General features: G+C 39.4%; 1 protein-coding gene and 1 non-coding gene across 6 annotated transcripts; one reads left to right on the top strand and one right to left on the bottom strand.

Annotated features, from left to right (window-relative positions):
- The first annotated feature begins 23,075 nt into the window (after positions 1-23,075).
- Lrrc8d (leucine rich repeat containing 8 VRAC subunit D) lies at positions 23,076-143,713 on the top strand. Of its 5 annotated transcripts, none has more exons than XM_047519494.1 (4): positions 23,133-23,571; positions 45,901-46,046; positions 117,508-117,636; positions 140,757-143,713. In XM_047519494.1, exon 4 carries the CDS (start codon positions 140,759-140,761, stop codon positions 143,333-143,335), a length of 2,577 nt encoding a protein of 858 aa, XP_047375450.1. In that variant the 5' UTR covers positions 23,133-23,571; positions 45,901-46,046; positions 117,508-117,636; positions 140,757-140,758; the 3' UTR covers positions 143,336-143,713. The 5 variants fall into 5 exon arrangements, 4 of the variants coding, with proteins under 4 accessions (XP_047375450.1, XP_047375441.1, XP_047375426.1 ...); XM_047519485.1 differs by lacking the exon at positions 117,508-117,636 and adding an exon at positions 35,860-35,986 and having other exon boundaries at positions 23,134-23,571; XR_007104105.1 differs by lacking the exons at positions 117,508-117,636; positions 140,757-143,713 and adding an exon at positions 49,820-50,029 and having other exon boundaries at positions 23,076-23,571.
- Positions 98,502-98,573, bottom strand: Trnaa-agc (transfer RNA alanine (anticodon AGC)). The gene has a single exon. It is a non-coding gene; the product is annotated as a tRNA-Ala (tRNA).
- Positions 143,714-144,179: the final 466 nt, after the last annotated feature.

Raw genomic sequence — 144,179 nt, 5'->3', positions numbered from 1 at the left:
GGAGACCCTCTGGAGCAACTGAAACATGTCCCTGGAGGTAGGGCTTGACCTGCTATCTGCTTCATGCCTGAGAAGTACTACAGGCATCTGCATGAAACTATCTTTAGTGAGCACACAGAGGCTTCAGTTTGAAGTGTATGTTTATTCCACTGACAACAGGTTAGAGGTGCATACGTACATGACACAGAGGGCAGACATTGGGAGAGTGTGCTATGAACTGACCTGGAGCCTCCTTAAAGACACTTTGCCCCGAAGGGCCATTCTTAAAGTTATCCCAACAGAGAGCACTCAACCCAAAAGAATAAGGCCACAGGAGAGATTCAAGTGGCCAGTTGGTGAGAGGATTGCCCATGTCATGGAGGCAGGTGAAAGGTCCCCAGGATTCTTCAGGTCTCTGAAGAATCGCAGAGGAGTGCAGAAAAAAAGCCCACTTTGAATGCTTGCCCAGCCAAAGAGCACCAACCACTGGCTCTCAACAAAATATTCTCGACCTTTTTATCAGCTTTAATACAGTAGAAGTCAGAAGCTACACCCAGTAGTAGAAGAGGGAAGTAAATGGCATTCCTGTTGTAGCCTTCCTTCACACAATGGGCCAAGTTCGAATGATTCACAACTTTTATTATTCCTCTTATCTGGGCACAATTGATTACTGCTATAATTTGAGTCTTAAATGTCCCCCAAAAGCCCATGTATTAAAGGCTTTGTCCCCAGGGTGATCCTTGAAGAGGAGAGGCCTGATGAGAGAGGTTCTTAGGTTAGCAGAGGTATATCCTTTCAAGGACAGTAAGACCCAGGCCCCTTTCTCTCACTATCTTTTGCTCCCTGGCCTAAAGCCAGAGGTTTTACTCCATAGCAGACTGTCTCACCACATGTCTAAAAACAATGGAGTTAATTGGTCATGAACTGGAACCTTCCAACCTCTGAGCCAAAACAAACATTTTTTCCTTATGAATTGATTATCTCAGGTATTTGTTACAGTAAGGGAAAGCTGACTAAAGTAATTACCAAACAGACAATGTCCTGAGATCTAAAGTGACCAGAGCAGTTTCTATGATCCATGACTGAGCAAATGAGCCAAAGGGCTGGCTGAGGCCTCATCCAGGGAAAACTGTACCATTTATGGGGAAATGGAGGGGGGGGGGGATAAGTCTTCTATATGACTGTGCTCTCAAAATCCTGCACTTTCAAATGCACCATGAAAGAGAAGTTCTAGATGCCATAAATGAACATGACAGGGCACTTGACCTAAGTAGGAAAGAGCTGAGGGGAGCACAGAGAGCAAGGGCCTCAGGGAATCTCTAAAGTTCACAACATCAGTGTGAAGATCAAATAAGGAGGGGGAGTGGGAACTGAGGTCATAGGGTGCTGCAAAAGACTCTCATGAGTGATGGAATAGTTGAGAGTGACTTTTAGGTGGAGAGCATGCTCACAGTGAAACTGGAGTTTTGAGATGAAACTTGATTCCCTGCTTCTGCTGGCAAGTGAGACTAGAGTTTCTTCTCTTCTGCTGGCAGGGGAGTCTGCATAAGGTTGCAGGCCTCTGCTGTGGAGAAGTGTTATAGCTCTTAATGGTGGACTGTGGGGCTGGGGAGATAGCTCAGTCGGTAGAGTGCTTGCCTTGCAAGCACAAGGCCCTTGGTTCGATTCCCCAGCACTGCAAAAAAAAAAAAAAATGGTGGACTGTGCCCTCCAGTATTGCAGTAGACCCCAGCAAATTGCCAAGAATTTCTTCTTCTTTCTGGGTTCTTCTCTTGGGAATTTGAAGAATGAGATCACAGGATGAGTGAATAAGGGTAGGATTTACTGAGGAATAGGAACAGGAACAGAACTCCATGGTCGCAGATGGTAAGTGACTGGACAAGGCATTTGTAGGGCAGGGATCATAATAAAACAGTAAACAAGACAGCAAAATAATGTTTATTTTCTGTAAACAATTAGCACAAAAGTAATCAGTATTATTAGCTACTCTCTGACAACTATGAAGACGGTGACTCATTAAATCTTAGGGTGTGGTCTAATATGCCATTGATTTGTAAGTGAAGGTCATTTAAGACTTAGAAACATTAGCAGAGTTGTTAGAAATATATGCATGATATTTAGATTCTATAATATCTTAGGTATCCTCTTGAGTTAAAGTAAAGATATTTAATGCCATCTTTTTTGGGGGGGGCTGCGTGGCTGGGAGGGTGCTGGGGATTGAACCCAGGGTCTTGTGCATGCAAGGCAAGGCTATGAACTGAGCTATATCCCCAGCCCCCATCTTGTTTTGTTGTTGTTGTTGTTGTTAGAGTTATGTCTGTTTTGCAGAGAGATTTCCTTTAGCTGTGTAACCTCCCAGTTTTATTTGAGATAACTGACATAAGTGTACATCTCAAGTTGTACTAAAAAGTCAATGTCTCTCCTTCTAAACGTCCAGGTATGACTGTGCTTTGGTTATGCTCTCCTGCCAGGTGTTTAAGACCAAGTTAATTAAAATTGATCTTATTCCTATCTACTACCAAGAGTCAGCTGAGATTCATCAGGGTCACTTTTGGGAACTTGTGAGAAGCCTCTTGACTCCTTTAGTTTTCCTCTACCAGTTGCGCCATCTTCCAGGATGGGTCAGGGTCTTGCTGACCATATGTGCCTTCCTTCTAAAGCAATAGGAAGTGGTGACTGGGATGAAGTGGAAAAGACAGTCAACTAAAAGCTGTGGTCCAGGGCCACCCATGAGGAGGAACACAAATCAAGATGACAGCAGGGCTGGAGACAGGGAGGAGGGCTACAACCACACTCCCAGTGAGTGTGAGGAGCAGCTCAGGAAGTCTGTATGGATCACAGAGAGACATGGTTCACAGATATGAGCAGGAATTGGGAACATAGGGGATCTAGATGGCTCAATAGGAAGGTTTGAGGAAGAGGGCACAAGTGGGAAACTGGGTAGGGGAGAAGGAGCACCATGTTTGGTTGGGATGAGATCATGAGATAAGGTTCAAATCTGTAGTCGACCAATGAACATAGCAGTGTGAGGAAGATGATTCTGTGCCTGATTGTCTTCTAAAGCCCGGCTACTTAATGTGTGCTCTGGGGAACAGCAGCATCAGTATCACCTGGGAACTCAATGTCAGGCCCCACTCCAGGCCTACTGGATCAGATTCTACATATTACAAGTCATCTAGGTGCTTCTATGCACATTAAAGTTTGAGCAACTCTGTTCTACAGTATGAAAAACTTAATCCAGCTGAACTCAGCAGAGCAATGTGAGGTCACCAGAGGTACATGGATATTCCTTTTCTCTTGAGTCCATAGGGGCTATTGCATTGAGCTCCTGGTACAAAAAAGTAGATGTTAGGAGGGGTTACAGGTCACCATTGGGTACATAGTCAGTCACACATAGATGGGCTCAGGCTGCCGTGACAGTATTAGAGAATCTAGTCTAGTGCTCCCTGTATGGGTAGCTTTCATGGAGATAGTATGGTTGAAGGAAATTGAAAGTAATTTCATGTCTGGATAAATTATTGGAGAATGTAAGCAAAGACAAAATCCCAACTATCTATCTCCCCATTAGCTTTGCTTGCTTCATGCCTGATACCCCACCGATCTCACTCCAATAGTCAATTCCAGTTATTTATTGGGCTTGACCCAGGGCAGGCATTCTTAAATAACCTTTCGGTTTCCAGAGCCATTGCATAAACTAAATCACATTTTAATTTTTTTTTCTCATAACTACCCTTTGAGTTCATGAGGAAAACTAGGATATACTTTCTCTATTTACAGCCCCTGAGGACTGACCCTATATCACAGGAATTTGAACCTAAATTTTCATAGAACACTAACACAAAGTGAGAAACACCACAGAAAGCAGAGAGGCCCACTTTGTCAGACTTTTTTGGACAATGTTTGAAGTAACCCTGATAAGCTTTGTGGAGGAGGAGCTCTCAGATAAAACTTTGGCCTTTGTTTTTTTTTTGGTTTTGTTTTGTTTTGTTTTCTCTCATTCCCTGGGGTGTCAACTTTACAGCCACCAGAACATAAAACGCCACTGTCTTATCATGCTGATTCTACATGAACGTATATCATGCTAAATATATTGCTGGTACAGGAGTCTTCATTTTTAAAACAAGGGAAATGTGGGAGGAATGAGCCAGGCTGGCCCATCACTTCAGACTCTGCACCTGTTTCTCCACATGATCCTCACCGTCCTCCACCCTGCCAGGGACTCCTCCGCAGTCAGGGAGACTGGTCTGGGAAAGAAGTGGAGGGAGGCTCAGAGACTCCTTCAGTACTGAGCTTTCTCTTTCAGTTACACAGCTTGAAGACAGGAGTGGTTTTTCAAAATCTAGGGGAAAGTGCATTAACCTGAGCTTCCTCCTAGTGTGAAAGGTGCTTCTCCCATCTCCCCTTTGGACAAAAAGGGCCAGCTAGCTCACCTGGGGCATTTTCCTCTGTTGCTTATGTAAATCTTTACCAGAGTTGGAAACTGACTGGGAAATCAAAGCAAAGAAGCCTATTAAAATAGTCATTTCTTGGCCCAAAAGTACTTACCAGATTCCACAGGTTTTTGCTCTGATGATGGTTTAGAATGATTCATTGGGCTTCCAATTATACTTTGCTTTTATTTTTTAAAGGATACAATATAGTTACCAGAGTCAAGGACCCAGTAATAAGGAGTGTCTGTTCTACGATTAGTTGTAACATTTTGTCTTTAACCAGGCAGAACAAAAAGGCCTACACAGAGTGAGCTGGTGCCTGCTCCCTGAGCAGCATAGTCCAGCAAGGTAGAGAATTCAAAGTTCAGAGAATCCACTTATTGTCAATTTTTGCATAATTGTCATGTTTCTGTTGCCTCCTAAAATCATTCAGGATGCTGAATTTCTAAGCTGACTGTTCAAGTAGATTATCACAAAAACCTCTAAACCACGCATGGGCCTTAGCCTGTCATTTCTACATTGTCTGAGGCCTTCGGATGAGTTTCCTATTAATACATTTCTAGAATTAAGGATGTAGAATACATAGCAGGTCAAAATTTTTAAAAAAATATTTAAAAGCCCATTCAAGGAATACAGTCACTGATGATATGAAAAGTCATTTACCTTTTCTTTCTTGGCTTCTTTACCCATTAAATGCTACAATGAAATTGATTAAAGAAAACAATAGTACCCATGTATGAAGCTCTTACTGTGTGCCAGGTCTTGTGTTAAGCCCTTTCATACCTTTCTTATTTAACCCCCACAATAATGTAATCTCTACATCCTGCCTAGACAAAATTCAGATATGCCTATTTAAAGCCCTTACCTGCCATACATCAGTTACAAAAAGTTGACTGGAAAGGTGTCTTTATTTTGGAACATTGCATTTCTATAGCACTTTGTAGTTTTCAACAATTTTGTCAACAGCATTTTTTAAAAATAATTCTCCTTTTTTTTTGGTATTGAAGATTGAACCCAGGGTTGCTTAACCACTGAGCCACATCCCCAGCCTTTTAAAAATATATTATTTAGAGACAGAGTCTCACTGAGTTACTAAGTTCCTTGCTAAGTTGCTGAGGCTGACTTTGAACTCATGATCCTCCTGCCTCAGCCTCCAAACTGCTGGGATTATAGGAATGCATCACTGTGCCCAGCAACCAGCATCTTTTCTGAATCTAATAATAACTGAATAGAGAAGAACTTTTCCCATTTTATAAATGAGGAAACAAACTATCATACAGGTTAAATGATTGACCAAGATTCCAGAACTAATAAATACTGGAATAGCAACAAGAATTTGGGTCTTGTGATTCCTACCAAAGTTATTCCATTCCCCCAATAACCTTTCTAGGCAAAAAAAAAAAAAAAAAAAAAAAAAATTATTGGAAGAGACCCCAGTGATTCTGGAGTCTACAGTTCTCATTTTATATTTGCAAAAAGTAAGATCCAGACAATGGGAGTTACTTAGCCAAGGTCACCCAACCAGCCAATAACAGAATTGGCCCCAGAAATCAGACTCCTGACGTTCCCAGTTCAGTAACATCATTCTTCTTTGTAAGTAAAATCATAATCAATAAAGAAACATTTGAAGGAATCATTTTTTCAGTTGCTTTGGAAGCAGGAAAGAACAAACCTTAGAATGGAAAACCTTTGGATCTTGATTCCTATTCTCTATCTCTGCAATATTTACTGAAAGATTTTGCTTCGAGAAGAAAATCATTCATCAGTCATTGATGTTATTGTTATAAAATCACAAAGTAATTCTCCTTTGGGGTTAATGTGTGGTTTCTAGTAAAGTTGTTATTATCTGCTTTCCTAAAGGATAGTTGCTTACAAGTCAGGAACATCTTGGTAGTTGGGAGATAGAATGAGTCATTATAGCATCTGACACTAGAGGGCACTCCTTGAGAAGGCTGGATGCACAGACTCCCAGGGAGCTTCCAAATGAAGAAAATAAACAGTGAAAAGATACAGATATACACCAGATATCATCATGGCCAGTCATATGATGGGCTATGTAAAGGTGTGTGTGTGTGTGTGTGTGCGTGTGTGTGTGTGTGTGTGTCTGTGTCTGTGTCTGTGTCTCTGTCTGTCTGTCTGTCCTTCTGTCTTTGGTTTTGTTTTTGCTATTGTTTTAATATAACCTTGATCCAGAATAGAATTGACTTTTCACACATGTACTACTCAATCCTCACAACCTGAAAAGTGGGTATTATTATCACCACTTATTTATTATTAATTATTAACTATTATAGATTAAGAAATTTAGGTTAAATGAAACTAAATGACGTGTCCAAAGTCATGAGTGCAAAAGTATTTTATTGTTAAAATCCTTCAAATAGCATTGTCAAAGCAATAGAGCTTTTATTGCTGAAGAACATAAACCCCCCCATTATCTGATTAAGTGCTTTTATTTGCATAATTCCTTAGGATTTCTTTAATTATAACTTTGTTATTCCAAAACCTTGCCCTTCCACTCCAGTTAGTCCAATATTTTTGCTATTCTAAACATACCATTCTGGATCCCCTTACTGACTTTACTCCATATCCTCTCTTTTCTTCTTATATCTCAGAGAGGGCAATGATTTCATGTCCTAGGGTGCTTTCCTCTGGACCCTAGACTATTCCACCCTGGTCCTGACTGCAGGGGCTTACTGAGCTGTACAAAGTACTTGGTAAGTACTGACCCACAATGGTTCTCAAATCCTCACAGGCATCAGAATCACCCAGGGTGCCTGTCCAACTTGCAGATGCCCAGCCCTACCTCAAGACAGTATGATTCATGAGTCCAAGATAATGTCTTTGCCTATTTAACAAGCGTCTTGGATAATTCTGATATAGCTAACTACACAGTTCAACTCAAGTGCATATTTTGGCGTGCTTTCAATGTGACAGGAACTGTGTTGGACACTGGGAGATCAAAAATATGTAAGACACACTTCCTAAACTTGAGGGTGTGATGTATAATGGGAAATTATTTTGTGATCTATATGCCAGTGTGTTTAACTATTAATAGGAAACAAGAAATTATACTCTTGCACTCTAGGGGGAGTTCAAATGACTCTGGGTCTTATAATTGCCACATTATGTAAGATAAGATTTTTAAGAGCATTATAAAGTAGTTGGGTTCATCTCAACAAATTCATGCATTCATGGAATTCTATTTCAATCCACGTCACCTCTCCTTCCTCCCCCATTCTCCTTCCTCACTCTACTGATCTTCCTTTCACTCATCTATGTGTTTTTGATGGTTTTTTCTATTTATATAAAGGTGAAATTCCATGTGACACACTTATATATGCACATAGCATAATTTTTAAAAACTTGTTCTCCATTTCCTCGCCTTTCTAGTCCCTCCCTTCTCTCTTCCTCTTGATCTCCTTCTACTCCACTGATCTTCCTTTTATCTTTATGACATTCCATTCTCCCCTTCTTTCCTTTACTTTGCTCTAACTTCCACATATGAGAGAAAACATCTAAACCTTGATTTTCTGAAACTGACTTATTTCACTTAACTTGATGTTTTCAGTTTACATCTTTTTACCAGCAAATGCTATAATTTCCATCTTCTTTATTATGTATACATACCACAAGCTCTTAATCCATTCATCTATTGACAGGCATCTGTGTTGGTGCTATCATTTGGCTATCGTGATTCATGCTGCTGTAAACATTGAGGTGACTGTAACACTATAAAATGCTAATTTTAGCATAAAACAAGTCTTAAGAAGAAATGAGCTTAATTGGAAAAAGCCAGGTATTAAAAGTCCCACAAACCCATGTTGGAATACCTTAGCCACCTGCTCTTACTAATCATGCCACCAGCAGCCTGGGCTGCATCTTTTTTATTTTTTTTAGATGTTGATGGACATTTATTAAGATGTGGTGCTGAGAATCGAACCCAGTGCCTCACACGTGCTAGGCAAGTGCTCTACTACTGAGCCACAACCCCAGCCCCTGGGCTGCCTCTTTGAAGTAAGTCTAATAATAATAATACCAATCCTGACATATACTAACAACAAGTAACATTTTTAAGTGCTGTTCCAGGCACTCTGCAAAGCACTTTTCATGCATTATCACATTTAATCCTCTCAGCTATCTAATATAAGTACCAGTATTATTCACATTTCCATACTGAGGAAACTAGCTATTATGGACTGAATGTGTGCCCCCCCCATCATATTCTGAAGCCCTAACCCTCAGTGTGGCTGTATGTAGAGATAAGACCTCAAAAGAAATAATTAAGATTAAATGAGGTCATAATGGTATGGTCCTGATCCAATAGGACTAGTGTCCTTATAAGAAAAGACACAAGCTGGACATGGCAGCACACACCAATAATCCCAGTGACTCAGGAGGCTGAGGCAGGAGGATTAAAAATTCAAGGCCAATCTGTCTCAAAATAAAAAACTTTAAAAAAGGCCTGGGGAGGTAAGTCAGTGGTAGAGTGCCCCTGGGTTTAATCCCCAGTATCGCAAAAAAGGAAGAAGAAAGACATCAGAGACACCCGCCTCAGTGAACACCCCCATGTGAGAAAACAATGAAAAGGCAAACGTGATTTAAGGAGAAAGTCCTCATGAGAAACCAAGCCTGCTGGCAACTTGATCTTAGACTTCTAGTCTCCAGGACGATGAGAAAATAAATTTCTGTTGTTTGAGCCACATTGTTTTTGGTATTTTGTTATGGCAGCCTGAGATGACTCATACAGTAGCTCAGAAAGGTTAAGACCTAGATAATAAATGGTGCGGCAAAGATTTGAACCTGGGACTGGCTGATGAATTAATGAGATAAAGTAGGTAAAATGCTGGTCCAGAACCTGGCAAATAGTAAACCCTCAATAAAGGATTTCTAATATTCTTATTGCAATCCATAAGTTGAGTCCACAAGATTACTGCTGTTGGGGTGAGTTATTCTCCAAGATAGGAAGGAAGGCTGGGTTTCTGAGCCCAGGGCATAAGTCAGAGTCAGGAAAGGAGCCCATTGGGCCACCAGTGCTGCACCTGCTACCCTGAACTCAAGAGCCACCAGCCCTGGATCCCTTTCTTTATAGAACCATAGCATGATGAGGTTATGAAGACCTCGCCATCCCCCAGTAAGGTCCCCATCTGGTACATACATCCCCTACCACATTCCTGCCAAGTGCCTGTCTCTGAGTTAATCTCCATCTCAACCTTACCCACTGCCTGCACCAGCTCTTCACATTGCTCTTGGGCGGGGAGCATGGGGGATAGAACCTGAGTCCAAAAGTTATCACTGCTCAACACTTTCAAGATCTAAAAGTCAACCCCATCTGTTGCATGTGGGTCCTGCCTGGAGTGGAGATCACTGCTACATAACTAAGGAGAGACTGCAGCTCCTCCCTGACCCCTACAGAATGAGTCACTCCTCCCCACCCCACTTCCCTCCTTGTTTCTGAGGAGACGGTGAGAGGCAGGAAGGGGTCACACATCTGTGAATCCTAATTATCCTAGGTGCAAGCAAGACAGCCCCTAGGTCCAGGGGTACTGGTGGGGTCAGCCTTCCCTAGGTGGTGGTTATCAGAGGACAGCTGGCTCAGAAAACTGGAAACACACAAATTTACACCAGCTCAATCCGCAAGCCACACCTCCCAGCCAGCCTCTAAACCCTCGTTAAAGCTCTGGGCTACAGTGTGCTCGCAGGAGACGAATAGTCATCTCTAAGGCTCTCCTCAACTTTCCATTCCAACATGAATCCTGGGCGGGGAGGTGTCTGAATACAATTTACTGCAGCCTGAGCCTTCCTGTTTAGCTTTCAGCACAGAGGATCATCAGCGAAGAGCAAGTGGATAAAATCTCACTTCCTGCTGTATTTGCACACTGGTGATCTGTTTGTCTTCTCTTTTCTGTCAGCACACGGCAGGCGAAGCCTAATCATCGTTTGATGAGTAAGGACAACTGTCTTCAAAGGGCTGTTGCCTCTGAATGGCACCATCCTTCAGAATTTCCACTCCCTACTCTTTCATGAAATTGTATCAGGATCCTGATATTCTAAGCAGACAGGAGTCAGGAACATATATTGGGAACACATATTATCACTGTAGCTTATATATTACTAGATGCTTAATAAAAGCCAAATTGAATTGAGGGCTGATATATAGCTCTGTGGTCAGAGTGCTTGTCTAGCATGCACAGTCTTGAGTTCAATTCCCAGCTTGAAAATAAAAAATTGAGCGTGACCCTTGGAAGTAGTGCTCTGCCCCCACTCCCACAGGGTCTCTTTCTGGGCCTCCAGCCTGTCCCTCCTACTGGGGTTCCACAGCTCCTGCAGATTGCAATTGTGAAAACTTCCCCCAGACCTCATCATCAGTTCTTCCTAACAGCTCTAAGACTTGTGCTTAGGCTATTTTTAACTTGTCCTTTCTTTTAAAAAATTACACCAGAGGAGCTTAATGAGCCCCATTTGGCTCTTTGTAGAAAAAGAAAATTTGCAGACATTAACCAATAACTGCTACAGAATACCATGGCTGGCTGGCACGCCTCTTAAAACCAGCCTTTTTTCCTCTTCAATACAATAGTTTATTTTTGGATGTCAGCCCCCGCACATCACAAACATGCCACACTGCGGTTGATTGTGAACTTAAAAGAAAAATGAAGATCTAGGTGAGAAGGTTAGAAAAAGCACTCAGGGTACAGAAGGCAAGGTGAGGAGGAGGGAAGAGTACATGTGTGCTGGGAAGTCCTGGATGCCTGAAGCTGCTTCCAGAACCTCAACACCTGCCTGCTCTTTTGTTTCTTTCTTTTAAATTTTTATTCTTTTTAATTTTGCAGCACTGGGGATTGAACCAAGGGCCTCCCACATGCTGGGTCTACCACTGAGCCACATCCCCAGCCTTTTTATTTTATTTTGAGATAGGGTCTTGCTAAGCTTCCCAGGCTAACCTCCAATTTGCTATCCTCTCGCCTCTGGAGTAGCTGGGATTACAAGTGCGCCACCACACCTAGCCACCTGTTTAACTGTGTCTCTAATCAGCCAGCAATATAAATGATAGGAATTAAGTGGAAGCAAGCAAATGACATTTCAGATTTTTGTATATTATCATGTAAAACTAACACACACAAACCACACCTCCACCAGCAATTTAGACAAGCAAAAAGGAACTCAAGTGTTCTTGCAGAGGATAAGAAATGGTGACAATAAACATCTTAGCTGTCCATCCACCAAAATTCAGTCATTCACTCAGATCAAAGGTGATTCCAGGAAAGTTCCCAGAGAGATGTTACATGGCACACGGTCCAAGGCACAAGTTGTAGTACTTCCCCTGGGATCATAACAGCAGTTGGGCATGACTGCTTGCTCTCTGGACCTTAGCTAAAGAATTGTGAAGGTCCTTCCAGACATGACAGTAAAGCCCAATCATCTTGCTGCTCACACCCAGTTCTGCTGCTGTTGCAAAAAATGCCGATTACCGATTACAGTCTCTGTCACAGAATTCCCACTCTTAGCAGGAACTCAGGCAGGCCTTTATCTAATGGAGTCTAAACAAACGCTCTCTGTTTTGAAGTCTCTGGCTGCAGATTGAGGCATGCATAGTTTTTGTAACTGCTCATGGTGTGTCTAAGGTCTGGGGGAAAGAGAAGGAGGTATTTAAATTTCATCAGAGGAAAAGCTTCCTCCTTGGAGAAACAACTCATTCTTTCTGAACTATTAGGATTATAAAGCACCATTCTGTAGAATTTTTGTTTAGAATCCATGTTATTTCAAACATCCCATGAAAATTTAGAATATAACATTGCTTGCTCAGAATACGATGAAGTACTTTCTGGACATCTTGGCTAAAAGACAAAAAAATTAGGATGATTCCTTAGCATTACTGTAAAATTATTTGTGATGAAAAGGAGCATGAAGCATTATTCATGATGTATATAACTTTAATTAATCAAAAGGAGACAGGATAAGAGATTAATTCTTTTGAGTTACCACTCAAGTCTAGTGCTTATAATGAGAAAGGCAAAGAGTCTCGTGTTTAGATGCTTGATGAGAGATTATAACGTCAACAAACCCCCCTCAAAAAAAAAAAAAAAAAAAAAAGCAATTATCTAAGGTCTTTACTTCCATGTTTGCTAGTGAGGCTGAAAAACAAAGCCAAGGCTTTTGCTTTATGCACAGTATAAACAGAAACTTAATCCTTACTCAAGGAGTCATTTAATTTAGGTTAAAAGGGAACTATCCCTGGTTACATGACAGAATGAAGGTGAAGACAAGTTCTGTGCCTGTACTTGTGCTGTTCCTTCTGTGGGTAGGATCTTTCCTGCTTTATCTACTAGGTGAACTCCTATTCATCCTTTGAGACCCAACACAAATACGTCCTCTCTGAAGGCCCCCTTGAAACAGAATAAAATCTTTCCATTTGCATTTCTGTCCCTCCTCACTAGACTATGAGCTCTTAAAGAATCAGTAAGTACTTAATAAATGTTATTATTATTTATAAAATATGTAAATAAATGCTTGTCAAATGTGCATGTAAGGCAATGGCAAGGAAAACAAATAAAAATGATTGAGGGTGGGCATTTGTTCATAAGCTTAATGATCATTGTCCCATCACTGTTGTAAGTAGTGGGAGAGACTGAAGAAACAGAAAAATAGTCTAGTCCTAGTTGGAAGAGTCAAAAAAAAAAAATAGCAGGAGACACACAAACAACACCCGATGCATCTTGCAGCCAGTGGTTCCAGGTAGTGAGGTAGGTGTTAGAGTTGGCTCTTTTAGTTCTACCCCTGTCCAAGAGGATCACCCAATTTCATACCTAGTTGTTTTGACCCTACCTTGCTCTTTGTTCTGTTTGTTAAAAGACACTGAAAATCTGGGTGTTTGTATGAAATTTTCTGATTATTAAACATTGACAACTCCTTTTTAAAGGTCTAGAACATTATGCATTAAATCAGACCTGTAGGCTGAGCCTGGTGGCGTGCCCTTGTAATCTCCGCTGGTCTGGAGGCTGAGGCAGGAGGGTCTCAAGTACAAGGCTAGTCTGGGCAATTTAGTTGAGACCCTGCTTCAAGATACAAAATAAAAAGTGCTGGGGATGTAACTCAGTGGTAAATTGCCCCTGGGTTCAATCCCCAGTACCAAAAACAAAAACAAAAACAAAAACCAAAAAACAAACCAACAACAAAAACACCACCTGCAGGCTGTGGGGCTACAGTTTGTCGTCTAGGTGTCACACACGAAGAGAAGGGAGAATAATACCATTAACTCACAAAACTCTTACTCTATTAGAAAGAGATAAAAGAGAACAAATTTTAGGAGATAGGCAAATATTGGTGATGAAATGGTCAAGAGAAACTGTCTACAGTGTGCTGAAAATAATCTTCTGGGGTCTGATGATGTAGAGGAAAAAAACAAACTCCAATCAGTTTCTCCCTCACCCTCACTCAACAACAATCATTAGAAGATTTTTATGATCTCAAAAAGTGTGGGGACCTCTCCCAACCAACCAACTAGAAACTTACTCTGCAGAGGACACTGGTTGGATTTTTTTTTTTTTTTTTTTTTTTTTTTTTTTTTTTTAAGTAATGGCGATAGATAGAACCCAGAGCTTCACACATACTGGGCAAGTACTCTTCTACTGAGCTTCATCCCCAGCCCTTTTATTAATATTATTTTATTTTGAGACTGGGTATTGTTAAATTGCTCAGACTGTCCTCGAACTTCCTGTTTCAGCCTCCTGAGTTGCTGGGATTGTAAGTGTGTGACAACAAGTGTCCAAGTCATTGTCCTAATTCACTTCAATTCTGAACTATCTACCTGGAGATAACAAAAGATCCCACAAATTGAGGGCTTAATCTCCAGGACTGCCCCTCCCCAATTTTAATGCCACTTGCAAGCAACAGGTTGTGTCCTGGGGTTCTGCCTAAGCAGTTGTAAATTGGGGTTCCCATTACTTCCTCTTCAGGTTTAATTAATTTACTAGAGCAGCTCACAAAACTCAGGGGAACATGTTTACTGGTTTATTATTAAAGCTTCTTATCACAAAGGACACAGCAGAAAAGATGTACAGGACCAGATACAGGGGAAGGAGCATGGAGCTTCCATACCCTCTCCAGGGATGCTACCCTCCAGAAACTGCCACAAGCTCAACTCTCTAGAAGTTGCCCACAAACTGTCCTTTTGAGTTTTTAATGGAGGTTTCATTGTATAGGCATTAAATTATTGAACACTGGTAATGATTTAACCTTCAGCCCCTCTCCTTTTCCTAAAAGTTGGGGGTGGGGTTGAAAGACCCAACCCTCTAATCCTGCATTGGCCTTTCAGGATTACCCCCATCCTGGAGCTACTAGGAGCTGATAGCCATCAGTCAATACATTAGCATAAAAAGGACACTTATTGCTTAAAACAATTCAAGGATTTTAGGAGTTATATGATAGGAAATGGGATCAAAGACCAAATATGTATTTCACCATATCACACAGGGGATATCACAGAATCTTAGGAATGGAAGGTACTTGTTACCTGATCTCATGTATGGATTATTTAGACTCATGACCTTAGCTTCCCTATAATAGTCAGGGCTCTTCAGAGAATCAGACCCAATAGAATACAGATGGGAAAGACTGAGAGAGAGAGAGAGGAAGAGGGAAAGATAGATGGATGAGAGAGGATTTATTATGGGAATTGTCTTGTGTAATTATGGAAGCTGGAAAGTTCCATGGTATTCCTTCTGAAAGTTGGACAACCAAAGGAAAACAGTGGTGTGATTCAGTCTGACTCCAAAGATCTGAGAACCAAATGAGTCTATGGTATGTCTCTCTTAGGTTGAGGCTGAAGATCTGAGATCCTGGTGTTGAGGATCTGAAAGTCTGACATCACAGGGCTGGAGAAGATAGGAAACTCCACTTCAGAAGGGAAAGCAAGTTCGCCTTTCCCCTGCCTTTTTGTTTTATCAGGGTCCCCAGCTATACCAATGGTGCCTGCCCACATTGGGTGAGGGCAGATTTTCCTCACTCAGACCACTGATTCAAATATCACTTTCTTCCAGAGACATACCCAGAAATAATTCTTTACCAGATATCTGGGTATCCCCTAACCCAGTCAAGTTGACATATAAATTAAGCAACACTTGCCTTTGCTTTAGGCTCCCTGCCTGAGCTATGCAAGGGCAACGACTTCGAGAATGATCAGAAATTGAAAAGGGAACCTCCATGTGCTAGAGAGCTGCATTGCCCACAGAGCAGTTCATATTAGGAAGAGGCTGACTTTAAGTTTCATGACTATAACCTCTCCATCTAAACTTCATTTTCAAACCATTGCCAGATCACACTGCTGTGAGGTGCTATCAGATGAAGTTTCAAACAATGCTCAGACACGACAATCCTTTCAACACTGGAATTTCACCCATGAGGAAGAAACCCCCACAGGCAGGCTTCTCTCTTCCTGTTGTCTGCATTCCTCTCTCTAACTCCAGCGCTGCTCAGCCTCATTTTGACATTTCAGTTTTCTGGTTGCCCTTGTCTTCTCTTCCCACAATCAAGATCTGTGAGGAGCCACCCCAGCCCGTGAGTTCCATGTGGATTTTAAAACATTCAACTCACCATTTGAAAACAGCAATTACTCTTCCTCTTTCCAAATGACCATACAAATCAGCTTGCTCTGGTGCCTTTTTAAGAATTTCCCAATTCCTTTTTATGGTTATTTTTCTGAGAATTTTTGTGCCATTTCAACGTTCAATTGACAAAACTATAATTAAGACTACCACTTGCTATTTTATGTCACATCTGTGTTCTTTCATTCTCACTGAAACCTTTTATTTAGTCAGATTAGAATACATAGCAACCTCACTGCACAACATGACAGTTTTAAAGTAAATAATGTTAGGGGGAAATGAATGTTTAATCTGCTCTAACTTATTCTTTTCACTCTTGTGTTACTTTGCTTAAATATTTTCCTTAATAAGAATATAATTTAGGACTTTGCAATTACTGTTTTGTAATTTTGTCTGTTTGTTAATTCAGATAGATTATTTCCTTTATAGGAGAGTAAGAAAATGGTAATGTTTGCCACTAGGTTTCTTCTCTTGCCATGTAAAATACTAGATGCTATTTTAGTGACAGTTATGATTTAAAAACTGAATATGAATACCTTTTCTCAATCTAACAAATATTCAGGGAAGAGCATGAGATGGAAAAATCTCTTCCTGAGAAGTTTTTTCTATGTTTGTTATTGATTAGAAATCTAAAATGAGTTCATTAATTCATTAATAATTACTGACTTTTCCCTATATGCCAGACATTGTTCAAAATGCATGGTGCACATAAGTAACCAAAACAGAAAATTTCCTATCTACAAATGACTTATATTCTAGCAGGGAGAGATAGGTAATAAACAAACAAAAAAACATAGCAAGTACAGGGCCCAGATGTGCATGTCTGTAATTCCAGTGGCTCTGGAGGCTGAGGCAGAAGGATCATCAGTTCAAAGTCAGCCTCAACAACTTAGCAAGGTTCTAAGCAACTTAGTAAGATCCTATCTCAAAATAAAAAAGAACTGGGGATGTGGCGCAGTGGTTAAATACCCATGGGTTCAATTCCTAGTACAAAAAAAAAAATTCCCAGAGTGTGCTTATACAAACTAAAATGGCTGTGATACTACTAATTGATATAATCTTATGGGATCACTGTCTGTGGTCTGTTGTGGTCTGTTGTGGACCATTGTTGCCCAAAACATTGTTATAGTCTTATACCAAAATATTAAAAGGTAGAGTCAACTGGATTTCAAGACTATTTAAATGTGGATTACAAGAGAAAGAGTACGGGGATAACTCCAGATCTTTTAGCCCAAGCAAGCACAAAGACAGCACAAAGCTGTCTAAAGAGAAAGGAAAACTGTGTGGGGTGCACAGGCTTTGGACAGAAACACAAGTTCAGTTTTGATTGTTTTAAGTTTGAGATATCTATAAGATGTCTAAGTAGAATAAACCAATTAGCCAACTGGAAGCATAAAGTGGAGCTCAGGAGAGAGAACTCAGAACTAGAGATAGAATTGTGGAGTTGGTCTAAAGAGGGAATTCAAAACTTGTTGAAAGGAGTGAGTTCAGTGTTGTGGAAGATTGGAGAAAACTGTCCACTAAAGAGGTAGGAGTGCCCCGTGGTGTGAGATGCTGCTGAGAAGTCAATTAAGGACCAAGAATTGTTCACTGTATTTAGCAAAATGGAATTTCTCAGTTACCTTGGCAAGATCAGTTTCAGTGATACTTTTGAGAGTAAAAACCCTGATTTAATTGAGTTTAAGAGGAAAAGGGAAGAATGGAATCAGAGACAGTGAGTATAGAAGATTTTTTTTTTAACATGGGTAAATGCAAAACTAAGAAGAGAAATGGGGTAGAGAAGACAAGGTCAAAAGAAATTTTATTTCTTAAAATCAGAGACAGTGGGCTGGAGATATAGCTTAGTGGTAGAGCACTTGCCCAGCACATATGAGGCCCTGAATTGAATCCCCCGAGCTGCAAAAACAAATAAACAAAATGAGAGACAGTGACTTCCAAGGCTGAGACAAGAAGATCCCAAATCCAAGGCTAGCCTCAGCAACTTAGACCCTGTTGCAAAATAATATATATATAAACATAAAGGACTGGGGACGTAGGTCAAAAGTCAAGTGCTCCTGGGTTCAACCCCCAGTACCTCCACAGAGAGAGAGAGAGAGAGAGAGAGAGAGAGAGAGAGAGAGAGAGAGAGAGAAATAGCATCATTTTTTTTTAAAGGTGATGATAATAACCCATTAGAGAGAGGAAATACATGATATAGGAGAGAGGGGACAACTGCTGCAGTTATCCTCTGAGATTGGAAGTGTTCTAGTGCAAGTGCAATAATAGGCTTTTGATAAGCACATGGGCAGTTTATTCATAGTAGTAGGCAGAAAAGCAGAGTATGTGATGTCTCTGTACAGTTTCATTTTTTTTCTTAATTTAGTGCGAAGGGCATATTTAGTTCTACCAACAAAGAAGCACCTGCTCACTGGTAGGTAGGCAATCTGAATTTTACCACTCTATGAGCCTATTTGACACAGCCTGGTTCCACTCCTTTCTTCTCATTCTGGCTAAGAATGTGCCCTTAGCTTTTCTAGCTGAGATTATAACAACTTATTTCTAACTAGAGCAGTCTGGCAATTTTCCTTCCTCTTTGGATTTTATGATATGTCATGTTCTCATGGGAAGTTACCACACACACTCTACTCAGTTCTATTTTCTCCACGCTGTTTCTTCTCCCTCCACCTGCTCTTCTCTACTCTGGTCTCCATCTTTTGCTTTCCTCAGCTGTAAGGGAGACAATTTGCTTCCTACCTCCAAGGCTAAGAATTTATATAAATCTAAGAAGCAAGAATAGGAAGGAGAAGAAAGTGAAAAGTTGCACAGGGGAGGACAGAAGATGAGAAGGATCTGCTTTACTATTTGCTTAGTTGAACTCCTGCTAATAATTCAAAGCATTCTTCGAATTGAATTCTTTGTATGAGTTCTTGCCCTTTTAAAATATAAAGGTGCTCTAGATATTGCATTATTATGTTAGCTATGGTATTAGTAGAGCCACAGTAGATTCATTCTGGCACACTTATCATATATGGACATAATTATAATAGGTAATGCTTAATGAGCTACACCTATGTTTCAGGCACTGGCTAAGTCCTTTCATATATTATTTCATTTAACGGTTGCATTCACAGTAATCTGGGATATGTACTATTATCCCCATTTCAGAGATGAAGAAACTAAGAGGAATGAGAGCAAGAGAGAGAACAATTTTAAATCCTTCAGCATTACTATCACTTTTTAAGCAAATACATTCTGAATTTGTTTGTGTAAGGTTAGCTAGCTGGTATATCTAGCTTTAGCCTCTTCCCCCAACCCCAGGGCTATTTCTCACTTTATGAAGAAGTCATTATGATAGTATTCATAAGCTACCCCAGTGTACTTGGGACCAATTTTTAAGTCCGATTTCTGCACAATTTTAAAAATACGTTTATGGATTATTGGAATTTATATTGCTTATCATATGTTAGCCACTCTACTAGTGATGGAAAAAGGAAGAATGCAAAATTACTTCTTCAAGGACTTCTGATTCTTCTCTACTAGAAAAGTCAATTATTCATTAAATCATTCAGTAAGTATTACTGAGAGTCTTCAAGCATGTTAAGTGCTATATAGAGTTCAGGTGAGCACAAATCAACTTAGAAAAGAAGATGTGCAAATAATGGTTTTTATAACACATGGTTCTTTGAAACAGTTCTATGACTGAGTGCCTGGACTTTGGGAACAAGGCCGCTAGACTTAAAAGTCTAGCTCTGCCACCTAAAGGCTGTGTGATCTTGAGCTATTGCCGTAACCTCTCTAAGCCTTGGTTTGCCATCTATAGATGGAAGATACTTACATCTATCTCATATGGTTGCTGTGAAGACTGAAAATGACACAGGTATTTAGAACAGTACCATGTGTATTATAAGTTGTGCAACCACTTTGTATTAGCTGTTGTTATTATTCTGATACAGATTTACCATGTGCAGGAACAATTACTAATTCCTGACTAAAACAACTCAGCAGAGGACAGTGGTGCTCTATAAATTTTTGTAAATTAGCTCTTCCTTTAACCTATTGTGTTTCCTACACCCCCATCCCTATAGAAATGTCTACAGTAGCCTCAGATCCCTTTTTTACCACATTTCTTAATTTTGAACCCAATGTCTGATCAATTATTTTCCTTTGTTGCCCATTTCCTGATAGTTTTCCTTGGGGAAAAGAGAAAGGTGACAGGTTTTCTTATGCTTTTTTTGTTTTATTTTTACATTTGAAACTATTAAAGATATTTTTCATTATTTGCTATGGCAGAGTGCCCTCCCAATCCACTGGGGATTCAACTCAGCACTCGCATATACTACACACCGCTATCCCCAGTAGAGTTCATAATAATTTTATGTCTGCTATAGTCAGAATCCTTGTGTCCCCCCCAAACGTATGTGTTGAAATTCTAACCCCAAACGTGATAGCATTAGGAGGTGGAGCCTTGGGAGATCATGAAGACAGATCCCTCAGGAATGGGATTAGTACCCTTACAAAAAAGGCCTAAGAGAGTCCTGCGCACCTTCTACCAGGTGAGAATAGAAGTGAAAAGGTAAATTCTGTGAACCAGAGTTTGCCGGTGCTTTGATCTTGGACTTTCCAGCCTCCAGAACTGTGAGAAATAAATTTCTGTTGTTTCTTAGCCAACCAGTTTACAGTATTTGTTATAGCACACTGAATGTATGAAGTTAAAGTTCTAATGATTTTATTATTTTTCAGATTATCAAAATAATATGTGCTCAATATAAAAATAATTGGAATATACAGAACTTGGAAACAGAAAGTGAAAGGCTCTAGTAATCCTACATCCAGAGATAACCATTATTAATAGCTTGTCATATATACTTCCAGATTTCTTCTAGGCTACATGTAACCATATATTTTAATACAAAACCAATGAGATCATACTCCTTAAATGGTTCTACAGCTTCCTTTTTTGATCTAGAGATTTTGGACATCTTTCCATGCAGGTCAAACTAAACCTATCTTATTTTTTAATGGTCATTGAAGGCATCCTCCAGATCTTGTATAATTTACTTAAAGAGTTCTCTATTGGAATTTGCTAAGATTTTTACACCATTACAAGTTTCGACTGTTATGAACAAATCAGCAGTAAACACACTGGAACATTTATTTTTGTACACACATTTTTACATACATAATTTTTGCATAAATATGCTCAAAATATAAATTCCTAGATGTGGAATTGCCTGTTCAAAAAGAACACACATACTTTATTATTATTGTCATCATCATTATTTGTACTGGGGACTGAACCCAGAGATACTTTACCACTGAACTACAGCACCAGTCCTTTAATGTTTTATTTTGAGACAGGATCTTGCTAAGTTGCTGAGGCTGGCCTTGAACTTGTGATCCTCCTGCCTCAGCCTCCCAGGTCACTGGGATTACAGGCAGGTGTCACCACATCTAGTTAGAACACACATACTTTATCAACAATTTCCACATTGTCTTCTAAAAGGATTTGTCCAGTTTACCTTCACATTTAGGATGTCTGAGAACGCCTATTTTTGTCTTTTTTTCCCCTTTCTCCTTCCTTCCTCTTCCTCTCTCCCCTTCCCCCCTCTCTTTCATTGAGGCTGGCCTCAAACTCCTGTTCTCAAGTGATTCTTCTGCCTCAGCCTCTCAAGCACCTGGGACTACAGATGTATGCCACCTCGCTTAGCTACACTTGATTGTTTTCTGAATATAATTTTTTTTCTTTTCTCAATTTATACCAATTTTGAAATCTCCCCCCCCCCCTCTTTTTTTTTTCCAAGACTGAAGTCACAGTTTAAAATCCAGGGAAGATAAAAAGTGCAGCAAAATACCGGAGAGTATTTTCACAAACAGCAAAATATTCTAAACTAACTATAATAGTGAGGCATTTTCAATCAAAACATTATATCACTAGTTAACAGTTTTAAAAATGCTCTAACATTTCAGATCAGTAAACCTAAGACTGTAATTAGATCACTTGTCATACACTCACTGACGACCATGAACTTCCTCCTTGGCAGGACGCTGTGGAATAGAAGAAACTGTTAGTATGAGGATCAAGGAGGGAAAGGGAGAAAACAAGAGGAGGGCAGGGGGCTCCAAATCTGGTGTCATCTTGTAACTGATCAGGGTCAGGCCCTTGTGCATTCTGGACTTCTGCTTCATGCTCTCCAGGTGTAGGCCATTGTTCTTTACTTGCAGTGTCTGATGCCCAGGTGTTCACCATCCAAGGGCCAGTTCTGTCACCTCCACTCTCAAGCCTTTCCTGACACCCTAGAAAAACCATTCTCCTCCATACCTCACTATATCTGACCCACACCTTCCTGACTACCTATAATATTTTGTTTAGCTTGCTTATTAAGGACATTTAGAGCTGAGTAAATGTTGATGGAACGTTTGCGGACATGGAGAAATCTTATTAGAGAGATGAAACTTCCCACTGTTCCCAGAAACACACGGTTACAGAAAAATGGAGAAATCATTTGTTTCATTTGAACTAAATACTTCCAAACGTCTTTCTCCATCCAGGAAAGACTACAAAGGAACTTCAACCTTAGGACAAAAATAAAAGTGAAAACCGTCAAGTTGCAAAACATATTATCACAAAACTTTTTCACTGACTTCTTCATATGTAAAATGTTTTTTCTGGTGGAAGGAACCTGGGGGAAAGGGGCAGACTGAGATGAAATAAAAATCTGACTCTCAAACATTGCTTTAATAGCAGAGGCAGATAGAATGAAGCTGAGAAACTATGCAGAGATTCAGTTGCATGTGCCCCAAATCCCAGGTAAGGACTTTCTACTTAAGAGTTGGAGGGCACTTAAATGACTTTTGATGTAATCTCTCGCCCCCCAAATCTTAATATGAGTTTTAGTCTACATTATATGCTCCTTTGCAGAGGGCGTGAAGCTTCCAGACCAAGCCTCGCTCCTGACAGGCAACAGACTGCCTGGCACCGAGCCCAGCCCAGGTGTGCATTTGATAGATAAGTAAAACGCCGACAGCGATAATCGACTGCCATTCTTCTCCGCCCCTTGCACCTGCTTGGTGTCTCGCAGTCTCCCGCCGACAGCCCCCGACCCCACACCACCTCCTGACTCTCTGGGGTCAGTCCGCAGTCCCCCTCTTAGGAAGCGCCGGGACCCCCGGCGGGCGCGGCAGAGCAAGCGGGGAAAGTGCTCGCAATCACATGGAGGCCCGGGCCCGCCCCATTGGCTGTGGCCGGGCCAGTCGCGGCGCTCGCTGGCTGCGGTTGGTCCCAGAGCTGCAGCGCCTGCACCGGCCCGGAGTCCATGTTACGCTTTGTCTAATTCCCCTCGTTACAGAGTCATGTGCTGCTGCTCTCGTCGCCGCCGCTGCCGCCGCCCGTGGTGCCCCGGCTCCTCCGCCGCGCTTCGAGGTGGCAGCCGCGGGAGGGGCCGCGGGAGCAGGGTCCTGGGCGCCGCGCGCCTTCGCCGCTCCGGCGCGTCCGGGTGCAGCCACCGCCCGCCGCAGGTGATGCCGCCACCTCCCTCCTCAGCATAAGCCGTGGCTCGGCGGCCGAGCTGCCTGGGCTGCCCCTCAAGGTTGGTACGCTACTCTTCGGGCCCCGAGTCTACGAGGGAGGGTAAAGCGCAGGTGGAGCCGCGGGAGCCCGAGCGCGCCATCCCGGCGCAGGCGTCCTGCCTCCCTGTGCGCGGCCCCGCAGCCGGAGCGGAGGCTGCGGCCGGGAACTCGTTCGGGGACGGGTGAGGGGTGTCGGGAGTAGAGGGCAGCAAGCGGGGCCGTGCTCCCGCCTCTGACCGCCCAGGCCCGGGAGATTGTTCCGCTTTCGGCAATCTGAGTGGCGGGCGCCTTGGCGGCCGGCTGTGGGCCCTGAGAGGGAGGCGAGTGCCGACTGCTTGCTTTCTGCTTCCCGGCGCGCGCGCTCCCTTCTCTGCCTCCTTCCGCCCAATCAGAGGATCCGGAGAGCGGGTTTCGGCTCCACAGATTCATCCCGGAGGTGGGTGTTGTGTGTCTGGCCTTGTTGGCCCGGTGCCCAGAAGGTGAGCCCTTTAACTTCTCCAGAAACGCCTCCTCTCCGCCTCCGTCCCGCGCAGGGTGGGCCGTGCTGGGAGCCCCTGGCCTGGGGTGGGGAGGTGAGGGCTCAGGCTCGGGCCCCGCCCCCCGCGTCTGGGGGAGGGAGCTGGGGCCGCAGGTGCACCCAGCCCGCCGCGGGCCGTCTCTGGGTTGAGTACCGGTATAATCCGCTTCTAGCTTGTTTGGTAGCGTGGGCTCTTGGGAGCGGGACTTGTGCTTGAATCTTATGTAGGGGCTTGGAAAGCAGGGAAATTGGGGTGCTTGCCCAGAGGCCATCACCTCCAGTTAGTGGAGAGTTGATGGGGGCCATCCCCCTTCTGTCCCCTTTTATTTGGGGTATGCCTGGCAGATAAATGAGATTTTTTTTTTTTTTTTTAACTAAAAAAAAAAAAAACATCCGCAGTGAAGAAGAACTGCTACAGGTCAAGGGGAGGAGAGGTAGGTCCGCTGGAGAGGGAGAGGTGGGGTGTGACGTCCCACCGCTTCTCACAGTTGGGGTGTGAGTGGCCGACAGTGGAGAGGTAGGGTTGCGGTAAAGAAAGCGAGCACAGAGAAGAGGGGAGAAGAGTGTGCAGGAGGTAGGCAGAGCAATGGGGAATTAATATTGGGGAATCCTAGCCAAGTGACCCAAGAGCCACTTGGGTCCTTTCTTGGCTCCTGTTTCTTCACACATTTCCTCCTCCTTGACTTGAAAAATGTTTTTCATTGGGCAAGAAAACTGTGAGGACACACTTTGGAAGAAATGTAGAAGTAAAGAGCTGACTTTTGGAAACTTACCTTGGCAGCTTTAATAATAAAATTCCATCCAGGAAGCATTTATTGAGCACCTATATATGTTTTGTGCTGGACATTGAAAGAGTCTGAACAGAAAGGGAATTCCCATCCACAGGAATGGTGAGAGCTGTTCGTAAACAAACAAGGGCACGTAAACAAACAAGGGCACGTAAACAAACAAAGGTTCGAACCAAGTGTCAGGAAAGAGTGATTCAGACCTTCCTTCCCAAAGATTATGATGCCTCTGCATCCTACAGACCTTTGGGAAGAATCCTGAGTTGTAACCAGTAAATGGCGTCTTCAGACAGCATTTATTTTTATAGTCCATAAATACTGACTGAAAGCCTCCTAGATAGGTCCGGTTTAGAGTTCTTGCTTTTCTGTCTTGACACCTACTGACTAAAACCCTGTTAAAATCCAAGTGCGAGCTGGGCGTGGTGGCACATGCCCGTAATCCCACAGACTGGGAAGATTGAGATAGGAGGATTGCAAGTTTGAGGCTAGGCTAGTGTCAGCAGTTTAGCTAGACCCTGCCTCAAAATATAAAATAAAAAGGGCTAGTTATGTAGCTAAGTGATAGAGTGCTACTGGGTTTAATCCCTAGCGCGCGCACACACACACACAGACAAAATACAAGTGAGAAACAGAAAAGAACATCATTAGATTAAAATTAGGTAGGTTACACTAAGGATCTGGCAAAGTTGGAGTGTTTGACTTAGGCATGTTATTTAGGGAGCTCTCTATAAAATAATTAGATAATTCATAGAACTGAACAAAAAAATTTCAGAATCTTGAATTGTCATTGTTTAATCATACACTTGAACATTTTATCTTAGATTTGTCTAGTTTTTATTGAGGGTGTGTGTGTGTGTGTGTGTGTGTGTGTGTGTATACTTTGTTGACTAAAACTTAACAGATTAGAAGTTCCGAGAGGAAGCTGTCCTCAAATGACCTGGTCCCTCTCCCCCAGTCTCTTCCATTACCATGTGGAGGATTGTGTGATGCAACAAAGTATTGAGCCATAGTCATATCTTTTTTCTTCCTACTATTTTCTCTAGCATTTAAAAAACTTGATCAAAATTTGGCCTTAAAAAAAAAAAAAAAAAAAAACTTGCCCTTTTTTCCCCTTACTTTTGACATTGTACAGAACTTTATTGGAATCATTTTAGAAAATTCTAGTGTTTTACATGTCCAAATTGTTAAATTGTTTTGTTAAACCAACTTTGGGTATTAGATTTGATTCCATTCTCAGGACTAAAGGTAAATTGGCACATTAAAAGGCTGTATCCCATTTGTTTACAATAAAAAAAGACTGAAATTTTGTCAAAACTTTGTATTTGTGATCACATATGTTCTTGAGATCGTAGTTTGCAAGGGATTTCACTTCTTTATATCTGGACCTAGTGTCTGACATTGTAAGAAAGACCAGTTAATAATTATTATTAACAATAAGCAGGAAACTAGAGTGGGTGCTCTGGGACCTTAAGAAAGGAGAAGATTCTTGTCATAGAGAACAGATAAGACAGGTATACATATGGATGCCAATTCAAGTAAACAATTGTAGTTGTTCCACAGTTCAGGGTGGTTTGGAGCTAGATGAAAATGGGAGTAGAGCATAAATCTGAATTTACTTTGACAGTCCTTAGGGATGCAGTTGCCTCAAAGGAAAGGTGAAGGAGCACGTATTAGGAGAAGCTCTGAGGTATGTCATAGATAAAAGCAATAAACTACCTGGGCCTACTGTTGCACACCTGTAATCCCAGTGGCTCAGGAGGCTGAGGCAGGAGGATCTTGAGTTCAAAACTAGCCTCAGCAGTTTAGCAAGACCCTAAGCTACTCAGGGAGACCCTGTCTCTAAATAAAATATAAAAATGGACTGGGGATGTGGCTCAGTGGTTAAGGACCCCTGGTTCAATCCCTGGTTACCCGCCACCCAAATAAATAAATAAAATAAAGTAGATTTACCTGGCTGGAGCCAGAAACTATGACTAACTTATTTAGTGGACAACTTAACTAAATGTCAGTGATGTTAATTGTTTGCCTCAAGACCAGTGGTTCTCTACAGGTCTAGTGAGTTATTTTTTCTTCCCACTAGATATTTGGCAATATCTGGAGGGTTTTTGGTTATAGCTAGGGGGCAGGTTCTATGGGCTTCTAGTGAGTAGAGGCCAGTGATGCTATTTCAACATTCTTTTTAAACATCCCCTTGCCCAGTGATCTTGTCCAAAATGTTGATACTGCAGAGGTTAAGAAACTGCCCTAGACGAATGAATGGGATGAACACTGCTGTGGCATTCTGAGAAGTGAAGTTACTTCTGAAGAACAGACCTTGAGGGAAGTAGTTCTTGACTTGTGAGGAAGAATTACCATTGAGGTTAGGAAACCAATCTAGGAGACTTCCGCTGTGCAAATCCTTGTTGGAAGAAAGGGGCAGTTTTGAGACAGATTGCTGCTGATAAACTGGCAGGGCAGCATAATAATTGGGATAAGTGCAGAGTCATAGGATCAGAACTGGCATTTTAGAAGCCTAATCTAACTTCTGTAGCACATTCTTATACTTACTAGGTAGCCTCTGTTTAAATACCCCCAGGAACAAGGAATTCTCCTTACTGGCGACATCTTTGGACACATGTCATTACATCTTTGGACTCTTTGTGCTATTGTTATTATTTGAGCTGAAGAATGCCTTCTTGCAACTTTGTTCCATTGATTCTATTCCTGAGGAGCTGCCCACTTTCACCAGACAGCCCTTTGAATGCACAAAGACAGTATCAAGTCCCCTTCCCCTTAATTAACTTTTCTTATGTAAAATTTTCCCAGTTCTTGTCACAATCCTTTGTAGAACATGGTTTGTAGATGTCTACTGAGTTTTTTAGCATCTCTCAGGGAGAGTCTGGAATTGAATAAAGTAATTGAGACATGACTGGCCAACAAAGAGCACAGTAGATTAACTGTTCCTGGACACCTAGGCATAAATGTCTACTTACTAAGGTTTAAGTTAACAACGGCCTCTTCCCCACCCCTACCCCCCCGTCCAAGTTGCACCTAATACAGATTCAGGTATAGGTTACTGATAGTCAAAATACCCAGATATTTGTTGTATGAGCTGTCGCATCCTGTATTCATTGGGCAACAAATTTTTGAGAAACTGAGTGTGTTATTGTTCCTTTTCAGTGTTATCCAATTTATTTCAGTCTAATCTTTGAGATTTCTGAATTTTGGTTCTGCTTTCTAATTCTGTCGGAAAGAAGTGGAAGCCGGGTGTGGTGGTGGAAGCCGGGTGTGGTGGTGCACGCCTATTAGCCTAGCAACTCTGGAGATTAAGACAGGAAGATCACAAGTTCAAGACCAGCCTCAGCAACTTAGGTTCTAAGTAACGTAGTCAAAACAAAAAAATTATTAAAGGACTGGAGATGTGGCTTAATGGTTAAGCACCCCTGGGTTCAATCCCTGGTAACCACCCCCTCCAAAAAAAAAAAAAAAAAAACTGGAGTAGAGAATGGCTTTACTGAAAACTTTGCAGCCAATAAGTAGTATGTGAAACCTGGTAGGTTGGGGTACTGCTGGTCTTGAGATTTGGGAGTGCTGAGTGATGGAGTGGGTTCCAAAAGTTCTTAGTTTTGGGGGTTTCTGAGAAATCTGTTTGTGGCGGGGCTACATTGTATTGTTGCATTTAGCTCTTGTGATGTTTGCACCTGAGGTGCCATTTTGAAATTGTTTGAGTCTGTTGCAAGTGTCTGAAATCTGTACTTCCTCCCCCAGGGTCTTTGTAATTCTTTTTAGACATCTGGAAGAGAGATTTTATGTTTTATGCAAATCTGAAAAAATTTGCCAAAACAGAGTTGCTTTTGAAATTTGTGAGGCGGTAGAGCGTATAGCTGGCAAAACCAGGTATGTACTTGGTTCCCACTTAGGCTGAGCTTTGTTTTCTTTTTGTTGATATGCCCAGAATACTTAGTGACAGCTTTACATTTAGGGAAAAGCTTAGAAACAAACCTATTTCCAGAGCTGAACTTTAACTTATCATTGGTTTTTCTCATCTTCACTGAGTAGACATTAGCAGTTACCATTCCCAGAAGTCCTTTGAGTCAGGCAGGTCAGAAATCCCATGTAATTTAGTGCCAGGTTCTCCAAATGCTCTAGAACTATCTAACAAAGTACATTTAAATGAACTCCCTGGTGACCATCCCATGTTGTTGAAAGAGTGCTAATGTAAAATTCCAAATCTTAGAGCCAACACATAATAGCACCTTTGTTAGAAATGTCCATTGTTGGGCCTGGGGTTGTGGCTCAGTGATAGAGTGCTTGCCTAGCATGTATGAGGCACTGGGTTCCATCCTCAGCACCACATAAAATAAAGGTATCATGCCCATCTACAACTAAAATAAAATAAATAAATAAGTTAGAGAAATGTTCATTGTACTCTATTCTTTAATGGTAGTCAAATCTGTCCTGATTGTTCATTCTACTGGGTCTCATGTGGGAACCTGCGTATAGCCTCTGGAGATGAAGGGTATTCCTATGAAAAGAAGGAATGTTTCATGAATATATGAGTATGAGGAGGTTTCTTCAGGACGAAAATAGCCAAAACCCCTTAGATTATCCTGTAGTTTCAAAGATTGTCAAAATTTAATTCATCTTGGAACTAAGGATATATATCATTGTATCATTTTTAATAGAAAAGTAGAATATTATGGCTGTAAGGTATCAACCTTTGAATTTTATAAATGAGAATATGTAGGCACAAGGAGGAGATATGATTAAGTTATAGGTATAGTTACAGAGTGGGCATTAGAATCATCTGCCTTAAAAAAAAAGTTTAAGAATAAAGAATTCTCTACTTCAGATGTATAAACAATGAGGTCCCTCAGGTCTTATTTACATAATTGAACCAAAAGAAGGAGCACACAGTGGAATTTCTACTTTTACAAATGACAGTAAGCTTTTCTGGATTATGAAATATCTAACCAATAGGGATTTGCTCCAGGGAAACCACACTAGGTTGCATTAGTCATCAGAAGATTTGTAGGTATGTTTCTTTGTGGGCAGATACAAGGTCAAATATTAAGGGGTTATTAGGAAATTCTGTAAGATGGTGTTTTGTTGGGAAAACCCAGGGAAGGACTCTGAAAATACTTGACAATGTTGTCTCAACTTGTTGATGATAAAAAGGACAGGAAATGCTAATCTTCACCAAAAAGATCTGGAAAAAAACAGAAAACATAATCTGAATTCAGTTTCCATCGTACTATGTTCAAAGTCATGGGTACTTCAGCTTAGGAAAGACTGATGTAATACCTTGAAGGTTTGGATGTTCCTGCTGGAATCTAAGCTCCACAGGACAAGGTCCATGCCTGTGTATTTCTCTGATAAAAACATTAGCATTTCCAGTATCTGGAAAGAGTCAGCTGAGAGGTGATGTTATTGAAGCCCCTGGAACCACTAGGTTAGGGACACAGGAAGCCTTGACTGTTCACTGAATTCCAGTAAACCTGGATTATGGCATTTTAATTGCCTCCTTGTCTCCATGTTCTTGATATTCTGTCAATGTGGTGAAGGCAGGGGCCTATCTGTCTTTTCCTCTGGTTTTCTAATGTGACACATGGTAGACTCTCCCTCAGTATTTGTTGCCTAAAAAATTGAAAAGGTTTATCTTTAAGCTTTGTAAGACATGAATTCAGGATAAATGCGAAGAAATGTGGTACCAATTCTTGTTAACAATGGGTGGTGTCAAAGTCAGTCTGGGGATTATTTTTAAAATACATGTGTCCAGACCTTTCCTTTTGCCTATGGAATCAGAATATCTGGAGATTTTGAAATTCTGGAGGCAGAGTTTAGTTTTTAAAAGTCCTTTCTTTCCCTCAAATGATTCTGATATCGGGCTGGGGAGATAATTCAGTTGGTAGAGTGCTCGCCTCGCAAGCACAAGGCCCTGGGTTTGATCCCCAGCACCGCAAAAAAAAAAAAAAAAAAAAAAAAAAAAGATTCTGATATCCATCTAAAGCTGAAAACCACCATCTTTATGTTGCTGTGACTACATATACATACATATAGTGACTAAAAACACCTTTAAAACATTGTTGAAACACTTGTAGCTGACAGTCCCATGACGTGTTATTAAGACAAACAAGAAGTTTCAAGGAGGCATCAGATTCCTTAGAGGATGATGACAGTGATAGCAGGTGGTCCACAATATGGCCTTTGGTGCCCTGGACAGGACAGCAACTCTCAGTCCATTCTTGAGCAGTTGTGCCCATAGTGGGCCCATGAGGATAATTCCAACATGTGGGGTAATGAGAATAAGTAGGATGCAACAAGCTTTTCAGTTTCAATTTCAATGCTAAGTTTATTCAGTTAAAGGGTTTTTTTTTTTTTTTTTTTTTTTTTTTTAATATTGGGTTGTCCTTCCTACTTCAGCGAGTTTTGTTTTTTAATTTCGTGAAACGATGGTGATTGATTGATTTTTGGTGTTAATTCTTGGTCAAGTTTTCACAAGTTTTATGGCGGTTTCTCTTCTGAAATCTTATTGGCCTATGAAATAAAAAATTTGAGAATTTCCACTCCTCTGAAGATTTCAAGATGTTTATTTCTTCCCTTGACACCTGCTATTGGAGAAGGCTCACAGATATGGGGTTGGATTCCATTAAAAGCATTTCTTTTAAGAAAGAGGTCTCTCCACCACCACTCCCTGTTTGCTGGCAATAATTAGGAACATTGTCAGAGATGGCTTCATTCTCCCAGCAATGCATAAATCCCATTGTTGAATGTCAGCATCAACAGACACCAAAAAACGGCAGCGCGTTCTACAGAGCAGAGAAGAGGATGTGCAAGACACTGTTCTCTCTGCTGGCGGCCAGAAAGCCACCTCTGTAGATTTTACTCTGAAGACAGAATGGAAGCCATCAGATGGGGTGTGAACTGCCATCAGTCAAAATTCCTTTCACTGATTTTTCCCAATCTAATTCTAAGAAATGTTAGAAAATTGATTCATGGGAAATGACCCTCATGATGCCTGGAATAGCATCCTATTGAATGAGCTTTTAAAATCAGTTTATTCTCAGCTATAACTTAAAAACAAAACAAAACAGAAAAAAAAAAAAAAAAAACCTTACATGGTCAAGAAGTAGTTGGACAATTTTTAGGCTACCCAAAGTTCTCAGTAATAACAAATAATTCACTTATTGCTTGTCCAAACCGAGGCCCTAGAATGTATGTTCATTCTCATTTAATCCTTAAAACAATCCTGAGTGAAAGAAAGACTTATTCTCACTGTACAGATGTGATGATGAGGCTGGGGAGGTTATGTAATTTGCAAAAATATCACATACACATGGTGAAGGTAGAAGATGAAACCAGGCTTGTTTTATTTCAAAGCCTGTTCTCATAATCACTGTATGTTGCTTTCTCATTTCTTCATTATGTCTCTGTATTTATTTTACAATAGCATTACTATTTATGCTAAATTTAAAAAAGTGATCAGATTTTGAGGTGGGACTGCAGGGCTCATCTAGTTTCTGCTTCTCATTTGAAGAGTATGGCTGTAGAGGTGCCCTAGTGTTCAGGTCTCGAGACCATTGTTCTTGTCATCCCACAGTGGCTTTAGAAAATGCTAACACTTGGGTGTGGAACACTTGGGTATGATTTTAAATCACTTAATTGTTTTGGTGTATTCTGTAACTCTCTTCTCTTTTTATCACCAATATTGATATTAGAAATGCCATAATAGTACACATTAAGCACCCTCCTCCTAGTTAGATTGACCCTTCAGTAAATATTATACATAAATGTATGAAAATACTGCTGTTGGGGCTGGAGTTGGGGCTCAGTGGTAGAGCGCTTGCCTAGCATGTGTGAGGCACTGGGTTCGATTCTCAGCGCCACATTAAAATAAAGGTCTATCAACATCTAAAAAATATATTAAAAAAAATGCAGCTGTTTGCTAAGGTGTCTAAGCTGAATACATGCTATAATAAATATATATAATGAAACACAATCATTTCCTATATGCTCAAAGTAAAAAAATGAATGAATATGTATCATATATTCAGAGTCTGTTTCATTTATGCATTTGTTATACTCAAATATAATCATTTATTTTCTACTTTAACAGTTCTACTTTTCATATTAACATTAAAGTGAGAAGTGAGCTGTGGATTCACATCTTTGCATACATGTACCCCCTTCCTACACACACACTCACACACACACGAGTGTGTGTGCGATGGTGTATATATAGAGAGAATTTCTTTTAACCTTTTTTCCATTAGTAATGGGGATTGAGTCCTGTACTTCTGTGATAAATCCCCACCCCTTTTTATTTTTATTCTGTGATAGAATCTAAGTTGCTCAATGTGGCCTTGAACTTGGCTGTACTCTTGTCTCAGCCTTCTGAATAACTGGGATTACTGGTGTGTGCCATTGCACCTGACCCTTTAACTTAATTCTTTTAAAATAATTTTCTGTTATAAAGTTCATTTTTGCTTAGTTTCTAAATTGTTTTCCTTAAAATTGTTTGTACCTGGAAAATTCTATACTAAGAAACTCTATTGTATCTGTAATTTTTGCTCTAACTAGAGAGAGAAATGGATATTAGCTATAGCCTTGATGTTCTGGGCAAATACCAAGCATTGCCTAAAGTGGGCTTCACATAAGATTATTTATGGCAGCTAGTACTCAACCTCAGGGCAGGGTAATCGGGAGAGAGTTGAAGTGCAGGGCTGGGCTGAACTAGAAGATGGAGGTCTTGTCTATAGAAGGTCTGTTGAGCAGCTGATTGTTGCCCTGTGGGAATATGGGCCAGATATTCTGATTTTTCACTGTCAGCCAGGAATCTGGATTATTGTGTAAAATCTGATTTTAAAAGGTTGGCTAATTCAACATTTTAAATAAGAACTTCCTGTAGACTAAATAAAATAGCTTTGTGGGCTGGATACAGCCTGTGAGCTTAGGCTCTTAAAGATAGATAGCCCTTTAGTGGCCAGATAAATGGAAGTATAGGATTTGAATAAAGGCATATTACACTTTAAAAAGTCAATTTAGGCTAGACATGATGGCACACGCCTATAATCCAAGTGACTTGGGAGACTGAGGCAGCAGAATCACAAGTTTGAGGTCAGCCTTGGCAATTTAGCTAGTCCCTGTCTCAGAATAAAAAAAGGCTGGAGGTGTAAGTCAGTGGTAAAGTGCCCTTTGGTTCAATCCCTAGTACTGGAAAAGAAAAGTCAATTTAAATAGAATCAAATCAAAACTTGATTTGAGGGCTAAGGATGTAACTCAGCTTTTGCCTAGAACATGTGTGTGAGACCTCGGGTTCAATCCCCAGTACTGCAGAAACAAAGCAAAACTTGATTCTTTTGTGCCTCCCTCCCATACACACAAAAGCAGGAAAACAAAACAAAACAAAACCAGAAACAACACATACTTGCAAATATGACAATTTCTGACCTTTTAAATTTGGGATGTTACATCTGGAGTGGATGCATTTGAAGTGTCGTCTGTCTTGCCCTAGGAATAACAGGTTCAGGTTGAAATAGATAGGGAATGAGTATGAGGCACCAGAGAGGTGGACCCAGTGGTAGAGAGTGAGGTAAGAGCCATTTGGAATTGAGTGGAAATCAGTTACTCAGGAGGTAATGGAAGAAGATTTGCTCCTACCTTGAAATTGATTTAGGGGTAAATGGAGAAGGAAGAGAGAGGAATAAGGAATCCTTACAGGGGAACTGGAAAATTGTGACTCTGGATTTTAGAATCTATGTGAGAGGGGTAAAGAGTACTATTCTTTTCCCATTTATAGTATATTTGTGTTGATTCATGTGGCTTCTGCAGAGGGGCATTGGCATGAAATGGAAGGGATAGGATTTGGGGCAGAAAGGAGAATATGGAATGAGGAAAAGAGGAGGGGTCCACAGAGCAGCAAGTGCCAAAAAGTAAACCAAGAAAGCTGGGAAAGTTTTGCATTGTGGAGAGTTTGTTATGTTAGAATACAAACCAACCTTCACCCTAACAAAGCAAAATGACAATACTGGTTGAGAGTGTGTGCCCAGCAGTCCCCAAGGAAATGATGGTTTGGGATATCATTTTGTTCTGCTTGGAGGGCCCTTGTGCTCAGCACCATGGACCTGCCCCCACATTATGTCTTGTGTGACATAATGGCAGCCAGGCTGCATCTGTGTTGTTGGGTACACTGCTGGGAGAGCAATGTCCCATGAGTTTTAACCCCTTGCATCCCTGGCTGACCCTGCACAGGATGCAGCCTTGCCATAGTCTTTAGTTTTATTTGCCCTGGGAAAATCTTAAATGTGGTTGAAGTATGATTTGTTATACATATGACCTCTCTAAAAAAGAGGATAGTGATAGTATTTTAACAGACTTCTGTATAGCCAAGTCCAGAATTCTGGTACAAAAGGAGTTTTGAAAACACACACACACACACACACACACAATTTTTTTTTTTTTTTTCCTCAACCATTGGAAGTACATAGTGCCTTGTTTTAGGAATTTTAGCATCTTCTGGAAAATTACCTTTTGGTTCATCAGCAGATTTTATCCCCGTCTATAGTACTGTCTGTAGGATTGACATGCTGTGAACTGAGCTGTGTTTTTCCCAATAGATATAAATAAATTTCTAACACTTCGGTTGCTTTTTGAAGAAGTACCTTTAAAAATATGCTACTACTTTAGTGCAGTAAGGATCTTTGTTTCTTTCTCATTATGGGAACCCACTTGTGGTATTGGGAAAATGGTACAGATTTCTTTGCACTGTTGAGAAGGAAAATTCTTCAAATTCTACTACTTGGCCTTCCAGGGACTGTGGTCCATGGATGGAAATCCTGGAAGATTCTATCAGGAAGTGAAATTTAAAAATAATCTTTGGATTGGTTTTAGGCAGTATGGATTAACAAGTTATATAAGAAATATTCTTTAACCTTCTTATAAAGTAGACTTAAAAAAGAACTCAATTCTAGTGACTGATCTGGATGTAATAACAGGAAATGCTTATTGGAGTGCTTCTTGTTTGCCAGGCATGGCTTGGACCCTTTACATGTGCATTAGCTCATTTACTCCTCGCAACAGACCCATTCTGGAGAAGAGGAAACCAAGGCTGGCTGTCCAGTGTGGGTACTCCTCCCAAGCACAATGAATAGCCAGGTAATTCAAGGTTACATAGCTTGGAGTATAGTTAAGTGGCAGAGCTGTGATTGGAACCCAAGTGGTCCTGGCTTCAGGATCTCTGCATTAGTAGTCCTTGTACCCTCAGAACAGCAGTCACAAATTTGCTTTAGAAATTTCTTTTGCTTCTCACCTCACTGCAGTCTTAAAGTCAGTATCAAAGTTTGATTGACAAAATAAAATTGTACTCCCTCCCTAATACCTTCTCCCCAAACCAACGAGCAAATAAAATCATGGCAATAATGCACATCCTGGAACAGAGGAGTGATGTAGGGACCTTCCTGAAACACTGCCCTAAGATGCTGAACTGATCCTTATGAAAGCTGTTGTTGGAGCCTGTGACAACCTTCATCCTTGGCACCCAGGATTGTTTTCAAGAGCATAAAACCTGTCTTGTTTTACCTTTACCTTTATAAGTAGTGCATTTGTTGAACTTCCAAGATCATTCTTTAAATTGCCATTTACAATTGATACAGTGCTGTGGGAGAGACCTTGGGTTTGGAGTTGGAGAACTTGAGTTGTGGTCCTGACTTCTCTTTTACAGTCTTGTTTGCATTTCTCAAGACTTGAGTTTCTTCTCTTTGCAAATGGGGGAGGGGATAGTAACTGCAATGTGATTGGTTCGGTGAATATAAGGAGCTATTCTATTTGATAATATATTAATATTTTATTAACAACTCAAGCCACATGCATTAGGCACTGAGCTGACCAGCATGTCCTTTGTGTGTCTTGGAATGCATTTCCCATGGGTGGGGAAGGGTGGTGCTGGTCTGAACTCTTTCTTTCTCCTGCTTTTCTTACCTGTTACAGTGTGGACCATAGTGTGGGTGTCAATTCAATTTCTGGCTGAAACTTCTTTTCCTTGTTTTTTCCCCTCCTACTTTGGGCTCGCCTCCAATCTCCTGACAAAGTCCTGTTTGTTGTAAGGGAGAAGCAGGCAATTCTCTGGGCAGCAACACTGGCTGCAGGGAGTTACTGTAGTTCAAAGCAGAAAGCCAGGCTGGAGGAGGAGGGACACTGACAGGGCTTGTTCCTTAGAATTTTGTACATTGATTTTTGAGGGAAAGAAAGGAAAGTAAGAGATTGCTTTTCAATAGAAATATTCTGAAATGTCTTTCATAACAGAACAAAATTGAGTAAGGATAAAGGACTTTAAGAAGTCACTGTTCATTACATTGAAATCAAAATGGTGGTTTTTTTGAAAAAGCAAATGCTTCTTGAGCATTCACTTCAGCTTCAGTGCACTCCAGTAGGATGGGAAGCAAAAGTTAATAATCAATAATCATAACGTTTTAGGTGGTCCATAGTGGGCCCTTCTCATGTTTTGTTCTCATCTTAGTCTTGAAGATCAGTGTCATTAGTGCCCTGTTTCAAGGATTACAAATGGAGGCTCTGTTTAGTGATAGTAAATAACTAGAAGAACTAAGCTTTGAGCCCGAGTCTGTCTCAACCAGGATATGACAGACGAGTCCAATATGCCCCTGCCCTGAAGGCGCAGCCAGCACATAAGCAGTGTGGGGCGATTCAGCACTCTGTGCAGTATGTGCTACATTCTCATGTGAACTAAATCGTTTGGACATTTTCTCAGAGGAAGGAGAGACAGATTTTGACAGAAAAGACCAGACATAACTTGATCAGAGCCTTGAAGGATAAGAAAGATGGTGGCAGAGAACAGTGGGGACGGTGGAGGGGACATTAGAACAGCAAAGTGTGGAGACCTAGAAGTAGGAAATATGTTTGGGGAATGGTACTGTGACAGACTGAGGGCTGTAGGAGGAGGGGAGGCAGAGGAGCAGTTTGGGACAACTGAGTACAGAGGACCTCGAGTCCTGCTGAGGAATTTGGACATCATTCTGTTGCCTTTGAACAAAGGTTATTCCACTGGAAGTTCTTGAGAAAGGAAATAATTTTCTCTGATCTGTGACTTCAGGGATTCTGGTGGGAGGGCAGAGAATGGAGAAGAATTCTGCAGCAGGGGTTCCCTCACCTAAGGGTTTCTTGAATGTATTTATTCCAGGAGCACACCCCATGTCCCTGTGATAACTGCAGATCTAGGATGAGGTCCGGGAAGGTCTACTTAAAAGCCCGCAGGTGACTCTCTGAAGCCTGGGGAGGGAAGGGTTCCTCAGGGCATTAGAACATGGGGAGAAGAGTCTGAATTGAATCTTATTAGGGGTTTGTCACTGTATGGATGCTTTTAGACTATGGGAAGGGAAACCTTGGTGAAGTATCTATTTAGGTTTTATGGTTTGCTTTTTATTCCCTGTAAATAAATAGTAATCTCAGAGCATTGTCATTTGACCGAAGTTTTTCACACCCTTTTCCCCCTTCATATCTAGAATGTAGTATGGCTGATCTTTTGCCTCTGTGCCTGTTTATGCCTCTCTTTTGTTTGTTAGAAGGAAATGGGATGTATAGGATTTCATTGTTGGCTGTCTTCCTTGAACAGTCTCTCATAAAGCATGAGCTTTGGAGTCTGCTGCCTGGATTTTAATCCAGTTCTGCCACTTGCTAGCCATGGTACCACGGGAAAGTTACTTCATTTTCTACAAAATGAAGAAACAATTGTTTTTACCCACTAGAGTTAGTTGTGAGGATAATTCATATAAAATGCATAGAACAGTTTCTAGCACACAATTGACAGTCAGATGTTAGTTGCTGCTCTGGATATGGTCAGTAATTCTGCAGATGCCCAGGGGTCTTCCTTGCCTATATTTCTCACATATAGAGAGCTTCATTTAAAAAAGTGACCATACAGATGACTTTGGAGAGTAATAAGGATGTTGCATTAGGAAAGCTTTGATTATGCAGTGTTCCCTCTTTCCTTTCTGGACTTTTTATTTTCTAGAAATGTTTTCTGTCATAAACAAGACTGGTAAGATATAGTCGGAGCCCATCTCTGGGAAAGAACCTTTCCTTACGTGTTGGCCATAGAGGTATTAGTGCCCTTTTCCTATCTCTTATGGGTTGCTTGGTGCTCACTTGTATACTTCCTGGGACCCAGCCTGAATATAGACCACTTTTGTCATATGTTACAGTCCTGTCTTAACTCCCATTTCTTGAGTTCTACTACTAACTTTTAAAGTATAATTTTTTGCTGGAAAGATAAATGCTTCTACCAAGGGAGCGGCTATTTCTCAACATTAAAGAAATTAGAAATTATAATTTATGCTTAGAAAAATAATGCTGGTCCAAGTTTGAGCTCCCTATTCTCCCCCTTCCCTGCCGTTCTTTATCCTGCCATGAGCTTGCAAAGCATTCTCATGACCTTCTGCCTGTGTGGCATATTTGTAGTGGGGCCAGATTATACGTACACCACTGACTTATTCAACTGACTTGTTCATCAGCCTTTGAGTCCCTTCTTTTCTTTGGGTTTTGCTAACCAAGTTCTTTTCTTAAAAGGAATATTATTTCCCATGAAACTTTACTGGTGACGTTTGGAATAATAGGATCATACTTTATGAAGTTCAGACCTTAGGTCCTAAAATTTTAGGCATATCTGATTTTCTTTTGCTTAGTTCAGTCTTGGCACTTTGGGTCTAGAAGTGGTTACCACCTCAGCCCTTCCCTGCAAATTAAAGGGAACACAGAAATGCAACTGAATTTCTTGTTTTTCTTTACCTCTCTGTTAATAACTAAGTCCATTGGCTTGTCCTCATTTGCCCTTTTCACACCTCACAAATTTATGTGCAGATTTGATTATAACAGTGTGACTAATTTGTAAGTTACTTTCAAATGCAGATTGAATACTATTCCTTGTGGCTTTTTCTTCAACACACTAACAAATGTATCCAGTGTTTTTCTTTCTAGTCTGCTTAACTGCTGTGTGATTCTTGTAGCCACACAAGTTTTGGTTGATTTAGTGATCCTGACTTCGCAGGGCACTGGATCAACTGTTTCACCAAGATCAAAGTACATGGGGTTCACTGCACTCCCTTCCGTTGCTAATTCAGTTGTGTGGTAGCTAGGCAATCCTGAAGCCTTGAAATCTAGGATTCTGGTCAAGGTGAGGAAGCAGCTCATCTTCCCGGCTTTTCCATTCTGCAGATATCCTTTCTTTATTTTCAGTATTTATTTATTCAGCAGCATGTGCCAGGCTCTGTATTCCTGGACTCCAGAAGCTTTCTGTCTAGTGCCTCTGTGACTAATGGTTATATTCTTGCCATAAAAAGGAAAATATTAGAGCCTTTCACTCAACTCTTCCCTTTTGGCTATACTATCCATGATATCACTGTACCGTATTCACTTCTACACTAGATAAAGCAAACCCCATTCAGGTGTCCTCTTGGCAGTAAAATGTATTGGTTAAAAAAGACTCTGGCCGACCAGGCCACCTGAGTTCTGGGACTTACTAGCAGTGTAACTTTGGGCAAATCACTTAACATCTTTATTTACTGAGCTCCACTATCAAGATGACTTCATAGGGTTGTTGTCACCACTGAATGAATTAATACCTGTAATTCACCATATAATCATATGTTCATGAGAATTCCGTGCATCCTCATCTTGCACCAAAGACAGTTTAGTGATAAATTATTTTTAAGTAACAGACAATTTAAAAACAGAAGCTTCACGTAATGGTTGTATTCCACTTTTTTGCAAAAAAAAATTGGTATAAAATCTGTGATGATTATGCAGTGAAATATGGTACATACGAAGTGATTAGCATTTATGAACTAGGGTTAGTTAAAAGAATGATGAATAAGCTTTCAAAAGTTCATAACAAAATTTCTGGATTTTCCAGGCACTTTATTTTCCTTTCATGCTATCTGCCATGGCCATTTCACTGCAGGGCAAAGGAAAGGGGGTAAAAAATCAAACTATCCAGTTTTGCAACCTTAAATTATTCATGAATTGTATTTCTTCTTTTTGATTTTGTTATATGGATAATAGAGAATTGGTGTACTCAAGATGGCGATATATGTGACTTATTCCCTATCTACTCCTAAATTTTACTACTTCCAGATGTATATTCTTAAAGATTGTGTGTGTGTGTGTGTGTGTGTGTGTGTGTGTTTGTTTATTTTCTGGTATTAGGAATTGAACCCAGGGTCTCATACTGAACACATGTTCTACCACTTAGTGACACCCCTAGCCATAAAGTCATTTTAAGAGTATTTATTTCTTTTCTTAATAATAAACATTATATTTATTAAATTTGTTAGGATCAATTCTTTGAAGTTACTACACTTCTAAATGTATTATTTTAAAAATAAAAATGACCAATAGGATTAAAATATTTTTTTTAAAGAAGAAAGCAGAGATAGGCACCACAGAAGATGAGCAGCCAAAAAACATGCCTTTTAAAGAGAAAGATCCTAAAGGGCACTGTTCAGTGTACGCAGTACACATACTCAGTAACTCAGGCCTGCCCATCTCTGACAGTCTGGTCCAGGAACATTTTGGCCACTCTTCACCTGTACACTGGTATTTGTGTGTAGCCAAACTTTTGCTGTATCCTACCCTTCTTTCATTTTATACTGACAAAATCACACAGTTCATCAGCAAGCATGGTCCACTTTCCATGCGTCGTTGCATATTAGCTGAAAAATGAGAAGGGAAGCTTAAAAGACGTGTAGCACAGAATAATAAATCCTCAGCCAAAATGCACCCACTCATTCTTCTCCAATTAAAAGAAGGAAGAACAGACCAGGGTGAGTTTTAACTCTGTTACCCACTGCTTTGAGAAAATCACTTCACATCTGTGAGTCCCCCTGCCTGTGCTGTAACATGGTGATAATGACTCCTCCCTGTGAGGGGAGAACTCACTGAGGCAGTGTGGGTGCAAGGCAGCAGGTTCCTGATGTGTGTGTTCGGAAGCTGAGGATACTGAGGCACTGAGCTTAGAAGGATGCTCTCTCGGCCTTCAGTCACCCTGGCACGATGCTTCTCTTGTGGCTGCCTCTTCCAGGTTGTGCTGGAGTTCTCTGAGTAGTGCTTTCCCTCTCCACTTGCTCAAAACCAGGAAACTGCCCGAGAGGGAGCCAAGCCATCACGGTAAAGGCAGATGTTTTAAAAAGATGATTTGCAGGCCTTTTCTGCATGAGAAAAGGCACTTGCTCTGGTTCCTTGAAGATGGCTAATGACCCTGTTTGGGAAATGCCAGTCAAGCCAGCCAGTTGGCTCTGAGAAAAGCTTCCTTGAAAGCCATGGCCCAGGTTTTGCAGAGACCAGAGGTGAGCTTGAGTGCCAGAGACCTCCTTTCCAAAAAATTCTGTTGCGTGTGGGGCATTAGGTGAAGGCTGAGACAAGAACATTATGCTGTGAGGCCTGCTAGTGCAGAGAGGCCATCTCTTAGGTAACCAGACAGATTGTCATTTTTCATTTTCTTGTTTGTAAAAATCTATAATAATAACCAAGAGTACATCTGATATTCACACAGAAATTTTGTGACAAACATTTTTAACCTCCAAAGTAAGATCTTTCTCTTTTTAAGATGAGGAAAGATAAGCAACATTGCTTTTGGAGCTGAGTTTATCATCTCATAACTTAATTTGGAGCCTCTACAATGACTTTCACAATGTTTCTATCTAAGTGGACCATGGACTGTGGTACTTAGGGAGCGGAGACTTTCAAAGAAATCTCCCCAACTTTTCCAAAAGGAGTTTTATTGTTTGTGGCATTATTTGTGCCTCCGTAGGAGAATATTCCTTTCTCTCCTGATAAGATTGTGATTTTAATTTTTTTTCTGCTTAGCAGCAGTAAGGAAGAAACACTGCTCCATGAAACAAAGAAGCTACAGGAGATTTTGCCAGACCATGGGGACCGATGATGTGGTGCTTAGGCCTTGTGGTTGTTGTGATTAGAATAATGTCATGGACTATGTTGTATTTTCCAAACTACAAACTTTGGAATCTGAATACAGAATGAATGCCAATAAATATTTTTGATGAGGAAGAGGGTTTTAGATATGGAAAGCCTAAGAAGGAAATGGGATTGTACTTACTTACCCACAGCTGGCCACAGCTCTGAAAAAAGTATATTATGAGTCAGGTGTGGGGTATTAGGTGAATATAGTTCCTCAGCTCCCAGAAGGTGTATTTTGTTATCTCCTAAATTGTATAAACTTTATATCAGAAAATTATCACTCAGCACAGTACTAGGACAAAGTATGAATAGCTTAGTATTGACTGCTTTTACATAATGACTTTGAATTTTTCAGAACTGAGGGAGATTTTTAAATTAGTCTAATCATAGGAGTTCTCAAAGACAGAAATTCAGGATCTGCAGGTTAATTTAAACCCATTTCCTTTACCTTTTCTTAAGAGTTTTATTTTTCTCTTTTTTTTAAAATATATTTTTAGATGTTGATAGACCTTTATATTTATTCATTTATTTATATGTGGTGCCGAGAACCAAATCCAGTGCCTCACACAAGCACTTTAGCACTGAGCCACAACCCCAGTTCCAGGGTTTTATTTTTCTTCAGAAGTTTTCCTCCTGGACTCAGAATTATAATGAGTAGCAGAAATGAAGGCAGGGATACCAAAAGATACTTTAAAATAGAATTAAGTCTTTTACAATATAGTGGTTATTGACAGTGCTTTTAAAAATGAGCAAAGTTTTGAGCTAAATGTCCTCCTTTGAGGTCCCCCTCCCATTGGGTACTTTGTGGGAAAGTAATGGTAGCTCTTTAGGAAGAAGCATTGTTTGTGAAAAGACATGAAGAACTGACAGGGCCAGGGTAAGCAAAGGACTGAGAGAAGAAAATGGGTGGCAGAGCAGGACCTTAAAGGATGTTAAGGCCCTGCTGGAAGTTTTGAGTAACAAGGCCTTCTTAGTGAGTGCTTGAAGAATAGGAATGCAAGTCACTGGATCTTCTGGCCCTTGGGCTCAGCCCCTGCTGTACTTGGAGGCCCTTGCCCTTAAAGTTCAACTGTGCTCCACATCTGGAGCCTGTGCTGCCTTAGTTGGAGGATAGGGATGGGCAGGTGAGATGCAGTTCATCTCTGCTTACTCTGAGCCAGTGTCTAGAGGTATCACCATTGTCAAGACTCCTAACCACGTTTTCATGCAAACTATTTCTTGGCCTGCTCCAGGAGGTCACTACAGCAGCATGCTACTCACAAGTGGGTGTAAACCAAGTCCTAAGGCAAAAGCAAATGGAAAATGAGAAATTGCCAACAGTTCTACTAGAAGTTGAGGCTGTGTGTTTGTTTTTATAAATAGGGTTTACCTTCTTAAAACAGCATGTTAGGGGAAAAAAAAGAATTTAGGGAACAAATATTAGTCAGCTGATTAGGTCCTGAGCTGGATAGACTTTGTACCTTGGCATATGAGAGCCTATCCCAGCACCTTTTGAACTTTTGCCACCAAGTAATTCTGAAAAGGCTGACGACCAGTAATAGATAACCAAATAGCACAGTGTCCTCAGATCCAGTCTTCATCAGTGATGAAGAACCCAGCTACCTCAATTGTGGTAGCTTGTAAATTGCAGACTCATTCTGAGATGGAGTGGATCTCAGTCTCTGGGCTTGACTTTTCCCTTAGAATTCACTCTCGTTTTAGGAATTTTGAATGTAGAGGAAATAGTCCAGATACTATCCTTCACAAAGACCTGTACTCAATTCTTGATTTGATCACTTTCCAGCTGAGACATTAGGATAGTTACTTGACTTTTGTGATCTTTTTTCCCGGTTTGGGAATGTGGGAATAGGGTTTTTGTGGATCTCCTGAGAAATCCTCCTAAGCAAAAGGAGATTAAAATGAGATGTCTAACACTCAAGTAGTAACTTAATACGCATCAATTTCTGTTTCAAAGTTCAGCTATTTATGTAGAATAATCATTCTTTATATTCCGTTCTCAATTTTGAGTTTAGAAACAAGGATGACTTTTCTTTAAGCCAACAACTTGATGATAAAAGGAGTTGTTTGTCAGACAGTTCTGTAAGTGCCTGTAACCTGATAAAGATTCTGGGTGCAAAGGCAGGCAGGTTACAAATTCCAACTCCTGGGGCAGGCACCCTCTCTCTACTTACAGCAGACTCTTAAACCATCTGTTTACCTTTGTTTCATTTTGCAATGCCGGGCATTTACTATTTTTTAACACTACTCTGAAAATTCACTAAGTCAGAGTTCAGCAAAATAAAGGTAATCCTTTCGAACTTCAGAATCGTCTTTCGGAAGAATGCACTCTGAGATTATGTTCCATGAGGACTTGGTATACGTAGATGTTGAATTGAGGATAATGAGGCTAGTCTGAGTAGAGACCCTAGGAAGAACCCAGAGTACTGTGTAATTGGTGGTCCGTGCCCCCCGCCCCGTGTGCTCCCCCAGTTCGTGACAACTCAGTTTATGGTAGCGTGCACGCTTTCTCTTTTGAGTCAGCAGGGCACAAGACAAGTAATTTCCCATCCTGAAGCTTTCTCCTGCTTAGCTGTAGAGGATGTACTGGGATGTGGCTATTAACTTTTAAAATTTGCATAAATCCAGCCTCCCCTCGGCTGGAAAGGCTGAGTCTTGTCTTTACACCTTCCCGGAGGTGATTCTTTTCAGCGCGCTGGGGCGGGGGTGGAGAGATGAGAAAAGGAGGAAAACGAAGGCCGACTACTGGGGTGTTTACAGGGGTGCCCACAGGGAGGAAGCACGGAGTCCATTGATGTAGGTACAAGTGGGGAGCGGAGAAGCCAGATGGGCTGGGAACGGAAGGGCTTTGTGCCAGGGAGTGGGCGCTAGGCTGCCGGCAGGGGGAGGCCCGGCAGCGGTGGTGCTGGAGCCAGAACCGGTGTGGCCGGGTTGGGGGCCCGCCGGGGAGAGTGCCGACCATGGCGAGGCGAGCAGCGGTTGTACAAGCTGCTGCCCCTTGTCTTCCCTCCCCACTACCCTGCGTCCTTCTCTCCATGCTGCCAACACTCGGATCTCTCGCTCTTTCTCTCCCCTGTGTTTTCAAACAGGAAGTGCACGGCTGTCTGTAACGTGCTGCCCGGTCCCAGGATGGAGGAGTGAAGTCTTGCCTCGCTGCGGTTCCAGCCTCCGGAGCCCGCCCGAAGCTGAGTCCCCGGAGAGTGCCCTGAGGGAGCAGGGTGACCGCCTGGTCCAGGTGTGTGGGCCAGGCCAGGGTGGGGAACCCTTGGGGAAGCGCTGGGCTGGCCCTGCAGTTCCTGCAACCCGGGAGAGCCTTTGAGCTGGATCTCCAGCTTGGCGCTGCAGCTGCACTTGCGTGGATTTTCTTGATCGCCTGCCCCTACTACTGCTTTCCCATCCAAGGGTTTCTGCTAAAGTCTGTCGCTGCCACCGCCCAGGTGTGTCACACAGGCTGGACGGCTTTGTGCATCTCAGAGCCAGGACCTGCGGGCAGGCACTTTCCATGCTGGGTTGCCCCAGGGCAGGGCTGCTCTGGTACTGCCTGTGGCCCCTTCCTTGTCTTCAGCAGCCCTAGCCACATTCTCCTCCTTTGGTTGCTGCCTGGAGCAGCCGCTCTTTGTTCCTCACTGCTGGCTTGGGGTTGTCTACATAAATGTTCTGGGAGGCTTGAGACAGTTGGGGTGTTATTGAAGTTGGTGTGAGGGCAAGTATAGCGACATGGGAGAAAGAAGAAGATAAGTTGTGGGTGAAGAATAGGTGGAAATAAGAGTTTTTGCATCCAGGCCCTGAAACTGAGGGTCCTGGTTCCTTGCTTTTTATTTTGAAAGATCCATGCCATCACCGGCTGAGAGAATTGGTGATGCAGACGCACACTGGAAAGGTAGAGACCAGAAGTGAGGGAGAGCAGGGAGTTCTGAAGTGTTTAGTCTGGTGTCTGGCTTGTTAACTCCACTGTGGTTTCCACTGTGCTGAGACAGAGGGTGCTTCAGAAGTATGAACCAGACATCTTTATTTATTAAATTTTATTTGTCACCAAAGTAAAATTGAGAATGATTTTTTTTCTCAAATTTACTGGGTAGATTTTAATTTTATGTCTGTATCAGATTCCACCTCAGATGTTCATAGGGGAAGGGCACACTAGGGAAAATGTTGGTTTATGCTGTAGACTTTTTGCTTTTTCATTTCCCTGGCTGCTCTTCACTCTGCAGACTAAGTCAAATTGACTTCTCCTCCAGTGAAGGCCTGGCCTTATTATAATGCCTATATTTATCCACCTGGTGAAATGCCAATCTTGGGGAGGGACACTAAGGGAAGTGGGATGGTAGAGAAGACTTACTTTGATGGGATGATTTTATGAGGACAAATGCAATGTTTGAACAATATGAAAGTCAGTAGCATCTTAGGCTTTTTATTTTGGAGGAAGTGATGAAAACAAGTGACTAGAGGGGAGGAAAGTGAGACTCTGCAAAAGAGGATCTTTTTTTATACACAGGGAGAGTGCATAATTACAGCAATACACATATGCTACTCATTCACCTCATTGGACAGCCAAACTTTCTCAAGAGGCAGGCTGAGTTGTAGAATTCATGATGTATAATTCTTCACCATTCTGATACTGAAAGGTTTATAATAAAATATATTTACTATGTAATTAACATGCTTTGAAATTAATTTTATCTTGTGTACTCAGGCAGACTGATAATTTATATCACCCCCTTCCTTTTATTGTTTCCACATATGTAGTATGGAGGTGATTTGAATTATAAGATACCATTGTACCAATAGTCACTCAGAACTTTAATCTCTTTTAAGTTGTACTTGCTTTGAGCATTGTGATATGAGTAATTGGCATAATCATATTTGCAATAAGTAGCAAAGATACAGTATAAAAACCGAAGCAGTTAATTTCATCCTTGCCGAATAGGTAGGCATGGACTTAAGTGTGATTTAAGTTGTGAGATGTCTGGTTTATGCCTTTTGCTAAATACATCAAGATGACAAGTGAAAACAAGTCATCAAGAGAGTGTTTTTTGCTTTGTTTTGTTTTGCAGTGCTGGGAGTTGAACCAGGGCCTTGTGTATGTTAGGGAAGCTCTCTACCACTGAGCTGTATTCCCATCTAGCCCCCAAGAGAATTCTTGAAAGACCTGTACAGCCTTATTGTCTTGCCTCTGTTTTCATACCCAAGTATATTCCTTGTCCTCTGGTTTATTAATTTACTTAGAAACTTTCTTCAGCATTTGTCACTCTGCTCTGAGATACAGTAGAATGGTTTCTATGACCCTCCAAACCTATTTCCTCTTTAGGAACAGGATCTACTCCAACCTTAGTAGGATTTAAATTCAGGAATAATAATACCGGCCTTTAAATTGTCATATACTATTTGCAGAGTATATTTTATGTGTCTCGTTTACAGTTGGTAAGAGTGTGGTGAAACAGGATTCATTTACTCTTATTCTAGTTTATGGAGAGATACCCCTATGTCCAGCTCTGTTCCCATTTTTCTCTCTGTGGCTTTGGCCCAGTGCTTTTTTGACTTGGGTGCTTGACATTTACACCTCCCCTGTGTCTGTGACTAGATTTAACTGTGTTTGCATCAATGTAATTTGTATTCTGTTGCCAAAATTCTAATGGTATACTTTCATTTACAGATACCTTTCAAGGTGTCTTAATGAGCATGTATCTTTTTGTGGATACTTTAACATTTTAGAATAACAAAACCCTCGTTTGGCTTGTGCTACTCTTGCCATACACCACCACCACAGATACCATACATATCTACTACATTCTTGCCCCAGTTCAGGATAACCAACTGAGAAGTTTACATTACTGAAAAGTGTGGGCAAACCCATATGACTTAAAGTTATATAGTAAATATTTTTGGAATATTCCCTCTGCAGAAATAGATTTATTTTCTTATCTTTGCAGTATTTAAAGTTGAGGCTCTCTTTAGTTATAATTTTGATTTTGCGTCTTAATGTAAATTAAAATTTGGGGTATATTTTCACTGGAAAATGCTGAATAAGGTATTTATTTTCTCTTAAATAATAGGAGTATCCTTAGTGGTACATAATTTCTCCTCTAATATTGTGTCAAAATGTCAATAGTAGGAGAAGATAGGAAAGAGAGGTAAAATGAAGGCTCTTTCTTTTATAAGGTAGGAATGAAATGATTGATGTATATTTCCTTAATACGCAATACACTGGCCATTTTTGTCTGTACTACTGGTGAGCTCCGTGGCTTATGAAGTAGCTCTGTGTCTCTTCCAACAGAGAGTCTAAGAATTAAAGGGTAACTAGCTTTGATGTTAAATGCCAAGGAAAAGTTAATGGTCAAGAGAGAAATAGGAGTGGAAATAAAATCAAGTTAAGCTTTTCCTTTTTTCCAAAACCCTCTTTTTTTCTTCATGTGAATTATAAAAATTATCATCTCAGTCAGAAATTGTAAGCAATTCGTAAATTGTAAAGCATTGTTTCTCAGCTCTTAAAAAATCAGAAAATATTTAATACTAAAAGATTTTAAAGCTCTTAACTTTAGAGTTTTACTTTTTATCTCTGATAGCAGCAAATATTTTGTAGAAAAGCTACTTAATACCACTTCACTGGGTATATATTAGTGACCATAGCATCTTCTGCATTTGTAAGTCGTAGCACATATCCACATGAGATGGGTTCTGTCTTCACACCTCTCCAGTACCTCAAGTCCACAGGTTGCAAATCAGGGCCAGAATAAAACAACTGCTGTAGAACAGAAATGCTGAAATGATGATTAACATATATAGTATGTTACCCTCAGGCTATAAAAACTTCCAGGTGGAATTTTCCCTCTTTCTTATACATTAAATTGGTAATATGTGAAGTTCTGACTTTGGATCTAATCTTGTTTCTGGGTTGTTTTTCATGGTCAGCTTTGAAATCTTTTCAGTTACTCAATCATGGATAATGGGATTTCTTCAAAGAACATTTCCCTTATAGTACTTCTGTGAATATTTCTTCCTTATGTTTACCAGGACTCCGACACCACAGAATCACCAGTGTCAGAGCAGTCACCACAGCCTTATATTCGTTTCTCAGAAGCTCAGAGAGGCTTCCCACCTGTAATCTTGATAGTTTGATAGTTTGCGGTAAGTGTACGGAAGGGGAGATACATTATTTGTCCCTATTCTACAGTGGGAAGAACTGACATAGTTCATGTTGAGCCAGTCTCTGGTTTTTGCACCTGTTGTTAAAACTGTTTAGTCTGTATTCTGCTTAAGATGGGTTAAGCAGAGCAATGGAATAGTTCTTTTCTCTGGTTAAAAAAAAAAAAAAAAAGACTTCCTATTTTTCATATTTGTCAGACATTTTACATGGATTATGTCTAATTTTCTTGGTATTGTTCAGTGTGGGTTATAACCTTGGTTTATGTGAATACCCAGAGGCAGGCAGAGATTTTAACTTACTCAAGTCTCAGGGACAAGGCCTTGATTCATACCCAGATGGCACAAGCCATCTCCCATCCTAAAACATTTCCTTTGCTGTCTTTTCAGCTTTCTATATCCTTAGCTTATTGTATGAAAAGACGTGATCTTGGTTTAGTCCCATCTGCCTTTTCAGCAAAGGCTAACTTAATCCCATAGAGAAAATGCAGACATTAGGAACATTAAAGAGTCAACATTTTTTTGTTGTTGTTTTTTTCTTAGATATACATGACAGACATGACAGTAGAGTGTATTTTGACATATTATACATACATGGAGTATAACTTCCCATTCCTGTGGTTGTACATGATGTGGAGTTACACTGGTTGTGTATTCGTATATGAACATAGAATGTTTTTATAAATATTTTTTACTTTCTTATGGTATATTTTCATTTTTTTTCTAAAGAAACCTCAGCATATGGGATTTATTGGCCCTCATCAAAGTTTCTTGAGATGGTTGACTGTATGCATAATTAACTGCTGGATTACAGCATATATGCATACTACTTTCACTAGAAACTGCATAGATTGTTGTCAAGTTTATGCTTCCACCAATATTGCATAATGATTTCTTTTTTTATTCATGAATTTTCTGGTTATTGCTAACTGGATAGATGTTAATTGTACCTCATAGTTTAATTTTGCTTCTTTTAGATTACTGGCAGGGTCGAGATTGTTTCATTTATTTAATTTTCCTTTTCTGTGGATTGTCTCTTCATATCTTGAGCCCCCCTTTTTTCTATTGGAGCTCTTGCCCTATTGCAAGAAGTTCCTTGAGAGTTTTTGTGGAATTCCTGTCTAATCTAGAAGTTAATCCTTTGTTGTCTTTAGATATTATGAATACTTCTTCTGGTATGTCACTTCTCTGATAACTTTGTGTGCCTTTCAATAACAACAAAAATCTTCAGCTTTAATGTAGTTGATTCCATCAAAAATTTTTTTTCTTTCTTTCTTTCTCTCTCTCTTTTTTTTTTTTTTTGCAGTGCCAAGATGGAACATAAGGCTTCACACATGCTAGGCAAGCACTGTACCACTGAGCCACATCCCCAACCCTGAACTCATCAATTTTTAATATTATTGTGATCTGTACATTTTGAGTCATTTAAGAAATCCTTCTCTCTGACTGGTTTTACTTTCTTTCATTAACTTTATAGGTTTAATCTTATCCTTTGTGTTTTAAAACTATTTGGGATTTGAATATCTCAAATCTCAAATAGTTAAAGAGTAAAGTACTATTCCAATTTTTATTTTTAAGACACTGATCATATTTTGAGTCATTTTCCCAGCACTGTTAAATAATTCGTTCTTTCTCCACAGATTTTTGGTGCTGCTGTTAGCATATAAGTGTATATTTTGTTCAGTTGACTTACTTGTGTGCTCCTGGGCCTTTGTACACTTCTTTAATAAATATTACAAATAATAGTATATTAAAATAAATGTTATAAATTTATAGATGTTTATATAACTTATTAGCAAGATTTCATATTACATGTACCATTTATTTAACAATCATTAGCATGATTGACATATCAATGTATGTTAAAAAGTTTGAAAATGTTTAAGTTTTTGTTTTGTTTTGTTTGTGATGCTGGGAATAGGACCCTCTTGCATGTTTGGCAAGTGCTGTATCACTGAACTACACCTCAGCTCCAAGATTATTTGGGGGCAGATTTCTTGCCCTTATTTGTGTGTGGTAACTGTTACACCTGCAAATGTATTTTTTAAAAACATGTCTACCTAAGGGGGAACATTCTGAAATTATTTGGTAACAATTTATTTTTAATGTATCTAACATTACCTTTTTTTTTTTTTTTTTTTTTTCTTTTGTTTGTTTTGTTTTCTAGTAGTTATGGCTCCTCTTCACACATAGTTCTTTATGTAGGGCAGTGTTGTCTCACTTCAAAGACTTTGCTTTTTTTTTTTTCAGTGCTCCATATGTGCTTATATAGCTATGATGTGCATTCTGGGTATGGCTTTGAATGAATGTTTTATGAGGTGTGGTGCTCTAATACATGGGTGCACACTCTTGAAAGCCTGTTAATTATAGATGTCCTTTCATTATTGGGAAAGCTTCATCAGTTTCAGCCTAGTTTTGTCCAAGTGTACTTTGCTCCAATCTATTCTCAGTTCACTGGGTCTCATTCCTTCTGTCTCCATTTTATGTCACGGTGAATACTATGTTACTTTATTTGATAAGTATGTATTTGCATGCTTGCACAAAGTACAATGCATATAACATGACTTTTTATTATAAATAAATTGGAGATCACTATGAAAAATAAATTATGGTCTCAAATAGAGGGCATGACAAGATTAGTATAGGACAAAGATGTTAGCTATCAATTTTAGGGTTATGTGCTGATAGGCTGTATTTTTATTTTTTTCTTTCATCTTCATTTCTTAAGGTGCTTTATAGATATAGGAGAGAGTTGCAGTGTTTTTTGTTAACTACTGAGATTTACTTGCATTAAGTCTGATAAAATTATAGAGTGTTATGGATTCTAAAACCTGCTTATGTAGATGAGATAGATATCTCTGGGCTATAGGAATTATTCTGTTGTGCTTTAAACAGAGTTTCTTAGGTATTTACCTGAGTGTGATTATAACAACCTTAGCTAGTGACTTGATTGAACTTAAATACTTATTAGAGGACCTACCTCATCAGTGTGGATGTTTCCCAGTTCTTATCCATATTCTTCTGTGCTACCCTAACAAGCTGTCAGATCCACCTGTCCTACCAACTTCCTCTCTTATTCAATTATTCTACTATAATTGACAGCCAGGCTACTTATCCATTCAAAAGACTTTTGCTGAGCACCAAATTATTAAATCTTAGTTTCCTGTCTTCCTACCTCCTTATACCAGCCATTGTATTAAGTTCAGAGGATACAATGTGAATATCACAAGGTGTCTGATCTCAGAAGATACTGACATAAACCATTAACTGGAACATTGAATATAAGACACTTTACAGAATGTATTCTGATAAATAGTAAAAGATGGGACACAAAGGAGAGAATGGTTTGTTCTTATTTGTGAGGAAAGAATTCCTGAAGGAGGTGATTTTTGGTGCCATTGAAGGGATAAGATTATTTACCAGGCTAAGCAGAAGTCTAGATAGAAGAAACAGCTCAGATTCAAAGCCCCAAAGAGCTGAGGGTGTGAGGAACATGGAGCATGAGTGGTTGGAGCAGAGAGATTGTGATGCAAAGTGAAGAAGAGGTTGGGGACACCTCTGGGTTTGAGTTCTTGGTCCAGCCTATGTCTGGGACCATGCATGCCACTTCTGGTAAGGTGAACTTCATCCTTACAGCATTGTGGTGTCATCAGAGGTAAAATAAAAGCTCAAATCACTGTCTTATGATACGTGGAAAGGAAGTAGGGAGAAGTCCAGAGGCAACTCCAATAATCCAGGCCGAGTTCATGAGGACCCGAACTGAACCTTCAGTTGTGAGAAAGAAAAGGAGAGAATGAACTGAAAAGATGTTTAGGAGAAAGAATTGGCTCCAAATTAGGTAGAAAGTGGAAGAAGAGTAAGAAGAAAGAAGTAGGATGAATGCTGGGTTTTCTGGTTGGAAGATTCACCTCAGATCTGAGGATATAGCTAGTGAGGATAAAAACGTAAGAGGAACAAGATTGGAGAGAATAGTGGGTCCAACTTGAGGTGAAGTTGGAGGATCTGTGGGGTATTCTTTTGACTTTCAGAAGTCTGGGTCTCAGGAGTGAAAGTCAGACTTAGATATGTTTTAGAAGTGACTGAAAGCTGTGAATGTGGTTGAGATCCTGTAGGAATAGCTAAAGGATCAAAGAGCAGACAAATGAAGAGGAGTTAGCAAGAATCAAGAAAACCTAGGAATAAAAAATGTAATATTCAGCACCATATTTAAAACATTTAATTTCCATATTTTATGTCATTAATCCCCCTAAAGTAATCATTGTTACTGTCTTTCTACAGACAAGGTATCAAAACTCAAGTGACTTACCAAGTCACCCAGGTAGTAATTAGGGAACAACTGTCACATCTGTCAAAGGACTCAGGAAGGTCAGTTAGAGCGAAGAGACATTGGATTTGGCAATCAGGCATTCAGTTGGTAGTTAGATGAGTTCTAAAGTCTAAAGCAGGATTGTTAAGTGATGAAAGTAGGAGATGGGAAGTAGGGGCAGAGAGTGTGTACATGTGTGCATGTTTATAAAGAGATATTTGTGTGTTGTGCGAGATGGTGACTGGAGCTTATACTTTGAGAAGAGTGAAGAGGAAGTGACCAAAAGTTGAAGAGGTAATAACTAATCGAGGAAGGTTTCAAAAAGATAAGGGGCCCAGGTTCAGGAGCACAGGCATGCTCAAAAGGGGTTGTCTTGGTAATTGGGACATTCGCTCCTTTGCCTGTATGACTGTAGATGAGGGTACAGGTTGTGGGAAGGAAGTTGAGAGAATTCAGTCCTGACGGCTGGAGTGTTCTTGGTAAAGGTGGAGATGAAACTATCTTGAGAATAAGGAGCCTCCAGATCGGGGGTGAGAGTTGTGTTATAGCTAAGGGCCCCCTTGGAGCTCGATCAGTGGGGAGAGATGTCAATGGTGGATTTTTTTTTCCCTGCTTGATATAGTAATATGATTTAACATGAATGAACTTCGGAAATAGAACACAGAGGCCTTGCCTGAAACATTAAGTTTAGTCTGAAATATCAAGTTTAGTCAGTGATTCAAGGAAGCTTAAGGATCTGGGGGAAGGGAGGAAAAGGAAAACAGAAGGAGCAGGAGGTTGAACATCAGGGAACTTGAGTTCTAGTCTTAGGAAGGTGAGCTGATCTCTTGTGCCTTAGTTTTCCCATGTTTCAATAGAGAAAATTACACTTTATGTCAGGTCTCATATAGCTCTCAGAACTTCTATGAGATGTGAATACTATTAGGCAAAAATGAGTGCATGAGAAAGATGAGCTAGATTGCTGTCTTTTATTTCCCAGAGGTTCTCTTGGATCAGTAACAGCTGTGAAATAATTGTGCCCTGGTTTGTGGCTGTGCATGGCAATCAGAGAGAGGTCACAAGTCAGAAAAGGGGACAGACAGGAGTGGGAAGCTGCATGTGAGGTAGACCAGTAGATCTACACTGGGCCCCACCTGCTGTGTCATATGGTTCCCTGATAAATAACTGGTCACAGGTGATATTTCATAAGGGCGGGGATAGTTTTGCTTTCATCTTGGTGGTCTTTCTGTTCTGTATTTCCTGTCACTGGGCTTCTTTTCCCCTCTCATTAAAAATGTGCTGTTGAGGAAGAGAATTGAACTGTTGGAGAAGCCCAAGTCTAAGTAAGCACCTTACTTAAGAGTCCTTTCTCCTCTCTGCCTCACACACCTAGAGTTTCCTTGCCCATAGAGAAGTCAGAAAAGTTGTTAGGACTTCCTCTCCCTGCTGAGTCGGGTCTGCTGTGCTCCTTTAGAGAGTGTACTCTTCAGTCTGTTTAACCGTTTACTCCTCCTCAAAGAACAGGAATAACACTTTAAAATCCCAGAGGTGTGGCTGGCATTAAAAGGTGAATCCAGGTCAGGTAAGTGACTCCAGAGATCACGGTAATAATTTAACAAGCCTAGGCAGGTGAAAGGACACCTTTTTTTTTTTTTTTTTTTTTTAAGAGTTAGCCTCTAATCTTTTTCTATGCTCTTACAGATTCTGGAGAAGCCTCGGCATTTCCTTTTTTCCTCATTCTGCTATTATACAACTTAATGCTTGGAAAAATTTTCACAGGAAGAAACAGAGTGTAATAATTTTTGTGAGACATTTTTACAAAAATCACGCTTTTAGCTTATGTCTGAGGATACTATTCTTTCTTCACCCAACTGCTCTATTTTCTTTCTCAAAGTCTTAATTTCTCCCCATAATTAAATATTCTTCAAAGTGAAACATAGTTTAAAAATTAAAACCCTTTAAACTTGAAGTTAAAACATAGTCTATAAATGTGTTCTTCCATTTCCTGAGAAACAACAGGAAGGATTTGCTTTCTCAAAATAAACGAAGTAGCCTGACTATGAACTCAGAGCAGTAGAGATCAAAGATTTCCAGCATGATCACATAATGGGAAATTTTCAGTCATTTTTCTAACCCAGAAAACCAAGTCTAATGTAGTTTTGTTGTTGTTGTTGTTTTGGGAACATGACATCAAAGTGTATGTACAACTCACAAATGCACCTTGAGCATATTTGAAATAGCCCTTAGTATAAATGTTGGCTATCTAATATGTCTAAGAGTCTGTTGCCAAGATGTATTTGATTTGTATGGACATACAGCAATGGAAAATGTCCTTCTTGAGCATTAAATTTAGGAAGAATAGAGGACAACCAACTTACTTCCTGCATCCATCCAGCTTCTAAACTTTAATTTGAATTCACTAGATCAGTAAATAATTCCGTAACTGCGCTAGTAGAAGTTTAGCAGCTCAAAGACTGAACTGCATTGAAAATAGAATCTGCTGCAGGAATTTTATCTGTGTGTGTGTGTGTGTGTGTGTAGAAATATGGGCATTTATTATATTCGTCTATTTCCAGAAACATGATAGGAGAGCCTGTTTTAAAGAAAGGAAGTCAATTCTGTTATAGTTGGCAGATTCATATTTGTGGGGAACGGGCAAGATGAGGGAGAAATATCTGCATTCATTTTTCATCTGTGATTAATTGTGCCAAATAATATGTGAGTCTTTGTTTCCCAAATGCTGTGAAATAGGTCAACATTTCGAAATATTGGACAGTGTGTTGGGAAAATTCTGTATACTTTGAAAACTTTTAGAATTTCTTGCTGGAATAATTTTTTTTTTTTTTTTTCTGTATTAATCTTTCAAGAAAAGGTAGGGAACTGGGGGTTATAGCTCAGTGGTAGAGTATATGCTTAGAATACATGAAACCCTGTGTTCACTCCCCAGCAGAAAGAAAGGTAGAAAAAGAAAGGGAAGAAAAAAGGGTTAAAGGCAAAAGAACAGATCTCAATGCATTTTGTGTTATAAAGCTTAGGATTCATTTTCTTCTCAGTTCCTTTATTTTAAACTGTCTTTGTTTTCAAAGTGGGTCTCTTATACACATCACATGTTTAGGTCTTTTTATCCTGTCCAACAGTCTGTGCTTTTAGTTGATGTATTTAAATCTATTATATTTGAGGTGACTTGGTAGAATTAAATTTATATCTACCATGTTTGTAGTTTTTTTCTGTTTATTGCATTTGCTCTCTGTTTCCTTCCCACACCCCCATCTTCTTGCCTTCTGTGATTTTAAGTGAATAATTTATATAATTCCATTTTATCTCTCTCTCTTTTTTTTTTTTTTTTTGTTCCAGGGTATTGAGCCCAGGGCCTTGTGCTTAAGAGGCAAACACTCTACCAACTGAGCTATATCCCCAGCACCCCATTTTTTCTCTTAGCATACCAAATATACTTACTTTAAAAAAGTTTCAACTGGGGATGTAGCTCAGTGGTAAAGCACTTGTCTTGCATGTGTGAAACCCTCGGTTTAATCCCTAGCACCAAAAGAAAAAAAAGCAAAAAACCTTTAATGACCGCCCCAGAGTTTTCAACTTATTTCAGTCTTTTTAAAGGAAAAAAATAGTAATATTTATGTATATATGCACAGAAAAAAATTTGAAAGTATGTACACCAAGACTACCACTCAGCTATCTCTGAGTAGTAGAATAATAGCTGATTTTTGCTTTATTTTTTATACTTTTCTGTATTATCTGATTTTAAAAAAATGTAAGCAGGTCTTACTTTTATAATAAGAAACAACAAAGCTCTTTTCATTTTGAAGAACCAAGAGGTAGAATATAGCAAAACAAACTGAAAATGTCCTCTGAATCCGAAATTTACACCCTGACTCTAGCTTGGGGTAAGCACATAGTCTGTCAACAGCCTGCAATCCCATGTAGGGAAGAGAGGTTTGGCTGCTTTGCACCAAACCGGGGAGGGCTGTCAACCCTGTCCTGTTCTTCTGAGCCCACAGAGTGGTGAATCCTGACAATGTCCTGGGAAACAATCCACCCTGGGTTTGGCATGAAACTTCTAAATATAGAGTTTTTCAGACCTCTGTCTTCATGACTAAGGTTTTCTTCCAGGTTTTCCCTCATGTGGGAACTTCTTTATGCTTCTTCCCTATCTTTCAAAAAATAATGAACAAAAGATGAACACTTGACAACTAGTTTAAAGTAAAACTTTTTGAATGAAACTTGTGATAGTTTTTGGTTTGCGGATTTGAAACCTGCTGCTGTCCTTTGGGGCAGCAGGGTGGAGAGGAGATGCTGGGGTAGGAGAGAACACTTGGTGACGAGATGGTGCCTCACGTGAGGCTCTTGGTCCATCTCAGTATCAGGGAACTTGGGCCTCTTGTAGGCCACAAGAGAAAATTACTATTACTCTTCTTGCCATGTGACTTATACCTTTTGAATTTATTTGGGTTTAGTGTGATTTAATTAGGTTTTGCATCGCTGTGAGTAGAATACTCAACAAGAACAACCAAGAGGAGAAAAAGTTTATTTGGGTCTCATAGTTTCAGAGGTCTTAGTCCAGAGATGACTGACTCCTTTACTCTGGACCCAAGGTGAGATAGCACATCATGGCAGAAGGATGTGGCAGAGGAAAGCTACTCAGCTACTCAGGAAGGGGTGGGGGCTCTAGAAAGATGGATCCTTCCAAGGCATGCCCCAGCTGACCCACTCCTCCAAGCATACCCCACCTGCCTACTGTTACCACCCAGTCGGTCCATTCAAACTGGGATGAATTGATTAGAATATAGCTGTCACTATCTGGATCATTATTTTACCTCTGAATATTCCTGTTAACACAGGAGCTTTTGGAGCTTTTGGGGGCTGCCTCATATTCAAACCATAACAGGGTGTAAACCAAACCCAAACTAAGGTTAAGAAAGTAGCACGATGGTGCAAACCAATGAAATAGTGGGTTTTTTTTTTGTTGTTTTGTTTGTTTTTATTTAATGGTTTTAGTACTAAGTAACTTCCCGGGTGTTATCAAGAAAGTCTAAATTTTATAAATAGTAACTTGGTAGGCTGTAAATAAGGACTATTATGTCTTGCTGCTTGCCTATGGCATTGAAATAAACAAATTACAAGTATCTGAGTCTTCTGAAAGAAGGGAGTCTATAAAAGAAAATGTCTGTTTTTTCCCCTGCATTTCTAGATGGAAAATTAGGTCTCCATTTTCATGTATTTTACTATTGAAGCAAGGACATTTTGCTGATGGTAAGAGATGAGGTAGTAATCATTTTTTAAAAAAAATTAATGTAAGTAAACATATAAATAAAAACAATTAGAAAATGTATGAAATAAATGTAAAAAGAATTTATTCACAGTATACTGATTATTGCAACTGTATTAAAGTTCATACAGATTTTGAGGGGAACACAAAATATAAACAATTGCTGTGTAAGGGATATGAGTAAAATTTATTTCTTCACAATTTAAAATATTTTTTTTTTTTAGTTATTGATAGACCTTTATTTTATTTACTTATGTATGGTGCTGAGACTTGAACCCAGTGCCTCACACAGACTAGACAAGTGCTCTACCCCTGAGCTACAACCCCAGCCCTTCACAATATTTCGATGTTATCTTACAAGCAGTACAGCAGTCAGAAGGCAAGTTTCTAAGATGCTTCTGAAGATAATCCTGAGATGTTACTTGAGTTTTTATTATTTGTAGTACAAACCCTATTCGTAGTATTCAGTAGACTATTCAGTAGATGTAGCAATTAAGGATAGTTAATTTGACTTCTTTTTCTTATTTCCAAATGAGAGATTTGACATGGAGGGGTGGTATCAGCAGAGGAACCATGATGGCAGTCTAAGGACTGCTACTGTCTCAGCTCCTGTCTCCAAGCATTTACCCTTGACAGCCTCGGTGCCTTTGGTCTCTTCCTCTGTTTTTAACTTACTGAAATTTGCAGCATAGAATTCTGTCTGCCTCTTGCTCCTCGGGTGCAGCGGTGAAAATTACTGGAGTGATAATGGTTCGGGGCTAAGGACTGTGAATGGAGGAAAGAAATAATCCTCTCATTATTTTAAATACGGGGAAACAGGATTATGTACAACCCTGTGCTTTCACCCGAAAAGAACAGGTAGCATAATAAGTTATCTTTGCTTTTATAAATGTAAACCATAATGCTTTAATAGCTACTCTTAGGAAAAGATTGGCAGACACTAATTTCTACTTGCCTTTTCATCATTTTATTCCATGATGATTCCTCTGCGTGTTCAATCATTTGCTCATTGAAAAAAGTGAGAACTCGTGGTTAGCTTTGCCACAAATGCCCAGCGTGAGTCCTAGATATTACAGCAGTGCATTATAAATAGTGAAGTGAAAATTTTTAAATGACTAAAATTGCTTTGACAGTACCCTATAAAAATACTGAGCACCAAAATAATATTTATATGATTGTTAAATTAATGTACACTTTATAAATAGTTACATATGTATAAAATTAATAAGGCATTTTATTTGCATAAGTGAATTTCTCTTTCATTCTGTATGAATTGTTTGTATGTTGTGGGGGACAGTAACAGGCCAAAAAACATTCTACAGTAAGTTCAAAATATTCTTGGCCAAGTATTATTCCCATTTTGTGTCTGGAGCCTAAAAGCCAAGTAGTTTGTTTTGAGTTGAAGGTCATTCAGGTTACTTGGTAGGTGAATGATCTCCTACTTAACCTCAGGTTTATATCTTGAATATAAAGAAAATAGCTATTTAAGCTCTTCTGGAAGACATAGAAAACCTATGTACTCTCTGATTTGTCTCAAATGAATGACTTTATATTAATACTTTTATGGTAAAACCTAATTAAGAAAACTGACATATATATCATCCTCCATGAAATAACTAACCAAAGACAGACCCACCTTCATCTTTCTCCTTAGTAAGTTTACCAGCTCTTTACTATATGCCAAAGTTCATTTTTTAAAAATAAGGATTACTTTTGGGATTTTCCTTAATCTTTTAACATTCTCCATTTTATCTTTTGAAGTTATTGATAAGGGCTTTGACAAGAAACCTTGTTTGCTACCATGTGATCCCCTTCTGGGGTGCAGGCAGGGAATGTTGTAAAAAGATATTTTCTTTATCTGAGGAAAAAACTCCCTTCAAAAGGATGGAAGTGCGAGGCTGCCAGGGCCCCTAGGTGCTTTGGGAAGGTTGTCCATCTTTGGCCCAGGGAGTGGAGAGATTCAAAACCTCCATGGAAGGGTGGGCCAGAGGCGCCTTCTGAGGTCATGGAGGGTATATATACCAATAAATGGCAAGCAGTGTGCTAGAAAAGCCCATGTGAAGTACTATCTCTTCCCTGTTCTAGCTCTGTGACCCTAGGAGAATAAACTGAATTCTCTAAGTCTCAGGTCCCTCCTCTTTGTTTTAATTTTTTTTAAGAGTTACAGTAAAAATCTTTGTTTAGGTTTGGTCAGTACAGGTAAGATATACTGGAGTCACGGAGCAATATGCATTAACAGGATACAACAGTTCATAAAAATTGAGTTAACTATGCACACAAATATCTTAAACATTCAGTCACCTAAAGAGAAAATGCACAAATGTATGGTGGAAAAAACTATATCTAACACTGAAACTACTATAGGATTCCATCAACATGTTCAACTTTTAATGATAAAAATCTGCGGTACTGAGTTCCCTTCTCTTTAAAAGAAGGACAAAAGCATGTGAGGACTCGTGTGAATTTCACATATGTAAGGAAGGCACTGTATAGTTACCCTTCCAGGTGAAGGCGATTCTGTGGTTTTTCATTCTGTGCCCCTTTTCCTCTGTTCTCCCTTTTTCTGTCTTCTCATTCTTTTAATACTTCTGATTTTTTTTCACCTTTTGTTGCCCTCTTCTCTGTTTGTGCCTTAGGTCTGTCTGTGGTGCCCAAGGGTGCCCTGCGTTCCTTTGGCAGCATCTCCTTCTATCTCTATTATCTGAACAAGTCAGTGGACAGGGATTGATCCTCTGTGACCCTATAATGACTCTGAAGACATGATGCCTTGCTATGTTAACTTCCTGTGTGCTTCTGCTGTACCATTTTGTGCCTCACAGATGAGGGGCATGAAACTATCAGAGAGGAGTTGGATGTGTTTAGAGAAAAATCTTTTTATATAAGGACTTATGGATTAGAAATCTATGTTGGTAATGCTTTTTTTTTTTTTGACTCTAAGTTTCTGTTTTGGAGCCAGGATCTTAATTTCAAACGTTGTATTTGAGAAAGAAGAATATCAGGTCCAGGAGGGCCAGAGGCATTCATTTTCTTTAAGAGGAACATTTAACATAACTTTGTGGAATAGCTAAAAGTACTACAGAAGCAACATAGAATTTTAGTCATTATGAACTCTTTGAAGAACCACTTGATTGGCAGAGTGATATTTTTTTGAAGTACGATAGAATCTCATTAGTACATGCTTTATGACTGAAAGCGAACTGGTTATATCATTAGAGAAATATGGATTATTAGAGCTAGAAGGAATATTTGGAGTCACTCAATGCAGTGATTTCCATAATGAAATGGAGAATCAGAGCAGTGAAGAGACTTGTTTGTTAAAACATAACTCTTGATATTAGAAAGGGCAAGTCAGGGAACTGTAGCCCCTAACACTGGTTATTTTTTTACATCCCTGTGCAGCATTGACCCTCCAGCCTCTGGGCCCAAGAGTCATTTCTCTGTGGCTCAAAAATGGTCTTTGTCCTATTAGGACTAACTGCTTACTAAGACATTAATGGAAAACTTTCCTTATTCTTACATTCTTCCTTTGTCCATATTTGATGACTTCATGAAAAGTTTGGTTTCTTTGGTTCCTGAAGCCCAGGAATATTTAAATAATCAAGTACTTGGACAATTTCTTTCTCCAGTGATCATCACTTTTTGACTTCCTACTCCATGCTGGATACTCTTGTGTTCTGAAGGCTTCATGTGTCACCTCTAGCAGACAGATCCAACTGTACCCATTTATCAGGGGAGAAAAAAGGCTTGCAAAACTGAAGCACCTTTTTCCAGGTTGTACAGCTTCTAAAGGGAAACTAGACCCATCCCCCTTAGCATCCGTGTGCTGGGAGAGCAGGGCATGGAATTGAAGATCGTATTGTGACAATTGAGCTAATGGTCATCTGGTCTTGTCTTTTATCTTTTAGTAGATCAGATTCATTTTCCCTGTGATTTCATGGATGAAATATTTAAAGGCATTGCTTCTTTTTTCGTTTTGCTCTTTCAAAATCAAAATGATTTTTTAATTCTTTGTTATTAGAAAAGTAATAAATCCTCATTTGAAGAAAATACGAGAATATAGGAGATCAAAAAATAATTAAAATAACTTTAGTAGCTCCATATTCTGATGATTTAGTGGGTTCAGATCTCAGCTGTGTCACTTACTCTGGGCAAGTTGTACAGCCTTTTCCACACTTCAGTTCCCTGTATGTAAAACAAGAGTTAATAATAGTGCCCGCCTCATACAGAGTTGTTAGGAGAATTCACTAGGTTCTTATTTGTGAAGCGTTAGAACTTTGCATAGTAACTGCAACACAAGTGTGGAATAAGTGAAATAAATCACCACTCATGTAAGTAGTCTTCCTTTCTGTGGCCCCTGAAGAGGCAGAAGCAGACCCAGAATGGAGATCATGGAAACCCCGGCAGGGCAAGGGTGCCGAGGACCCTCTGCCCCTGTTTGCCTCGTTCATAATCCTAACAACCAGGAATACTAATAAAGTTCTCCTGTCTCATTTTCCTTGTGCCAAAAATGATTGTGCTTCTCCTTTTTCTACTTCTTGCTTTTAGGAAGCCCATGTAAATGAAGCCTGTTTATTCGAGATCTTACTGTTGCAGGCTAGGCCAGACATGAATTTCCTTTCATGTAATATTTTCTGTGGTCTGTGTTGGTTTAGTTGGTCCTTTGTTTTCTTGTGCTTTGGTGTGAAGAAGATGCCCTGTTTATAAAGAAAGTCTTGGTGTCTTTCATGTGTAATGCATTCTTAAACTAATTCCAGTTGCTCTGACCCTTTGAGATTTTAAAATTGCTTTGTTCCGGTTTTTTAAGCATTTCTGAAATATTAAAAATGTTCATGAGGGGGAGGGTCATGGGAAAATTTTCTCAGAGTTGTTTGTTTTTAGGAAATTATGAATTTGAGTAGAGAGGTTTTACGCTGGGTTAAATTTCGCCAGGTGCACCGGTCAGTTGAACTTGAGTTTGGTTCTTTTGATATTTAAATCCCTGTTCCTATGGTATGAAGTGCAGAGGCCAACCTCTTAAATTTAAATGCCCATTAGCCTGGAGCTCTTGCCATTGTCCCATCAAAGAAAGGTCTTAAGTAGTGCTTGGGTTTGCAGTGAAGCACCATGTCAGTAGTGAGGATCAAAAGATTTGTCTGTTCTCTGTTTTTTGTCTTTGAACCAAGGCTTTCCAGAGAGAACACAGACTTGTTTTGAATATTGCCGCCTCTGGGTGTGAGTGATTATGCAAGTCAGTTGTGTTTTTGTTTTTTCAAAAAACTTCATAATGGATGTGGAGATATGAACTCACAAGGAAAACAACAATATTTTTTTTTCAAACAACTTGTACAAAGCTGTCTTTGAATGTAGGTGGTCCTCAGTATCCAAGGATTTGTAATTCTTCATCTTGTGAAAGACACCACTGCCCGCAGGTTAACCACTTGGGCATTTCCCATAACTCCCACCTGCACTGCATTGCCAAGTCTTCTAAATTTTTTCTTAAACTCAAATTCTTCGTATTATCTGATAATCCCTTGAATTTCCCTAATATGCTTCCTAATATGACCCTGGAATCTGGCCTGGCCTGCTGCAGCTGTCTGTCATTGCCTTCCCTGCCTCTTGAGCTCTGGTACCCTCTGTATATTGAAGCCTCAGGTTGGCATAGAAAAAAATGCAATGTGTCATGACCTGTGTAAAGTCCTAGTGACTCCTTATCCTCAAATTCCTTCACAAGGTGTTAAAAACCAGACTTCTTTAAAAAAACCTCAGGACCCTTCAGGAGGAAGTCCCTGCCTCCAGCTCCAGTCTAGAGCTGTTGCCTTACCCCGCCCCCACAGTCCTCCACACACCTCATTTACAGCCACACACAACCTCTTTCTGTGCCTCAGATCTGCTACGCTTTGTGACCACAAGCCTTGACACAGTGCATGTCTCATGCTTAGCGCTCCCTCCCCCGTCTGTGATTTCACGTTGGCAAACTCCTTTTCTTTTGTCTTAATTTAAATGTCATATCCTTCAAGTTTTTTTTGACCCCTAAACCAGATCAGGCCCCTCTATTCCCATGGTACCTTGAAATCTCCAACCTGGATGTTATATTTATTTGTCTTTTCTGATAGATTTAAACCTCATAAGAGCTTAACCATGTCTGTCTTGTTCCCCACTTACCCTGGCACACAGTAGGATCTCAAATGTTTTTTGAATGAATGAACATGATCCAAATCATTTCTATATTATTGCTTGTAGTAGTACTTATCAAACAGCTTGTGAATTAATTTCTTGCCAATAAAAGTTCATAGCAAACCCCTTTTATTGACTTAAGTTAGCTTTGTTTAGTTGTGTCAAATATGTAGAGACATGAAATAGATATAACACATATACTTATAGCTCTTACGCAATTATTAAACCATTTGAAACATCACAAGAAAGTACAAACAATACTTTAAAATTTAAATGAATATGTATACAATGAGCAAAATCACCTATGATAATTTAAAAATAAATGTGAAGTTGTTGCCTTGCTTGCATAAAACCATAGGTGCAAATCCCCAGCACAGCAAAAATTAAAAATGTATTGAAGTTGTTAATTTGGGTCCAAATATATAGAGTTCACAATAATTAATGGTACATGAAGTGGTTAAAAATATATACAAAAAGAGTGTTTGGGGCTGGGATTGTGGCTCCTTGGTAGAATGCTTGCCTAGCACACATGAGGCACTAGGTTCGATCCTTAGCACCACATACAAAACTAAATAAAAGTTATTATTAAAAAAAAAAAAAAAAGTGTTTTGCTGGGTCCTTAGGCTAAAGCCCCAAAGATAAGTTTGACTTCGATAATAATAATGCAGGGAATACTCGTTTGCATAAATATGTTATTTAGAAGCACATTATGGATTGGAAAGCCTTGCATTCTATCTCAGGACTCTCAGACCCTATTAGACCACAGCTCCACCAATGAGCACTCCTTGAGTTACAGATTTTAATGACTGATAATTTTGTTGCTAGAGAGTTAACAGTCTTGCTCATTCAAAGGTTAACATTTCGGTGTTACTAAAATCAACATAAAACGTATCTAATTCAGCTGTCACTAGAATCAGGAACAAATATGTTTGTTAATTTTAGTTCAGTCTGCAGTTAAGTGTCAGACTGTTGAAAGAAGTCAATAGATAATAGAAATGACTCATTCACACTACTTTGAAAATAACTTGAACACACCACTTTCTTATCATTGCCCCTCTTTGTAATTTTTGAAGTGCTAACATGAAGCCTTTATTCTGTAGTACCTTCATGCACAGAACAAGCCTTCATGTCATTTGACCTTTGCTTGGTATGACTGTGTGAACTGTGTCCCACCTGCCTCTGTTTTTTTCCCATTAGTCTGTGGCAGTTAGAGTAGTATGTTGCTCTACCTGCTGTCATTATTTGCTGGCATGAAATCAAAGTCTTGCTTGATGAAAGTGTCTTAATTGCACTTTATTGTTGCCACATTGGCTTACCAGTGTGCCATGAGAAGTACTGCAGGTGAGGGACACTCGGTGTCTCTGCAATCATAAATGCAATCTGGGCACCATATTGATAACAACAGGTTATTTACACGTCCCAGTTTGTATTTATATCAGTTTCTTTTTGATTAACATTGAAATAAAAACAAATGAAAAGATTACTCTGGAGAAGTCATAAGCTCTTGAATGTGTCTGTGTTCTCTTGAGAGATCCTTGTTCCCATGTTTGAGAACACTTGCGTCTAGTGCTCATAGCAGAACCTGTACATACACAGAGCCAGAGCATTGTGTTTCTGGAAGTGTTCTAATTACTGGTTCATTCTTTCTCTACTCTTTAGCCTCATATTATCCCTGTGTCTTACAAAACCCTGTCTTGGTGAGAGGGATGGTGAACTATTTTCTGGTCTTACTAAGGCCAGACAGGCTCTTTAGTGGAATCTCTCTGGCCAATTCTGGTTACCTTGGTCACTGTGCCCCAGGAGCATGGAGCACCTGTTTGAAGAAGAGGTGTAGTCTGGACCTGCAGAGCAGCCACAGGAGTTAAGGGAGGCAGTGAGGATTTCAAGTGTATCAGATTCTTATACTTCACATTAAAAGGAGACATTGGTGCTAATGTAGACCCAAAACTTGAAGGCATTTTGCTAAGCCAAACTTAACTTTTGGGCTTTAACCTAAGGACCCAACAAGGTATTTAACTTTATTTGTATAGATTTTAAACCACTTTATTGATATTAATGTACCATACAATTGGCCCATTTAAAGTGTACAATTTATTGATATTTAGTACATTCACAGAGTTGTGCAACCATCACCACAGTCAATTTTATCACTAAAAAAGAAACTTTGTACCCATTGGAATTCATTCCCTATTCTTAATCCCACTAGTCCCTGGCAACCACTAATCTTTGTAGCTTTGCCTATTCTATATTTATAGCATAAATGGAATCATACAATTTATGATCCTTTGTGCCTGGCTTCTTTCTCTGGGCATAATGTTTTTAAGGTTCAGTCATGTTGTAGCATGTGTCAGTATTTTATTTCTTTTTGTTGGCAAATAATATTCCATTGTATAAGTGTGCCATATTTTTTTTTTCTTTTTCTTTTTCTTTTTTTTGGGGGCTACCAGAGATTGAACCCAAGGGGCACTCAACCACTGAGCCCCATTTCTAGCCCTATGTTGTATTTATTTAGAGACAGGGTCTGACTTAGTTGCTTAGCACCTCCCTTTTGCTGAGGCTGGCTTTGAACTCTCTATCCTCCTGCCTCAGCCTCCCAGGCCACTGGGATGACAGGCGTGCACCACCATGCACAACTGTGCCATACTTTTTTAAGTGTACGGTTCAGTATTGTTACTTGTACTCAAATTGGTGTGAAACAGATCTTCAGAACTTTTTCATCTTATAAAAACTGGAAAATGGACCTTGTTTTATTTGCCTGTTTGTACTGTTTAATGGACAGTTGCATGATTTTCCACATTTTGGCTATTGTGTATAATGCTGCTAATGAATATTGGCTTACAGGGTTTTGGGTGGAGAGATGTTTTCACTTTTCTTGGATGTATGCTTAGTGGAATTGATAGATCATTATGGCAATTCTTTTATTTAACATTTTGAGGAACTGCCAAACCATTTTCCAAAATGGTTGTGCCATTTTACGTTCCCACTGGCCAATGTATGAAGGTTTCAATTGCATCACATCTGGTTAACACTCATTATGATCTTTTTGATTGTAGCCATTTTAGCTGCTATGAAGTGGTATTTTGTTGTGATTTTCAATTTGTATTTCTCCAGTGGACTAAGAATGCAGAGCATCTTTTCATATAAAGACTATATATGAATATAAATTTTTAACTAGGATTTATTTTCTTTTCTTGAAATGTCCTATTTTCTCGGGGTTATAACTTAAGAAAATACATCCTTTGGGAATTTTTTTTTTTTCCTATACTAGTAATTGAACACAAGGTCTCATGAATGCTAGGAAAGCTCTCTACCAGTGAACTATATCTATATCCCCCTTTTTAAAAATTTTATTTTGAGGCAAGGTCTTGCTAAGTTGCCCAGGCTGGGCTGGAACTTGTGATCTTCCTGCCTCAGCCTCTTGCCACTCTAGTGGCTGTGACATAGGCATGCATTACTGTGCTAGGCTTCCTTTGGGAATTCTTGAAGGGTATAAGTTTTGACACAGATTATAAGGAATGGAAGAGGGAAGGACTGAGCATTGGCAGATCAGGATTTAAGTAGAAGCAGTTTAACAATCTCTCATTTTTAGGAAACTAGTCAAGTCCTTGTTTATGATAAGGAAAGAAAGGCAGATAGGATGGGTGATGGACCGGAATGTAAAAGATTCCCTTTCAAGATGCCAGCATAGCCAAGCCAAATGGAGGGAAAATAGAAGCCAGGCATTGTGGCATACATCTGTAATCCTAGTGACAGGGGAGGCTGAGTCAGGAAGATTGCAAGTTCGAGACCAGCCTCAGCAACTTAGTGAGACCCTGTCTCAAAATCAAAGGGCTATGAGTGTAGCTTGGTAGTAGAACACTTAACTGGCATGTTCAAGACCCTGGTTTCAATCCCTACTACCATCAGGGGGGAAAAAAAAAGCCATTTTAGTAGTCCCAGTACCTAATTTAGGTGTTTCAGGCAAAAAGTATTTATTCCTGACTATAAAAAATATAACTTTGAATATAGCCAGCATACTAAGAATTTAGAATCATGAAATGAAAAGATCGTAGCTAATGATACTAGCAGGAAACTTTGAGATTGAGTAAAAAGGGGTTGCCAAATAAAGGATCCCTGCATCAAGTTTTTATAAATTGCTGGGGGCCTCCTAAGATTATTCAGATTTTCAAAACTATCTGCCTATCCTCATCTCTCCTGTGACTACCACACCACACATGCATGAAAGGCATTTGTGAATTCAGTGATATCAAGGAGGTTGATTTATGTAAATATATCTCACCTTATTCCCTCTTAAAAGGCAGATCAGTTCTTGTAGTAACAAAGAGCTAATTATTGAATTCAGTTATATAATAGGTATTGTTATAAGCAATGTATTTTTGAGGGAAGGGTTTCTGGGGATCAAATCCAAAAGTGCTTTACCACTTAACTACATCCCTAATCCTGTTTATTTTTTATTTTGAGACAGAATCTTACTAAATTGCCTAGGTTGACCTCAAACTTGCACTCCTCCTGCCTTAGCCTCCTGAGTCACTGGGATTATAGGCATGTGCCCCTTACCTGGTGTAAGCAGTGTAATTGTGTCATTTAATTGACAACAACTCCCTGAGATGATCCTACTCTTATTACTGTTATTAACCATTTTATCAAAATGGAAATTTCATGATTCAGAACGTGGCCAGTATCACAACTTATATAGAGGCAGGCTATGAGGATCTTGGGCTTCTACAGTGTATTCAACTACTGTACTCAGTACAAAAAAGTCCCCTTCCTTATCCTCCTTAGACTTTGCAGCAGGAATTGGGGAGGTAGAGAATGAACACTTGCTATGCATGTCAATACTGTCTTATTTTGAGACTTTGTAACCGTTGCCTTGGTGTGCTTACCGCAGGTGCCGGGTGCAGACTTACACACTTTGGAAAGTTGACTTGCTCCTAGATATAGCAGAGGATTTTAACCACGGGAGAGTCAGGATTCACTTTTCTTTTGCACCTGTGGCATTGAGGAGGAGGAATAGGAGTGGGTGGATATGGAGAGGGAGTTCAGTTTGAGTTAGCCCTTAGATGTGGGCAGTGGGGAGGAGAGGGCCAGCATGAAAGATTTCTGTGGGAAAACATTAGGTCTTGGTATCCTGCTTGTGAGATAGAGGACTTGAAGGTGACCTCAAGAATTCTAGCTTGGAGACATGAAAGAGCTACCATCCTTGATGTGGAGATGGGTTGGGGTGTGTAAGAGCCAGTGGTGGACTTAGGTTCAGGGCTGTCTGAGAATCATGTGGTTCTCTTGATCTTGAATGTTTTTGTCAACTTAATTAGATGGTAAATGAAGTTAAACTGCATTAGCCTACCTTTTAGGTTTTCTAGAAAAATGCTGAACACTGAAGTGTCTGCTTGTGTCAGGTCATTTTTTTTTAAAGCAAGAAAAGGGTTTAGTTAAACTATGAGTATTTCTACCATAGTTTTCCTTTGTTTTTGAAATTTTTTCTCTGACGTAGGTGCATTTAGAAAAGAAATTTAGAAAGCATTTTGTCACTGAGGAGGCGAGGGTCATTTTATACCCCTCCCTTCCTCAAGGGAATTCAGCCTGGTCATACTGATGCCTTCATGTCTATTCAGTCCCTGCATTGAGATTCTTTAAGATTGAACTTTAGCATAAGGGAAACAGACTGTGTAGGAACCATTGACAGCCTGGAACTAGGTGTCCCTCCCATAAATGTTTGTGAACATTTGTTCAGTTTGGTAAATTTTCAGTGAACTAGTAGTTATTTTGGGCATTTTATTTTTGGAAGATTTAAATTTGGGTAATTTCTATAAATTAGTTCATACTTTAACCTAGGCATAGAACTCAATTTTAAATAATTCTACTGCAAAGTCTATTTCGGGGTTGAGGTACTTAATTAATAATATAGCATGGAAGTGATAGATGATGAGGTTACTTCCTGCGTTGTTTCATTCATGCCTCAAGGTTGCAGTTATGTAAGTTGTTTTCAGTAAAACGTTAGTGAAGAAAAGTTCATTTGCTGTTGCTAGAAGGTACAGACCTCAAGCATTTGGTGTGATGACTATCTGGCTTTTTCTTCCAACTGTTTTATGTTTACAGAGTCAAATTATCTTATTTCTATCTAGGGTTAAATGTCACTGTCTCATGGGTAATATGGTGTTACAAAGTTTGTTTTTTGGACTCTGTTAAATAAAGTGAGTAGATGATTACCTGAGGTTGAGTTGGTATTTGGAGGCTCATTAATGATTAATTGAAAACACACAGAAATTCTAAGTAACCTGTGTGTAGTGGTCTTTGGGGTTCCAGTATTCAGGAGAGACCTGCTTACTAGTCATAAAAATATATATTTACTCTTAAACCTAAAATATATTTGAGCAGAATACAAAGTTTATGATTCTTAGAGTGTTTGTATTTACAGGAATTTATGCAGGGCATAATTACTCTTAAGATCTCTGATGACAGTAGAGTTCCTTGTTTTTTTTAATCAATACTATTGTTTCTTTCTGCTACCTATAGGAATATTCACAAGGTAGCTAAAATGTTAATTCAGGGGCTAATGTTTAATATCAGTGAACTTATTTGAAAACTTCTTAGTGATTTACAACTGGAAAATGATGGCAACCCCTAGTGAATGCTTTGTTATCTATGGTTTAGTACAGATGATGGTTAGATTTATTTCAATACCTTCAATATCTCTCTTCTATAGTAAAAGTTTGATGAAATTGTTATGAAGTAGGGTTGGGGGTGTGACCAGGTGGTTGAGCATGTGCTTAGCCATGGTTTCTATCCCTAGAACTGCCCCCCCCCCCAAAAAAAAGTCTATTTTTTGTACTTTTACTGTCACTCTTTGCTTGTTTGTTTTCAAATGCTACCTCATGTTTCTGTTTTGCTTTTGGGCACTTAAAACTTTTGCCTTCTTTTGGCATTGTGGATCAAGGTATTTCTATTGACCTGGTATTACTCAGTTCCTTATATGATTCTTCCTCAGTGCTGAGCTGCCTCTTGCAGAATTTAAATGGGAATAGATTTAATAAATTGAAATGTCACTTTCCTGAGTATATTTATCTCTAACTTAAATACAGTTTCTTGGTGCTTTCTCAGTAAATGTGCACTGAATTCTGCTGCCCTGAGTGAATGATAGACTGTCTTATCTGAACGTGGAACATAGGGAGTGTTCTGCTAGCTGTTTTCAGAGATGCTATATATCCATTCCAGGCCATACCACTCATTGCCAAGATACAGGACCTAAAACTGCCCTATAGGTGAGGAGTACAGGTAGTTGGTACAGGTGTTGATGCTTTGTTCCTTACGAGAGTTTTTCTATGGTAGTGACTAGGACTTTGCTCTGTTGTTTGTTAGAGGACATAGGACATGAGCCAACCCAGTTGTGTGCTGTACAAACACATTCTTGGTCTGCTCTACTTTCTCCAGCTTTGGTTTCACCATTGCACATCTCCAGGAAAATTCCCTTAAGGATTAAGGAAATTGTTAGAAATATATCTTGATTGATGTCAAGTGTCTGTATTTAGATATTTAACTTTCCTCTGAGTTGTCTGCTTACCAAATACAACTCCATTTCTGTGAAGTGAAGTTTATAAAACATAAATTTCAAATTCTGCAAGAGATTGTGTTTTTGTTATCTCTCCACAACTTTGACCCTCCCCTCTTAGGTGAATGTGCATAACCAGAAAGTCTGCACCATTGTGTCTCCTACATGGCACAAGGTAGGCAATAAATAGGTACTTAGTGATGTGTGTTCAAAACTTGCTTGAAATAATATTTTTAAGAAGTTTAACTTTTAATATTTTGCTTAATTTCCAAATTTGGGAGCAGATTAGAGTCGAATTGGGATAGAATATGAGACTTTTGGTGGGAATAATTTGTCACCCAAGATGAATAATAAAGAATGATTTTTAATAAAGATTGATATTTAGACTAGAAGCTTTAAAAGGTTTTCTTTTTCTGTCCAGACTGAACAGTTGTCTTGTTCTCACCAAAGGCAATTTTGTTGAAATGTTCTTAGAAACAGTGTGTACAGACTTCTATAGTTGAACAGGGTAGAGATCATAGAGATCCAAGGAACATGGAGATACTAATTCAGCCTGTCCCCTTGAAAAATATGTGAGTCCTCCCTCTAAATCAGCAACCCCCCGAAGCTGTCAGCACTGTCTTCTTGGAAGAGGATGCTAGGAGAAAAATGTATCTGAATATGTAATTGCATGTATACCCTTCATAGGGTCTTCCTGTGTTTTTAATGACCTAAGACCTTGAACATTTTGACAAGTCTGGCTCTAAGAGAAACACTATGCTGCCAAAAATGAAAACCAGCTAGAGGTGATGAGGGTCTAACTGGTTTTGAAACTCATGGCTTTCTCTCAGTGGCTCCTTCTTTGCCCAGGCGCCACATTTATGACCACAGTAGACTGATAGTATTGATATGTTATAAGTATGCTATGGAAACAAAAGCAGGATGCTACTGTCAGAAAAACTAGGACCCTGCTTGCCTTGCAAGCACAAGGCCCTGGGTTCAATCCCCGCACTGCAAAAAAAAAAAAAGAAAAAGAAAAACTAGGACCCTTTTACAAATGCAAAGCTAACAGTTGAAGAAATAAAATACAAAGTACATCTTTGCCATGAAGCAGGATTGAATGATCCTAGAATTTAAACCATGGAATCAAATTTGTAGCATGATTCTCACAATCCTAAAATTTATTATCCTCTTAAGTTTGTTAATAAAGCCCAAGTGTTTTCCTTGTTTCTGCAATGAATTTTGAAGGACCAAATATCAACCATAACGTAGCAATTTAAGAGTGCCTTTTAATGCTAAATGACCTAATCAGTCCTTAATCTTTTCTATGGGGATTTTTTTTTTCATCAGCTGTCTGAAATATTTGGGAAATTATATCTTGTGGGAGTTGCCATTCATCAGGAAATGCTTGTTCATAGATGTAAGCCAGACCACATGTAGCAGTAAGTGTTATTTATCACTATGGAAACCAGAAATCACAAATGGGATAGTCATATTAAGCAGTCTGCTTTTATGGGGATAAGTCATATCCAGATTCAGTTCAGTTCACTCTAATATTTATGGAGCACTTATGATGCAAAAGTCAGTGGGTCCTTCGTTTAGTAACTAAATTCATCTACATGAAACCCAAAAGAGTATTAAAGGGAAAAACTAGGAGAAGTGCCAGTTTACATGGGTTATCCAGCTCCTACATGTGAATCTTCCTATTGTGAGGCAGATGTCTAGGGTCTAACTCTGGTTCTTCCAGAAACTAGCTATGTGGCTTTGGACAAATTTTTAACTTCCCTGCACCTCAATTTTTTCATCTATAATGAAATAGAGTTGACCTGTATGACCCCCAAAGTAATGAATCTGTTTTCTTATATTGAAGACAAATAGAAACTTTTTGTGTGTTTTGAGGGAGGTGTAGTATTTGGATGTTTCTTGTTATATCAGAAGTAATGAGGAGTGCTGCTCATTAATTCAGTAGCTTTACTCCTAAATAAAAGTGAAAACCGGTGCTCAGTAAGAATTTGTGCCACACATTGCCATTTGTCTTTGGATCCTGCCCTCCTCTCCATTCCATATACATTGACAAAGGATACCAGTACCATCTAGCAGTGATAGGGTATGTGATAATCTGAATTGTAGCTGGTTAATATGATTTGTAGCCAAGAGGTGGCATTTAAAAGGTATAATTGCTATTCATAGATAAAAGTAAAGATAGTGCCTTAGCAGTGATCCAAAGATGTTAAGAGGCTGGCAGAAAAGCTGGCTGATTGACTAGCAAGGATGCTGTTAATATAGCCATTAAGTTCTTAATTCTGAGACTTGGCCATGACTATCATTCAGTAGTCCCTACAATGGGAATATCTCATACTGGAATTTGAGTCACTGTGCTCTACCCATTCAGCAGAGCTGTTGACAGGGGACAGATGGCCTGGTTTCCTACTTTGTGATTGATCAGGTTCTGTGTGGATAAGGCAACCTCTTGCCTGTTTTCTCATTATTAAGTGGAGGAAATATCTGTCCCATCCTTGGCCCTCAGGAACATTATGAGGATAAAGAAAATATGTAAATGAAGCTATCTACTAATATAGGTCAAGCAACAGTCAGAATCTTTTAGACTTGTTTCAAAATACAAATCCCCTTTTCAGAGTGAGATATTGCTCTTTGATCTTTTTAATATGGTAAGAATTTACCAGATTACAAGTTTTAAAATATAATATGATTAAAAAGTAAGAACTGGTCACCGTGGTGCACTCCTATAATCCCAGTGGGTCAGGAGGCTAAGGCAGGAAGATCATGAGTTCACATCTAGCCTCAGCAACTTAGCGAGGCCCTAAGTGACTGAGAGAGACCATGTCTCTAAATAAAATAGAACAAAGGTCTGGGGATGTGGCTCAGTGGTTGAGTGCCCCTGGGTTCAATCCGTGGTACCACACACACACACATACACAAATTTGACAGCATAGCCTTTGTAAAATATCATAGTAGGGATCCATTAAATGTTCTTCATTCACTTATTGATTCATTTTGTGAGCTATCTCTGACATTTACCAAACACCAAGAACTATTTTAGAAGCTAGAGATACCACCATGATTATAACAAAGTCCTTATCTTCATGAAGACCATTTTGTGAATGAGCCTGAAAAAATATACATTTCTTGTATATCTATCAGATGTCCAGCAATAAATGATTATAGGAAAAAGAAATCAGGATAAGGAGACAAGGAAGTGGAGAAGGTGGTATTAGGTGGCCAAAGAAGGCCTTTCACATATAACCATATTTTAACTTCCATCTTCTTAGAGGTTCTCTTTATTTCTACTCTCGTCTTTCTGTCTGCATATGGCAGGTGCTTATTAAATGTTAAATTTTACTTCTATTTACTTGACAAATACAGAGAACTTACTGTAAGCCAAATAGTGTTTTTGGTGCTTTGCAAATATTAATTAATTTGATTTTCATGAGTACTCTTTGTATACTGTTTCATTTTCTGAGGAAACTGAGGCACTAAAGATGTTCCTGTCCAAAATGTCACAAGAACTTGTTGTAGCAAATAATGAGTGAATCCATTTATCATGGAAGAAAAAATAATAGGAAGAAACAAAGGTAGATTCTTGAAGAGTCTTTGTGCCACCTCCTGGGTTGCAGGTACATGAGGTAGGGCGGCACCCCACAAGCTAAGGGCAGAACAAGTCAGACCCGATTACAAAGCTCCTTTCCCCTCTGCCTCCCTGACTGGGCTGATGTCACTTGCTCTTCCCCAGGCCTCCTTCCCCTCAGAGCTCTTTCCTGATCAACCCATTTGAAGCATCAGTTGCACCCTTATCTGCTCTGTTAAATGGGTGCTTTCCTGGGGCTGCTGAGGTCAAGTGATGGCTTTTTCTCTCTGATTAGGTAATCATAACTACTAGGGGGGATTAACCACCTGCTTTTCTCTCCCTTCTCTCATCTACTATGTAAATGGGAAGCAGTGTTTTTCATGCTGTGGTCTCTAGACCTGCAGGGTTAAAACCACCAGGTGGCTCATTTACCGTGCAAATTCCCTGGCTCCACTTCAACTCCACTACATCAGTCCTTGGCAGATTAGGCCCCCAAATCTGTATTTTATGCTTCTTAAAAACTACTGGATTAGAGTATGTATACTTACCCTTGGGAGAGGAAGGAGATGAAATGAGTAAAGAGTTAACATGACTCAAGTTTATCTCCTTGAAGTTCAGGGTGATTCTATAGTTCTGTGCAATTCTTTTCTCTGCTAGTTAGTAAAGAGAGGTTGTAGGAGAATGGGAGATCAAATATTAAGGGAAAATCCAAGTAGAAACTTTAAAGTAGAATAGGGGTCTGTGAACTGTGGCCCATGAGACATGGGGAAACTCATTCTTGTACTGTCTGTGAATGCTTTGCATGATAGCAGTGGAGTTAATTCCTGCAAAGACCATATTGCCTGCAAAACTTGAAATATTTATTATTTTACTGTCACGGAAAAAGTTTGTCAGGTAACTAAGCTATCCAATAGAAGTTCCAAGACAGAACTGTATCTGCTTTTTCCAATATGGTCGCCACTTGCATTCGAAATTTGCGTGTTGAGTACTTGAAGTGTGAGTAATAGGATTAACTGAAAATTTCTATTATTTGGTTTTAATTAATTATTTTTAAAATTAAATATAAATAGTCACATTTGACTAGTGGTTACTGTATTGAATAATATAGGTATAGATAGATGGTTTCAGATTAGGGTTGACTGTAAGGTGTCATACTGACAAGGGTCTACTTCAGACTTCTGGAAAGAGAAAGACTTGGGAAAGGATTATCTAGAAAGGATGCATTCTAGAGGAAATTTAAAACAATTCCCCCTTCCTCTTTCCTGTGGTTATTAAGAGTTACTTGTGCCAGGATCCAGCTCTGGCACTTACCAGATTTTTAACATTGGTCAAATTAGCTTTCTCTGCCTCAATTTCCTCATTTATAAAACAAGCATAGTTATGGTACCTACCTGATAGGATTGCTATGAGGTTTGTGTTTATGTTCTTAAAAAGTGCCTTGCATAAAATAAAAACTTTGTAAATGTTTATTGCTCTTATTATTCCAGAAGTACTTTGTGACATAGTTGAGAGGAATAATTCTCATATATTTACCCCAGTCCTTTTTTTTCTGGTGTTAAGGAAAGAGGATTCTAAATTCCAGGGCCATGTGTACTTTAACCTGGCTAATGTACTCTGTTCCCAGTTTGGAGATCAGCTGTGCTTAGTATCCTTTTCTGTAGCTTCATTACACTTAAACTGGTTGGGTCCAGCATGTGACAAAGGCAATGTGGTATTGTCTGGGTTTTACAGGTGGTTACTCTACACATGGGTAGGTGACCAGATTATTCTGCAGAAACTCTTCGAAATATAAACTAGGCATTTTTAATTGGAAGCAGAACATTGCTTAGTATGAGCACTTGTTCTTAAGCTGAAAAAAATGCTAGTAATAGTTGAAAGGAAGCATGTTTCTACTTTATCTTGAAATATGTCAAAGTCTCCTAACATGAGTAAGCTTGATGCCTTCCCTTTTATAGAATTGTGAACAGAGCCGACAGGAACCTACTGGGAGTTGGGTGGGACAAGTGTTTGTATAAATGATAACAGAGATGGAAATGAAATGGTGAAAAAAATCTTCAGAACCATACTATGGGTTCTTTAATTGAATGATTATTTGTTCACTTTCTCATCTTCAGCATTATCTACTTATAATCCAGTGCCGTGTACTTGCCATAGATAAATAGTATCATTTAAAAATGCCCCAGAAATCAATGAATGTAGCCCCCTGAAAGTCTGCTTTGAGGTTTTTTGAGTTATGAGTGATGTAACATTACTTTTTGGTTCTTAGGTCTGTTTTCCAAAGCTGGAATGACTGTCCATCAGACAGTCTATGTCCAACAGTCGCTCTCCAAGACTGCCTTTTTGATCTATAAGACATTGTTGCAACACTCCTCGATAAGCAAATAATACTAAGAAGAAAGCTTTGCTTCTTGTACCAAGGGCTGTTTTATTATGCAAGCAGCCCTATCCTTTAGGACTTGGTATTCTATTTGTTTTCTAATTTCTGATTCTAGAATGTATCTGGGATGCATGGAACCTGCTGAGAGTTTTCATGGACTGATTTTGCATTGAGTAGAAAGAATGAGGGAATGGTCAACTGTTAATATCTTATGGCTTGAAACCATGAAGAGCCCGAAACTTGGGTCATATTAAGGAAGAAGGATGTGGAAGTATGGAAGTCTCTGATGTGATATGGCTCCTGAGGGATTTGGTTGTCAGTAAGCACAGCTGTTTGGCTGCAGGCTCTGTTTTTCCTTGCACATCCCTGTACCTCCCCACTTGGTATCCAGCTGCCTTTGCCTGCTCGATATTATCAACTGCTTTTCTAGCACACTTATCTACAGCCATTGACAACATTTGCATCACTTCAGCTCAAAGAGAGTTAGCAATAAAAGCCATTTTCTCCTGCTACAAATTCATTATTTTTTTTCTTACATTTGAACTGTAGAGAAAGGGGTACAGCTTGCAGTTTAGAAGACTGTGGTTCTAATTATCAGTTTCCTAGGGGTATAAACCTTATTAATATAAATTGCGAGCTAGAATTAATCAGAAGAAGTTTACGAGAAACTTGAGTTGAATATTAGGAAATATTTGTTAAGAATTAGGACTGGTGATGGAAAAGACCTTGGATGCTCTCAGTCGAAACACTGTTAGGAGGCTGAATGTGTAGAAAGCTGTCAGTATGGTCCTGTGTACTTCAGTATTGTACACTTTGAAGGTCTAATAATAGTAACTATTTTCCCATTAAATCTGTGATGTTATCTTATTTATAATATTGTGTACAAATAACTATTTTTTTACTAAATTATAGGTGAATGAGACTAACTCTAGTATCTATCATTTTTCTAATGTGTTATATAACCATTTTTAAATTAATTAATGATTTACTGATTACAGTATATTTGACTATATTTGGCAGTTATTTATTTGGTACTTCCTATACTCCATCACTCTGCTAGCCTGATGGGGAATAAAATATAAAGGAGAACCTGCTTTTGCATTTATATTGGAGAAACAGACACATGCACATGAACCAGAATATAAATAGCACTATAAAAAACATTAAATTATAAAAACAAAAGTAGAAATGATTTAATTTTTCTGGAGCAACATAGAGGTGGTTTGGACTGAACTTTAAAAGATAAGGATGGAAAAGGAAAGAATAGACATAATTTAAATTTATTTGGTATTTACTATGTGTAAAAAATAGTCTTCTGTGTGTTTTGTGTGTCCTTAAGAGATTTGATACTGTTATCTTCATTTTATAGATGAGGAAGTTGGTTAGGGAGGGAATATGGTTAGGATGTGTAAGGAAAGGAGTATCAAGTAGTCTAGTGTAGCTGATTATAGTGTCTGTGGGGACAGGGAGTGAGAGAAGAGATGAGAAAGGTAGGTTGGGTCAGATTATCTAATCTCAATGAATACATTGACTTCTCATTGTTATTTCTAAGGACCATAAGAGGCAAAGAGTTTAAAACAAAATACTTTGAACTTAGAATGAGGAACTTCAGGTTCCAGTGCTAGACTGTAATATAGTTAAATTTCATTAGATTAAACATCCATCATAAACCAGAATAATACACCAGAATAGTAGTTAAGAGACCTAGGTTTAATTTGGGGGGCTGGGTAGGGGAGGAGTTTCATCTACTTATTTTGTGTCCTTTGGAGATTTAGCCTCTCTATCCATATTAGTAGGGGTTTTAAAACTCCTGTATGAGGATACAAAAGTTCTGGAATTGGTGTTTTGTGCTATATACAAAGGATTTAATAAATATTGACTGACTCTAAATCAGAAAATAAGATTTAAGGCAGCAGTTCTTGCCTTACTTGCTAGGTACCCTTACATTTATTTATTTATTTACTTTAATTTTTAAATTTGTTCTAATTGGTTCATATTTATATTTCATTTCTGCATCATGTTAACCTTTGAGTTCACCACCATATTTCTTCTTGCATGGACTATTACAGTGGTCTCTGAACTGATCTGTGCACTGCTTTACTGAATGTAGAATGTCAGATTAATTTTTTCAAGTGTAATGTATCATGTTACCGCCCTGTTTAAAGTTCTTTGGTGGTACTTCTTCCCACAGAATGAAGAGCAGGTGCTTAGCTACTTGCTTTAGCTGTTCCAGTGTTAATCTCACCCTTCTCTTTCCATTTCCAGCTCCATTTCTCTTCCTAATCCAAGTCCAAATATTTCTCCTCCCTTTCTTGCTCTTTTCCTCTCTTGTGATATTTTTCATCCAGTCGTCGGTTTACCCAACACTTACCCACATGATGTGCTGCACACTGCTAGAACACATACTCATTTTTTTCACCTAGTGTTATAGGTGTGCATATTGTATTTCTTGTAGACAATAAATACTCAGAGGATTGGAACCATGAATTTATACCTTCCAACCTTGCATTTGTGACATCTAAATGGATGTCGAATACGTGGTTGCAATCTTGCTAGTTTCACACAATTATTCCAACTTGTATAAAATTCTAGATGTACTGTAGAATTTGCATAAGACAAGGAACCACTTAACTGTCTTTGCATTAGTGAAATGAGAGCATTGTTCTCCTATAATGAAAGCATCATGGGCTGTCAAGAAAGTAGCTATTCTTTGAATTCTTCACACAAAAAGTAGTATTGATAGGTATTTTTATATATAATTCAGTCTGTTGTAAGAGGTAACATTTTAGATGTCTATTAACTTCTCTATGTATTTAAGTCATGACTTTGTTTATGCGAATCTAAACTGCTTGGAAATTAAAACACAGCCACCAAGTACAGAATATTGTCTCATTTAAACTATTTAAAGAGGAAGTTGAAAGTGACTGGGGACTTGGAACAGGATGTAGACTCAAATGTCAAGGTGCAGTAGTATGCAAAATAGAGTATGCAGTTGAGCTTTTTTGTGTGAACACGTGTCAAAATTGTCTATTTTCTTAATTTAAAATTTTAGTTACATATTTAAAGTATAAATGCTGTAGGATAAATTTTGGAAAATAATGAAAAAACACCCTCACACAGTTGCTATTAATAAGTAATCTCTTTCCTTTCTTTTCCAAAAAATGTGGTTAAAGCTGTAGTATACAAAGCATTTAAGTCACTACATTTTCATATCAGTATATAACCTGCACTGTTACAACCTTTATACAACCTGGTATAATATTCCATTTTGTGGCACCATTGTTTTTCTGTGGTTGGAAAACTCGGGTTGTTAGCAGTGTTTTACTGTTTTGCACAATGCTATAAGTTGTAAAATGTTCCAAAATGACTATTCTTCTCCTAAGGTAATAGCAGAATAGTAGTTTTTCAAAAGATGACACTTGTTTTTCTTTCAACTTATTCCCTCCATGGACAATCACTGAAGAAAGATGACATCACTTTATCCAGATAGTTTGAATATATTCACACTGATTGCAGCTTGAAAGCTTTGGGAAAAAAAGATCATGCCTTTGTCCACCAAGTGATTTGAGCATTAGAATGATTGTGAAATAATCTTGAAAACATCATTGACAGCAACTGATCAAACAGTATTATGTGCAGTAAAGATGTTTTTGTGATTTGGTAAGTGGCAAGTTTATGTGTGACCCATCACATCAGGATGTGTGAAGAACTGTGTTGTAGTTCCCATTTACCTCATTGGAGTGACACATCTGAAGAGCTTCCTAGAGCCTTCATAGCTGCAGGCATGTATCCTACAGAAAGGCCCGGTCACCTCATGGCGAGGACCAAGAGGTCCCAATATCCCCCTCAAGGGCACACCCAGTGATCTAAAAACCTCTCATGAGGCTCCACCTCTTAAAGTTTCTACCTTATCTCAAAAGTGCCAAGCTAGGGACTAAACCTTTAACAATGAGCCTTCTGAACCTGTTCTAGATCCAACCAATAACAGTAAGATGGAGAAAAGAAGAGTCAAAGTGAGCTACAGTGGGGGTGGGGGCTTGTACTAGACAAGTGGAAGGAGAGGACATGGGAGGGCTGAAGAATGGTGAAAATATATACGATGAGTTAAATCTAGTCCCAGGGGGAGTAACAGATCTTTAGAGTCAGTACCAGAGCCAGTGCTTAGAACAATTAAAGGGTTTCTGAAATGTTTAAAAGGTAAGTGAACCGTCATAATTAATTTATTGTGAGAACTGAGGAAGAGTGAAGTCAGGGATGATGCTTGAGTTGTCTAGGTCACTGAGGTTTTTATACTCGGATTTTCACAGGGCCAGTCTATTGGTGAATGACAGGTACATGATCCTTCTAAAAGGGAGCAATAATTGTTATTATTGTGGGGCATGTGGTTCCAGGCTGCAAGATCTTTCAGTATCTAAAAATGGACAGGATTAATGTGCAACCTTCACATTTATAATTAGTTGTTTTTTTGTTTTTGTTTTTGTTTTTTTTTAAAGGTAAACACAATGGCAATTTGTGTTTCGACCCCAGGCTACCACTTTTTCCCTTGAGGTTTTTCCTTTCTGTCAGGGAAATGAGATTTATGTTCACAGAATTGCATCTTACTTCACCTTCAGGAAAGAATTCGAAGCCCTGTGATGGAGGCAAAGCAGGTGCTGAGTTGTGTCGCCTGGGCCACAGAACACTGGGGTGGTTCTAGAAAGGGACACATGGGAGGTTACAAGTGCTCAGCAGCGTGTGCCGTTCCAGGACCACTGACCTTGCTCTCAAGCATGGATTCATGGTGGTTTCCATTCCCCTGACCTTGAAAGACTTCACTAAATTTTATTTTTAGCTTCTGCTTTTCATTTCCAAGTTGATAGCTGAGCAAAATGGTCATGGGCCTGGTGACCCTTGGCCCAGAGCAGCAAGGTCCTGCTGAGAGTGCCCCTGGCAGTGAGTGAGGAGAGGGAGTTGGTGCTGCTAACTTCAGGCCTTTCCGTGAGCTCTTCATGAGTCTTTACCTGGGCACAGCCCCTCCCTGCCCCTGGCCTTGGTGATGGGTCAGTGTGTTGGGAGGGTTTGCAAAGTGAAGGCCCTGCCCAACAAAGCAGCCCCCTGGAGTGGGGCGGGGAATGAGAAGAAGGCCTCACATCCATCAGAATTGGGACCAGAACCTCAGTTACTTGTTATAGGTCTTTCCACAGTTCTTTGGGACGTATACTGGTACTAGAAACTAGATACTCTTGACCATTGGCTGAGAGAAAAATTCTTCTAGAATAGTGGCTGTGGCTGTTTGCCACGCTTGATATGTCCCCGTTATATGCCAATTCTGCTGGGCCCAGGGACACAAAGGTGAAGAAAGCAGACATATCAGTGTTGTCATGGTGGTTTGTTTCTTGTTTTCTTCCTCCCATTCATTCATCAGATTTACTGTGTGACTGTTTGGTGTCATGGACTGGACAGACTATTGGAAATTTTAAATATTAATTAATGTGAGTCTACTCAAGTATAAGCAAGTAAATTACAATACCTTTATGTTTCTTCTGTAACTGAGATATCCTGAAAGTTCTGTGCATTCACAGAGGGTAAGAGCTATGGGAGATTCTAAACAAAAGGGCACAGCCTGACCTTAGGAAGTCAGAGCTTATGTGGGATAAAGGAACACATACGCTCAAACACCTCCAGAAGTACAGACTGCCACGTCAATTCTTCAGTATTTGGTCATTTATATTTCAGACTCCAAATGTCTTTGTATTCCCAGCAGAGTACTAGTGCTTAAATGCTTAATAAATGTTTATTGAATTAATGGACAGATAACTGTTTATTGCAAGACAGAAATTGATGTGCTACTATAGTAGTGATTCTTAGAGGAAAGGTGACATTTGAGCCATGCCTGGGAAAATAGGGGGCAGTCTCTTCCATAAGAAGAGAGGAGGAGGCATGCCACACACCAGAAATGGCACAAAGCAACCACTCATAAAACCCAGGAAGCAGCAGAGGACTCTGCATAGAGCAAAATGGAGAAATGGAGGGAAATGAGGAGAAGGGATGAGGACAGGTATTGGGTAGGACTTTGCCGGTGAAGTGAGTTTAGACTTTTATTTTCAAAGTAGTGGAGTTTTTAAAGGATTGTTGGGGGGCGGGTGCTTTCTGAAGCTGCTGTGGCTGGAATGCGGTGGGCAGATCCGAGAGGTTGTAGAATCAAAACAAGGCTTCATTTTTTAGAATGGGAGAAGTTAAAACAGGAATGGAGGCAAAGAGAAGAGACCAGTGAACTTTTCTGATGGTGCAAGGTCACTCTGAGATGATTAAAGAAGAGGAAGTGTGGTATACTCTCGGCGAAGTCCCTGCTAGAGAGAGATGACCTGAAGGACCTGACCCAAGCCCTTGACTCTGGGCCTTTGAGGCCACTGTTAAACACCTCATCATGGTGTTTCTGCTGGTTGGAGATTAGGACAAGAAACCCCAGAAGAAACTAATGGCAGACCCCTTGTGTGCTCCACAGCATCTAACATGTAGTACAAGTGTTATAACTGGAATATTGTTAGTTGGGCAGAAAATACAGAACTGTTCATCTCTTGGGACCTTAATTACCTCGTTACTGAAATAATCCTTCAGATCCTTTTCATCACTAGCAGCCTGTGAATGTCATTGGAGACACAGGGACTTTGGAAATGCTGGGTACTTCCTGAAAGCCCAGACAACCATCCACTGCCAGCATCCAGCTCAGGGAGGGCATTGGGTCCTTGCAGAGGGTGGACCCGCCGTCCATTTCTTGCTTACTTATCATTGCTGCTTCTTTGTAGGTAAGGTTTACAGAAAAACAAGTCAGCTAGTTGAGAGTTTCATGTTAACCTTTTTTTGTTTTTTTTTTCTTTTCCTTTCTCACTGCTGAGGAAAGTAGGGCACGGTGTTTGAATAGCATCTGTCGTGCTACAGCCTGTACCTAAAATTGCAGATGGGGCTTTCTGCAAGAATCCCAAAGCGTGAACACAGATTCTTCGTTTGTTCTATACATCTTGGTGTAAAGGCAAATGATCTCACAGTAAGCCTTAATAAGTTCATCTTTAGGGTGGGCTGTAGACGAGGTAGATTGTGCGATGGGGCCCTTTCTATTTCCTGACGTTAGTCACTGAAGGAAAACGCCCACCCAATAATAAAAATAATACCTAACATCTGTTCAGCACTTCAGAGCTCCTAAATGCCATATATATTCACGTCCAAATATCAGAAATCTTGTGATATTAATAATCTAATGAAAGCAGGAACAAGTCTCAGGCACCCAGGGAGTGCACTTATTTCAGGGTGACTTTTGGTGGAGAGCGGACTGCTCTGTTTTGGCAGGCCTTGATGCTGGGGAAGCAGGGGAGAGCAAGAGCCACAGAGGTCCATAAAATGAGCTTATATCCCACTGTTTTCAGCAAGGTGACCTTCAGCTGCTTAATATCTCTGAGTCCCAGCTTCCTTCTTATAAACTAGAGTGATAATTACCCTCAGAATTGATATGACAATGACAAGAAGTTAGGTTTATGAAACTTCTCAGACAGGGCCTAAACCAGAGAAGTGCACAGTAACTGATAAGAACTTACTTGGATCCTGGCTTACTTACTGTTAAATCTTGGCATCCGGGGCCTGTTTCCACACCCAGCCTATCAGAGTTCCCACCCACATTGCTCCATTTAAAACATTACATTTATTCTTTCTGCTTCAGTCCCACCAATACCAGCTGGACCTCCTCTCCAGTTAATTATGGCAGCACCTCCCAGACAGTCACTCGTGTCTCTCATTCTCCTATTTCTGCCCACCCCCACCCCATCTCATATGGCATGGTGAGACTTTGCTTTCTAAAACTCTCTTCCATGTTATTATGAGCCTGCACTGTCTCTGTTGCCTACTAAATAAACTAGACTCCTTTTGGATCTTGGTGTTCTCTGAAATCTGGCTAAATCTTCCCTTTTGACTTTATTTCTTAGGACTACTCAGTACATATTCTTTCCTCAGTCATACCATACATCTTAACCTCAAACATAGAATGAGCTCAGCTGGTGTGTGTGTTACTAGGGATTGAACCCTGCACCTCATGTGTGCTAGGCAGGAACTCTACCACTAAGCTACATATCCCCAGCTCTTAAAGTAAGTTTAATTTTTTTCTTTCTTTCCTTTTATTATTAATTTTATGGTGATGCTAGGGATTGAAACCAGCGCCTTATGCATGGTAGGCAAGCACTTTACCAGTGAGCTACATCCCCAGCCTGCTCATGCTGTTCTTCTGTCTAAAATACGGTACATAGCATTGACTACATTTAAAAATATACATGTATATATGTCTATGAAAGAAGCATGAGTGCCTCAAAACATGTCTTCCTTTTAAAGAATGGTGGGGAAACTCATATCTTGAAACCCCTCTGCCTTCCTCTTTTTTTAAGTAGTTGTTGTGGTGCTGGGATGGAATCTTGGGCCTTCAGCATGCTGGGCAAATGCTTTACCCCTGAGCTGCACCCCTAGCCCTGCCTTCCATTTTATTTCTGCCTTGATGATTAATTTCCTGACACTGTTGGGATACATTAATTTCGTAATGACATCAGTACATCCTGGTGAGGTTAGTGCCAGAGTATTTAACTGCAAGGAGGAAGATGTTATTGTGTTAGGATGTTTAGGAAGAACAAGAGGCAATGAGTTTCCCATTTATGTGTACTAAGAAATGTGTTTCCAGACCTATTAGAGAATCCTTATTTTGCAATTGCTGGTATTTACTATCTTCCCTGAACTCTGTTTGCTTTGATGGAATAAGCACCTTGTTCTGAGGCCTGAGCGAGGACCTGGCATGCAGAGTCCCATGTTGTAAAATGACCCCACGGCCTGTCCCTCCCAGGAACCTCCTTCCCCAAACCACTGGCTATAGAGGAAGAATAAGCAAAAAGTCATTTTAAATTCACTCCCTAGGTTTCCTTTACATCAGTTTTCTTAAGTGTAGCCAAATGTTTCTTGGACATACAGACAAATGCTATTTAGTTTGATCTTTGAAATGTAAAGTTATTCTGGTTTGTTGAGTCTTTTAATCAGTCCTTTCACTGCTGTGACCAAAAGACCTGACAAGAACAATTTTAGAGAGTAAGAGTTTATATGGGGGCTCATGGTTTCAGGGATCTCCATCCACAGCCAGCCAGCTCCATTACTAAGTACTTGAGGTAAGGCTGAACATGGCAGAAGAGTGTGGCTGAGGAAAGCAACTGGCTCTATGGCACCCAGGAAGCAGAGAGAGCACTTTGCTCAACAAGGACAAAATATAAACTCCAAAGGCACGCCCCCCAGGGAACCACCTCCTCCAACCACACTCTACCTACCATAGTTACCAACAAGTTATTCCCTGTCAGGGGCTTAATGCACTGATGAGGTTAAACCTCTCATAACCTAGTCATTTCACCTCAAAGCCTTCTTTCACTGTCTCACACATGACACCTAATATCGAAACCATAACATTGAGATACTTTACCTCACTGACACATTTTTCCTTCTATCCTTCATCTCATTAAAGATATGTTAAGAGATGGAGCAAGGGAAGGAGCAGTAAGGGGAGTATTTGTCCCCTCTTGCACATCATCCATGGTGAATTTCATTAATCTTCTAAACTCTCTTCCATTTTCTGGAGTACAGTGTCTCATCCATGACAGTTGGTAGATTTCTCTTCATGCCAGTTCACAGACCTCTGGAGAAGGGAGGGACTACCTTAGACCCGGGAGTAGCTCTTCTTCAAAGGCACTGTCAGGGGCAAAAATTGATAGTTGCCTCAAAGATGGAAGTCACATTTAGGATTTTCTTTCTCTCCAAGTGTCTTAGAAGTCTAAGTCACGGAAGGATTCGGTAGCTCTTATACTCTAACTCACTCAGAAGAATTTCTCCTTATCTACTCAGGTAAGTGCTTATTGTCACAGTAGCAATTAAGAGACTGCCTTTCTTTTTCGATGAACATTCATTTGTGAGGACAAGGATATCTTTTTAGAAACTTTAGAAGACCCAGTAAAAAGTGATGGAAATGGGTGGGAGTGACAGGAAGCATTTTCCTTGGTTTTAATCTAAAAACATGTTATATTCACAGCCCATAAATTGAAACTTAAACAGCCTATTTAATAATAGGGAATATCAGGTTAGCCAGGTCAAATACATATATGCATATGCAGTACAACTTTCATTATAAAATGAAAATCACAAACTTATTCATAGCAAAAAGGGGGATACCATAATAATTAACAATAATCAAAAACTTTTACGTAATTTGTTTAGGTTTCTTTTACTACTCTTTTTTTTTTTTTTTTTTTGTGGTGCTGGGGATTGAACCCAGGGCCTTCAAGCACTCTACCAACTGAGCTATCTCCCCAGCCGGTTTCTTTTACTTCTGTGTCTGTATTCTGCAGATTTTCTTTGCTGAGTGTTACTATCTTTATAAGCAAAAAGTCTCTTTAAAAAAGTACTTTTTAGAAATCAATGCTGAGTGATGATGAACATGTACTGACTTGGTAGTTTATTATTATACTGCTATTCTTATTTTATTATTATTATTATTTTTTTTTTTTTTTTTGGTACTGGTGAACCCAGGGCTGCTTTACCACTGAGCTGCATTCCCATTCCTTTTGAGACAGGGTCTCACTAAGGTGTTTAGGGCCTAGAAATTTACTAAGTCTAGTCTTGAACTCACAATCCTTCTGCCTCAGCCTCCTGAGTCACTGGAATTACAAATGTGGCCCACCATGCCTGACTTGGTGATTTGTTATTTAAATTTTACTTTTTTAAAAGAAGAAAACTTACGAAAAAAGCATGTAAAATATGGAAAAATAAGTGGTTAGGTACAACCTGTTAAATACAGTTGTTATTCACATGTGCAGGAATCTGGAAATCTTAGTATCTGGGAGAATCACTCAGAAGTAATTTGTCTGATTAAATTAATACATACATGTGAAGTGCTTGGAGCAGTGGTTGGATATGATAAGCTAGTTTAATTATTATTTTCATCATTATCACTCCTGAGTATTAGCACATTTTATAATGCCTTATACAATGGTAGTATACACTAACTGCTTTTGAATTAATTTTTCCAGCTACTTTACAACTCTGGCTCATCTATCTCATTATGTCAGTTAGGACTTTGATGCCCAGAACTGAACTAAACCTGCAGGGACAAGCATGATCTGACAAGTGCAAAAAGTATGGGACCCTCTTTTCTCTAATCCTGATCATTGTCCTGGTAATGCTTTTTGTGACCAAGTCTCTCTTTGCCTCATCAAACTCCAAATCTTTGAAAACACAAAATCTTTATCAGAGATGCATCAGCTGTTAAGCCAGTCCTCTGACCCTGGTCTTTACTCTTGAGTTTTTAAAATCAAATTATTTAATTTGATTCCTGCTAATCTAACCATTGTTACTTTGACCTTTTTTTCAGTCTTTTAAGGTGTTTTTCTTGCTAATTCTTTCTATTCCATTTGCTGTCCTCTTAAGCTTTGTGTAATCAAAACTCTTCCTGCAATAGTATCCTGGATTTAGAATGTAGGACAGGTCAGAGAGCCCTGTTGCTTGGCATTTGAGGCTTTCCCATAGGCCGGCATATTTGTAATGTTAACAGAACTCATTTATTTAGTTTGATGGCTAATGACAGATTAGGGAACAACAGGGAAAGAGATTTCTTAGATAAGGGGGAAGACTATCAAACTAAAGGCAAAGGAACTATATATAAGCACTATACCCTAGTTGATAAAGGTATTTCCCTGGGGGTTAATGATTGGGAAACCACTATACGTATATACTGGAAGTGAATGAATAAGTAAATGGATGATGGGTAGTGGGAGCCAGGTTTCTCACTTTGAAATGGCAGATTATAGATAAGGGGAGGATTGATACATGTGATGGATTAGTTTGAGTTATCAGTATGAGTTCATGGTTAACTTGATATCAGTACTGATAGATACATATAGAAATACAGATGTGTGCATGTACATGAGTTAGCACACTCATGCACATTTCTCTACTCTTGTCAGCTGACAGGGAGGGTTTAGAACCAACAGTGTCCTAGTAGTAACAAGTCCCTTTTGTGTCCAGATCTTGGTTTATAATACCATTTTCCCATAAAAGAACCAGTATTCCTGGCAGATAACTGATTCTAGATTCTAGAGCTAGGGCAGAGAATATAAACATAAAAGTAAGATGAACCTGGGGTATCTTGCATTGCTGGAAACAGGAAGTGCTCAAAAAACACAGTGAGGGAGGTTTGTCAAAGTGATACAGAACCTAACTGAAGTAGCTCTCAATAGCTAGAACTGAAACAGTTTGACCCCAAAATAAAGTAGCAATGATCTAGAATCCAGATTATGCAATATTTATTAATTCATACTGGTATAAATAAATGATTGAATAAGTAAATAAATGAGGAAGAATAAGCTGTGTAGAAATAAATCCAACCGATTTATGTGGGTGTTTGACCCTTAAGGAGATGAATCACAACTTGCCACTCCCTAAGAGTGAACTGTGTCTGGTGCCTTCCCTCCAGCCCGTGAGCATGGAAAGGGCAAGAAACCTGACAAGTACTACCTTAGCCAGGTGAGCAAATTCAACAGCAGAAAGTCATGTTAATATTTCTCCTTGACATGATAAGATAGCACTTTACCTCTAAGACCTTGCTCCCCAAAACCCCATAATTTCAGGCTAATCCTGAAAAAGAAAAAACATGAGACAAATCCCAACTGAGGGTCCTGCTAAAAAATACCTGACCAATACTCCTCAAAACTGTCAAGATCATCACAAACAAGAAAAGTCGAAGGAACTGCCAAACCAAGAGAAGCCTGAGGAGGCATGACTGGTAAGTGTAGTGTAGTATCCTGGATGGGATCCTGGAACAGAAACAGAACATTAGGAAATCTGTGGAAAAATATGGACCTTAGAGTTTCATACTGTTCTCATATTGATTCATACATTGTAACAAATGTACAGTTCTGGTGTATTTTATTTTATTTATTTATTTTGTTTTATCTGCTTATAATCATTTAAAATATATGAAATTTTAACAGAAGCAGGAATTTTAATTGCTCATGGCAGTCTACAAAAAGCAAAACAAAATAACAACCAAAATACCATAGAAACAAAATTTACATAAACTGATAATATATTCAAATTACATTTAGGTAAGGATCTGAACAAATGTAATGTATGCATATTTCTCAGAGAAGGTTTTTTTCTTTAGTGACCTAAAATTTGGGAAATTCTGTAAGCAGAATTAACTTTCTTAGACTGTTAACATACTTGAGGAAGCAAATGGATATAAGCACATGATTTTGCAATTCACAAATTCTCTTTTTTATTCCATTAACCACTTCTTGGTTGATAGCCCCAAGGTATCCAGGAGCCCACACAAAGGAACGTGCCCAGGAGTCACAGGAGAACAGTTGGGTGGGCACTTCCAAAAGCTGTTGAGAGCCCTCAGAGTAGCCTCCACCAACTGTGGTACTCCTTCCCTTCCTAACAATGGCATTGGCTGGTAGGCCAGATGCCACCCACACTGAAATCCTCCTGGCTACCATTCTGGTGGAGATTTTAGGAGAACTGTTTTTTTTTTTTTTTTTTTCCCTACGTTCTGTTGAATCTGTATAAAAAGTACATCTGGGCCTTATGTACACCTTTACAGAGCCCTGCCATTAGAAAGGAAGATTTCTAAGGTAGGGAACTCAGTGTCTGTTCTTTGTTTGAAAAATTCTAATTATCAGATTTTATTTGTGTTTTATAATTGATTGTATCAGAGACCCAAGTTGTATGGAGTTGGTCCCACAGTTATAAAAGGCAGGTACCTCTTTCTTAGCTTCTTACCACTCTTACATGTAGAGCAGTAAGCTACAAATACCCTCATGGAAGTGGGAATTCATTCACTCTAGGGTAGGAAGAAAAAAGGGAACCCATAGAAAAGAAACTCAGAACTGGTGTATTTTATTAATAACAGGAAACGGATATGGGGTAAATTGTAACTCTAGGTGGTAGCCTCACAATTTTCTGTAAGTCTAAAACTGTATTTTAAAGATGTTTATTTATTTATTTTTTAAGAAAAGGCACCAAGAATTAAGCAGAATTGCAGGACAGGGCTGTACACCACACCCAGGAACCCTGGGGCCTCCATGTTATAAAACTGTGTTGATTAATGCTCTTGATGCTGGAGCTGAGTCATCAAGAACGCATTTGGTTATACCCTGAGAACCAGTTCACTTCTACTCAGAGCAGTTCTCACTACATTCTTCTAGTTAGAGCCAATTTTTTGGTATTTATAGCCACGGGCTCTGTACACTCTATCATCCATTCAGTGTTCTTCCTGACATAGGTTAGCCTGGTAGTCCCAGTAACTAAAATTTAGGTCTGAGTCAGCCTATCCACCTTCCCTTGATCTCCTGTCAGAATCTCTGGTTCCTGGCTCAGGTATATCCAGTATTGTAATGTTTTATTTTGAAATATTTTTTAGATTTAAGGAAAAGTCACAAAAATAATAGAGTTCTCAAATACCCTTCATCTGGCTTCCCCTAAGGTCATACATGTTGAAGGGTAATGACAGAAGACAGGAAATCAGTCTTTTCATACAGCACTATTAACTCATGTAGAGGCCTTACTCACATTTTCCTACCAATGTCCTTTTTCTGTTGCAGGATCCCGTTCAGGATCCCACAGTCTCCTCCATTCTATGGTAGCTCCTCGGGGTGTCTTCCATGACATTAAGATTTTGGAAGCACACTGGTTATTTTGTTCACCATCACTTGGTTTGGGTTTTCTGGTATTTTCTCATGGTTTGATTGGGATTATGCATTCTTGGCAAGAATACCGCAGAAATGACATGCTCTTCCAAGTTAATCATACCAAGATGTACATGATGTTGCTGCTGTGTCTTATCCCTGGGGGTATTAACTGATCTCTTGGTCAGCGTGGGGTCAGTGTTTTTCCCCCTTTTAATTAGTATCTTGTGGAAAGATACTTTGAGACTATGCAGATGTCTTGTTTCTCATCATACTTTTGTCCATTAATTTTAGCATCCATCAATGAGTCTTGTCTTGTAGTGATTATTACTAAAATATTTGCCTAATGCCTAATTTGTGTTTCCATCATTCCCTCTACATATATTAGTTGGAATTCTACTCTAAGAGCTGGCAAGGAGAATTCATTCTTAGTAATTACTATAACAACAGCAACAATATTGATTATAATAATAGTAGTACCCAACATTGTTCTTGTGATTTGCTCTGTGTGGTAATGTATTAAACTCTTGATTTCACTTAGTTTCATCACACCTTCTGAGTTAAATCTTCTGATTCCAGAAATCATCTTTTCTGGAGAACTTTCTTCAGCCCTTCCATGGATTGTTCAACTCTGCTCCCATAACTTAGTTTGCCCCTCTGCCATTGCCCTCCCTCCCTACCCTCTGTGGTAATGAAGTTCCCTCCCCCACACTGGACCTTAGATCTCTTATGCCTTCAGCTCCTGTCCTATCTGTAATGCCTGTCACATCAGAAGTGGTCAGAAACTGTTAATGAGATCAAACATGAAATTTGTTTTGAGAATATTTAAAACTCTGGTTCATCCTCCCAAAGCATGTTTCAGATTCTTGCAGCCATTCTTTGGTAGCCGCGCTATGTGGGTGACCCACAGGAAGCTTCCAATAATAACACTAGACTTTTTCACAGGTGGTGCTGCTGCTGGTAAGTCAGGCATCAATCTCTACTCTTAGGGTTTTAAATTACATGCAAATCTTCAATGATTCCTATTAAATATCCTTGTTTGTTTCAGCCTGTCTTTTCAACCTGTAGAGGTCTTTTTGATGATATCTGTTTCTGTTCTCCCACCCATTTGCTATCCTTTTTGGCTTTGTGCAGTTTAAAAATTTTGACCTCACAAATGTTTGATAACAGTGTAGGACCAGGCGGGACCAAGTCCACAGAGACACTCTCCTACTCCATTGTTCAGCACTCTTGATACAGTCGTTCAGTCTGTAAGGAATCTACAGAACTGTCAATAGATTGCTCTTTCTGTCAAATTCATAAGGTTATTATTTCAGACTTTGTTAAATACTTTCCTGAAGTCAATGTAGATTGTCTCTAGTGTTCTTGCCTACAGCATGCAGAGGTAAGGTTCAATCAAACAAATTCATTTGTGATTACATGTTCATTATGACCTCTCATTGACTTCTGGTTAATTTGTTCATTCATTCAGCATACAGTTATTGAATACCTATATGACAGGCACTGTTCTAGGTACTGAGACTATAGTGTGAGCAAAATAGACCAGGTCCTGGTTTATGGATACACAGCAAAGAAATCATAAACAAGATAATTTCAAGTAATTACAAATGCTTGAAGTTAGTGAGTTAAGGTGGAGACTGTCAGGAAAGCCTCAGTGAAGAGGTGAGAGTAGATCTGTGGCATGCATGATGAGAAGACAGGAGCCCTGAGAAAATCTGAGGAAACACAGTCCTGCAGAGGGACAAGCAAGGCAGAGTTGTCAAGGCACATGTGATCCTGGCACACCAGATAACAGAAGGGTGACCAATGGGCCAAAACATGGCTATAGCTTCTGAGTACTTGATGGGTATACTTAAATGTTTTTGCTCTAGAAAACAAGAAATTTTATACTGAAAATTTTACCTTGTTTGCTGAGATAGCTAGAAGAGAAGGTAGACAGAACTGTAAGATGAGAATTAGCACCTTTCCCTAGGAATAAAGTATCATCTGAAAATAAAACAAAATACTGGAAAGTACAGCTTCAAAAGGGTTTCTAAGAACGTTCCTGTCTCTCCAAGTGTAAATTTTTCCCTAGATACAGTGGTACTCCATAGTAGAAAACCTGTCTGTACTCTAATGGGTCATGTTATCATTTGGGGGCTTTAATATCTAGTGTAAAACACTGTCTTGGGAGTGCACTTGGTCTTCAGGCTTAAGACCTTTTACAGACTTGGTCTTTTTTTCAGAAGAGTGTAGTGGAAAATGAGAGTTTCATTACACGTGTATCTGGAATAATTTATTCATTAGTTTGGATTGTTCTGCTTTGGTATTTGCAAATAATTGGTGTTTTGAGATTTTGACAACTTTTCTGCCCAATCAATTTAGGATTTAAATGTGCTAAATCCTTACTTTATAACTCTCATTGGAACAATATATGTTGAAGGCAAAGGGGTCCTGTTAAGGAATGTATGTTTAAGTCCCCCAACAAAATGCATATGTTGAAATCCTAACCCTGTTATGATGGTATTAGGAGTTGGGGCTGTTTGCTGATAATTAGGTCATGAGGAATCTGTCCTCACAATGGGATTATTGCCCTCAAAAAAGGGACTTCAGAGAGCTCTTTTGCCCTTTGTCCACCATCTGAGGATAGGAGGGAGGTCAGCTCTCTGCAGTGTGGGAAAGTGCTCTTCCTGAGCTCAGACTTCTTGCCTCCAGAACCATGAGAAATAAATGCTTGTTAAACCACCTGGGCTTTGTCATTTGTTGTAGCAGCTCATGTCTCCTTGCACCTCTCACTTTGTACTGCCTCAGAGTGGGCCCCGTGCATAGCTTTCTTGGCATCAGCATGAGGGTTTGAGAGGAAATGCTTGGCAGATGTTTGGAATGTATAGTAAAAGTGTGATTCTTGTTTATCTGTGTGTGTTACATTTCAGAACATAGGAAATTCTGATGGTCCTTATCGTAAACATTTTTTTTGGACAGCACTTTAAACTGTCCTAGGAGATTTACTGTTTAAATCCCCTAGTAAATCAGATGGGATCACATTCCATTGGATTTAGAGGTAATTGGTATAATCAAGGCTGGTGACATAAATTGACTAAAAATGAATTGAGAATAGAGTAAAACCAAGAAAAGTTTTGTGTACAATATAGACTTGGTATTATGAGCTTAGTATTAGGTAAATGGATTGTAGAAAAATAACATATTTACCACTATTTGCATATGAGCAGGAGTGTATTCATAAAGACAATATAAGTAGTCACTCAAATATTTGTCTCCTTTTCTCAGGATACAAGTGTTCTGTATCTTACGATTGAGAAAAGGTATCAACTTCTGTAGTATGGGAAGTTCTGGCAAGTTCAGGAAGAACAATATTATAAGAGGTAAAAAACTGTATTTCTCTGCAACAGGCTCATGTTCTTTCATTGTCAGCCCAGGACCCAAATCTGCCTTCAGACCAAGGTCTCCCATTCCTACCTCACTCACACATCATGCAGTGAGCATGTGGTTTCAGGGACAGCAGTGACCGGTGTTCACTGACCTCTGTACTTGCTTATCTGAGGGCAGATAGAGCTGTGTAAATAATAATAGTGGGTATGGTACTACAGTGAACATGTTTGAGAACAAAGTTATTACATACTCTTACAACAATACACTAGGAGCACATGTAAGACTTTTGTATTACTGATAAGGAAAAGCCTACTCTATTCACAGAATGCATTATGAAGTCTGTGAGATGGAATTTTAGTTTTGTTTTTCTTCCTTGACATGAGTTTTAAATCCCTATGTATTTACAAACCTGGCAGATGGGATATATTTTCTTCAAACCATTATTGTAAACAAACAAGTAGCTTAGAAAATTTCTCAGCTATGTATCTGCTTGATTTCAAAGGCAACTCAAGCTGGTTCTAAGCAAGCTTCAAAAATTGTGTATAAATGTGTGCATGATAAAATTTTATTCTGTGTAGTACATGTATTGTCTAAGGACCATAATGTTGAAAGTTTTATATAAAGATGTATGCATTCATTCCTCTTTTTACTTATCTTTAGTTTCCAATTTTCTCTGTGAACAGATTTGACTTATGTAATCTTTAAATTACTAAAATATCTTCATATCTACAAGTTTCTATTCATATATGACATATTTTATACAGCATTTGAGCTTCTGAAAAATTGTTGAGACCTTGAACTTTTGTAAGCTAAATTATTTTTAGATGTCTTAAAAGAGCTCTGAGAAAATGAATAATCACATCTCATTCTTTTATGATTCTAGTGATCTCTATCGTGTTTTCTTAAAGTGCAGTGTGCATCTGTGTATAATTTGTAAGGCTTAGGACAGAATGACTAAGCCCCAAACTCCAGAATATTATACCCAGCTCTTTGGAGAAGAAAATAGTTATGGCAGCAAATATGTTTTGAACATCTTACATAGTGTAAAGCTCCTAACAGGCAAGTGTTTGGGGCATTATTGGATACTGTGGTATTAATGTAATATAATCCCAGTGTCATTTGTAGATACATTGTCTAATAAACATAACATGTACATTAACGAAGTAGTCAACTTTTGTATCTCTGTGACATAATACCTGAGATTTTCAACTTAAAGGAGGAAAGATTTATTTATTTATTTATTTATTTAGGTGGTGCTGGGGATTGAACCCAGGCCTTGTGCATGCTAGGCAAGCACTCTACCAACTGAGCTATATCCCCAGTGCAGAAAGATTTATTTTGGCTCATGGTTTCAGAAATTTCAGTCCATGGTCACTTGACCCTGTTGCTTTGAGCCTGTGTGGCAGGGTTCATCATGGTTAGCGTGTTTAGAAGACTCCTGTTCACCTCTTGGCAGCCAGGAAGCAAAACAGAGAAGAAAGAGGAAGGGCTGCGTTTCTAATCTGTCCTTCAAGGGCATGCCCCCAGTGATCTGACTGCCTTCATTAGTCCCCAACCTCCTAAAGTTTCCACTAATCTCCCAGTAGTGCCTTGACGTGTGAGCCTTTGGGTACATTTCTGATTCCAACCATAGCTATAAGTTTTAGGTTTCCAAACTAATCCCCCTAAATCCACGTCTCTAGTGGCCTCTTGTAAGTATGTGGTGACTAGTGGTATATTTCAAGGGCTTGGGGCAGAGGTCAGAGTTTGGGGAGAAGGGAAGTATAAGTATCTGTGGATGAGGAGGAAGGTGGGGTGGGAGGGAATGTGTTAAGATAACTAGAAAAAAGGCCAGGAGTTGGGGAAAGAAGGAGTCATGAAACTCTCGATCTGGAAGAGACCTTAGAAATCATGACTAATGCCATCATCTTATAGAAGGGGAAGCAGAGGCCCACAATGTCATGTGCTTGGCCCAAGATCACACAGCTGGTGGCCAAGCAAGACCTAGAATGCAGGTTTGTGACTCTAAGCACACTCTGTACACTGGTAGGTGCTAATAGAGCTGCAAAATGCATACCCTGGGGCTTGGAGAAGAGAAGCTGTGAGAAACTAGAGAGCAGCCCAGGTTATAAGCCCAGGGGCATCTTCTATGTAAGGATCAGGGTTTACCATCCCTGGAGGGCAGAGATATACCAACTATGTGGGCAGTCAAAACCCCGTTCAGGGCTGGGTCTGTAGCTCAGTGGTAGAGTGCTTACCTCGAATGTGTGAGGCACTGAGTTCGATCCTCAGCACCACATGAAAATAAACAAGTCAAAGATATTGTGTCCATCTACAACTTAAAAATATTAATTAAAAAAAGAAAAAACCCATTCAAAGAGATTTCCTATTCCAGGCAGAGTCCAGTCTAGGATCTGTGAATTCTCAAACCACACTAGTGATGGCAGTAACTGTTACTACTTGTTGGAGATACCTGTTGTGTGCTGAAGGTTGGACTATAGACTGTATTGCCACATTTCACTTAATTTTCATATGAACTCCTTTTGAAAAATGTGGTGTTTCTAATATTTGTCAAAGGGGTTCTGGCTGATATTCAGAGTTAAGTTATTCACAATCACCTAGTTTACTCTGAGAGAGTGTGCCATGATTTACACCTGTCTGCCTTAGCCAAATCTCATTAGATTTCTACCATTTTGTTTCCAAGCCAGAATGACAGATAAAAGAGCTGTCCAAATGCAGAAAGGTCAGTGTTTGCCTGGTGCAGCAAACAGCATTGTCCTAGAGGACACCCTTGGAAGCCACCTCTTTGGGACAGCAGATAACAGAAGGAATTTTCACCTAATTTCCACACATATTCCTAAGGAGCTGAACAAAGATGCTTCTGAAATGTAACTAAACTTCTGAATAGGGTTAGGACCCACAGACAACTGCTACTGGGAGAGAAAAATCTTAGGCTCTTTATTTTTAGAAGAGTTAATGTGAGCCAGTAAGTGGCCACTGGTTTACTGTACCCACTGTGTACCAGAGTTCCCTGATGCCATGATAGTGAGGCCACCACAGACACTTATCAAATCTAAGAGAAAATCATAGGAAGAGACCTGGGATGTGAAGAATGGAAAAACCCATCTGATGAGGAACTATTTAAAAAGTCCATGGGTTATCAAGTATTGTGGATATCTAGCCTAAAAAATGCAGAATTTTGGGGGAAGACTGGTGCCTGTCATCATGGAGAAGGGAGGGAAGGAAAGCATTATTCATTGAATGTCTTTTCAGTTTTGCAGATATTAGATGCTTTGAGCCTGTGGTGGCTCAAAAATTCTACAAAGGAAATATGCCCACTTCCTATCAGGAGATTGGAGCTTATTGAGAAATTATTTACTATGGGTCACTTATAGAATGCCTGAATTCAAACCCAGGTAGGTGTACCTGAATCCAGAATCAAGTAGAAGAATGAGACTTAAATTTGAGTAACTCCAGTAGATATAAAGAAGTTAATTTCTCAGTATAATCTCAAAGCACTATCTAGTAGTAATTGTTCTTCCCCAAATGAAATATCTTTTAAAAAATCTTTACTAAGATGTAATTTACCATAGCATGCTTCTGTTCTTAACACAAAACTCTAAAAGATCTTTTTAAGGTAGTGAGGTCCCATTCATTGGAAATGTTTATATAGAGGAGGTTGGAAAATCTCCCAGATGTCATGAAGGAACATTCTTCTTCTGTCTCCCATGAAAGTTATACTAAGTGACTTAAACATGATTTACGTGTCTTAAATCTTGATGGGCATAGGATAGAGAATGTTTCAAAAGGCATTCCATTGTGCTTGTCATGTTAATTTTGGATCAACTAGGTGAGCTACTTTGAAAATACCCAGGCCTTTAGCACTGGCTGTGTCTGAGAATTGCAGAGGAGCTTTTAATCCACTCAAATTCCCATGAAAGGGCCACCCTACGCCAGCTAATGCAGCATCTAGTTTCAGGTGCTTTTAAGAGGCTGCCCCATGCCATTATAGGGTACAGCTGTGCTGAAAACCACTTTCCTAAGCTGAGGAGAAGCTAAAGTGCTCCAGGGGTCAGAGAGTCGAGACCCACACCCACCCTGCCTCCTTCCCGAGCCTAATGGGGAATCAGCCACATCCAAGTTACTTCTACTTTGGCAGCTTGCAGCTGTCCCATGAGGAGCTCTTTCAAGACGTCTGAGGCAGTGTTGGCAGTTCCCCAGAGACAGTTTGTTTCATGACCTTATAACCAGATAAACTTTGTTTGTATCTACTTCATGTGTACCAGACATTTCTGCAGAGCTTTAGGACCAAAAGGTCCTTGAGAAGAGAATTGATGTAAACTCCATCTCCATATCTGATCAGCATTCCTGCTTTCAGAATAGTTATTCTACCCATATTAGAATGTTTTGTATATTTGTACTTCACTTGTGTGGGTCTCTAGCAGATGTCTACATCAGAGGATCAGTGCTCTCTCTTTTGTCTTCTGTACTTGTACAGTCAACTGATTAGAATGTGGTCCTGTGAAAACTGAACCTGGGAGCTAGAGGAATCAGAACTAATGGGTTTGGAGATTCTGTACAACCCCTGTGAGCCTCAGTTTCATTGTAACAGGAGACCAGTGATTCTTGCCTGACAGTGTTACTCTAAGAGTCCAGCTAAAGAATGTGGTAAGCCTTACAACTGTATATTTATTGCACTCCTTCCCTCTGCTGGGTGCTGTACTAGTCCCTGGAAAAGCAAACAAAGGCTATAATCCCTGTCCTGCAAAAACTTACAGCTTAGTGAGAGAGACACAAAACCAAGCAATTGTTAAAAAGTTTGGAAGGGCAGAAATGTGGAGGATGTTCTGGGAGAATCAAGAAAGGATTAAGCAGGGTTACTGGCATGGAGATTTCAAGAATGCTTCCAACAGGCACTGATGCAGACAAAGATGTAAAATCAACAAGGAGAATTGGAAAGCAGAATGCTCCAGGCAGAGAAAACAGTGGGCAAAGAGAACCTAGAAGGGGGACATTTTGATGCTGATGCTAATGGTGTTTTATTCAATTATTGCTTTCCCTTGGAAGAAATAAATGTTTATTGGGTCAAGGCTTCATTGAATTGAATTCAGAGGACAAAGCAGGTGAGAGATGTAGATTAAAACTATCATCATTTGTTTTCTTTTCTGCCTGATTTTGTGTAGATATTTGGAATATGGAAGAGGAATGAAGTTGAGTGATTTTTGTACATCATCAAAAACCATGGTTAAAAATAGGCCTCTGTTCAGGTCAGGTGTAGTGTATGTTTAACATTTGAGGCAGACTTTATAGTGACGCAGAAAGAATCTCTGAGGCAAAGGAGGCTGGTTTTCTCAAAGTCTTTTCAGCTCAGGAAGTCTGAATTGTAATTTAAATCAAAGAGTTGATCTGCAAACTGCAGGGAGTACTGAACTGGAGTTTCTGTAGAGCCCCACAGTAATTTTTTGTGCCTGTCCCAGTTTTTCAACCATCAAAGCTACAATAGCATCCCTTAGCAATTGCCTCAGTCAGTGTGTCTTGTCCTCACCCTGTTTCCTTCACAGTTGCACCGTCTTAGCAATCAAGAATCACAAAGCCAGGTAGCCAGTGGTGACTTCAGTCCTCCTGGAATGGTGAGTGGAGGCAGAAAGGGGACAGGAAGTATAAGGGGTACATAATTCTTGTGCTGTGGGCTTTCGTGCCATGAATTGTCACGTGTCCTGATAACACGCAGACTTCCTCTGGGCTGGGAAACAGACTGTGCCTCATACATTTTTAGCTAGTGAATCCTATCAAAATTGAATGGCCTCATCAAAAACAGTGTGATAAGCAGAGAGAGGCCCATTCTCTCTGGCATCTTCTGCTGACTGTCGACATGCAGCACTGAGCCAGAGAGTCCGTAGGGATTCCTCTCCACTGTCTGAGTTCTGAGCTCTGTCCTGTAGGGGTGAGGAGGAGACACAGGAGTGGAAAGAGCTCTGAAGAGGCAACTGGTACAGTAAGAATGAAAGGGTGGGGTAGCAACGAGGGCAGCAGTGACGCATTACAGTAAGGTTAGCAACTGATTCCTGCCAGCCTAAATTCAGAGAGAACTTCAGAAATGATCTGAGCACAATCTTATCCTTTTACAGGGCAGAGACTATAGCCCATGATGAGAACTGGCCCCAAGGTCCAGCAACCAGCTGGAGGCAGGACAGGAACTGAAACCCAGCTCCCCCTCTACCTCACCTGCCCCTGCCAGACTCCCTTCTGTCATGCCTGCCTCAGTCGACCTGGCAGGAATCCTTGGTGCAAACAGGACTAGATCACCACATAGCCAGATTAGACATATTCAGGGCACACGGAGATGGGTCCCCAATAGGAAATATTTTTAAAAGAATTTGCTATTCAGTGCTTAAAAAGAAAAAAAGGGGGGGGAAAAAAAAACAGTGGTCATGGGGAAAAGCATGCTGAACTTCCTTAAACTTAGTTTATGGTTTATCGTTTCAATTTCCATTTTGGTTTGGAGAAACACCATAATGTTTTTGGCACTTGGGACCTTCATCTTCTTCCTTGCTCTAACCTTCTCAGACTCAGCCCATTCACCAAAGCCTCACAGAGGCAGAGACAAGCCAGCATAGTCCCATCCATCTATATCAAGTGGCTCTACTTCACCATGTATTTTTCGGGTGAGCATCTTCATGCAGAGGATTGGTCCTGGGGCACAGGAAGGCCACAAGAGTGTGGGGCACATTTGTCCTCCCTTAGTGTTTATAATTGAATTGAAACCCGTGCTTTCTCCACAACAACTAAATAACAGAAACAGCCCTAAATATTTGAAGGCAAGCTGTAGGAATCCAAAGGCTGTGTAGTTGTCTAGAGGAACATTTGACTTCTGCATATTCCTACTTACCCCCTAGTTCCTTACTTTCACAGTCTGGTTAAGCACATGTCATTATAATCAAAGTTAAACGTGCTCAGTGCTTGTTAAGTGTCCTGCACTTGTTGCCAGGGTCTCTGCCTGACAGTGTTCAGTCCTTGTCCCTGATGCCAATCCAGTAACAAGGACACAGTTTTGAGAAAAAGGAAAAAGAAGTTTTATTGCTTTGCTAGCAAAGGAGAAACACAGGGACTCCTGTCCCAGAAGCTGTGATTCTACCTATCAGCAGGAACAGGGGTCTTTTAAAGAGGTGACTTAAAGGCTACATTCCATGTGTTCTCTGTTGAAGTTGTAATTCACTTGTTAATTTGGGAGATAGTTATTTCTGAGATCTTCTAGTACCATCCCCAAAGTCTGGATTACTTCATTCCTATGGTGGATGTGTGCTCAAGGACAGATAAATCTGCTTAAGATGGGGAAGAAAGGTAATCCTATTTCCCCCTTTAGAGAAGGGGGAAATTAGGGAGGAGCAGGGAGAGAGGAAGAGAGAGAAACATGTTCATTTTACAAGTAAGTTGCAGTGGCAGAGCAGCAAGGGATGTTTTTTGTAAACAGCTCAAAAGCAATTAGTATTTCAGCCAGTTTCTAAAGACCATGAAGACAGTAACTCATAATCATATCAATGAAAAACAAATCAAGTTTATCAATGTAGGAGGTTTGGAGGATTTGTAGGTCTATGAGATCAGGCTCAGATTAACTCAGGACAAACTTGACTCTCAAGTCCTTTGTGATCATTATTAGGCACTCCCACACAAGAACACTTCCTTTTTAGCCTCCAGCTTAACTTACTTTTGGTAGGGCTAAAACAAGTGTACATCTTTAGTTACATTAAAAAAAAAAATAAAGAAACATCATTTTTCCTTTTACATGTCCATGTAGGACTGTACCTAGGCTACTCTCCGACCTACTCTCCGACCAGATGTTTAGGACTGAGTTGATTAAAACTGACCTTGTTCTTATCCACTCTTAAGAGTCAGCTGAGTCCTCAGAGATCACTCTTGGGGATGTGTGTGAAGCTTCTTGACTCCTTTAGCTTTCCTCTACCAGTGGTACCATCTGCCAAGATGGGTCAAGGTCTGGTTGACCATATGTGGCTTCTCTTGGAAGCATCAGGGACATTTCCCTCTCTGATGACCCTCCTCTTTGCAGAATATGTACTGATTGGTTTCCTGTTTTCTAGGGTCCTCTCAATCTCCCAAATCAGCAGATTGGGTGACTCACTGGAGTTGCAGGACCCAAGAGGGGTCCCATCATTCTCTGGGTCTTGGCTGACCTTAGACGGCAAGTGCTAAAATGTTGGCTCCTCTTTCCTTGGTCCTTTTATTTCCTTGATTTTGGTCTCCAAGTTTTTGGTTTTAAACCCTTCAGGCCAGTTTCACCAGTCTTAAAGTGGGAGTAACAGGTTATAAGTTCAATATCTATTATTTTGCAGTTACCCCTTTCATTTAATTCGGGTCAGTATTAGAACTAGAAGTCAGCATTATATATTATCTGTCCTGTAGGTGATGGCTTATTATCTCAAATTAACTCAGGTTCTATCAGAAGCAGTACCTATGCAAAACACTAACAGGCAACAGTTATAAAGTTTACAAGGAAAAATACAAAATGAAATTAACAGCAAAAAAATTTCAATTTATGTAATAGCTATGAACCAAGAAAAATGATTTTTATAATCTTATACCTTTACTTAGTTATATCCCCTGTTTGAGATCTTTTACAACAGAATTCGATCTTTTGAACATTTTCTTTTGGGGGTGTTTGCTGAGGTTCATAACTGTAGTACAACAACTATAATTCACAAGAATTCATTTCTTATGAACATTTCAACCTGTTATTTCCCCTGAATGAATTTCTTAATTCATTCTTGGGTGTCTTGAGTTGAGCCCAGAAATTTGATAGTCACCTTTGTTTTGATTTCCAAAACAAAGGTGCTTTTAAGATTCACTTAATAACTCTGGTATATAATATCCATATGTCATTTCATTTAATGATTCTAGTGGTTTGGGAAGCGCCTTTTACTTGTTGTTTTCGCCCTTAATAATTATCATCACTGAATTCCCAGTTTGGCTTGAGACCACCCAAGCTGAGGACTCAAGTCTTTTGCTGTGTCTACAAGGACTAACCAAAGAAGGTGGGCCTAAAGAATCCAAGTGGGTGGAGCAGGATGAAGGGCTACTAGTAGAGACTGCTTTCCCAGCACTCTGGAAGACTCTCCCTCCATTATTCCCAATACTGCTATCAAAGCCAAAAGTCTTTCATCTTAGCTTTGCTCCTTCAAGAGCCCCAGGCCAGCTTTCATGGCAGCTGTAGGTGACCATCTGACCACTGGTGAGTTCAAGAAAGCTGAACCTTCAGGTTCTTCTTTGAGTTCATGGGGCATCCTGTAGTTAGCAGATGGGAAACTGTTTCCCATCAGCTGCCTACGATCTGGTTCCTGGGCTGTGCCTTCTCAAATCAGGCCAAGCGCAAGGAGGGAAGGAAATAAAGTGAAAGACTTTACTCACTTTTCTTCCTTCAAAGGACTGTGCAGGAATGAAGAAGAAGGGTTGCAGTGAATTAACTAGCTCTTCTGTATGCTCCAGATTATTTCATTTGGATCTTGCTGCAATGTCCAGGTCTGAGGACCAGAGACTATAAAGCTACAGGGAAAAATGTAAACATCTTAGCATCCTCATTCCAGAATCGTGACTGAATGGAATGGACAACACCTAAGTTTTATTATCAGAAGACCTGGGTGGGCTTCTTTCTCAGTGCCACTACTGTTAATCAGCTAATAATCTTGGTCAAGGAATTGAACTTCTTGAACATAAGTTTCTCCCGTGACTTGGGGTTGATAACAACACTAATTTCACAGGATTGTTGTGCATTTGTGGGGATGAATTAAAGTGGTAACACATGTTGAAGTCACTGTGGAAGCTGTCAGGTGTCCTTGCTATTGTGATTCTACACACAGCTAACTTTTTCAGTTGCAGGCAGATGGCTAGCTGCATTAATTTTTATATGGAAGCTGTTCATTTTGAAAACTTTTAATAACCCACACAGGAATGATAGCTTAAAATATTTGGTTGTAAAAATGGAGAAGAACTTGTGAAGTTCATGATGACCTTCAAGTTTATTTCAGTACACATAAAAGAAGACCTTGATCTTAGGTTTTTCACCTGTCATTTGGTACATAAAATATCTGGGAGAAACCTATGACATCAGTGTTCTGCATGGTTGAAAAACCAGTTTACATGTGCTAAGTAAGCCCTTTTTATTTTATTTTACTTTTTTATTTTGAAACAGGGTCTCACTAAGTGCTTAGAGCCTTGCTTGCTGAGGCTGGCCTTGAACTTGTGATCCTCTTGCCTCAGTCTTCCAAGTCCCTGGGATTATAGGCATACACCACTGTGCCCAACTTGAATGTAGTTTATATTACTTTGCTCTAAGAATTCGTACAGAAATTTCTGCATACCATGTTTTGTACTATCTTCAAAAATTTTGTGGGATAAGTTATGGTCAAATATCCACTCATGAACAAATAAGACGAGATTTTTGTTTGTTTGTTCAAGAAAGCTGAACCTAATTTCATAGGATTGTTGTGCACATGTACCACATTTTCTTGTGGTAAGAAGTTTCCTTACCACAGTTTTGCATATATATCTTCAATAAATATTCACTGAAACTGTAAGATATATAGGCAATTCCTAACCACTGTTGAAGTTTAAAGGCCCAGTAAATAACTCTTTCATTCCCAAATTCAAAAGCAGTTAGATAGAAAGGAGTCAGGTTGATAGATACAAAATACCATCTTTAGTGCTGATAATGCTTTTTAAAGAATGTGATTCTGGGTCTGCCACCAAGGGAGCCTTCTGAAATTTCATCCCTGAATTGGGTACACTTACCCACCCTTTCCCTGGCACAGCAGGACAACAGAAGCCAGCAAGCTTCTGGGAAAGCCACCTATACCCACAGGAGAGGGGTCCAGAATTCATCACCTCTGCACAAAGGCAGACCCCAGAGAGAAGAGCAAGATGGAATATTCAGGGAGAGAGAGAGCCCAGATGAATTCTTTTAGGAAGTTCCCTCCAGGTGATGTAACCTGAGGAGGCCTTTAGCCCCTGCTCAGTAAGCACATTGAGTGGGGAGGGAAAAACAGCATTGCTACAGAGAGAATTGAATCTCAATGGCCCTTCTGCCCAGCTCTATAGAGGCAATTGTTTCCTGGTGTTTTAACTGACCCCATCCCTTTTCACTTCTGGCCCCCTTCCTACCTCTGAAGCTTATTTATGGATTATGTGTGGATTAATGCATTTATTTATGCTGCTGGGGCCTCATACATGCTAAACCACTACCACTACCTCCCCAGCCCCTCTGGAACTTCTTTAAAAAGCACCTTTCAAAAAATTAATCCTTATTTGACTAAAAAAATGAAAGGAAGGATTCCTCTTCATAAAGTGCCAGACACCCTCTGGTGAACGTGAGGTAGCCCAGAATGTTTTGCATGGCAGCTGTCAGCTCTGAAGCCATGCGTTGCAGCTGCTGAAGAGTAGAGCCACTGCTGTCACTGAAGGGAGTTGATCATTGTGGCCATTACTGATTGCTCAGCTTTGGAAGTCGATTTGTGGTGCTCAACAGCCAGAACCCCACAGTCCCATCCCACCCTGCCTGTTCTTTTCTACTTTCTTTAACTTGTGTACCTGTCCAGGGAACAGTTTTACAGGATTTCAGTAGACTGTGATTACCAGGTGTCTGCTCTGTGTCCTTTATGTTGGTGTTCTCAGCCAAACTTTTGGGAGCTGAATGTTACCCAGAACCTGAGAATTGGGCTTCTTTAGAGAAGACTGCCTGGGTGTTGTGCCAGGTTGTTCTCAGATGGGCTCTGGGGTAAGACCAGTTCCTGTGCATGCATTTGTAGCAGCACTGGGTAAAGACTCCGGAAGTGAAGGGTCATAGCTCTACCCTGCTGAGTCATCTGGGCTCAGCCTTGCTGGCAAGGGCTCCCAAGCTGCATTTAGTTTGCTTTTCCTGCTGGTTGCTTTCCAGTGGCTGTCAATGGCTCTATTTTGCAGGTCTGGGAGGACTCATGTAGAAATGGAATAGATTTGGTAGAGCCCAGCAAACTCTGTTTTTATCTGTCCCAACTTATCTTAATTCAACTGTTACTTCTTAATAAACACCAGAATGGGTAAATCAGCCCCCTCCAAACCAACCTGTCAGCCTTTATTCATGCAGGGAGGCTACTGTGATTTGTCATTGTGAGAACACAGAGGGTCCCAAAGGACTCCCCATCCATCTTCCAGGTTGCTGGACTTCCTGTGTCTTCCACTGTGCCTTTATGCATGAGTGACAGCAACCTTCACTCCCTTTTGTTCCCAATCGCTGGGATGTGCATGAACAAGGAAAATAAATGCCAAAGAATAGACAAGTAGTATGTGAAATTTTGTTTTGGAACTTGAAAGCGAAACACTTCAGGCCAAAAAACATATATCTTTTCTTTTCTCTCCCTGGCCTTATGTAACCTCACACTTAATTTACACCACCTCATTAAAATTTTTTGTTAACCTTTCCTAAATTTTTTCCCTCCCGTGAAGTACTTTAGTCTTTTCCAGCTCTGAATCAGTCTCTCCCCTTATGAGATCACTTTCTTTTCTGAACAGTTGAATCTTTAAAAATAAGCATGCTGTTGCAGAGCATGGTGACACATACACACCCCTAATCCCAGGGACTGGGGAGGCTGAGGCAGGAGGCTAGGAAGTTCAAGACCAGCCTCAGCAACTCAGCAAGACCCTGTCTTAAAATTTAAAAATTTTTAAAAATTAAAAAAAAAAAAACTGGGGAAGTAGCTTGGTAGTAAAGCTCCCGGGTTCAACCCCTCTACCTCCCCCTCAAAAAAAGCAATTCATTCCCATAATATGGAGGAAGGAAATAAAAAGTTAACAGCTCTACAAGGTGAATCACAAGACAGTAAGCAAAGAATCATAGAGATCTGAAATTCCATGAGGATGTTTTTCCTTAAACTTATTACACACTTAAAACTTACATTTTTAAATGAACTAAACAAACTTGTAGTGTTATTCACAGTCTCACATGATTGCCCTGTTTCCTCTTTTTTTTTCCCTCTCTCTCTGTTCTGGGGATTGAACTCAGAGGGTGCTTAACCACTGAACAACATCCCCAGACCTTTTTATTTTTTGGTTAAAAAAAATAATAATTTTACTAAGTTTCCAAAGCTGGTCTTGAACTTGTGATCCCCCTGCCTCAGCCCACTGAGTTGCTGGAATTAGAGATGTATGCCATTTTGTCCAACTGCCCAGTTTCTTAATTGCAAATACTTTTTTTTTTTTTTTTTTTTTGCGGTGCTGGGGATCGAACCCAGGGCCTTGTGCTTGCGAGGCGAGCACTCTACCAACTGAGCTATCTCCCCAGCCCAATTGCAAATACTTTATGGATGAGAAAACTAGTGTATCTTTAGAATATAGCCAAAGCCCCCGACAAAGACAACTATCAAATGAATGCTTGAGAGTGTGATTGGAAGAGTTTATCCAGTAAGTATTTGTTGCTTGTCTTCTGTGTATCAGGCAGTTAGAATCTGTTAGATGACAAATGTGTAAAGATGAATAAGACACAGTCTCTCCTGAAATCATGTATAGTCTAGCCTGTTGAGTAAACAGTAATTATATGCTGATGATTAGCCTAATAAACTGTGAATAAACTAGGATGAAAACTCAAAAGAGGCCCAGCTAACCCTACCCTGGAGTGGGAAGGAACGCAAATAACTTTTCTCTAAGGACACATTGAGTTTGAATTTTAAGTGAACCAAATCTTTGAGATTAGGAAGGGGCCCTGGAAGACAATCTAACACAGTCTTTCTTTTATAGATAAGGAACCTGAGACCTAGAGGTGTTAATTATCCTTGCTGGGATCCAGCAGCTCATCAGTGTCAGAGCTAGAGCTCTGTTAGAAATAGAGTTTGGGCCACTCATGTGTTCTTCTCATGGAAATAATTGTTTTGAGGAAATAGAATCAACATTTGAATATAATTTCTCATGAAACTGCCTGGTGTTTATAGAGTTACCTTTATCATAAATCTTGGAAGGATTGCCTGTTAAAATTTTTCTTTTGTAGAAATCTAAAGTAACAACTCTTCTGGTACATGAACTACTTACATTAATATTTCATTATGAAGATAGTAAAAAGCAGAAGTATAAAAAACCTGTTAATTGGTTTTTGTTTTTGTTTGTATTGGGGATTGAACCCAAGGGCAATTAACTTCTTAGTCAAATTCCTGGTCCTTTTTGTTTTGAGACAGGGGCTTGCCTAAGTTATTGAGGCTGGACTTGAACTTTCAATCCTCCTGCCTCATCCTCCTGCCTCATCCTCCTGAGCTGCTGGGATTATAGACATGTACCACTGCACCCAACTAGAACCTGTTAATTGCAATAGTTTTTGGCCTTTGGGTAATCTAAGAATTATAAATCATTACACCAAATACATCAGAACATCACACAACATAATTAGGCAGATAAAGGAAAAAATGAAATAATCTTATTCATCTGTTGCTGAGTACAGCTCCTGGTACCCAATAAAAACTTAAGAAATAGCATTGAATACTTGAATGTTGAACCCTTTGTCCTATATTAACCTTTTCTATAAAACATTGCATTGTCACCAAACTTTTGTTTTTAATTCTGTTTATAAAGATTGGTTAAATGATAGTGGTATAAGCTTTTGACCTTATACAGGTACTTAAAAGGTGAGTTCCTTCAAGTTTATACCTACATTTTTTTTTTTTTTTTGCCATAGGCCCACCAAACACTTATAAATTAATTTTATCCTTTCATTTGTAATTCCCGATTTGTAGAATTAAATGAACCAGTCTGATACCCTCAGGAAGAAATGTTTGAATGCTTTTCTTTCTTTTATTTTCCTAATATGATTAGGTGAACAGTCTACAAAATAATAGGTATTTTAAAAAAGGACAGCAGTTGCTGGGTGTGGTGGTGCACACTTGTAATCCCAGCAATCTGGAAGGCTGAGGCAGAGAATTACAAATTCAAGAGCAACCTGGGCAGTTTAGTAAGACCCTGTCTCAAAATAAAAAATAAAAAGGGCTGGGAATGTAGCTCAGTAGTCAAGCTCCCTTGGGTTCAAGCCCCAGCATCATAAATAAATAGGAGATGGATACGAAGGAAGAAAAAGGAAAGAAGCGGGGGGATAAAGAGTTGGAAAGTATAATTATTTCTTAAGTTTAAGACTTGTTTTTGTTTGTTTCAGGTTTATAGAACTTGTTCTAGGCCCGCAATGTCGTTAAAGTAGGGCTGTCTAGAGCCAGCTCCAGTTCACCTGGTATCATTCATTCTTGCCAGTTAAAAAAAAAAAAAAAAAAAATGGGGACTGGGGTGTAGCTCAGTGGTAGAGCACTTGCCTGCATTCTCATAACCCTGGGTTTGATGCCAGCACTGAAAAAAAAAAAACGAACAAATAAACCCACAACTCTTATATGTGTGTATACCCATATATTTGACTTTGCTTCCTAGACTATCACTTTTTAGCCTTTTGACTTCATGAGGACATAATGTGTTTTGTTTTGTTCTGTTTTTTACACCAGGGATTGAATCCAAGGGCACTTAAATACTGAGCCACATCTCCAGCATTTTTTTAATATATATATATATATATTTTTTTATTTAGAGACAGGGTCTTGCTGAGTTGGTTAGGGCCTTGCTAAATTGTTGAGGTTGACCTTGAACTCACGATCTTCTTCCTCAGCCTTCGGAGCCCCTGGGATTGTGCCACACTTAACATTTGTAAGTTTGTTGTGTTTTTTTCCCCCACTTGAAAAATTGAGAAAATAATTTATTTAAATGAAATGATCTTATAGAACCCCTCCCCCAGTGTGCCCAGCACATGCTTCAATTTCAGTAAATTATAGTTTGAATTATTTTGCTTCATTTCCTGTGGATATGTTGTAAAGCAGTAAGAGCCATAAAGCCAAACCTGTTTTGTATTGAGAAAAAATTATCCCATTCTTTCCAGAATATAACAAGGGTATGATAGATCTCTTCCACCCCACCCCCACCCACCTCTCTTTCTCTTTACTCTTTTGGGGCTCTGGTAAGCACTTTTGCAGCAGCAGGTTTTAGTGATTAATTTCTAGGCCTGAACCTGAGCATTATTGACTACAATAAAAACTACAAGTCCCAAGAGTCAATAAGTATTGATGTTGGTTTAAAGCCAATGGATGAATGATGTTTAATATATTAAATATTAAAGGCAGAAACTTATGGTTTGGTGAGTGCTGCTGATGCTGCCAATTAAAACATCCAGTTTGATTTACAGAAATTTAATTTTATCTGGATACAATCTATTTCATCTGACAGTTACTATATAATAATGATAAAATACTGTTAAAGGCCCATATGATTTCCTAAAATTCTGTGTGAATGGAATAATAAAAAAATGAAAATAACTTTAGTATTTAATGGTCTAAATTTTTTGATGGGTGGCCAAATTTGCATCTTTAATGTTACATTGAATTCTTACAATTTTAGAGTACTGTAAACTATCTTTTTAAAAGATAGTACTAAGACAATGGAATAAAAGAAATCAGGTGGGAATATATAAATAAATACCCTTCTCCCTTTGTTTTTGTTTTTCTGTAATTTCTAAAATATCATTCAGATACCTGATATAGTCATTTTAAGGGGAATATTTTTAGAAAATACAAAGATTTCTGATTACACCACCGTTAAACTTGCATTAGTGTATTGGCTTCACATCTGCCACTTGAAGTAAGTTTTTAAAATCATACTTGCTATATTACAGTTCCCTAAATTCTGCTTAAGTGTAGGTTGTTGAAACACACAGCCTACATTTGGTCATCAATTATTTGAACCTTCTATACATTTCTAAAAAGTGAAAATTGTGGGTTAAGACTAAATCTGAAACTTTCTATCTTAAGATAGTAATTTTTTGACTATCAACCCAAAAACACCAATTACTGCATTTTAGAAATTCACAGAGCCGCTAACTCAGGTCACCTTCATTTTGTGCCAGGAAAACTCTATGTATTTCTGTATATATATGAACTCATTAAATCCTCACATTGACCGTATGTGACAGGTGACCATTACTATTCTTATTACCACAGCACTGCCACATTTCATAAGGAAACCGAAGCACAGAGAGATCAAGTAAGTTGCCCCAGTTCATGTAGTGAGTAAATACAAAGTCAAAAGTTGAACCCTCCCAGTCTGGCTATAGGATTTTGTCTCATAATTATTGCACCTACAACTAGATATGGACTCTGTTTCCACAGACTTCTACAGACTTGCAAATATAATGTATGTTTCAGTAATATTCTGAAAAATGTTATTTTTTAGAATTTTGTGACCTACAGTTTTCTAATACTTGAGATATCTGAATTATTGCAAATGATGTATTCATTGACTGTGAGCAGGTGAATAAGAGGAATTGTGTTGTGTGTTGAGATTATTGCCAGTCGAATCCTAGTTTTCTCAAGAGTTTTAGCCCCCAAACAACCGTTGATGAATTTGTCTCTGATTCCCTTCTTTTCCCAGTTTACAAATTAGAGGAATTCTTCCATGAGTTCCCCCAGACAAAGTTAGTCATTTCCTGTCCTGTGATCCCACAGCATTTTGTTCATACTCCATATTTGAAGTAAATACTCTTTTGTAATTAATCTGTTTATATGTCACTGCTTTCCACCCCCACCCTTTCTTCCAAGAGTTCTTCAAGAGCTGGAACCAGGTCTAATTTATTTTTGTCTGCCACCAGCCTGTTGACAAGTGAATGAATCATGTTGCCAGAGAGGTGAAGGGACTTGCCCAGAGCCACAGGCCTGAAATGTGAGCAGCTTTTGAAACTCATCTGATACTTGTCACTCACTTGGTGCCAGAAATGTTTTAAATGATTTGAATACTTGCAAAGGAGTTTCCCACCATGTTCCTCTAGACTGCTGATTTATAAAACAGTAAGGATGAGATGATGGTGATGATGATGAGGACCATAGTGCCATGGCCACTGATCCTGCTGTTCTCATTTAGAGGATCAAATGAAATGATGCTTGTGAAAGCTTTGAAACTGGTAAAGCCCCTTAGATAAGTATGTGTATTGCTGTGCCTCTGACCTGTTACTATTCACATGTGCCTTCTAAGTATTTCACAGTCATTATCTCCTTAACTTTTTGTGACACCTCTGTGAGGTAGATGATCTCATTGCCATTTCATAGTGGAGGGAACTGAGGAACCAGGTACTTCAGCTATGATCACAAGTGGCTGAAAGGGGACTGGAATCCAGCAAGCATACTGGCTTGTTTCCAGTACAGCCACCAGAATAAGGCCACATAGTCCCTCAGGGTGTGTCCTGGTCATCTTCTGATGTCCTGGGACTCTGGAAACCTCCGAAATGAGGCAGGAAGAAAATACAATGAGAGATGAGAGCCAGGCTTCTCTAGGGCCAATTATATATACATGTGTGTGTGTGTGTGTGTGTGTGTGTGTGTGTGTGTGTGTTTAGCTGTTAGTCAGATTTTTCATTTTATCACAACACAGGGCTTGGACACCAAACGCTCCATAAGATAAAGTGAACAGTTTGGTTTTGAAGTGACCAACCACCATCTGCTGTTGTAACTGTCAGCTGCTGAGTGGGAATCCTGTAGGTCTGGCGGGAGGAGCTAACCTCTGCATTGCTTTTGTCTCAACGGGGAGTTCCTCACTGTGACTCTCAGAGGAAATGAAGGCTGATAAATCCAGCTGCTGCTTCCTGTTCCTATAATTCTAAGATTTATTTATTTTTTAAGAGCAGAATGCTTTATTTTTAAACCAGTGGAAAATACCCTAACCTGTTCCTTGTTAGTATTTCCTTAAAAAGTGGATGTATTCACTTGAGCTTTAAGGACTATGTGTATGTGTGAAAGAGAAAGAGAGCGAGAGAGAGACAGACTCATGATGCCGCCTGAGATGGCTCAGTTTTCTGTTTTTCAACAACAGGATGAAAACCAATTAAGGCAGATTTGACTGGGCAGGAAGTTCTATGTGAGGTTGATGACAGAGTTTGATTTAGGGGAGGCCTGTAATTTATATCTGTGGCCTTACTATCTCTCAGCCTGTGCTTGTGCAATTCAGGTCTGGTTTTTCTTCTGCTTGTGATTGTGACATTAGTGAATAAACACCTGCATCCTCTAAGAAATGTACTACTTCCTCAAATTCCGTCATTTACACAAAGCAGCCATTAGGATGCTAGGATGCAGTTTGGTGGCTTGGATTGTGTAACTAGTGATTCCATAGCTAAAAGTAGTATGTAGAAATATTTTCCCTAATGCCACATTTTTTTTTTTCATTTCCTACTTTAAGAGATAGAGAAGGCATATGGGGTCCAACGGTGCATCTTTCAGGAGCACTGAAGGAAATTTATTTGGCAAAGTAGAATTCTAAGAATGAGGTAAAATACCAAACCTTTTCACAGAGTAAGAATCTTAGCTCTGAATTAAGCCTTTTAAGCCCTTTCTTTATTATTTGTAAAATCACAACTAAGTTACTACTCTGTTCACAAAGAGTAAGAGTACATATTTTACCCTTTGAATGTCAGAGTTACAGTTAATATTAAAAGATTTCAGAATAAAAGGAAATCTTCATAACCTAAGTTTAAAGAAGGGCTTATCTGAATATTTGATCTGTGTTTGATAACAGCTTCTGATGATGATAAGTAAAGAATTGATACATTGATGCTCATAGGAGGCCCATCTAGCACACTTGATGTCAGAGTTCTCTTTCCATTTGTAATCTCTGTTCTGCCATCTCCTTGTTGCAGCTGTTTCTTGGCTATAAAATGAAGTTCACATTATTTCTTTGTCTCTCAGTAGTTGGTAGAGATCAGGTTCCTTGGACTCAGTGAAAGTGCTTTCAAAAAACCAGACTGATGATAAAGGTGTGAAGTGATGTTGTCGTTAAATAGCAGTTAGGTCGTAAGTTGTAGCTTCAGTTTTTAAACTTGGTCCTGGTGTTCTGAGGTAGCCTTTGAACACTAACACGTTGTCTCCCTTGCTTTAAAAATTTCATCTAAAATTTGTAAACTGTGGGATTTAATTTAATTTGAGCTAATCTCTGATTTAAAGCAAGAGAACAGGGCAGTGGTGGGCTTAGTAGTCAGTCAGGTTTGGGGTGAATCCTGGTCCACCGTACATTAGCCATGTGCCCTTTCGGCAAATTACTCAAACTTTCTATCCCGCAGTTTCCTCTCAGTAAAACTGAAACCATAATCCTACTGCTCAAGCGGACAATTTAATGAGCCAAGTATGTGGGTGCTGGGTTCCTCAATAGGGATAATTTTCTTCCCGCCTTCCCCGCATGTTTTCAGAGCCTGGGTATTGAATGGAAGGCACAGCCGAAGACTGCCCTGTGAGGACACCAGCATACCCTGCACCTCTCCTCCCCTTCCCTCTCCATACTGTGGCTAAGGAAATAAGAAGTAAATGAAGCTGCTTAGGTAAATACCGACACTCTCCATAGCAATAAATCACTGTTTCTTTTCCCACCTTCCTTTCAGTATGATCTGACTTGAGTTCTTTGAATGTTTAACCTTCCCAGGGAGTTTCTCTGGTGAGAAAGTTAGGCCTGTTTGCCTTACTTGATCATATCCAGAGCTGCTCACCCCTGGGCCAGGGGCTATGTGGTATGGGTGGGGTGAATTACATGGGATGTGGAATTGTTTTGTAAGGTATCTTTTTTTCCTTTAGTCTTTCCCCAGAAAGGACCCTATTAAATTTTAGGACTGACTGAGTTAGGTAGTGGCTAGCAAGGTTAATGTTCACCGACTTACTGAAGCGAAAAGCAAACACTATATATCCAAACTAAGAACTTCTATCAGAATTGGAATTCCTTGGTCTTAATTCTTTTCTGAAGGTGTGAATAGTAAGCATCCTATATATGTGAGTTGAAGGTCCTAGTGGAAATATTGATAGTATTCAACTTGCTTCATGCAAAAAACATCTCTCTCTCTCTCTCTCTTTTTTTTTTTTTTTTTTTTTTTTTTTGGGTGATGGTGTTGGTATTAAGAATTGATCCAGGGTCACACGACCACTTGGCTATATTGTCGGCCATCCCACCCACTACCTGCTTTTTTAAATTTCCAGGAAGGATCCAAGTTGCTAAGGCTGGCCTCAAACTTTCAATCTTCAGCCTGGGATTACAGGCATACACCACTGTGCTTGGCCTCACCCTGCTATTTTCAACTTCTACTTCCCTACTCCTTTCCATCCTTAAAAGTATATTCTTCCATCAGTCCTTCCTTCCTCCTGCTGTTGTCCTAGCCTTCGTTTCTCTCCCCAGGCAGGTTTTGAGAAATGAATATTCAGTATTCACTTTCTCACTTGATCTTTGCTCGCTGTGATCCAGACTTCACTGAAAGTTCCTCTGGAGTCTCAGGTGGCTTCTGGCAGGCACTTTTACTCCTGACTGCAAAACTAGTTTGTGATAGGGGTTGCTGCTCACCACTCTGTTCCTGGAATAGTTCCCTGCTGTAGCTCCTAAGACAAGCCTCTCTTCCTAGTTTCTTGTGTGTTCTCTCTTTGGGTGATCTCACTTTCCATACACTGATTAGTCATAAATCAAATTCTGTCCCAGAGCCTTCTCTTCAGATTCAGATCAACTATCTCTACTTAAAAAATTATTAGCTCAATCCTCATTATCAAGACTGAAAAATTGCCAATTGTGGTGGCGCACGTCTGTAATCCCAGCCTCAGCAGATTAGCAAGGCGCTAAGCAACTCAGCAAGACCCTGTCTTGTGAATAAAAACAAAAATTTTTTTTTTTTTTTGGGTGCTGGGGATTGAACCCAGAGCCTTGTGCTTACAAGGCAAGCACTCTATCGACTGAGCTACCTCCCCAACCCCGTGAATAAAATTTTAAAAAGGACTGGTGATGTGGCTCAGTGGTTAAGCCTCCCTGGGTTCAATCCCCAGTTCCCCTCCACCCCAAAGAAACTGAAAAATTGAATTTACCTGGAAATCTCCTTGACTCTCTTGACTAGGAACCTTTCCTCTCTCCTGTCCCACTTCTACACTCTGGGTAAAGTTCTTTCTAAAATGAACCATTGATCTCATTGCCCCTCTTGTTAAAATCTTTCAAAGGTTTCTAATTTTCATCTGACAGTGTCAGTTTCCCTGAACCCTACTCCTGGAAAAATCCCCCACCCACATCCTTCTTTTAATTTTTTTTAAAATCCACCCCCTCTTTGTGTTCTGCAAAACCACAAACCACCACCTTGCTTTTCTAAGACGAGACCCTTCTCCATCATTCCTCCTAACTGAGACACAGGTGACTCCTGTTTACCTGCCTCTATAAAATGCTAGGTCTCTGGTCCCCACTTTTCCTTTAAGACAGCCCTCATTAATGATTTTTCTTTTTTTTTTTTTTTTTTTTTTTTGCAACAGGCTGAATAAAATCATCTCCTTAATTTCCAGTGCAATTTTGTTTCTCACTGGTCTTATTCTGTGAACTTTTTTATAGTTATTATAATGTCATTTTATGCTTATTTTAGTATATTTTAATATTGTACTAATTTATAACACATTATAGTGTATTTATAAATTATTGGGGTTTTATTATTTATTAGTATAAAACCCTTTTATGTTGAGATCTCTACTCAAGTCTTTCAGTAGTATTTGTTAAAATACTTGCATTCTAATTAAGGATTGGCTGTAATGTGTGTCCAAATCTTTTTATTTCTAGATACTTTTATTTAAGAAGCATTTTTAATAGTCAGATTGTATTAGTTATGGTACTAGCTGCACTAGTATAATGAAGACTCTCCCAAACAGGATCGCTTAAGTAAGTTAGATGTTTATTTCCTTTTCACAGAACAGGGTAGGTATGAGCAGCCAAAATCTGGCAGGAAAGCCCTGCCACACTTCACACGTGAGCTCCAAGGCTGTGCCTACTCTCCCTATTTCAAACCAGCAGGAAAAAGAGAAAAGAAAGGCCAAAGCAAGTAACCTTGTCTTTTGGAAGGTAACCAGGAAGTTGAACTTGAACTTCTCACATCCCTTTGGTCCAGCTTCCCTGCACGATCATAACTGTCTGGGAATGAGACTGGGGATGGTTACCTATACAAGGGCACTGGTGCACCCAACTGAACTGTGTGGTGGCAGCAGTGGCAGCTGTTACCAAAAAGTAGAAAAGGAGAGTGGTTTTCAGGAGATACTTTAGTGGTCCTTATCACAAAAATGAAAAATTATTTTGATTAAAAAGTCAACATGGGAAGAAATGAGGTCTTTGTTTTTGTTTTCAAACACATCTAGACTACTCTGAAAGTTTCTGCAGTTGACATTTGTAGGTAATAGGATTCAGTGCTTCTTACTTTTTTTCCTTCCCCTTGTAGCTCTTGTCCTCAACCATGCATTTGTGGTGAAAATTAGTGGTACCAGATACATGAGTATATGTAGACTTGGAGCATGGAATTTCTCTCTACACTCTCCGCTTATGTCTTTGCCCATATTTTTACACTCATAACAATTTTTAGAGTCATTTTTATCACCATATTAAAAAATTTTTTTTCTGGAGAAAAGTTTTGACTATTCTCTAAGTAGAAGAGTTATCGTCCATTTCCACCATCTTGTGTTCTTCTGAGGAGTGTAAATAAGCCTCTTCTATCAATGTGTTGCATAATTTGGGTTAATTTCCTAGCCAGTTTGCCCTGGCACATTAGTAACAGAATGAATACAAAGTGGGCAAAATGCAAATCCTCCCAGCCCATGGCACAGGGCTTCCTCCAGGGTGGGCAGCTTCAGCTGTTTTCCATTTCATGCACAAGGAATGCTCTCTCTTTCTACATACATAGGAAACATTAATACATACACATACATGTATACATATTTGGGAAATGCTGTTTAGATGGTTTCTATTTCATCATTTTTTAATTCAAATAATCTTATGCAACATACTACAACCACAATAAAATGTCAAAGTAATCAACCGCCTGGAATGGGCTACAGTGTAAAATATCTAAGGTATCATATGTCTACAGATTGTATGACTTAAAAAAAATCTAGACTTGCGCTTATACATTTCCTTTACATATGGCATCAGGTATTTCTAGCCCATGTGACTGCTAGTAATACCTGGGTTGGTTGGTTTGTTTGAAAGAGTCCCTGTTTATACCTTATCCTGACATCTCGCCTTGTCTGTTATTCTCAAAAGTTTTCCGGTTTGGACAGTAAGTTGTATCTTTATATTTATTATATATTCCTGGTTTCACTTATCACAGTTTTCTTGACATTCATATGCTTTACTATCATTTTAAATAGTATGATTATTTAAATAATTCTGGGCAGAATGTAGTGGTCCTTGCTCCTTCTCTTCCAGAACATTTAATGTAAGCATGGACAGATGATTTAAGCTCTGGGAGGGCAAAGTCTAAAAGTCTCTCTCTCTCTCTCTCTCTCTCTCTCTCTCTCTCTCTCTCTCTCTCTCTCTCTCTCTCTGCAATCTATATACAGCTGGCACCTCATTTATTACCTAAGTAAAACATTTGTGAACCTTTTGTGAAGCTTGATAGCTTCAATGACAAAGGTTTTGTGAAGTCTGTGATGGGGCAAGATTAATTATTTTCAACCAAAAATACCTTATATCTAGCATAGTGTGTAATGTTTGAGATGAATTGATGAATGAACAGTCACCCTGAGTCTCATATCTCTTAGCATTAGCAGTCTCTGTCTAAATGATATTGGTCCATCATGACATTTGATGTTATTACAATTGTAGTGCTAATGTGTGATGTGTATAAAGTTACACAAACAAGTAACCTGTTTCTTAGTTACAATGTTTTATTTACTGTCTTGTGCTTTTTTGAGGAAAAATCAAGGTAACATTTAGTCACTCTAAAAACTGTCACATCTCAGGTGGGTAAATTTTGTTACTATAAGATTTAGACCTTAGTTTATATCAAATTTCTGATATGTTGGACTGGGATTCTCAATGTATATACCAGGAATGGGTTTCACATGTCAAAAATATTGGTTAATTTAAGAGGGGTCTGATTGTGCTTACCCCTCCTCAGTTTACTTCAGAGTGTAAGTATTGTCCTTTCATCTACAGACCATGACATGAAATGAGCTGGGAAGCTTAATTATTACCTCTAGTATTAAAATAGCAGATGCTTAAGTATAGGTATGAGTATGCAAAACAGTTTTTCAAAATGTTGCCTTGAAGGTCGGATAGCCCTTGATAGCAGAGTGCTTGCCTAGCATGTGCAAAACCTCAGTGTATTAGTCAGCTGTCACTAACCAAAGTATCTGAGAACAACTTAGAGGAGGAGAAGTTAATTTGGGGCTCAAGGTTTCAGTGTCAATCCATGGTTAGCCAACTCCATTGCTCTAGGGCTGAGGTAAAGAAGAACATCATGGCAGAAGGGTGTGGAGGAGGAAAGCTGCTCAGCTCTTGGCAATTGGGAAGCAAAGAGAGAGCAAGGAGCCAGGGGCAAGATGTGGTCCCCAAGAGCACCACCACCCACCCACTGGTGTACCTTCTCCAGCCACTCCCACCTATATACAGATAACAACCAGTGATCCATTCAGATTATTAACCATCTCACATCTGATCATTCCTGCATTTCCTAACACATAAGTTTTTCAGGGGACATTAAAGATCCAAACCATAACACCTTAAGAATTCCACAGTTAAAGCCTATAGTTGTTCAGGCTAACAGTACCTGGTTTCTGGAATAACTAGAAAACTAGTGAAACAAGCAACATACACATACACATAAAATACTTTCATTATTCTATCTAGGGAGACAGGGAAAGGCAGCATAGTTTCATTCTTCACTGTTTTTTTTTTTTTTTTTCAGGTTAATATTAAAATGAGTTTATACTCCATAAGTAAATGATAGCCAAGAGGTAGGGTAACAGTGAAGGAGGCGGCAAAGCTATAAGGATGTAGAATGAGGATAAACCAAATACTCTAAACCTATACAAGATAATCAACAAATAGCATAATTTATACGTAGGTAGCCTAGAGTCTCTCATTGAGCTAACTTAAAATAGAATTTCAGTTTTAAATTGTTCACATAATACAAAGAATGTGGTGTAAGGAGTTTCACTTGCCTTTTATGAATTCATCTGAAAAATGAGAATAGACAATATCTGACATCCCTCACTGGGTGAACTCAGGTCTCCATTTTCCTTATCAGTGAAATGGATTAAAACACGGTTGTAATAAAGCATACATATTGAATGTTCTCAGGCCAAGGGCTCCCTGTAATTGAATTTAGACCAGAAACATCTGTGGGGGAAGAAGAAGAAACCCATAAAGAAAATCCAGAATTCAGAATGTGGTGGTGATAGGAAAATAAAGGGTCATGAAGGCTTTGAGAGGAAAAGAAATCAATAAAGAAAAGAAAGAATAGAAAAATCAAGAAAACCAGGAGGACACTTTAAGAGAGTAAAGGCATAAATCAGTCAATTAATACACAAATTAAAGACAACCCAAACTCTTAAAAAATCGTTAATGACCTTCAACAGAATAATCTCTGTTGTGGTGGAATTCATTATTAACATTAGAAAATATCTTAAAAATAACTAAAAATTTCCCCAACTGGTTGACCTTTTAAAGTAACACAAATAGAGCCTGATTTTAGAATTAGTGATAAATCAGTAAACTTAATAAATATTACTTTTGTCCTATTTCAAAGGATTTGATAAAACAAAGACCCGGTTTATTCATATTTAATCTTGTTGTTAAGTACTTAGCATGTATTTCTGTAGCTCTTGTGAAAATTTACAAATAATCCAGGGAAGCAGTTCTGAGAGGACATTTAGCAGGAAGCCTTTCACTAGATAAGTTGTGCTGGAATTAATGGTCATTCCCTGTCCCCAAATTATATGAACTAGTGGAGTTTTAATGGTGAACCATAGTTAGGACATTACATAACACTTCTCCCAGTTATAAAGAATTAGTGGAGTTATAATACTGAACCAAAGTTAAGCAGCATATGGTTTATTTAAAAAATAAAAAATGAATTAAAAAAACTCCTAAACCTTCTTCCTTCTTGTGGTAGGAAGGTACAAAATATGACAAATGTAATTCCTGATTCAGAATGTTGTTACTTATTTTAGATGAGTTGCTGCTCTGGAAACTTCATGAAGATCTTTATGGATCATTTTGAATATTTACTTTCTGATAAAGCACAACTATTTAACTCTGGGAAAATGGTACAAGGTAGCTTTTTTTTTTTTTTAGGTGTGGTGCTGGGGATCAAACCCAAGTATTATGGTTTGGATCGTTAACATTCCCCCAAAAAAACTCATGTTAGGCAACGTAGGAATATTTAGGGGTGAAATGATTAGATTGTGAGAACTGTATTCTTAATCAGTAGATTAATCCATTTGATGGATTAATGATTTTAATAGACAATTGGGTAGACAGGTGGAACATGGCTGGATGAAGTAGGTCACTGGCGGGATATGACCTTGGGCTGTGTCTTGTCCCTGGTTCCTTGTTCTCACTGTTTCCTAGCTGCCACAAACTGAGCAACTTTCTCCCCCACACCCTTCCACCATGATGTTCTTCCTCTCTTCAGGCCCAGAGCAATAGGGTTCACTGACCATGAACTGAAACCTATGAAACCATAGGCCTAGAATAAACTAATCGTCTTCAAAATTATTCTCATCAGGTATTTTGGCCATAGCAAGGAAAAGCGAACTAACACATAAGACAAAGTGATCCCTTTTGACTATTTTCCACGCAGTGTTGTATTTTTTAAATAAAGGTAAAGGCAAAATTAAGTATTTTTGGTTTTCAACGTGTGCTTCACTCCAGATATGTTTGCAAAAGAATAGTTATCAATTACCTATACATTGATAACACACCGAAGTTCCAAATAAAGCTTATAGATTTCATGGTCTATTTTTTGTTCAAGCATAGGAGGGCTCATATTTCTTTTTATTTATTTCATATAATCTGCCTACTTTTCAAAAAAGATTTGAAGGCATGTGAAAAAATCAAATAACAATTAAACCTTGTAAATCAGAGTAAAAGCACAAATAGTGGAACAATGAAATGGAGAATTAAAAGAAATCTGGGAGTCACACTTGACACCTTTTCCTTCTTGACTTCTCCATGCAGTCCATTGTTAAGTCCTGCCCTTTTTTTTTTCCCCCTTCTTATAAGACTTGCTTCTACTCTCATAAGTCTTGCTCACTTCCCTGTCACTCACAGCCTGTTCGTAACTACCACATGTCACTTAACCAGAGTGATGCAGAAACTGCCTTCCTGAGCTCTTATCCTCTCCCACTAACCTGTACACTAGGCCCGGAGTATTCTTTTGATAAAGATACACAAATCCGATTTTCACCTGTCTCCAGCAAAAAAACTCATCCTTGTCTTGCCCCACTACCCTTAGTTTGATGATCTCAAACTAGCCTTCTAGGGCCCTGCATCGTCTCACTCTCCAAGCCCTGGGCTCTAGCTCTGTATTCATACCTCATTTGTCCTCCCTGATCTTCTTGACTGAAGAAAACTCCTCATTGTCCACTTCCAGCTTACCATGCAATCAGGGAATGGTCCATGCTCTCTGGGATCATAAATTTATGAAATTTGGGGAACTCTAAGAAAAAGAGCAAATAATTAGAGATATAGCAGTAGCGTCAGCCTTGGGAGGGCCCTGTGCAAAGGTGGCGTGCTGGTGCATAAGCTTATTTTTGCTGCATGGCACATCTGCCTCTGCCCATTCCTCTTCTTGGCAGCTCTTCACAGTTGACAGTTTGATTTATGTATCCAACTAGATGGGTATTTCCTTACTCTACATTTTACACTGTGAGAGAGAGAATATGGCTGAATTTGATCACCAAATTTTCTTCAGCAATTTGCGTAGCTTTAGCCTTGAGTGTATAGTATGTGCTTCTTGGCTGGAGGAAACATGAGTAAATGAATAATTAAATGAAGACTTAGACTAAGAATCAGAGCTTATGATGCCTGTATAAAATTTAGACGAATTTATAGAAGCCAGAGTCAAGTGAGGAACAACTAAGTTCCATGGTTCTTTGCATAAGTTGATCTTGAAAGATGCTTATCTTAGTACCAAGTGGTAAAGATGAATTTTTATAGGATTCTTTATATAAAACATCTTATTCAACATGGTGAATATTAACAGCAACTAATTTTTATTGAATGTTTGCCTTGTGCCTAGGCACTACTACACTTTGACATGGTATTCTGCTTTGCTCATTAGCTCCAGTGACCTGTGCACACACAATTAGATGTGGCATTCACTGCTAACTCCAGGGTCAGCCTCAGTAGCAATCGCAGCCCCATTCCCTCTGCAAAAGGGAAGAAAACCTCATGTAGGACAAGAAGACCTGAGGCTCTGGCAGCTTCATAAACTCAAGGAGATTCCCTCTCTGGAGCTCCTTTGTCCCTGGCCTTTTCTGTTACCTGCTGTGTGCTAAGACCCAGTTCTAAACCTCTGAATCAGCTGGCTTCATACCTGCCCTCCATCAGGAATGAGATCTTGATCTTCACTCCTAGTAAGGATATGCCCACACTTGCCCTTGTCTTTTTGTCCCTGTAGAATGTTTAAATATGAGCCAAACTGCCTGATTTTTGGTTTATTGGAATGAGTTAGGTCCCTAATAACCTGTTAAAAAGAGCTATAATGTGCTATCCATCTGGACATTGAAAAAATGCCAATCAGAGCTGATCATTTTTAACTTCGGGATAATTAATAGTGACCTTTATTTTTTAAGTTCTATCCTGTGCATTGCCCTGAGGACATGCAGATTAAAGAAACTACCTTCCCTGTAGGGGAGGAATTCAATCCCAGATGAGGAAGAAAGGAAGACAGCCTAAGGGTTGTGCCAGCTTCAGGAGCAGCCATTATTTGACTATGCATAGACTATGCAACCCTCTCAACTAAATTAGCTACCTTGGGTAGGAAGAATTAGAATTTGTACCAATATCTTTACCTCATACTACCTTTGAGAAATTTTTGAGGGCTCACAGGATAAGCATTTGTATATACTTGGGTGCTTTGCAGCAGTCTTCACCACAGCAGGAGTAAGGACTGACAGGCTCCCAGCTGTCCAAGTCCAGAGCAACCCTGAATTAAACAGAGGGGCTCTCTGTCCCAGAGATAAGCCCCTGGGACCATGGAAAGCTGCTTAGGCTGTTGGGGATGTTTTCCTTAGCTTGGTTTCAGGCATGTGCCGCGCAAACTCCAGGAAAATATACTCAAGATGAGTAAACAGAAGAATACAATTGTCAATTTTGGTCCAAGATGCCCATCTTACAGGTAGAAAGAAGGGAATTTAAAGATGTAAGCAAGGCTCTCTCCTTAATCCCACTGACTACATCGTAAACTGGATAAAGTTAGGATTGTGAAGGTTTGAACACATGCTTCACTCTAGGCTTGGGCCAGCTTTCTCTGGAGCTTTAGTTAAAGACAGGTAGCTGCCAAACTGTCGTAGGGACCAGTCAGATTTTTGCCATTATCCCCTGCCCGTTTTATGTTTCCTGTAGGATGTGTTCTCAGCAAGGGCAGCCTCTGGTTTCAAGTTATTCCCCTGTTTAATCCCCAGGAACTGTATCTAGCACATAGCAAACACTCTGTAAATGTTAGTTAGATGAAATAAAGTTTCTAGTGGAGGGTGTTAAACTAAGTGGGGCCTGTAGGAAATAAAGCATTTGTGATATTTGTTGTCCTGAGTTTGTGATTTAGGGTATGCCAGTGACGGTCTATTGAGGATTTCTGGGGTCCTGTCAGTAAAAACGGGTAAGCATGGACTTGGAGCCTCCTTTCTTCTGTTCCATGAGTAAGATCTCCTCTTTAAGCTCTCACACATGAGCTTGGGTTTTTAGGAGTGAGAGCTAGAACAAAAGGCCAGAAGTTCACAGTAGCATATTAACACTTTTTATTAATTCCTAAACTACTTTGCCTTAGATCCATTAACAAGTATTTAGAGTTTTGTTCCTTAGCTTTGAAGCAAATTTTCTCTGAGAATAGCATTGCTCTTGGGAGAAACTACTAAAGAGGTACTAAAATATTCTTTGTGTGAAGTTCTTTTTATATTTCACGAGTTCTAAATTTTCTTCAGAACTCTTCTTCTGGGTGTTAGATGGATTTATAAAAAGTTTTTAATGGTTCACAAAATAGGTGAATTTTGCTCAGTGTGAAATCACATAATAGTAGGTTCTATTTAAGAAGTGTTTCTTTGGGCTAGGGATGTAGTTTAGTGGTAGAGTTCTTGCCTAACATATGCAAGGCCCTGGGTTCTATCCCCAGTGCTGCCCCCCAAGAGTTTTTGTTGTTGTTGTTACTAATTTAGGGGTCCCCCCAGCCCTTTTTAAAAACTTGTCTTATATTCTGATACAGGGTCTTGGTAAGTTGCTGAGGCTTGCCTTAACTTGTGATCCTCAGATCTGCCTCAACCTCTGAGTACCTGGAATTATAGGCATACACCACCATTCCAGGTATTATTTTCTTTAATTGTATGAATTTTTACTATCTCACTTGAGTGTATTGTGAGTCTTCATACCTCCACATACATGCTTACATGTATATTGAGTGTTGGTAGAGGGTTATTTGTAGTGATGGTATGGTTATCATTCCTTCATAAACGTTAATTATTTTTCCTTTAACTTACTTCAGTGAAGGATTTGAGAATTTGACCCTCACTGGATCTCTTGAATAGTCTCCCATTTGCCCTCCCAAGGGACAACAGTGGTCTTTAGAACATGTGGTCTTTAGAGAAAATGAAATTTAGTATTTGGTGGGTCAGAAATTCATACCTACATGAAAAATTAAGTATTAGATTGGTTAAGAAAGCCATTTGCTTCCTTACACATTTTCTTTAAATATTATTTCAAAGCTACTCGACTAACTTATTTTAATAGGCATATTAAAGAACTCTTAGTGCTAGTGGACCTAATATTTAAAGTTTTAATTAAGGTTATCATATTTTTCTGTTTGATACTAGAATCTTGCTGATTGGCAGTAAAAATCTAATTAATGTGTGTTTTCCAGTGTGTATGTAATTACCTAGTACACTTAACAAATGTGAACAAAGAGCAAAATTTTTGAATTCAGGTCTCTGGGGCATCAAAGTTGTGCCCAATCTAGTATAAGTAACTTATATTTACATGTTTTTAAAAAAAACTATGTGATACCGAATAACAAATTTTTAAATTTTTTTGGTTCTTTTTAGTTATACATGACAATAAAATCTATCCTGATGTATCTATACATATATGGAGTACATCTTACTCTACTTAGGGCATCTATATACATACATAGGAAAGGTATGCCAGGTTTATTTTACTGCCTTTTCTATTCCTCTCCCCACTCCCTTCCCTTGGTTCCCCTTTGTCTAATACCCCTAAACCTCTATTCTCCACACCCCCACCACCTCCTTGTTGTGAGTTAGCATCACATATCAGTGTCGTGTTGGGCTTACATTTTCTTCTAGTGTATGCAGAGGTTCTGGCTTAATACCTAAGTCTTTGATCCACTTTGAATTGAGTGGTGTGCAGGGTGAGAGAGAGGGGTTAAATTTCATTCTACTACATATGGATTTCCAGTTTTCCCAGCACCATTTGTTGAAGAGGCTATCTTTTCTCCAATGTATGTTTTTGGTACCTCTGTCTAGTATGAGATAACTGTATTTATGTGGGTTTGTCTCTGTATCTTCTATTCCATTGGTCTTCATGCCTGTTTTGGTGCTAATACCATTGCTGTTTTTGTTACTGTAGCTCTGTAATATCCTTTAAGATCTGGTATTGTGATGCCTCCTGCTTCACTTTTCTCACTAAGGATTCCTTTGGCTATTCTGGGCCTCTTATTTTTTCAAATGAATTTCATAACTGCTTTTTCTATTTCTTTGAAGAATGTCATTGGGATTTTAGTAGAAATTGCATTAAACCTGTATAATGCTTTTGGTAGTATGGCCATTTTGACAATATTAGTTCTGCCTATCCAAGAATATGGGAGATCTTTCCATCTTCTAAGGTCTTCTTCAATTTCTTTTTTTAGTGTTCTTTAATTTTCATTGTAGAGGTCCTTCACCTCTCGTTAGATTGATAACAAAAAAAAAAATTGTTTTTGAGGCTACTGTGAATGGGATAGTTTTCCCGATTTCTCTTTCAGTTGCTTCATCATTCATGTATAGGAATGCAACTGAGTCTTATGGGTGTTAATTTTGTATCATGTCATCAGCAGATAGAGACAGTTCAAACTCTTCTTTTCCTATTTGTATCCCTTTGATTTCTTTCTTTTGCCTGATTGCTCTGGCTAGAGTTTCAAGAACTATGTTGAATAGAAGTGGGGAAAGAGCATCTTTATCTTGTTTCAGTTTTTAGAGGGATGCTTTCAGTTTTTCTCCATTTAGAATGATGTTGGCCTGGGTGTGTCATATACAGCTTTTATGATGTTGAGTTATATTCCCACTGTCCCTAGTTTTTCTAGTGTTTTAAACATGAATGGATGCTGTATTTTGTCAAATGCTTTTTCTGCATCTATTGCAATAATTTGTGATTCTTGTCTTTAAGTCTATTTTCATGGTAAATTACATTTATTGATTTCCATATGTTGAACCAACCTCACATCCCTGGAATGAAACCTACTTGATCATGGTGCACTATCTTTTTAATGTGTTTTTGTATGTAATTTGCCAGTTTGTGAAATTTTTTTTCGCCATTATTTTATTAAGAATTTTTACCTCTATGTTCATCAAGGCTATTGATCTCAAGTTTTCTTTCCTTGATGTGTCTTTGTCATGTGTGGTATCAGGGTACTACTAGCTTCATAGAATGAGTTTGGAAGAATTCCCTTCTTTTCTATTTCATGGAATAATTTGTGGAGGATTGGTATTAGTTCTTCTTTAAAGGTCTGATAAAGCTCAACTAAGAATTCATCTGGTCTTGGACTTTTCTTTGTTGGTAGGCTTTGAATGGCATCTTCAATTTCATTTCTTGAAATTAGTCTATTTAAATTTTCTATACCCTCCCGGTTCTTTTTTTTTTTTTTTTTTTTTTTTTTTTGGGTGCTGGGGATTGAACCCAGGGCCTTGTGCTTACAAGGCAAGCACTCTACCTACTGAGCTATCTCCCCAGCCCCACCCTCCTGGTTCTATTTGAGTAGGTCATATGTCTCTAGAAATTTGTCAACATCTTCCAAGATTTTCTAATTTATTGGAGTATAAATTTTCCAAATAGTTTCTTATTTCTTATTATCCTCTAGTTCAGAAGTATCTGTGTTGATATTTCCTTTTTCATCATGAGTTTTATTAGTCTTTCCCCTCTTTTGGTTAGGTTGGCTAACAGTTTATCAATTTTGTTTATTTTTTCAAAGAACCAACTTTTTGTTTCATTGATTTTTTTTTTTTTTTAACTTTTTTTAAAATTTCAATTTCATTGATTTTGGCTCTGGTTTTAATTATTTCCTGTCTTCTACCGCTTTGGGTGTTGATTTGTTCTTCTTTTTCTAGAAACTTGAGATGTACTATTAGATTATTTATTTGGCATCTATTGTTTTAATGAATGAGCTAGATGCTATGAACTTTCCTCTTAGAACTGCCTTCACAGTGTCCCAGAGATTTTAATATCTTGCATCACTATTCTCATTTACCTCTAAGTGTTTTTTTTTTTTTAAATTTCACTGATTTCTTCTGCTGTCCATTCATTATTCGATAGTGAATTATTTAATTTTCAGGTGTTAGAGTAGCTTCTATTTTTTATCTTATCATTGATTTCTAATTTAATTCCTTTATGAGCTGATAGAATGTATGGTATTATTATCTCTCTTTTTTTTTTTTTTTTTCTTTAAGAGTTGCTTTGAGGCCTAAGATATGGTCTATTTTAGAAAATGATCTGTGTGCTGCTGAGAAGAAAGTGTATTCAGTCATTAATGGATGAAATATTTTATATATGTCTGTTAAGTCTAAATTACTAATTGTATTTTTTGTTGGGAGGATCTATCCAGTGATGGGAGAGGTGTGTTAAAAGTCCTCAGTATTATTGTGCCATGATTTATTTGATTCTTGATGTTGAGAACAGTTTGTTTGATGTATGTAATGCTCCATTGTTTGGGCATAAATATTTACAGTTGTTGTTTATTGTTGTGTAATTCCCTTAAGCAGTAGGAATTGACCTTCTTTGTCTCTTCTGATTCACTTTGATATGAAGTTTGCTTTATCTGAGAATAGAAACCCTACCCTGCTTATTTACATGATGCATGTGATTGCTAGTTTTTCCCAATCTTTCACCTTTAGTCTGTGGATATCTTTGCCAATGAGGTGAGTCTTTTAGAGAGAGCATATTATTGGGTCTTATTTTTAAATTCAGTCTGCTGGCCTTTGTCTTTTGATTGATGAGTTCAGGCACTTAACATTCAATGTTATTATTGAGATATGATTTTTATTTGTCATTTTGATTTATGTCTAGTTTTTAATGTGTTAGTTTCTCCTTTGATTGACTTCTTATAGTATAGTTCCTCCTGCTGATTTTCATTTTCAATTTTTTTTCTTCATGAAATAGTTTATTGACTATGTTGTATAGTGCAGGCTTCCTAGTTGTGAATTCTAACTTTTGCTTATCACAGAAATGGTTTATTAATCTTCAGTTCTGAAGCTTTATCTTGCTGGGTGTAGTATTCTTGGTTGATGTCCTTTTTCTTTTAGAGCTTGGTACATATTACCCCCTGACTTTTAGAGTGTGAGCTGAGAAATCAGCTGAGATCTGGATTGGTTTATCTCTAAATGTGACCTGTTGTTTTTCTCTACCACCCTTTCTTTTTTTTTTTTTTTGCAGTACTTGGGATTTGAACCCAGGGCCTTGTGCTTGCACACCCTTTCAAATTTTAACCTTATTCTGTATGTTAGGCATTTTCATAATAATATGCCTTGGACGTGTGCCTGTTGTAATTTTGTATATTTGGAGTCCTGTATGCCTCCTGTATTTGATTTTCCATTTCATCCTTGAGGTTTGGGAAATTTTCTGGTTTTATTAAGATTATATATGTTTGTCTTCATTGCCTGCTACTCTGTCTTCTAAGTGGTCTAGTCTGCTGGTGATGCTTTCCATTGAATTTCTAATTTGGTTTATTGATTCCTTCTTTTTAGGTATTTCCATTTGGTTCTTTTTCAAAATTTCTATCTTTTTATTGAAGTGATCTTCCACTTCCTGTATTCTCTCCTTTTTCACTCCTTACATTGCCTTTTACCTCACTGATGAATTTAACTGTTAACTTTCTAAACTCCTCTAACATTTTCTCCACTGTGGTGTCAGTGGATTCTATCACTGAGGTATTTTGGTTTGTTTATTCCCTTGTTTTTTCATATTGTTTATATGTCTACCTATTTATCAGTATGAATATGAGGCTACAGATTTTCAACCCTGTGAACCCTTATTATATCCCTGAAGGTTTCTAGTGCCTCACAGTTTATGGGGAGACATAATAACAACAACCAGTGCAAACACTATACAGGATTTGAGTAAATACTTAGATCCTGCTGTGACATATACAGTATTGATTGGCACAATAAACAAATGGTATGGTAAGCAGTTGTCAACAGTAAAAACATTAACTTTGCCAAGTTTTCTTTTTTTTCTTCAAAAGGTGAACAGGGAGAATGCAGAAGAGATGTAAGGTGTGATGATTATGAGGGAGGAGGAAAGAAAGTAGAAGTAAAAAATTTAAGTGAAAGAGAAAACAAAAAAATTTGTGTGTTAGTGAAAGGAAAAAGAGAATCAAAAGAGATAGACAAGTGAAAAACGATACAAAACAAAACCACAATATACTAATTTAAAACACTAGCCCTCAGAAGACAGTCATGAAAAATAACTACCTTCAAAAGATACTAGAAATGAGAAAAGAGAGACAAATACGTATAAATGTTCATGCAGCATTCAGCACACAAGCAAACAGAGAGAGAAAGCCATATGAGAGGGGAAAAAATTGTTATTGTTGAAAAATTAAGGAATTGTTTCCACTGTGGTGGTCAAAAATTGTCAATGAGAGTATATATGTTCATTGTCTAGTATTACACACAAGAGTAGTAGCCAGGCTAACAAGCCCTTTCTCTTTGTGTTGCTTCTCAGGTTGCCAGTTGGAGTTCAAAAATTCTTGACTTCCCTTCTCAGCAGTATGGGGTGGCGCAGGTTGAAATATGTTGTCTGCTCCACTCTCAGGGTAGGGTCTCTGTAGAGTTCTCTGAGAGGAGTTCCTGTAGATGGAGCTCCTAAAGGTAGTGTTTAGATCCAGGTAGATCACAGGTGCTTCAGTTGAATGGCAATTGTTCTGAAGATTTAAAATCAGCACTCCTCCAGGGCCCGGCAGCTGCTGATCTACACTGGGAGACTGCACCTCAGGAGTCTCCCCTGGGTTTCACTTCATCAACGAAGGATCCAATCCTTCGCCCCCTGCGCAGCCTGTGGATCACATCCTTCCTGCCCTCCCAGGCTCAGTCCCCAAAACCATAGTCACTTCCACCTGCCCAGACTAATTCTTGGCCCACCCCAGCTGGTTCTGCCAGCAGCCAGACTCCAAGGGAAGGAGGGACCCAGGATCTCAGACCCATATTCCCCTGGGTGAAACACTCTCTGTGCCTGATTTTCTCCTGATCTCCTAGATACACTCTGGGTCATGTGGCAGGTTCTGCTGGATCTGATTTTTGGATCTAGCTCAGATTTCCCAGGTCTGGGCTTTTGGACTTGTTCCCATAGCTGCACACCACCATAGCATGGTGGGAATATGGCTCCTGCCTCAGCTCTCTGTGAACAACTGGGAGGCATCTTTTCACACAAGGATATAGTATAGCATACTCTCTTATCAGTTCAGCAATGTCCTTGATCTCTGATTTCTTCATATCAAGACATGCCAAGGTGCCACCTGAAATGCTGGCTCTCTTAGTTCCTCTCCCCAGTTTGCCTGTGGTAGATCAGCTCAGGCAGTTGCTGGCACCAGTAGTGGGCTTTCTCCTATTTTACTGTATCCAATCTTCTGAGCCCCAAGCGGTTCTGAGACTCTAGTGTTAAATCCCAGTAAAATCTTTCATCCACCTCACTGATAAGCTGTTTATCCACTTTCTTGTTCTTACACCATAGAGCAGCTTGGAAAGCAACCTACATTACCCTGTCATCTTCCCAGTTGAGTCCCTGAATAACAAATTTTTATCATCAGTATTTATTTCAGAATGATAATGTGTACTTAGTGCTACATGCTAGGTCAGAATTCAAGAAATTGGCCTAATCATCTTTAGTTAAAGACTGAAACTGGCTTATTTCCTAAAAATTATTTTTTACATTCAGATTCAGTAACCATCTTCAGAGGCTTTTTTGTGCCAAACTGAACTGGGTGTTTCTGATACATTACCCTGTGAGGTTATTGTGAAGATTTTATAAATGAGGAATAAGTACATGCTGAAGATTTTCCTCCAAAACCAGTTCTATGTAATAATGATAACATGTAGCAGTCACCTTAACACATATTTGAATTAGACTGTAGTCTAGCATGAATAGCTACAATAGGCTACAGCCATACCTACTTTCACTATACTTTTTCTGTTGAAAGGCAGTGTGGGCAATAAAATGATGATTGAGGAGTTCTACATTTTAGCAACTTTATTTGAGATAAAATTCACATACCCTAAACTTTACCCACTTAAAGTGTACAAGTCAATACTTTTTAGTATATTTACAGGACTGCCCAACCATCAGTTTTCTAATTTTTGAACCTGACATGTGGCCTATTGATTTATTACCCTTTGAACCTAATTTATTGGTTTTGATACTATCGACCATATATTTGAATAAGAAAACAGAATCATAGTTGTAAAAGAATTTAGATTGAATCCCTGTTCTTTTCTGATTTAGTTCTGTTCATGTGAAGTCCAGTAACTTCCCCTTTCAGTTCTGGCACACAAAAAAGAGGTTCCTTGACTTTCATGAGAAAGGTTAGCTTACAAGAATGTTAGCTGGTTTTCATCTGCACTATTGACAAATAGAAGCCTTGAAATGTGAAATCACTTCCTTATAATTTAAAAGTCCTTTGCAATAGACACACACTGTCTATCAAAGGACAACCCAAAAATAAATGCAATTAATACTTAAACTAAAGGTGCTTTACTCGGGTCAAAAAAAAAAAAAAAAAAAAAAAACTAATTTTCTTTATAGCCAGTCCTGATTTACTGAGGTGATCAAAGTCCATGTTACTAGAATCAGAAAACTAGGCGTAGATCTCTCATTGACTTGAGCTCATATTAGAAAGTTACCCAAGGATCGTAAAGTACTTAATGTGCTGTTAGGTGAATGGTATTTTAAGATACTTTATGCAGTCCTGTACATACACAACTAGATGTATGAAAAGGTGCTTTTCAAAGTACAGCTTCATCTTAACTCATTTAATGGTTGAAGCACCCCTGGGAGGCAGGAAAGATTTGTGTCATGATCCCAGTTTTAAAATGGGATAGCAAACATGTTTATTTAAGTCCTGTGTTCAAGATCCAAGCTAGTCACTGGCCAGTATTTCAAGAAAGTAACGCCTTCCTGCTTGCGGGCCTGGGCTTCTCAAGACTGCAGTTGACCATCCATCATCCATGCCTTGGTGTCCATATCTTAGCTTACTCTTAAGATGTGATAACACATAATCTCTCTCACATCTCTATGCCTTAGCACTTATTATTTCTTTTGTCAAATTGCATTCCCTCCTGTTCGCACCTCCCCATGTCTCAGTACTCCTTCCTGTCTCATCGAAAAATACACACTGTGGTGAATTCCTCCCAATTACTACATGCAGACCTGGCCTGCCATGTCCTAGACCTCTCCTGGACTCTGTATGGACCAGGTCAGGACAGGTTTCTCACAGTTTCACAACTTATCATCCCCCACTAAACCAGGAACCCCTTGAGGGCAAGGACTACTTCATAGAACTCTGTATCCCTGCTTCCCCACTCTTCCTGCATGATGCCTGACACGTGGCTAGTGATTTTCTTTTGAGTGAATGTCAATAAAGCTTGCCTTAAGAGCATAATTCCTTTGCTCTCTCCTCAGAACCAAGGACAACAGTGAGAAGTCCCCTCCTTTGGTGGTCAAGTCTTTGCTAACAACAGACTTTGGATAGAAAGAGATTTGGAGATGAAAGATCCTATTAGTGCTTTCACTTAATTAACTCAGGGGAGGCCATTTAAGCTTCTTGTGCCTCAGGTTTCCTCATACTCTTAATCAAAAATAAGGCCAAAATCACTGTGTTATTGTGAGAATTGATTGAGAGCTTATATAGAAAGCAGTTTGCAAATGTAAAGTATAGCATTAGGTAACATAAACTGATAGAAAGGACGTGTTTTAGCCGTAGATGGAATTTAAAAATATATATATTTTAGTTGTAGATGGACACAGTAACTTTATTTTTATGTTGTGCTGAGGGTCAAACCCCAGTGCCTCACACATACTAGGCAAGCACTCTACCCCTGAGTCACAACCCCAGCCCTGTAGAAGGGATTTAAAGTCTGGACTAGAAGTTAGGTGGAATTCAGGCAGTGTTCCTTTGTGTTCCATCTGTGCATGTTCAGCTTCTCCATGTCAGGTTCAGTCCTTTGTAGTACAGGGAGAGTGAGCAGGTTCCTTCTATCAGGCCAGGAAAAAAGAGTAAGAGGAGATGCAGATCAAGGGACTGGCTTTCCTGGGCCATGGACCCCAGCCAGCCTGGATATGCTTTGGGAGAGCAACTGAGGCAAAGTCTGGTCTGGCATCACAGTGCATTCCTAGGTTAGCTGTTTGTGCTATGGCTTCTTGTGCATTCTTTTTGATACTTTTTATGAAGTAAAAGCACACATTACAGCAAAGGCACGTAACCTGAGTATACAGATCACATTTTATAGACTGAACACACCCATATAGCTTTATCATTTATTCTCATTGCTTTCTAATTTTCCATTGTGCAAATATACCAAATTGTGTTTTTCCATTCTGCCGGTAGACATTGAATGGCTTCCAGTTGGAAGCTATTACAAATTGTGCTACCATGAGAATTCTTATACGTATCTTATGATGAATGTATGCATGTACGTATCTTATGATGAATGGTATGCATGTTTCTCCCAAGTATATACTTAGCAGTGGAGTTACTGGGTCATAGAGTATGCATATATTCAGTTATAGAAGATAATGTTCAAGGTTTCCCCAGCATGGTTATGCAAATTCACAACTTCCCTCAGTGGTATTTGAGTTCTAGTTGCTGTCACATCCTCACCAGCACTTAGTATTATCTGTCTTTTCCATTTTAGGGATTCTGGTGGTTTTAAATAATTTATAGCATTTTGGAAATGGAACCATTTGCTTTGCCCTAAAACCTTAAACTCTAATCTTTTCATACACTCATTTTCAGGAATGCATTCTCTACAAACTCAGGGGTGGTATCAGATGTAAAGCTCCTGGGACAGTGCTTAGTATGTGGAAGGAAGGTGACAAATGATTACTATTATTACTATTGTCATTATTATTAAAGGTCTTTTATGTTCTTTTAGGGGTGGAAGTGGGGCATGGTGGATATAAAGGTGAACAAGACACCTTGTCCACAAGGAACTTACAATTGGAAACGAATTACTATTCAACAATATAATAGGAATTTTCAGGAAAAGGTAGGGCTGGGAGTTAAAGAGTAAATAAAATTCAACAGAAGGGAAGTGGACTGGAGGAAATGCAGGGGCATAGAACCTCTGGTGGGGTGGCAGAGTACACAGTGTACTGGAGAAGAGCTCACCTGAGGTTGGAGTTGCTGTACTCTCTGCTGTCATTAGTTGTATCAGGTTCTAGAAAAGTCAGGCTATTTGTGTTGGAGGATTGAAGAAGTGAATTTTGCTAGTAACTATCCAAAGAACATTGGTTACTTGTCTTTTACATCTTGATTATTTCAAACTATTCCCCCTCTCTATTCCCTTTTCCAGGAAACCTTTTAGTGAAAGAATTCAGCTTAATAAAATGCTCCTCTACCCAATACCATATGTAGACAGTTAACAAGTGTTCCTGGAACTTTTATGTTGATGAAGGTGATGATCAAAATCTTGTACATTCTTTCATTGATTGAGCACTTGCCATGTATCCAGCATTGGAAATTTAGGACACAGAAGGAAGATGGCCATAGTCCCTGTTCTTATTGAATGATAATCCAGTAGGAGATCAGACAGTTCAGTGTGATTGGGTCATGATGGAGAGATGTACACAGTCATATGGGAGCCTCTGACTCAGACCCAGAGTCAGGGAAGGCTTCCTGGAAAAGGGAACAGACACCTGACAGCCTAGTGTAGAAAGGGGGAGGAAGTATTTCAGGAAAAGGAAACAAGAGGGGGTTGAACTCAAGGGGAAGAGCTTGTTAGAGAAACTGAAGTTACGGACTCAGAGCATAGGGAGTATGGGGAAGAAAAGAGTTAGCCAAAAGGCCCGCATCGACGTGGAAGTTTGACAGATTAGAGGAGGTCAAGACCAGAGGTGAGGACACCAGCTAAAATAATCAAAATGTAAAAGATAACTAATGTTCTTAGGATAGTCACTGTCAGAATTCACTTCTTGATTCAATCTTCCAACCCTAACAGCCTCTCTAAAACCTGATAGAACTATTTGAAAAGTAAAAATCCTAGCAGGAAGAAGTGTTATATGCATGTGTGTGTGTGTGTGTGTGTGTGTGTTTTCTTTATTTTCTGTTATCCACACAATTGGTCCTTTAAAACCATGGTCCTAAGTGGGCCATCACTTTTTTTTTTTAAAACCGGGAATAAACCTGTGCAAGGTGTAGTCTCCATGCACTTGAAATAAGAGCCTCTTTATAACCTGTGGCTTGGTGCTGTTTTGTGCTTTCTAGATTGGGACTGAAGAACTCATAGCATGAGATGGTGTTGTTTATCTTTTTTGATTCCAGAGTTTCAGCTATATATGTTGATAGATCCCAAGCGTGTACTCTATGACTTCTCTTAAAGTCTAGAACCTTTATTTCAGCTGCCCATGGACACTTCCAGCACAGTAATAAGAGCTAATATAAACAGATAACAAGTACTTGTGACCAGAGGATATGCTAAGGGTATTTGCTGACTTTTCCTAATTTAACCTTTCCAGTAGTCCTTAGAAGTTGCATAAGGGAAATACGAGGCTGAGAGAATCACACCTTTGGTAAGTGGCAGGATCAAGTCTGGCTGTCTAGAGTTGAATAGTGTACACAGACCCGTTTGGGCTTATATAATAGAAGTCATCCCACAACGCCCCTGCCCTGAATTTAAGTCTGAATGTTAAATCAGTCCAGTCCATGACAAATGGACCCCGCTCTCCTGTCCTCTTCCAGGTCCAGTCATCACTAGACTTGGTGCAGGCTGTAATCATTTCTTACCATACAATCCTTGTTTTTGTTTTGTTTCCCCTCTTCTCTTGCAGTAGGAAAGAAACTGCTATGAACAATTGACCATTTGCTTCATATATGTTCCTTTTTGTTTATTTTTACTATGCCTAAGTTGGATAAAAAGTTAGGGCCTGAATGAGAACACTTTAGTTTGGAGCAGGCATAGGGTTTTTTTTTCTCATTTACTATTGTCATGTGGATCTCTGTAATAATGTCCTCTCTCTCTCTGTTTTGTTTTCTAGGAATGTTTACCCTTGCGGAAGTTGCTTCACTTAATGACATTCAGCCAACTTACCGAATCCTGAAACCATGGTGGGACGTGTTTATGGATTACCTGGCTGTTGTAATGTTGATGGTAGCCATCTTTGCAGGAACCATGCAACTTACCAAAGATCAGGTGGTCTGCTTGCCAGTATTGCCATCTCCTGTAAATTCAAAGGCACACACATCGCCAGGAAATACTGACATCACCACCGAAATCCCGAAGATGGAAACGGCCCCTAACCAAGACCAAGACGGGCGGACAACAAATGACATTTCCTTTGGCACATCTGCTGTGACACCTGACATACCTCTCAGAGCCACGTATCCTCACACAGATTCCACAGTTCCAAACCAGGAGGAAAAGAAAGAAAAGAGAGATCCAGCGGGCAGGAAAACAAACTTGGATTTTCAGCAATACGTATTTATTAATCAGATGTGTTACCATCTGGCCCTTCCTTGGTATTCTAAGTACTTTCCGTACCTTGCTCTTATACATACTATTATTCTCATGGTCAGTAGCAACTTTTGGTTCAAATATCCCAAAACATGCTCAAAAGTAGAGCATTTTGTTTCAATACTAGGAAAGTGCTTTGAATCTCCTTGGACAACTAAAGCACTGTCTGAGACAGCCTGTGAAGACTCAGAGGAAAACAAGCAGAGGATAACAGGGGCCCAGACTTTACCAAAGCATGTGTCCACCAGCAGTGATGAAGGGAGCCCCAGCGCCAGCACCCCAATGATCAACAAAACTGGCTTCAAATTCTCAGCCGAAAAGCCCGTGATTGAAGTTCCCAGCATGACCATCCTGGATAAAAAAGATGGGGAACAGGCGAAAGCCCTGTTCGAGAAAGTAAGGAAATTCCGTGCCCACGTAGAAGACAGTGACTTGATCTATAAACTCTATGTGGTCCAAACAGTCATCAAAACAGCCAAGTTCATTTTTATTCTCTGCTACACTGCAAACTTTGTCAACGCAATCAGCTTCGAGCATGTCTGCAAGCCAAAAGTCGAGCACCTGACTGGTTATGAGGTGTTTGAGTGCACCCACAATATGGCTTACATGTTGAAAAAGCTTCTCATCAGTTATATATCCATTATTTGTGTTTATGGTTTTATCTGCCTCTACACTCTCTTCTGGTTATTCAGGATACCTTTGAAGGAATATTCTTTTGAAAAAGTTAGAGAAGAGAGCAGTTTCAGTGACATTCCAGATGTCAAAAATGACTTTGCGTTCCTTCTGCACATGGTAGACCAGTACGACCAGCTCTATTCCAAGCGTTTTGGTGTGTTCTTGTCGGAAGTCAGTGAGAACAAGCTGAGGGAAATCAGTCTGAACCATGAGTGGACATTTGAGAAGCTCAGGCAGCACGTGTCCCGCAACGCCCAAGACAAGCAGGAGCTACACTTGTTCATGCTGTCAGGTGTGCCAGATGCCGTCTTTGACCTCACAGACCTGGATGTGCTAAAACTTGAACTGATTCCAGAAGCTAAAATTCCTGCTAAGATTTCTCAAATGACCAACCTCCAAGAGCTCCACCTCTGCCACTGCCCTGCGAAAGTTGAACAGACTGCTTTTAGCTTTCTGCGCGATCACTTGAGATGCCTTCACGTGAAGTTCACTGATGTGGCTGAAATTCCCGCCTGGGTGTATTTGCTCAAAAACCTTCGGGAGTTGTACTTGATAGGCAATTTGAACTCAGAAAACAACAAGATGATAGGACTTGAATCTCTCCGAGAGTTGCGGCACCTTAAGATTCTCCACGTGAAGAGCAATTTGACCAAAGTTCCCTCCAACATTACAGATGTGGCTCCACATCTTACAAAGTTAGTCATTCATAATGACGGCACTAAACTCTTGGTACTGAACAGCCTTAAGAAAATGATGAATGTTGCCGAGCTGGAGCTCCAGAACTGTGAACTAGAGAGAATTCCACATGCTATTTTCAGCCTCTCTAATTTACAGGAACTGGATTTAAAGTCAAATAACATACGCACAATTGAGGAGATCATCAGTTTCCAGCATTTAAAACGACTGACTTGTTTAAAATTATGGCATAATAAAATTGTTACCATTCCTCCCTCCATTACCCATGTCAAAAACTTGGAGTCACTTTATTTCTCCAACAACAAGCTCGAGTCTTTACCAGTGGCAGTATTTAGTTTACAGAAACTCAGATGCTTAGATGTAAGCTACAACAACATTTCAATGATTCCCATAGAAATAGGATTGCTTCAGAACCTGCAGCATTTGCATATCACTGGGAACAAAGTGGACATTCTGCCAAAACAATTGTTTAAATGTGTGAAGTTGAGGACTTTGAATCTGGGGCAGAACTGTATCACCTCCCTCCCAGAAAAAATTGGTCAGCTCTCCCAACTCACGCAGTTGGAGCTGAAGGGGAACTGCTTGGACCGCCTGCCAGCACAGCTGGGCCAGTGTCGAATGCTTAAGAAAAGCGGGCTTGCTGTGGAAGATCACCTTTTTGACACTCTGCCACTAGAAGTCAAAGAAGCATTGAATCAAGACATAAATGTTCCCTTTGCAAATGGGATTTAAACTGAGATACTACATGCACATCCATGTGCAGGAACAACTTCCTAGATTGCAAATGCTCATGTACAAGTTATTGCAAGATAATGCATCTTAGGAGTAGATACATCTTTTAAAATAAAACACGAGAGGGTGCATAGAAGGCTGATAGAAGACATAATTGAATGTTCAATGTCTGTAGTGTTTTAAGTCATTCATTTCCAAATCTTTTTTTTTCTCTTTTTTTTTTTTTTAATTAATTTTTTCTTCTGGGGAAAGGGAAGGAAAAATTATAATCACTAATCTTGGTTCTTTTTAATTGTTTGTAACTTGGATGCTGCCGCTACTGAATGTTTACAAATTGCTTGCCTGCTAAAGTATGATTAAATTGACTTTTTCTTACTATACTATCTTTTTTGAGGTGTTGTGATTTATTTTGTTTAACTGATGCAATATCGCTTTAGCTCGGATCACTAAAGACACATTGGATACAAACCTGTACATTTAGAATTGCTGAAATACTGATTTCTTTCCTGTTTTAATTTAAATAGCACCTCAAATAAGCACTTCTTTTAATATTTACTGAATGCTGCTGCTTCTAAGAATCCACTCCCTATGGAATTTACCCTCTTGAAGGTCTGGGATATAGTAAAGGGATGTAGATTGTTGGGCCTTTTTGTTTTTCTCAAAAATAAGTGATAACAAGAAAAATTAAAATAACACATCCTTTAATAGTAACTTTTTTCCCATGCACTGGAGTTGATTACGTGAGACACTTTTGTATTGATACGATAATATTACCAATAACAGAAAAATGTTTTTTAAAAACAAATGTGTAATTACAGCCACAATAACTTTAGTGACTTAGTGA

Source organism: Sciurus carolinensis, chromosome 1 (genome assembly GCF_902686445.1).
Source record: "Sciurus carolinensis chromosome 1, mSciCar1.2, whole genome shotgun sequence".
Taxonomy (NCBI): domain Eukaryota; kingdom Metazoa; phylum Chordata; class Mammalia; order Rodentia; family Sciuridae; genus Sciurus; species Sciurus carolinensis.
This window is presented reverse-complemented; position numbering and strand designations above follow the sequence as displayed.

Excerpts from the sequence above, each read along its gene's own strand:
- Lrrc8d (XM_047519494.1), top strand. The coding sequence starts at position 140,759 with ATGTTTACCCTTGCGGAAGTTGCTTCACTTAATGACATTCAGCCAACT.